Source organism: Camponotus floridanus, unplaced genomic scaffold (assembly GCF_003227725.1).
Source record: "Camponotus floridanus strain SB8 unplaced genomic scaffold, Cflo_v7.5 scaffold4, whole genome shotgun sequence".
NCBI classification, from domain to species: domain Eukaryota; kingdom Metazoa; phylum Arthropoda; class Insecta; order Hymenoptera; family Formicidae; genus Camponotus; species Camponotus floridanus.
Window position 1 is genome coordinate 2,896,959 of NW_020229547.1, and position 113,503 is coordinate 3,010,461.

The 113,503-nt window shown below is 33.6% G+C and overlaps 5 protein-coding genes across 13 annotated transcripts; 3 read left to right on the forward strand and 2 right to left on the reverse strand.

The window, feature by feature from the left end:
- The first annotated feature begins 11,267 nt into the window (after positions 1 to 11,267).
- LOC105251777 lies at positions 11,268 to 15,098 on the forward strand. Its single transcript, XM_011258792.3, has 3 exons — positions 11,268 to 11,801; positions 13,989 to 14,161; positions 14,902 to 15,098. The coding sequence occupies exons 1-3, from the start codon at positions 11,685 to 11,687 to the stop codon at positions 15,026 to 15,028; spliced, it is 417 nt and encodes a 138-aa protein (XP_011257094.1). The 5' UTR covers positions 11,268 to 11,684; the 3' UTR covers positions 15,029 to 15,098.
- A 5,777-nt stretch (positions 15,099 to 20,875) lies between these two features.
- On the reverse strand, positions 20,876 to 38,621 carry LOC105251775 (paired amphipathic helix protein Sin3a). Of its 5 annotated transcripts, none has more exons than XM_011258786.2 (18): positions 37,847 to 38,621; positions 35,618 to 35,901; positions 35,353 to 35,529; positions 35,082 to 35,234; positions 34,494 to 34,822; positions 34,146 to 34,380; positions 33,820 to 34,071; positions 33,016 to 33,438; positions 32,455 to 32,909; positions 31,895 to 32,369; positions 31,564 to 31,810; positions 31,093 to 31,458; positions 30,839 to 31,008; positions 30,555 to 30,749; positions 29,962 to 30,240; positions 23,270 to 23,424; positions 23,054 to 23,189; positions 20,876 to 21,842 (listed from the first exon to the last, which is right to left on the reverse strand). In XM_011258786.2, the coding sequence occupies exons 2-18, from the start codon at positions 35,879 to 35,881 to the stop codon at positions 21,588 to 21,590; spliced, it is 4,566 nt and encodes a 1,521-aa protein (XP_011257088.2). In that variant the 5' UTR covers positions 35,882 to 35,901; positions 37,847 to 38,621; the 3' UTR covers positions 20,876 to 21,587. The 5 variants fall into 5 exon arrangements, with proteins under 5 accessions (XP_011257088.2, XP_011257091.2, XP_011257086.2 ...); XM_011258789.2 differs by having other exon boundaries at positions 20,877 to 21,842; positions 30,031 to 30,240; positions 35,353 to 35,532; XM_011258784.2 differs by having other exon boundaries at positions 20,877 to 21,842; positions 35,353 to 35,532.
- A 1,019-nt stretch (positions 38,622 to 39,640) lies between these two features.
- LOC105251776 (mitochondrial tRNA-specific 2-thiouridylase 1) lies at positions 39,641 to 42,857 on the forward strand. Its single transcript, XM_011258791.3, has 8 exons — positions 39,641 to 40,615; positions 40,715 to 40,886; positions 40,966 to 41,131; positions 41,202 to 41,386; positions 41,459 to 41,685; positions 41,774 to 41,941; positions 42,035 to 42,259; positions 42,653 to 42,857. Exons 2-8 carry the CDS (start codon positions 40,805 to 40,807, stop codon positions 42,800 to 42,802), a joined length of 1,203 nt encoding a protein of 400 aa, XP_011257093.1. The 5' UTR covers positions 39,641 to 40,615; positions 40,715 to 40,804; the 3' UTR covers positions 42,803 to 42,857.
- An 810-nt stretch (positions 42,858 to 43,667) lies between these two features.
- LOC105251774 (endoplasmic reticulum resident protein 44) lies at positions 43,668 to 47,540 on the forward strand. Of its 2 annotated transcripts, XM_011258781.3 has the most exons (7): positions 43,668 to 44,049; positions 44,694 to 44,775; positions 44,890 to 45,045; positions 45,215 to 45,515; positions 45,713 to 45,760; positions 46,135 to 46,430; positions 46,510 to 47,540. In XM_011258781.3, the coding sequence occupies exons 1-7, from the start codon at positions 43,993 to 43,995 to the stop codon at positions 46,857 to 46,859; spliced, it is 1,290 nt and encodes a 429-aa protein (XP_011257083.1). In that variant the 5' UTR covers positions 43,668 to 43,992; the 3' UTR covers positions 46,860 to 47,540. The 2 variants fall into 2 exon arrangements, with proteins under 2 accessions (XP_011257083.1, XP_011257084.1); XM_011258782.3 differs by lacking the exon at positions 45,713 to 45,760 and having other exon boundaries at positions 43,670 to 44,049.
- An 11,624-nt stretch (positions 47,541 to 59,164) lies between these two features.
- LOC105251772 (neo-calmodulin) lies at positions 59,165 to 103,203 on the reverse strand. 4 transcript variants are annotated; one of them, XM_011258777.3, is made up of 9 exons: positions 87,279 to 87,318; positions 79,678 to 80,796; positions 75,963 to 76,004; positions 66,384 to 66,626; positions 62,744 to 62,777; positions 61,486 to 61,587; positions 61,266 to 61,401; positions 60,991 to 61,139; positions 59,165 to 60,648 (listed from the first exon to the last, which is right to left on the reverse strand). In XM_011258777.3, the coding sequence occupies exons 2-9, from the start codon at positions 79,762 to 79,764 to the stop codon at positions 60,617 to 60,619; spliced, it is 825 nt and encodes a 274-aa protein (XP_011257079.1). In that variant the 5' UTR covers positions 79,765 to 80,796; positions 87,279 to 87,318; the 3' UTR covers positions 59,165 to 60,616. The 4 variants fall into 4 exon arrangements, with proteins under 4 accessions (XP_011257079.1, XP_011257080.1, XP_011257081.1 ...); XM_011258778.3 differs by lacking the exon at positions 75,963 to 76,004; XM_011258779.3 differs by lacking the exons at positions 75,963 to 76,004; positions 79,678 to 80,796; positions 87,279 to 87,318 and adding an exon at positions 102,755 to 103,203.
- Between the last annotated feature and the right edge of the window lie 10,300 nt (positions 103,204 to 113,503).

The following is a 113,503-nucleotide window of genomic DNA, read 5'->3' on the forward strand; positions in this document are numbered from 1 at the left end:
CCCGCGGGAAAAAGAACAGGCTAAAGTCGCTTCTAAAGGAGCCGATGAGAAATGCGACGACGATAACGCGCCGACAACTTTAAGATTGTCGTCTGCGCGCCCAAAGGAGATGTTACTACTCTCGTCGTCGGTTCCTTGAGAAACGGTCGTCTTCGCCGTCGCCGGCGGCGATATCGTCGTCTTCTTCGTCTCCGGATCTCGTCTTTAGGCGCCGCGGCGTTTTCGACTGTCTGAGTAAATACGCGTAAATTCTCTCACGATAGTTAGTGGATCCAGCGCGCCTTATTAAACGATTCTTCGTCGTTCATACGCACCGGAGATAGAGGGAGAGACGTTTTTATATATATATATATATATATATATATATATATATATATATATATATATATATATACACGTGCCGCATCTCACGTTTGTTTTTCGCATCGAATAAACCTGGCGCCTCTTCTTTTGCCCGACTATTTGATACACTTGGGTTGCGTTCGAAAATTCCCAGTAACTCTCGGGTGGGTGATGGGAAAAACTAAGGAACAGATAGTAGAGTGACTCTCTGTATGCTACATTTCCGAACGATTAATGAGAGTAACGTAATTGAAATAAAATTATGATATAAATTATTTAAAAAAAACGCTTTCTAATTACATTATTTATTAAATTAAATTAAAATATTATTTTTATCGAAATGAAGAAATGGGGAAGATGTTATTTAATGTTTACTTATATTCTTTTTATATATAAACAACACGACAAGAAACTAGCGAATAAGAGCCACCGCGGATGGTAATGCGTAAATTTTAATTGTTCGCGATAATTTAAACGAGCACGAGACATATGCATATGTTTCTTGGTGCATTTACCAAGATATAGATTTTCATTTTTGAGAATTCTATAAACCCTCTTTACCCCCTGAAGAGATGTAGACGAGAAAAATATCGGGGCGAAGTCGCTGAATCGGGAATCGAACCCGAGTCTTTCGCTTGCCGGGCGACTACTCTTATCACTGAGCTATTCAGCCCCACACCGATATCCCCCTCGTCCATTTGTTTATATCTATGGAAATAATGAAACGCGATTTTTTCAGCTCCGCGTGAATGTCTTTATATATATTTTATTATATTTTATATATATATATATATTATATTAATTATTAATTTTTATATTTCTAGTTTTTTATTTACTTTCGCATCAAATTTTGTACAAATGTTTTATATGTTATAGTTTATGTGTTTATTATATGTGTTATCACTAATTTATTTTTATTCATTCTTTCTACATATAAAGGACTTTTGTTTATTTATTTTTTGAGTCCCAAGTAGCTAAATTGTTTTCATCTTTTATTATTTTGTTTTCCGTGATAGTTTATAAAATGTATTGAACTTTTATCAGCTCTGTCATGTTTACTTTTAGTGCCATATGATCATCATCACCCAGTCCACCCTACTTTAAAAGTAAGATAGAAATTTCACCCGATTGGATGTTTCTCTAAAGTTTTCGAACGCTTCACTCGAGTGATGGAAAGAGCTCCCTAAACGTTGTCGAACGCAAAACGAAAGAGAGAGTGCACCTGAGTGACATTTTCGAACGCAGTCTTGAACTTCAGTAATAATAAAAACAAAGAAAATTATTCATTATTCATCTGTCGTAAAATATAGATAAGCAAGTGGCTTTCGACGTTCAGAAAGCGCGAGGCGTAAACAAAGTTTAAGATATTTAATCATGCCACCACAAAAAATATAAAAATTTATCAATTCTTAATATTATAATTTATATTTTGCATGTTTTTCGACGATTATCTTATGCCATTTATAAATATTACAGTGTATCTTGCGCAGATAAAGAAAGAGATTAAGGGGTAAAATGTCGCATATATGCTTTAATCACATATAGGAAAAAAAATCCATCGGAGAGATATTTGTGTACAAGGACACACACGTGTGAGAAATGAAAATGTTTGTTCGCGGGAATAAATAATAAAAATAATAGCATGTTTAATAAAAGTAACAATTAAATGTGCTTGATTCGCGGAGAGTGTTGGAAATGTCGAGGAAAAATTTCAACTCGCCATCAAAATTTGTCGATATCGCTTCGATGGCTATAAAGATTTCCTGCGACCCTCCCCCCCCCTCTCGATCCCCTGAGATGACTAGGTCGCCAAGATCTGAATAGGTCGCGACCGAATTGCGTAATCTACAGGGACATTCACGCAGCGACCTGGTATCCGCGAGAAAAGAGACACACACGCAGAATCATTGGCGACGCTCTCGAATAAACGAGGACGAGGGGGGTCGGTCGATTATCGTTACAATATACGTGTCGGAGATGGACTTGCAAGTCGACCGGCGGGGATCGCGAGCACCTGCATTATTCTATGTGCGTGACACACTCCGAGAGGGATGGGGTGAGCGGGAGGGGGAGGAGGAGGAGGTCGTGCTGGACGCGACGCGCGACGGACAGCGAAAATAAACGGCGTCATGCCGTCTACTGTCTCGCGACTTCGCGTCCATTCCTCTCGCCAACAACGAGATGAGAGAGAAACCTCGAGAGAAAACTCTCTCTTTCTCTCTTTTAACTCTCTCCATTCATTTTCATCACGAGGCGTAAATCGAATCGATCGATTCGATTGATTGCCCGCCCCCCGAACGCGGTTCCCTTCCGATTTAACGCGCCCTGATCCATTCAAGCTCATCGTTCCCGTGATATTTTGAAAAGGGTTGAAATATCGTGGTGTCGATTATGGTCCTCGAGAGAGATTTTTTGCACATCTAAAAAATAATTGAAGAAGTTTATCTTTCTTTTTCTTCCGAGGATTTCCAAACGTTTGAAAATCGTTTGGAAAGAAAAAAAATCAAAAGAGAAAAAATGAGAAAAAATTGTGAGGACGGTTGACAGATACAAGACACTTGGACAATGATCAATGATACAGATACAGATATTTAAAATTTGTCGGACTCTAACTACATTTAACTGGCTCAAACTGACCAAGCAGCTGGCCAACAGCTATTCCTCTGGGTGATTGTGATTGATCAGCCTTGTATAGAGAACTGGATGTTATTAAATCAGACTAAGCGTGACGTGTAAATGATCAGAATCCCTTTTAGATATTTGTAGGATCACATAAAATATTTGTATGAAGAAAAAGCTCTGAGAAGGAAATGCAACTTCGTAACTTTAGGCTAAAGCTACGTGATGGATTTCGAGATAAAAGATTACGCATACACAGAACACGCGCACATAGAAAGTATAGATTGTTCCTATCTAATCTAAACCATAAACATACATGTAAGAAACTAACAATATAAGAAGCTAGCATTTCCTGGCGAATGTAAAATGATAGAAACGTTCGTTCTTTCTACCATTTCTTGATGAAAGGACGTGGCCATCGTGAATTATCCTTTTTTGCGCTACTACATCTCATTCGCATAATAACGAATGATCTATGGTTCTTATTAGCATTTTCGATTGAAGTTTGATCACTCTGAAAACGATAAACAATGTGATGAACTTCATTTTGGATTACTAGGGTACTTGTATCATTAAATTAATCAAGAACTTCGAGGCGTTTGATTGATTAATCGGGGCAAAAAATCTTGTGCTTTAAAACTAAAATAGCGGGATGTACTTTATATTATTTACATTATTAATGTATTATTTATATAACTCATATTCAAAAGTCATTTTCGATCGAATATATGTTTATAGTAAATTAAGTTTAATCTGCTTCATTCGGGCGCTACGGGCGCTATGTCTATGACGATATGTAAAATAGCACGTACTTGTGTTAACAGCGAAATAGAGTACGTGAGGCACTTCACGTAGCAGATTTAAAAACTCAAGTTTTATCTCGAAGGATAAGACTTCCTGGAAAAACTGTATCAAGAAGAAAAGATAGTAACACTTGATACATAGATGCAAAAGCATTGAGAGAGAAAAAATTCCGCTTATCTTTATTGTGATATGTGGCAATCTCTTTTGAGAAATCTACGTGATTCCTTCACCGAAGTAAAGTTATAAGAAGTATCCAGATAGTTCATGATATTTTAAAAAATAATAAAAGTGACATATATATATATATATATATATATATATAAAAAAAAAAAAAAAAAAAAAAAAAAAAAAAAAAAAAAAAAAAAAAAAAAAAAAAAAAAAAAAAAAAAAAAAAAAAAAAAAAATATATATAATATATTACAATAATTAATTTTACTCCATATTTTCGAAGAAAAATATGATGTATTTTTTTTATAATATTTATTTTTTGATGGGTACTAAAATGTATAAATCAAATTCTATTTTGGAATATTTTATTATTATTAAATATTTTTTTTTTTTTTTTTTATATATAAAATTACATTTTTTAAATTATTAATTACAATTCACATATATAGAATAATAAAACTTCTCCAATTTTCTATTTGCCATTAGTAGAATATTCATACAAAAAAAAATAAATAATCCGATACATATTTCTTTATATCATTAAATTAATCAATATCAAACTCATTCATTTAACCCTCCTGCGCAAGAGTTTTCCCTGACTTGAACGTTACCAATATGCACGAGTTTTTTAGAAAAAGTTGCAAAGTAAACGCGATCATTTTCTAAGGTCGTTTCTGGAGTCGTAGATTACGAATCTGAAGTCAGAAAAGATCGTAATTACGGTTTTTTTAATCGTGTACTTGACCGCCATATTGGATCCGCCATTTTGAATTTTGAGATTCTGACATCAGAATCGTAATCAGCGATCCTAAAAACCTCTAAGCAAAAGTATCCAGACCGATTTAAATACTTTTAGGGCACTTTTGTAAAAATGAAAAATTGGAAAATTATTACATGAATTTTTTCTTTTTTTTCAATTTTCAATCAAAATTTTTATAATATATGCAAAATTCGATACCGCAACTCGATCCCTCTTAAAATACCAGTCTCAAGTTTTAATTTGCGAGGTCGCAGGTCTCTTTAAGTGATTTCGTTCACGAATTAACAAAGAAAATATTTGGACGAATATACTCGTCATCGCGCATAATGGGAACAACTCACAATCAGTTTAGACGAATATACTCGGGATAATGGGGGCATGAGGGTTAAATAAAATTATTGTATATAATATAAATACTTGTTATATTGAGATTTTCGCGAATAATTATTTATGGAGTAAAAGAACGAGAAGATTGATATAAAAAATGGGATAACAATGAAGTTTAATTCTTCTGTCCGTCTTTTTTATAAGCGGATTTTTGTCTTTCATTTTATTTTATTTTTTCACTTTCAATAATCTCTTCTTTCGAATGTGAGTGTAAAATTAAATCGATACGTGCAAAGAAATTGTAGTATGGATTTGTTCTCTCGTACAATTGTATCTATTGCGCAACGCAAGGCACCTCGACTCTGGCAAGGTACTGGCGACTGCCAAGAAAACCGAAAACGTCAACTAGTTCTTCCCGTCTTCTTGGAAAATCGTCTGGCTACGTGGTAGATATTTGCGGACGAGACGCATACGGTAACGGACAGTAAACTATATCGCGTCCAAAACACGCACGATTTTCCCGAAAGAATATCCTTTCCGGAAAGGATAAGAAAGATAAGAGCCGAGGTCTAGAAAAACCAACATGTCAGGCGCCCCTTAATAAATGCATCTTTCAAGATCGTCGTACGACAATCTCGAAATTATTTGGTTGAACTATTTTGTTGACCGAATATGTAATTTAATTTTATTTAACAAAACTTATGTTATTGAAAAGAGAAATTAAATGTTATATTAAACTATTTTATTTGAATGCACAGAAAGAAAGGACATTCTTGTTTTGAAAATATATTTAGTTTTAACATGGAAATCTTGAAATGGGATTATATTATTGCGTTAATTAAAGAAAAATATAATTGCTTGAATAATTGCTTACTTGAATGAAGCCATTTTATACAGTTCTATCAAGAAAAATATATTCTTATGATTTAAGATTTAATTTTCTTGAATGGAAAAGAAACAATGTTAGATAGAAAATAACATTTTTAAATCAAAGATTATAATTTTCTTAAAATAGAATTAAATAATTATATATTCTTGAGATGACAATTACAATATTGAAATAAGACTATAATATTGTTTGAATGAAATTTAAAATTATTCTAAATTCTTCTAAATTCTTCTAAAAAGGATTATAAATTGTTCCGTATATACGAAACAATGCACGTGTTAGTTTAAGTATATAAATTTTGATTTGACACTTATTTTTTTTCTGTGTGAAATTGCTGTATATTAAAGGATTTATTTGTCACATCCAAACTTAGAGAGATATATGGTTAATTCGACCAAATTTTATCTCGTTTAAAATCCGAGGGGTTCTCGGCGCATTTGACGCAACTACAATTTATGAAGGCAAAGGAAAGGCCAAGGGAAATATACAACAATTATTTCGACATTGAAAAGAGCCTTCTGCGAAAAGAGAGCTAATGACTCTTACGACGATAAATTGCTTGCATTCTTTTAATGGTACTTGACGAAAAGGTCGACTCTCTCGACTCAATCGCTCTCGTTTAGATTCGATTTCGCGTGTAACAGCATCCGCGATTGACGTAGACCACATCGATAATTGTGAGAGTGACGTTGTAACGTCTTAACCCGATTCCTTGACCCGAAGACGCAACTAGCTCCGACCGGCTCGCCGAATACAAGGAAGCTGTTTAATCACGTGCTCGAGCGATCTCGATGAATTTCTTCTTGGTATTCGTTGAATGACATTGACGTCATCAGGGCTTCGTTGATAGTCAACCGTATCGTGTCGAGGGGCAAGTCGAAATTTTCCTAGGGTTCCTATTCACATGATCGGCCGTAAGAACCCCGGGCTCCGTCCCGGTCGCTTGTGTAGCGTGATGCCGCGTCATCACGATTCTTTTCTACGCCTCGTGTCACGTCGCATCCGTCACGCATATCTAACGCATACCTAACGCACGTGCGTGGGCGCCCTTACGTAAACGATCGGCTCGTTTGCGCTCCGCGCGACTGCGGGAAAAACACGATACACTAAAAAACACACGGACGACGAGGACGACGAGGCACGTCCATCACTCGTCGTCGAAAATACGTTGACATTTTGAATCTCAATGTCCGGCATTGTCCGAGTCTTATTTCGTCTCTCTGTTAAATTCGCACACGTACTCCGCCATTCCGGAGTCTCTCGTCTCTCGACGTCGCAAATGACGGATGGAAAATGTATATATATAATTGCACGTGGAGCGAGATTTTTCGAAACGGCTGATGCGCGAGACACTGACGCGTTACACTTACACATTGACGGGTAATTGATAAGGCGCGGTTTCATATTATATGGCGATCAATCATCGAGGAATATGGAATGTAATTACGTGGACGTCTCTTCTTGGAACGACGCGACTTTCGAAAAACGCGAAGCGACGATGGTGTATCCCGTTAAGATGATCAGCTTAATTCAAACGATGAAAATTCCGCGAGGACTCGCATGTCACGTATGCCGTTTTTCTTAACAAATGGCCTGATTTATTTCTTGAAACATCACGTTAACCACGTTTACATATCAAAATATTCACGGGACTTACCACAAGTTGATCACAAGTTATATCGCGATATTCATATTTAAGTTGAATCGCCGATAAGGGAAAAAAGGATAATCGAATTTTGCGAAAAAGAGTCCAAATAAGAAGCATGCATGCAAAAATCAACACGAGTCCTTATAGCTTAAGATAGAAAAAAAAGAGAATTTATTTCTGCAGGTTAAAGCGATGTAGCATGAGTGCTAATTTTTTAAGTAATTCTTGAAACTTTTAAAGTTGTGCATACATGTGAAATACATCCGAAAAACATGAAAAATAATTAGAATAATTTATTTATATCATATTTATTATATTTATTATATTGTATTATATTTATATTATATTATATTTATTTATAATTATAATGCAAAATTATTTTTACTTTACTCATTTTCACAATTTTTTACTTTACTCATTTTCACAATTTCTTTGGACATGTTGAGTTTTGCGCACATGCTCTTCAAATATACATATGTCCACTCAAAACACATGTGTTTCGACTAAAAAGAATTTCATCATCTCGAAATGCTCGACAATATGCGCAGCTATCCCTCGAAGAAGAAATGATGAAAATCTTTTTCGTCGAAACACATATGTAAATGTGTCAAGGATTTGTTTTTTTAAATGTGAGAGAAAAGAATGAATGTTTAAAGTGAGAGAAAAAAATTGCAATTTCTACTAAATTTCATCAAAGAATAATGTCAAATGGAGCCAAAAAGCTTATTTATAATAATCTCGTATAAGTTTTTTCTTCAATTCGAACATTTTATGGAAAATTGATAATTATTAAATAATTATTTTATGAAAAATTATGAAAAATTTGGAAAAAAGAAAAGAGAAAAAACATTATCTGCATCTCATTTTACACGAAACGGAAGTTTCGTAATATTTCTCCTCTTCTTCTTCTTCTTCTTTACAGATTTCCCTCTTTTAGAACGCGGTATCACATGTTTCTCCTTATCGCATGATCGTGAAAGCAAATTCATGTCTAAAAAAAAGGGTGGTGGAAGAGAAAAGGGAAGAGTGGACAGAGGGTGGGTGGAGGGAAAGGAGGGCTTCTCGTCCGACAAACTACTGCGTAGTTTCTCCATATCATTTAGTATATTCCTCTTCGAAATAAAGTGACGCAATTCGGACTTCGAGGGAGATCATAAGCCATGGCTTCTTCCCACACCCTCTCCGCTAGTTCTGTCCTCCCGACCTTTTCCTTCCCGTGAGAAATGCCATGCGCCCGACGAATGTTTCTAGTTACCTCCTCTCCCTCTTCCCATCCTCTCCCCCTCTTTCTAGTCATCATTTTCATCTCCCATATAGCGTCCTGAAAATATATTGCGTCATCCCTCATCTATAATCGCTTCACGGAAGCTTGACCGGTCCGGGAGGAGTCTCGTATATTTTACTCAAAGAAAGAAACTCAAGAAAAAAACAAACGTCATTGTCAATCTAGGTATGACAACGACGAGCCGAGGCAGAGATGGTATAGCACATTATGATTGCGTATATGAAGGAATCCCGGCGTAAGTGGCAGGAGGCCCCGCGATTGGTCGAGAGGTTGACGGGCCCCCGTCGAGCCTACAAGACTTCTATATAATACACTAGACTACGAATTACTTATATATTAGTCTTATATTTGTATCCCGAAAATAAATAAGCTTATGAAGAATGTTATTGTAATAACATGTTATATGTTATGTCATATTATGTTATGTTATGTTATGTTTGTACATGTTATGCTTGTTATGTTTATTGTAATTTTACATCAAATTTAATTTATATTAATTCAATTCATCCGCAAATATTTTATAATTTAACTTTTATACTAGCAGACAGCCACATTCCATGTCAGCTTATTTGACGCATACGCCAGTTTTAGACATAAAAGTTGGGTACATCTCATAGACAAGAGCTCGCAGTCTAGTTGTATTGTATAGAAGTCTGTGCTCTCGAGGGAAAGACACATGTATGAGAAGCTATATCGACACGAGCCGATTCTCGACGAAGGCGATCGAGGATCGCGCCGAGGATGGCTAGATGTTCTAGATCCATTGCTGCTCGTACGGCACGTCCGAGAGCGTGACCTATGACGAATACGCACGGACTACGTCCGTCGATTGGATGAATTAAAAGAATGGGGAAAATTGTCAACGATGAGGAAATTTGTTTGTGCTTTACAGAACTGGGGGTTAAGTTCATTACTACTGAAAAATATCTTAATAACGACGATTGCTTTAATGTCGAGGAGGTAATGGTCTTTTCCCGAATGGAGATCGACGAGAATTTTATTTCGACAAATTATAAGCTCTCGAGTGCGCGCAGAATTTTATTCTTCCCGTTAATTTTAAGCGAAATTTAATCGGGAAAAATTTCGATTCGACTTTTATTTATTTCGTTATAATATTTGAGATCAAAAAAAAATTAATAAAATGATATTTGTATGACGGACTTTTCGTCAAACTGTCAATTTTGCCAGAAAATGCGCTGCTAGATTTGTTCACAATTTTATCATTGAAATATTTTTTTTAGGAGAGATGGGGGATGAACTCTGCTTCGTCTATTTTATATCGTTAATACATTGTTGAAATTTATCACTGGCAAGCAAAAACTATCCATACAAAAAAAGAAAACATTCCGCTATTTAAATTTTACCATAATATTATTTAAACATAATATTAATTAACGAAATATTCCGCTATTTAAATTTTACCATATTTCAATATCTTTAGAAAAATTCTTCGTGTATTTTCTATTTCAGATACCGACCTGCGTTCACAAATTTAATCATGTGCTAGCTGATTGCTTTCCAAGTAATATTACGTCAGACAGCACGCATTTTGGGAATGATCTCCATGCTTCTATCGTCGCAAATCAACCTTTCTCTTCATCTTCTTCTCCTTCTTTCTCTACCTACTATTTATTTGAGTGGCACGTATTAAATTACATAAAGTGGATATTAAATAATCCCAAGGGCTTCAAAATTTTCTTTTAATCCTTATAGATCTCATACTTTTTTTGCTTTATTCCTGGTCACATATGATCGCAAGGTCTTGTCGCAGTTTCAGCCCACCTCAAGGTACTTGCAAAAAATCTGCAAAATTATATATATTCCTTGATATCTAGAGAATGATCGTAAAACAAAAGTTGGAAAATAAATTTTAAACATTTTCTCTATTGATTAAGATCCCTTCCGGATTTCTACCGTTGAAACATCGATAGGGTCGAAGTGATCTATATGCGACCAGGATAAGGGTTAATAATCGCAGAGGAATGAGACAAATTTTTTTCGATCTTATATCGAAAAAATCGACGGGGAAGCTTTGACGAGACCGCGCTGATGGCGCCGAGAGAAAACACCTTGTTTTCCCTACCACCGAGACACGTGCTCCACACGCGTGCACCCACGAGATCTATCGATCTCGTTGGCGAACGCGAAGAATCAACGGACGGAAGAGATCGCGCAGTTAAAGCCGTCTTATATTACACATACATTTCTTGTTATTGTTGTTGTTATTATTATTATTATTAATATTATATCGCTAAGCCCCCCCTCTTCTTCTCTCTTGGTCTCGCGTTCTCCGTTTCTCTTCCTCTCTCCCTGTTTCCGTGCCTAAATCTTTCTTCCTCTCCCCCTCCCCCCCACACCCGCCCCTTCCTTTCCGTCAGCAAGCGATACTCTGGCAGCTAGCTCAGCCTATATAAACGCCCCGGCGACTCGAAAGCACCTCATTCTATACGAGAAGACAGTCTATGTCTCGTGGCGCGTGCAGAATAACACGCGTGATACTAACTCGATCGTTGAGGGAGAGGACGACGGTACATCTTGAATAAAAGGGGAGGAAAGCGACATATATATCTTTTCTCATCGTTCTATATTCTCGAGATCGCTGATTCAAATTGCGAATTCGGCGCGAATCTGGTCAGTGCTCCTTGGAAGACGAGACCACGACGCGAGGCACTCTACTGTTCTCCGCTCTCGAAGCATCACCGGTACCGGATCCTGCCTGTGCGCGAGGATCTCCGCCGCATCGCGAGGGGTGGGCAAGCGCGGGTCGAGTCGCGAAAGAGGAAAGGAACGATTTCCCGGAGGAGGACGAAGGGAGCCTGAAAACCGTCATCGGCAACCACGAATGAAAATGTTGAACCCGAGTCGAAGCTACTACAGCGCGAGCCTAATTATCGTTGTCATGCTCATGATCACCGTGTACTACCCAGTTTTAATTGACACGGCGGTGGTCCGTTCCGAGGTAAGATTCGATCAAATGTATAAATAAAAGAAAGAAAAAACCACAAGTAAATCCAATTAAAAATGCATGAGAGAGAGAGAGAGAGAGAGAGAGAGAGAGAGAGAGAGGGAGAGAGAGAGAGAGAGAGGACTGTTGGCAAAAAAGTGATCCGTTTGAGCGGAAGTCGTTTTGTAGTCACATTTTGCGTGTCCCTACGAATAATGTATTTTATGAAAAAATGCAGAAAGAAAACGCGGACCGTTTTTTATGTAGTAGATTCCGATGACGTATGTATAATATAGATCGCGACACACGTATCTCGCACATGAAGTGACTAATATGAATACATTGTAGTTTTTTTTTAACTCTTTTCCTCGAGATTTCTCGCTTCATCTTTCATCGAGAAAATTGAATTTAAACTCGATTCAAACTATGATTTTAGCGATTGATGCTTATTAAACATATATGACGTACATTCGAGAGTACGAGGTCTCCCGGTCATTTATCGAACGTTACTAGCGTGCACGAGTAGCTTCATTCATGAATCGGCCCTCACTCGAGACTTACAAGTCCTTTCAAGAATACCAGATAATCGCCGCATTTTTTCCATTTATCATGTAAAAACTATTCATTGTTCGCTATTCGATACAAATTAAATTCTGATTGTGTATGTGTGTGTGTGTGTGTGTGTGTGTGTGTGTGTGTATGAATCATTATATATATTCACACTAAAATTAAATATCTTTTATTGGCTTCGATGGCTTACTATCCTTTTAATCGCGACTTATATAAATATTAATAATTATAATTATTTATTATATATTATAATTATAATTATTTATGTATATATAAATTATAATTATTTATTTATTTATTATATTATTTATTATATTATTATATTATTTATGTATATATAAATTATTAATAATTATATAAATCGTGACTAAAAGAATAGTAAGCCATCAAATTATAAATAATATGTGTATGTGTGTGTTGCGATTGGCTATTGAATCGCAACAAGAGTTTCGCAAATCGCGGCGATTCTTCATTTATGAGTAGCGTTTGCATCAATTACTCTCATTAAAACTCCGATTAAAATGTAATTATCGACGTATTATCTCTCTGCAGTGCTTCTCCTTCTCTTTTCTCTTTCCAATCGAAACTGACTCGTATATTGCCAGAAATACAGAAAATTTGACGAAAATATTCGACGTTTTTAATTCAAAATTTATTGATAATAACGAAATTAAAGTTTCTAATAATAATAATAATTGTGTATATAAAATTAATTGTGGCTTATCGTGTACGCGGATTTATTTAGTAATCATTTTACAGAATTGTTAACCTTACAAAATATATATATATATATATATATATATATATATATATATATATATAACAATTTGATAATTGGTGTATATATATATATTAATTTTAGATATTTTTAGATTCAGAACGATGTAGTAAAATATTATATATGAGAAAAAATATTTTATCACCACTTTTTTTATTCCAAAAGAAATAAAAAGATGGTGATAAAATATTTTCATATCTAATAAAATTACTTATCAATACATATATATATATATATATATATATATATATATATATATATCGGGTAAGTAATTTTATTAAATACAAAAGAAGAATATTTTATATCACCACCTTTTTATCTCTTTTGAGATTTGGTGTAAAGATTCTTACACAACTTATGTAAACATTTATTTGAATTTTTTATTGGAAAAAGATCAATAGATCTCTTTGGTAACGCTGTCTCATCTGCTGCTTCTTTCTCTCCCGGAGACTCTTCCTATCTTCTGTAGACATTGCAAAGTTTGCAATTTATAAAAATAAATGCAGACGATGTAAAAATTTTTAACAAAAAGAAAAGATACTTTCTTAATCGATACATAATAGTCGCTGATTTATCCAATCGTTTAATTAATCCCATTAAAATTCCAGCAGTATATTTTTATTATATAATCACATGAAATATTTTTGATTATTATATAATGGAAAAAAATAAATGATACGTTTCATTCAACTTCGTTTTCACGCGTTAAATGTTTAGTCGAGAATTGGTGCTTCGTGTTCTTCGTGTAACAACAGTTATTAAACTGGAATTGAAATAAAAAAGCGAATTATGTATATATGTGTTAAATGGAGAAATTAATAGATAGAAGAAAATTTCGAGGTACTTGTTTACAGAAATTGGATCATCAGCTTATAAAGCAGTTTGGTCCTAAGAACGTAAGAATCTCACGAGCCATAGAGAACAACGATAAGGAAGATGCGCCGAAACGATATTGTTATAATACGGCTTGTGGATGGGCGGTTTATGAGAGAGATTTACGCTCCATCGAATATTACATGAGAAACACGTAAGTAAACTGTCTGTTAATCGTAATTACGATAATATTAAAGATATTCATTTATATGAAACTATCTTTATGAGAAGGAATCAAAAGTTCTATTATTTAGAGGTCCAAGGAGTTACGTGCCAAATTTTATTTTATTCCACAAATTAAAGTTATGAAATTTTATTTTATTTTAAAATAAAATATTAAGAAAGAGCTATGAAATTTAATTAGCATTTTTAAACAATAATTAATATCATAATATGGTATGTGCATTTATCAATATTTTATGTTCAAAAATTTTGGAAATATAAAACAAACATGATTAATTGTACAATATTATTTATCTGAATGAAAAATATGAAAATAAGTAAATGTTTTAAGAAAGACAAGAATAATTTGTATGTAACTAGATTTAATCATATTTGTCTTATCCACTTTTTATAACGCGATAACCATAAATATTTAATGAAATTACTGGGAAAAAAAATAAAACAATCGTGTCGGAAGACTGATGATTTAATAAATCAATCATCCGTATTTTCTTCAAACTACAAATTTTGAAAATTTTCACGAAAATGTCGAATTAAATCCAATTAATTAAGATTAATTTCGGACATTAATTTCAGACGTTACTTTCATTTATATCAGTTACACGTAAGAATCACGTAGAGAAATTTTAGGAGAATTTTCGATGCATTGGAAATTTTCGGGCATTGGAAATGTCTAATCGTTTTTGATGGATTCCCTCGCTTGATTTCCAGCTGCGACTGTCCGGACACCTACAAGTGCGTGCGCGTCGGCGATGATCTGTCCGCGAGTGCGTATGTGTATCGCTGCCGCGAGAACATAACGGTGGATGACATCCTGTTTTCGGAGGATGCCAATTGAGAGACGAAGCCGGTGGCACCGTCGCGGAGCATCCTCGTGTGGTCACGCCAACTTAACATTACCGCGCGACGGCTTTACGAACCATCACCGTCCGGCTCCTCCACGTAATTAATCTGCGTAATCCTTTTATGCTAATGTAAGATTAAAGAGATCCTGATCAAATAAGAGTCTGGACGCGCAGGTGATTTGTCAAAAGAAACGGGAAATGGCGAAATCAGTAAAAAGTTGTTGCATTTGATGCCATTTAATAAGTATTTAACAAGTAACATTAACAAATAAACATTTTTTTGTAATTTAAGAAATTTTTATATATTTCTTCAAATCTCTTCTTAAGATTACAATTTTTTAATAGAAGTATTAATAGAAAAAAGCTGAACAAAATATTTAATAGTATAAATATTCAGAGATATTTAAATTTAAAATTTGCTATAAAACTATATTCTCACATCTATATTCGTTTATTCTTTTTTTATAAATAAATAAATCATTAAATAAAACAAACAAATGTCTGGGAATATATTAATAAAATGATAAAAGATTTTTATCAATTATATAAAATAATTTTGCAATTATATAAATTTATAAAAATTGCAAAGAAACAATGTATAATATTAAATTAACCTTGAAAGTTTATATGAATTAACAAATAAATTTAGTAAAGATCTTTAATTTTCATTCACACTCTATGAAGTCTGATGAATAAAATTATTAAAAATAAATTCAGCCACCATTTTCATTTCGAGTGTCCAGACACTTATTAGAGGCTTTCTCTAAAATCGATCGTTTCTACGCCATCTGATTAGCTCCCGGCTCCTCGCCAGTTCGAGGATCAATCGAATGACCACCAGGTTCCTCCGCTATTATCAAAGTTCGAATTACTTACGAGTGCAAACGGAGCGCCGTCGTTAGGCGCGACAGGTACATATATAGTTAATTCCTATTTGGACTAACAATCTTACAGGCGAAAAGAAGGGAGTACGCGATATACAGAGTATATGTATGCATTTTAGCCTCCGATACAAATTTCCAGTTTTTAAGCTCGCTCGATTTATCGTCACCGCCCATACAGCGCAGAATACATTGCAGCAATATTGCTACAATGTTCTGCACTGTATGGACGACGTCGTGAATCCCGATGAATCCGAGCGATAGCTAAAGAGTCTCGTTTAGTTACACACGCACACACGAATCGTTTTCATAAATCTTCAATCCTTATCTTTACTTGCACTGTCGCGATATACTTCAAATTTCATGTTCATTCATTGACTCGTCTCTCTCTTACTGAATATTTCATATAAATAACTAGCGATAAATAATGTTTAATTAGTTGGTAATAAAATACACATCGGACAGGAAAATAATTAAACATTAATTAAACGAAAGAAAAGAAATTTGGTATACGTTTTCCCAGACACATTGATCAATAATCATCCGAGCAACAATCGTACCTAATCTAAGCAACAATCGACCTAAATGTTAAGAAATCCGATGTCTCCTTCTCTATCATTTATATAGGATATAAGATCTGTATACAGATCGAATAATTCTAGAAATCTAGGCTAACGATTTAGCATAATTATGTTACGATATTATTGATTAAACTCAAAAAAAAAAAAAAAGAAATGACAATCGAAAAATGCCGATCGCTATAATTTGTTAGCAAATCAGTTAAAGGACATTCAATTCAGAAGCGTGTAAGCGCATTAAAAAAATTGCAATTATCTGAATTTTACTCCAATATTATTAATTTATATTCAATATGTAAAATTATACGTATGCGTATGTATAAATGTAGAAATAGGGCTTTTGCAAAGCGAACAATGTCCTTACACATTTGTACTTAATTGAAGGAGTTGTTACGAAATAATCAAAGAAAGAAAATGATTCTTCCTTCTCGTATAATAATGGATCATTTACGAGAAATTTTAATTTTGCGATCGCCCGTATCCATTACTTAACTATCATGCGAGTATCGATATAAATATGAGCGTAAGTCGTTTTTATCCGTGACCTTTTGGTTTAATCGCACGGGTAAAGTTGTCGAACTGTCGACCACAAAATTGCGAATAAAGCAGATCGTGCATGAAACTTATATACTATATGTGTAAGCATCGCGTAATCTTTCATAAAATCGGTAAGAAGGGGAAGAAAATGTGGACCGAGTCAATTGAAAAGCAGTGTGTCAATAATTCACGGGAGGCATATAATATATTTTAAATCGTGAAAATAATTTCTTTTAAATATATCTATAGCTATATCAAAAATCACTGTAATATTTTGATTGATAAATTACGTTAGAAACATGCAAACTCGATTGTCATGAAACTATAGTAGCGATACCGGTTTCATTCCGGATTAATCATGACATTTTCGATACACACGCTCTGAAAAGAATGAGACACTACACGTTTTTTTCCCAATCTGACCGAAACACAGAATATAAAAATATCTCAATATGAAATATGAAAATGTCTCAAGAAGCCTATAGACTAAGAATAAGAAATAAGTACTTTCATTTCGTTATATTCTTATATGCAATATTTCATTTGTTATGTAATATACAGGAAACGTAAATTAAGATTACGCGATTAAATATCGAGCGATATATTGTATAATAAAATATTGTCTCTAATATTTTATCACTTTTAATATAATAAAATAAAGTTGCAAGACTATTCTTCATCGTTATTTCTTTCATGTATTTCGTTTCTCCTCGATATTATTTCTGTAAAAAACCGATTGATTTGAGAAAAATGTTATTGCACAAACACAAAAAGGGGATAACGAAGAGGGCGCATAAGCTAAGATATGTATACACACACACATATATATATATACATACATACATATGAAACGGGTAACAGTTTTCGACAACAAGAACATCTTAATATTATAAGTTTTATTATAATATTATAATAATAATTATTTGTGTGCAAAATATATATCAACATTAAATTATCTCGAGTAGTAAAATTGCCTGTACATTTATTTTTGATATACACGTAAACTTTTAAAATTAGCAATTTTCTCATAAAATACAGTAATATAGTCAGAAGTATAATCAGACATCGGGAAGACCACGTTTCTCATCCCTCTCTTTCTTTCCTTCGCAATTGGTGTTAAAAAATTAATTGACCGGACAAAGTGATGTAGAAAGAATAAATGACGAAATATTCGATACAGATTAACAAGCTGAATAAATCGGGATAAGCAACAGTTGCACCGACATTTACAGCGTTTATGTATTTTAAGAACAATTGGAGTGAAAAAAAAATATATATATATATATATATTTTTTTTTTTAATGAAGGCCACCATATACATATTATAAAAAAAAATTGAATCTCTGAATGTAAATGCCAACTTGTTAATTTGAATTATATATTTCGACACTTATTCCATTTTCCTCTTTCCTGTTTCATTTAGTTTTCCTTCCCTCTTGAAATTGTGACTTCCTCTTTCTCTTCCTCTCTATTTATTTCACTGGACGAGGAAATGCTTTAATAAATATACAACCACAGTATCGTGCATTAGAATTACGAAATGTATAATTCATATGGTACGACTACATTATATATTATGTTATATAATTAAATATCTAATTTTATCTTATTCTTAATCAAAGCTTTTCTTATCGAATAGGTCACATACACACATTTGTAGAAGCATATTCATTTAAATATATGTAATATAGACGCGTGTGTGCTTAGAAAATGATTTGTGCTCGTCGCGCGCAAATATCTTTACCATATAATCATTTACCACCATTTTGACCGAGCTCCAAGAATCAATAAAACAAAAGCGTGATTGAGACAGAAGTCGCATCCATTATTGATTGTTGATCGTTTATCTATACGTTTAGCTATACGTGACAGACGTGTGATTGTTTCATTCACAAAATAGAAATTACGCGACTAATAACGATTAATTTCCTATAGCAACGCTGGTGCGTTCCATCGGTAGGTGTAATCACATAAGTCTCACCCAGATATTCGCGGGATCACAAACGCAGATTTTTACAATGCTCTTTATAATGTGCTATCGAAAAGTCGCGTTTTTATTGCATTTGTGATATTATATACTGGAAAACTGACATAACACAATTAGATGTGTATGATCGCGTTTAATAGGTCAATAACACCTTCCAGCCTTTTGTGCTATGTTGATTTCTATTATACTTGACTTTATCGCACTGCTCAGGAACATTACCGTTTTTACATCTTTATTAAAGATAAACTCTAAAGTTTTTATACATATCTATACATGTTTTATACATACATGTGTGTTTGTATGTGTGTATATACATATGTGCATATATATAGTTCCTTATCCGATATGTATATATTATATATATATATATATATATATATATATATATATATACACACACACACACACACATACACATCATACTCATACACATACACATACAAACGTATATATATATATATATATATATATATTTATATATATATACATCTTATCCTTTGAATGTATATGTAAACAAATGTGATTTTATTTTGTACAGACAACATCATTCGATATTCGAAAAAAGTTTATACTGACCAACAATTAAAGAAATATTGATTTGAAGAGTGTAATTGGTCAATGGACCGTTCATTATATTAAACATGTTGCAGTTGATACTTGCAATTTTATATCTCCAACTAAATATGCACCCATCTGCATCTGTACATACTTGCTAAAATATCAAGAATAACATATTAAACGTAAATCAAATTGAAATCATACATGTATATATATATATATATATATATATATATATATATATGCAAAATGCATTAATGTTCTAAATTGCATAACACATCTCCCTATTGATGTTATAAAACAAATATGGTAATTTGATTAAATGTTAATCTTGCAAACAGAACGCAATAAAAATGATTACAATTACAAAAATTAATGCATTGGATTCAGTACAATGATATCAGATCATCCAGCGTATGTTATTCTATCATTATATATATATATATATGTATGTGTGTGTGTGTGTGTGTATTTTGTACAGTGAAAAAACTGCTTCTTTCTCTATTGCTTTCTTTGTGTAAAAAACTTTATGTATAAAAACTTTAGAGTTTATGTTGGATTCGCTCTTCAATAAAGATGTAAAAGGTAATATTCCTGAGCAGTGCGATAAAGTCAAGTATAATAGAAATCAACATAGCATAAAAGGCTATGCTGGAAAGGTGTCATTGACCTATTAAACGCGATCGTACACATCTAATTGTGTTATGTCAGTTTTCCAGTATATAATATCACAAATGCAATAAAAGCGCGATTTCTCGATAGCACATAATTTACACATAATTTACACATTATAAAAAGCATTGTAAAAATCTGCGTTTGTGATCCCGCGAATATCTGGGTGAGATTTCTGTTACACCTATCGATGGAACGCACCAGCGTTGCTACAGGAAAATAATCATTATTAAACTTAGTCGCGTAATTTTTACTTTGAGAATGAAACAATCACACGTCTATCACGTATAGCTAAACGTATAGATAAACGATCAACAATCAATTATGGATGCGACTTCTGTCTCGATCACGCTTTTGTTTTATTGGTTCTTGGAGCTCGGTTAAAATGGTGGTAAATGATTATATGAAGATATTTGCGCGCGACGAGCACAAATCATTTTCTGGGCACACACATTGCTATAGGAAAATAATCGTTATTAAAGTTACTCGCGTAATTTCACGTAATTTTTACTACGTGTGCTTTCTCGATAGCACATAATTTGCAGCATATATAGAGCATTGTAAAAATATATATATATATATATATATATATATATTTTTTTTTTTTTTAACATAAAGAAAGTAATGAAGAATTTTATTCTTCACTGTACAGAAATACGATGTATATAAAACGACATAATAGCATACACTGCATGATCTGATACTATTGCACTGAATTCACTGCATTAAACATTTTTTGTAATTGTAATTATTTTTATTGCATTCTATTCGCAAGATTAATCAACGTTTAATCAATTCAGCTTGTTTTATAATATCAATACAGAGATGTGTTATAGAATTTTGAACATTAATACATTTTGCATCTATATGTATATACATAACATATACATATATGATGATATGTATATACATGACATATACAGATATGATTTCAATTTGATTTGTGTCTCGATGATGTTCTCGATATTTGCGAGTATGTACAGATGCAAATATTTAATTGGAGATATAAAATCGCAAGTATCAACTGCAACATGTTTAATATAATGGACGGTTCATTGGCCAATTACACTCTTCAAATCAATATTTCTTTAATCGTCGGCCAGTCTAAACTTTGTTCGAATATCGAATGCTGTTTGTCTATACAAAATAAAATCACATTTGCTTTTTGCATAAAAACAAAATCGTATTTCAAAAATTTCTGTTCCGAATAAAAATTTCCAAATGTTACGCATTAACAGCTGCAAATAAAGTACTTTCGCTGATAAGTCGAGATTATTTATATCGACCGTAACGACGTTGAAAATTTTACATGTGGCAAGAAATTCTCCGTTGAATAAAATTAGACGCATTGCTCAGAAGTCAATAGATCAGATTGCAGACGTTCTACTTTGAAACGATTGTATTGCCGATACGGGGAACGTGTCTGATCGTTATCCGTTACAACTCGCGTCCTATGGGGAATCAAGTTCTCGTATCTTCCCATCAGCCAATCCTGACACAATCGATGCTGAGTGTCCGTGCAATTCTTCGATATCCACGATGCATGCCAATGATGGAATTTCGAATCTATACGCTTCGTTACGGCTGGATGAGACTGTCGAGACAAAAAAAATGTTAAAAATAGATTTTCTTTACTAAATTTAATCTAAATTCGATCTCTATGTATATCCAAAATACGTGGACATATTAAAAATAAATCATCGTTATATACAAACATTGTGTATATGTACGTGTATACATACACATACACACATATATACTATGTGTTAAAAAAGTCTGGACACGATCGAATATCTCGATAAGGAAGAGTTACTAGAAAGTGTTTCAGACAAAAGTTGTATGGCTTCGAGAGGGACATAACATGGTACCATTGGTTTGACCTTGAAGAGTTATTTGAAGGTCACTTGAAGGTTACCTTCAATTTTTTAAATAAAATCACCTATTTTTTATTGAATATTCTGGTAACTCACGTCAAGAGCTTTCCAAAACACACTACAATTAAGTTTTCATTAAGTACTTTCCGAGTTATGAGGCTTCAAATCATTTCTTAATTTTACATAAACCATAAAATATCTTGTAAAATATTCATTTTTCGATTATCTCACCTTAATACTTTTATGTACAAAATAATGAGAGGAATCAATTGGTGTAACGAAAACGCATAATTGTTTTTTAAAAAAAATATGTAATTGTTAATTGCAAATTATATTATTTTTTCTTAAAAACAACTGTTTTTTCTTTACATCAATAGATTCCTCTTATTATTTTGTACATAAAAGTATTAAGGTAAAATAATCGAAAAATGAATATTTTACTAGATATTTTATGGTTTATGTAAAATTAAGAAATTACTTGAACCCTCATAACTCAAAAAGTACTCAATGAAGAAATATTTTATTATGTTTTGGAAAGCTCTCGAGATAAGCTACATGAATATGCAATAAAAAATAGGTGGTTCCATTTAAAAAATTGAGGGTGATCTTCACGTGACCTTCAAACGACTTTCCAAGATCAAACCAATGACACCATCTTATGGCCCCCTTCAAGCCATACAACTTTTGTTTGAAACACTTTCTCGTAAAATTCTTCCTTATCGAGATATTCGACTGTGTTCAGACTTTTTTAACATCCAGTATATATATATATATATATATATATATATATATATATGTGTGTGTGTGTGTGTGTGTGTGTGTGTGTGTGTGTGTGTGTGTGTGTTTATAATTAACTATTAATTGTATAAATATAAACGTTATATATAATTAACGCTTTTAAAAGAAAGTATTTCAATAATTGCAAACGTACCATTCTCGCACGGTTAATAGACTTTTGCTTGTAAAGGAATCTGTCCTTGTGAGCAATGAAAAACATGGTATAACTGTTGGGATTAAATCTACACTGTGTCTCGTCGGAATTAATAATATCGGGAGCGTCGACTGATCTGTAATAAATTTACAACAAATAGAGAATAAAATCTAGTTAACATTTAGATTAATCTATGCGTTAGGTGTATATACTTACTCTGTGACTCTCTCTGGATGATTGGCGTTAAGCAAAGATTTCTCCTTCACTAATTTCGCAACGTGTTTTCGATAAGAATTAATGTTTCGATAAAGATAGATGGGTTTTAGTCCCGCCGAAGATCTGCCTAAGGAATTCCAAGTAATTCCGTCCATCTATAATAAATAAGATACAACGTTATTTTTAAATAATAATACTTTAAGCTAAAATTAAATATAAAGTAAATCTTTTTAAGGTATTACACATCGCGATTTAAGAAACGCTTATTGTTAGAATTATATATATATATATATATATATATATATATATATATATATATATATAAACGCAAAATAAAATTTACAATTTCTTAATAAGATGTTTGTATTCTTAAAACACTAATTGTTTGGAATACTCTGACAAAAAAAGAGATGTTTATTTTTAACGATGAACAGCATGCGCGACAATATAAGCATAATATGAAAAAAGTAAGAAATGAACAGAAGTTAAAGCTAAATAAAACTTTATACAGGATGTTTCAGAAATAGATGATCAAACTTAAGAGAATATTTTACTTATCGTAAGGATAGAAAAAATTCATATTAACTTGATGAAACATTTTTACCAAAGTCTGTTGTAAAAAATATTTGTAGTTTGGAAAAAAGTATTTCTGGATCCACGTTCATATGACTTTTTTCATCCTTATGATAACTTATGCTCTTAAAATTTGGTCATCTATTTCTGAAACAGTCTGTATGTAAATAATTCAACTACAATGTTTAACGATTTTAACTTCATTTACAACAAAATAAGAATAATAAAAAATTATTATTTAAACAAGAATATCGTTGAATTTTGTATTATATGTATTTTGAATTTTTATATATAATTTAGAGAGATACAAAGATTATTATAGAAATTATTCCAAAAAGAAAAAATTATTTTGAAGATGCAAAGTATATAATAATAAATGTAGTGATCTAGTCACAAAATAATGTTAGATGATAATAATTAAAATTGCGCGTGCATACTTTGATCATCTCTGTTCAAAAAAACTCGCCTTCTTTTCTAAATCTCCGTAACATTATTATTACAACTCGAGATGTAACGAATTTTTTATTTAAAAAAAAATTCTAATTCACGATTCATATTTATTCCCTATTTACATCATATTATAAATTGTGCAAATTATAATATGTAACATGTAAAAATATAATATGCAAGGAACGTAAAAGAGAAATAGAGTGGCATTTTCTTATTTCTTATTTGCATGTTTCCTGTCATAGGCCGGCATTCGTGTGGTCAGAGTATTGATAGCGGATATCGATCGAGCGCGGGTCCGGGGACCTGGGGGAAGCGCGCGTCGAACTCGTTTACGCGGATGCGAGAGAGCCGAGATTGCTGCGCATACGTCACTGGAACGAGTGGGGGAGGAACGACGACGACGACGACGGCGCAGCGCCGCCTTTCTCCTCCAAGTTCCCCGTTATGTGTTTCCCGATCTCGTCGAGGCTTGGACGAGCGCCATTTTGTACGACGGATTTACTTATCGCGAGTGACGTATAAAAGGAAGAGAGAGAGAGAGGGAGGGAGAGAGAAGCTAAGAGATTCCGCTTCTCGCAATCGACGAGATAAGCATCGCATTGTGATCGGTGCGCCCGTATCTCGTATAATTTAATGAGTGATAAGGAACGGGTTGACGGTCGATATGAACGCCCTGTGCGAGAATGAAAAAAAAAGTAAAGCAAGAGGGAGAGCGGAAGGCGAGAGAGATGGATGTACGAAGAGAGAAAGGTGCTGTTTCACGCGAAGCCGCACGTGTGAAGATTTTTGACATCCTCGCGCGTCTCCGCTTTTTTTTCTTGCTGCGTAAGTATATATGTTGTCTCGAGAGCGTTCGTTTATATCGCTTGAAAGGCGAATTTTTCTTAGTCGTTGCGCGACTATCTTCAACTTGGAAAACATCGGATGATTAATGTAAGTGACAATTAATGTGCGCGTTTTTGAAAAGTGCTACGAAAAAATAGAATGCGAAGAAATGTATAAAATATTAGTACAAGCTTGATTGAAATAGAGTATTAATCGTTAAGAGACGAATTCCATTATCGAATATCGCGCAAACATTTCTTGATAATAGCGTTCGATATAAATTTAAATGTCCATAGTTATTTAAAGAAAAAATTAATAAGGCATATAATTCTATCATCTCGCCTTCGTATCAAATGCTTTTATATATTGCAAAAATAAAAATGTTGAGTTTGGATTATTTCAGAATTTTAGGCTGAAATTTTTATATCTGATTTCTTGTATGAAAATTTGCGCCAAGTAAATAATTGGTTAACTTAAAATCCAGGACGATAAATCCTATTTAATCAACAATATTTGTGAACAGAGGTTCACATTCAAAGAGATGCAAATGAGAAAGAAAGGGAGAGAAAGCTTTTAATACATTTTTGTTTAAATAAGAAAATAAAATAAAGATGTAATTTGTAATACATAATCCTATGGAAATCTATCCACATGAAATAATGAATGCATAATGATCTTAATTAGAAAATATATTACAAGTGCCAAAATGCTAAAGTAAATTATTATATATTTTTGATTCGTATATTTATGTACATTAAATATTCAATCTTTATCTGTGTATGTTGTGTTATCTTGTCTTGTTGAATTTTATAAAAAGAATATATATAGAATATAAAAAGAATATATTATATAAATAAACTGAATACTATTGAAACTTTAGTGTATGTAGTCTGATTTGAAAAAATATATGCCTATAATTTATGCAAAAAAATCATTATTAGGAAGAAACAAATCGAAAATATTATATGCTGTCACTAATCATATTGTACGAATTCTTCTGAAGAAAAATATACGAAATAAAAGCGGTTGTGTGATATTAGAAGACAAGAAAGATAAATCTGAAAAGTGACTTTGTTAGTCTCATAGAAATTGGTATTAAGAAACACGAACGACAAATTATATCCTGCGAATCCAGCGCAAGAGTTAAAATAAAAAAGAAGAACCTAAGAATGTGAAACCTTTGGTAAAATGACAAAATACTGCGGGATATTAATATTTTATACTGTCGCGTTTATCAAACATTCTTACAGAATTGATGCAAAATTACAACTGACTTTCTATATACATCATATAATGGTACAATGCGTATAGTATCTCTGCTTTATACTATCTATATATCATTTATGTACATAGCAAAGTATATTATGTATATATACATGTGTGTCTGATGAAGGACGCAACAGTTAAGCTAAAAAAACACACTCAGCTCCACGCCACAGTACAGTCTTGTCGTACCTCTCGTAGACTCGTTAGGTAAAACCAATGCGAGCGCTTGTTTCATACAAGGGCATAGTGCATCGTACTACAGCTGATCCTGTAACATACTTTGGAACCTTGTTATGTGTAGCATGACGCGCTGTGCCTTCGTATGGAGCAAACACATAGATCCTTTCAATGTGTCATATGAGATTTTTTTTCTATAGAAAACACTTTCAATCTATCTGAAGAAAGAGCCTAAAAAGGTGTACAGTAATGTTCGATGTTTCTCCGTCAATTACCCTAATTTTTGTACAAGAGACTTTTATGCGCATCGCTTTCGTTTTTACGCCGTAAGTGTCTAACTGCCCATCTTCCAGAATTTGATAAAAGAAGAAAAAAAGAAAGAAAGAGATCAATTAAAACCTTGACATTTGTTCTCTTAGATAATCCAAGTAAAAAGAAAAGAAAAACGATACAAAGTGTAATTATTAATATTATTATAATGTCTAATAATGGCGTGGAAGTAATGTGTTCAGGTAAGTCAATGATATACTTATATGTATATATTCATGTTTCCTTTCCAAAGGCTTCACTATGTGTTGCATTTCTGAATTACGTAATAATAAGAGTTAATTTATGAAGTTTCGCGATTCACTATCAATCGTAATTTTAAATTGTGTGTGTATCAAAATGTATGTACAAATTTGTTAAGTATTTACATTTTTTAAAATCCATTAATTTCTATAGAGAATCTAATATTATGTATATATCTATAGTTCCTTATCTAATATAATATCAGATATCTAATATATCAGATAAAGAGAGAAAATGAAAGAAATCCCTTTTCAAGAATTGACTAATCCAAGTGTTACAATGGAAATTAGTATTCGTACGAAGAATTATTTTTTAACCATTTACTAAATATAAAGATGCCTTTTCTTTTAGATGCACGCACATATTAATTTAAATTAATCTTGTTTACATGTTTCAAGGAAGATGAGCTTTCTTGTACATATAGTATCATTTGTAAATGTAGATATGCATAATAATAGAAATAACTGTTATTTAAAAAATAAAGATAAATAGGAAATATTTCTTAATAGACACGTTTTGTGTGTATCAGATATTTTAAGCAAAATTTCTTTACTATTAATAATGTTACTAATGTTTATCAATTATACACATATCTTAACAGAGTTGAGTGATAAAAAATTACATTCCAAATGAATTATAAGAAAAATTATACGAATTGTTTGCCGACGAAATACATTTGTCTGTTAAATTGGCTAGAAAATTAATACAATTATAAAATTTGAATAAAGTTCTCAGATTAGTTTCTAAATCATTATGTATTTCTGCTTTGGTTCACTTAACGAATTTCGTTAACTGAAATAAAGCAGTCGATATAAAATTGGTTAAAAGCATTATACCGTTTTTTTATTCTCGGTAAAAATATATAATAATAATAATAATAATAATAATAATAATAATAATATGTATATATATATAAAATATATATATAAAATATAAAAGCTATCTCTTCATCAAAGATACACATAATGTGCGTCCTTTTACTATTTTATTTAAAATACTTTTATAAGAATTACTCATTGTGATGATTTGGAAGAATATGCATTTCAAGTAAACCTTGTAATTTCGTTAAAAGTCACAAAGGATTAAATATAAATCTAAAAAAAGAATTGGCTTTTGACAAATAAATAGAGATTAATCTTTTCATTCAAATTTTCATTTTTACTTTAAGTAAAAACGTATAACACATTTTATTACAAGATGTTTCTGTTCTACTATATGCCTATCTATTGTACATATAGTTAATTTTAATTTTTCGCAAACTGTAAAAAATATTCTTTATATGTATGTATGTATATATATATATATATATATATATATATATATATATATATATATATAATTGAGAGAGAGAGAGAGAGAGAGAGAAAGAGAAAGATAAAGTGTTATATCATTACATATTACAAATATACTAAATATGTACAATAAAATTTGCCTCTCGTGAAATATGTAATTGATTAAATGACGATGTACGTTCAATCTAAAGAAGGGCATCTAAATTGTTCATTTAATTGTTATTTTACATTCATTATGGCACTGCTAAGATGACTTTATGAAACATATGCCAGTTCTCCCTTTCTGTTTTATACAATTTTTTATATCAATATTTTTTACAATTGGTCATCACTCTATTATCTCACAACGACACTGATTGTTGATAACATCCGTTAAATGAATGGATAATGGGGAATGAAACAAATGCAGTATGTATAATACAGTATTATATACATGAAATTTTCATAATTTTGAATCAATTAACATCACTACTGCGCAAGTAGATTTGAAAAAAGTCAATGTTTTTATTGTAGTGATAAAAACATATGAAGTAATTTACATGGAAGGAAAAATAATATCCTCCCTTCTTTTTTTTCGAAAATTTACATTATATTCAAATATTATTAAATAGCACAAAAATGAAGTAATAGATATAATGCAATTTCAATTACAAATTGAAGTTGCTTTGCTTTTTTTATCACGAAATATCAAGAAGTCAATAAAAATGTAATACGAAAAATAAAGAAGAATAAAATCACGTCTATGACGTAATACAACATTTTAATTCAATAATTTGTGTCTTATTGTTTCTTTCATTTTCTCAATGATTTTTTTTATATTTCTAACATCCTTATTCATATGTTATATAAAAAAAAACATAAATAAATTAAAGAAACAAAAAGAAACAAAAGACGATATATTAATATATTTGTGATTTCATATTTAGAATGTTGCATAAATAATATAGAGTAATCTCTTGAATGACAAAAATTTATATTTAAAAAAGATTGAAAGAGTGCTATGACAAGTCAGAAAATTTCATGTAATTTTATCATAGACGATTACGGCCGAAGAATTTTATAAGTCGCTTATAAATTTCCAATCATTATAAAATATAATAAGCGTATGAATTGTTCTTCTTCGCGTATGAAAAGAGTATTTAATTAGTTAAAACATTGGATGAATATACAGAAATTTTATAATTGATATGGCGATTATACGAAATTAATACGATTGTCCTAATCATTCGCGTAAATATAATTCAGCAATGTAATATGTATCCGTATATTTTTCACAATTCCCGTATTCCTATTCCGACGAAAATTTACACGAAGGTCGCTCTGCACGAAAAAAAGTCTAATATATTTTATTTAACTTTTTCACAAATAAATTTTACTTTCGATAGAGAAAATTTCTCCACCATACTTTTATTCTTTGGGGATACTCTTGTTGTACGTTAAATAAAAACGACGAAACGTACAACAGTTCTAATCACAGATGTCAATTATTACGCGAATGAACGTTGATAATGATTATGAAAAGGTATTTGGATCCTATACCTTCTTGCTAATGTCAGTGTTCTTGCGTTTTCTGCCCCTCCCCCCCCTTGCTGCCTGGTCGCTACTCACAGGATGATTGGTCGGCGGCTCATTCTCTGTTAAGGCAGGAGTGTCTTTTGGGCTAGCTTGACCAGCTGGTGCAGAAAATCTCTCAACGTACGTCGACCATTTTTCAGAGACCGTGACGCCTTCCCTTTCTCTCTCTCTACAGCCACTATCCATCGTTTCGTCGCTCTCTGTATCTAACAACTCGACTGTCATTTTACAGTCTTTCTTGTACTGTAATAACACAAAGTGTAAGATGAGATTGGAGTCCAATTACATATGTAGGGCATTCAATGTAGCATATTATTAATGATAAATCTAATTTTTATTGAGACATCTGACTAAATGTGTGTTTTACTTATTTCATTAGAATAATTCATAAAATAGATTGATAAAATCTAATTAAATATCTTATAAACATCCTATACGTGCTTTATATGCGTAAAAATCAATTTATTAGAGTTACATACAATTATACATATAATCAATAACAATGCTACATTAAAGCCACTAGTATACATTAAATCAAATATTTCAAAAACACTTACTATATATATCTTGAAACAATTTTCATCCACCATTGTCTTTTCCGCTTTTCGTTGATATGATAATTCAGCACTTAGTCTCATGTATGCCGTGGCGCACAATCCGCCAGCTCCGCTGCTTTCTTTAGGTTGACGTTGCTCTCTTTGGAATAATTCCATGCATTGCTGGCATATAGTGTCTGTGACTAAGTGCTGCAACTATCAGAAAAATATATATATGTAGTTTTAAACATTTTTTCTTTCTGTAATAGAATCATAGAAAAGAAAATTTAACAGAATTCACTTACTTGCCTCACAGCATAAGTTACGATCTTATCAAGAGTAAAGGCAATGTAGGCATGTATACCAAACATTTCTCGTAACGTGTCCTCGTACGCTGTACTTTCCATATTTCCATCGAGAACATTTTTCACCATATCCAGAAAGGCAGGATAATAATCCTCAATTTCAATTTCATCTACAATGATGAAAAGAAGCAATTAATATGACAATTGATTGTACAAGCAAGGACATTGATTAGCTATGTATATAATAAACTTACTTTTTGGTTTTAATCTTAAAGCGATCGCTGTACTTTCTTTGCGCTGCTGCTTATACTTTGACTCCTCCTCGGCTAGAGCGACTGCTCTGTCGTACATTTTCGTTAATCTCTCGCAGAGTATGTGATGTAACCTCAAAAAGAGGTACCAATTATTACTAGCCATGAAAAGTGTATATGCTTCCTCGGGATCATTCGAGAGAGCGTGTATAGGTACTTTGATATCGGCTTCAGTTCTGACGGAGATGGAAGACGTATTTGGCGATACGGATGCCTTACTTCTATTAGCTTGCAGGCCACTTAACGATGACGTACTTGTCGCGGATTGGGAATTGTTACATGTTGCCACGTTTATATCTTCCTTTTCATCTATACCAAACAGAAAACGAAGCACATATGTATTCGACATCGATTTCGGTGGTCTCAATTAGAAAAGTTTTATTTATGAGAAAGAGATATTGTAAAGAAACTCACCATCTTCATCTCTTTCGTCATCACTAAGCTCTTGTCGTGTATGGAAAAAGAGATCAGGTATGAAATGCTTTAATAAAAGTTTTATCCGTTGCTTGTCTTCTTTATGGATACCAGTTTGCCGTTTGACATGATGAATTAAAAGATTAGCGGCATCGTCTAATACAGATTTGTCTTTGTATGGTAGAATGAGATGTGGGCCGTGGTTTCCCTGACCATCACCATTGCCATCATCACCCTGTTCGTGTCTCTGTGTAATATATTAATACATTAATAATCACAAAATTAAACAGAAATATAGAAATAAATAAAATTAAAACAAATGTATACCAACCTCGTCATATATCGTTTCAATTTCATTGAATAAACTTTTAGATCTCAACGCTTTTACATCATTTTGTTTAAAGTTAATTCCTTGGTGATCCAAGGATTTTAAGTAGTACTTTTCGTTCTGTTCTCTCCAGATTTTATTGAAACCCTTTTGTGCCTCTCGCCATTCTTCCTCTTTAGCCTTCAACCGACGTAGAACAATAGGCACGGCTATTTGAGGATTCTTTTTGAGACCTTCTATGATATCGTGAGATTTGTCGCCGTATATCCTCTTTATCGCACGTTGATGAATCGTCGGGGAAGAACCACCGAGACAATCGTCGAGCTTATATTTCTGCGCTTCTTCTTGACTCATTCTATTCATTTTTTTATGAACACCTTCGAGGACTCTAATTGTTGCTGCGTTGGTTTCTATAACGACGTCCAATTCAAAACGTTCATCCTCACAACGATATATGGATTCCTCGTATTGAGTTTTTCTAGACGAATAAATATACATTTCGTAAATTATATTTAATTATTATTGGAGAAGTACTCAATTTTTAGATAAAACTCATAATTTACCTTGATGTTACAAATGTGCTATCCTCTGACCAAGTTGGAAATGAAACCCATGTATCGTTGAGAACTTCCTTACATAATTGCGTTCTACCACCGCATTTTGGTTGAATGTACGACTTTGGCAATGCGCAATACGATGCCCCTAATCGTTTGCACGCTGCATAATCGATTTCTATCGCTAAATCATTTTGCGGCCGTTCCTGATGACTCCGTACGACACTGTTTGGGAAAGTCTCGACTCCTACTGCGTTACCAGAGTTTGTCGTTGTTGTGGCGGACGAATCAGCGGGTAGATAACCGAGGAAATCTTTGAACCAACGTAGGAGTTCCGGATAACGGCCAAGGAACGGAGTCACCAACAAAACAAGTTCCGATTTCGATACTATTTCTTGATTAAAAAGCACAAGGCAGCGAAGGAAATTTTCATAAACATCTTGCGATCTGAGTGACTTTCGAACCTGAAAAAGAAATATTATAATTTATTATAAATTTATTTAAAAAAGCTTGTTCTCTCTTAAAGAAAATTAAAATTTACAAGACATAAATATTTAAAATGTTGCTCACCTTGTCAAAGAATGCATAGTCATTTAAGGTACCATATTTGCCAGCTTCTGCTATAGTAACATCGCGCATCGAAGCAACTTTAGGTTTCTTTAAAGGTGGTGGCCCGCCACTGCCGTATTGTACGTGATGAGAATTTCCGGCTGTTGCCGAAGTTGAGAATGATGGACTTCTCTTCAACTGTCCGGTATTATGCCCAAATTTCTGACCGCTATTGATGTCTCGTACGTTTGATCTATCTCGTTCTCGTTCCCGTTCTCTATGATCTCGGTTATCGCGTTCCAATCCGGCCGTACTACCAGATTCTCGAAGATCTCTCGAAATAGTTCCAGAATTGTTGTAAGGTGTTTTGAGTCCAATTGGTTTTTTAACAATTGCCGTATGATCGTTAATCGATGTTGTTTTGTTAGTCTGAAACATAGCAGACTAATACCAATCAGAACTTGTTTTATATAATGAAAAAAAAACTTTTTAATAATTAAAAAAGGATCAAAATCCAGATAGTATTGTTTTATTCTCTTTTTTTTTATACATAATTTTTAAAAATTCAAATGAAGAGAAGATATAGGTTTGAAACAAATAGAAATGAAGTAAAAATTTAAAATAGTAAAGATTATATTTTATAAATATTATCTTTTTTCATCTGTGCTAAGATTTTAAGATATTAAATAATATTACTGTCTTACAATTACTCACTTAAAAGTTTATTTGTAACAGATATAATTTTAGATTCTTTAAACAGATTGCAATATTTTTCATCCAAAATTTAAAATTATTCATTTGTCCTATTGTGTAAATAGGACTCACCAACGAACTTTGCTGATTAGTAGCATCTGGCAAAAATTGTCCAAATTCAGCAAGTAAGTCTTCTTGATTTTCGAATAATTTAGCCACTTGACTGTATACTTCCGCTTCTGTTAAATGTTTTCCTCCACTTGTGGCGCCAGAACTTGTACCTCCCATGTGTCCAGATTCCTTTAAATTTCTCTGTTCTTTTTGATAAGTATGCAATATCTCTAAGAAACGTTTATATTTGTCTGGTTGACCTTGGAAACGATTCTAGAAATAATTCAAAATTACGAGTATATTGCTTCCTATCATTTTATTTTGTAATCTCTATTATAATCTCTTACCTTAATTTTATTGACATAATTTATTGCATGGTTGAATTCTACTGGCTGACTTTGCTGCGTTTGTCCACCAGTTGATACACCATCTGCTTGACTTAAAGCTTGACTTACAGCTTGCGCTTGTGCAGTACTAACATGTGAATTATTATACACTGGTACCGGCGGTGGTGAAGGCGCGTGAACAGTTAAACTATTGGTTGTAATACTGTTTGCTAAAGTATGATGTATATTGCCCGACCTAAAAAAATCATTGTAATCACAAACATGTAGCTTTTTTTCATAAATTTCAATTTCCAAAAATATTCTCTGGTTACATTTATATTACTAACATATATTTGGCAAAATACTTACCCATGCATTATTTGTAAAACTGGGGGTGCTTTTGCAGGTTGCGTAGGTGGACTAGCCACAGGAGGTGAACCTACATTGACTGTACAATGTTGAGATAATGTAGCCGTGTGCGTTGCTGTTGGACTTGGTATACTGACAGATACTTGGAAGGCATATCCTTGTTCGTTTGCTTGTACCTCTATTTTATAGCCTGGTGGGAGAAATGTGTTGAAACCAACAATAAGTTCGGGATGTCCTTTAAATAGATGACTCACTCGGGTTATAACGCCCGGAGTATCTATACTTTGAGATTTAAATTCCTTCATAATATCCAAAAAATCATTGTACACCTATAAATAAAAATATTTATATTAAAATAATGCACATTAAATATATTTATTTTTGAACATGATTCACAAAATACTTTTTGCAACTATCACATTTGTTTAAAAGTATACTAAAAAGCTAGCAGCTAGAAAAATCAAATCAACTGAAAAATGATATGTAAAAGCATAATAATTTAATGATGAGAAAAGCATACTAGTTTACTAGCATTTTCTTTTTTATTAACTAATGCATTAAATATGCAACAAATTTTTAGTTATTCACCTGTGGTTGATCACTGAATTTATATTTAACTTGATCTAGGTAAGATAATGCATCTTCCACTTTTAATCTCTGGAATTGAGATCCTCCTCCTCCTCCTCCTTGATTGGACCCAGGTGGAGTGGAAGCCAGTGGTGTTACATTACCAGTATGCGTCTATATAATTACAATTACAATTATTTTTTCTTTATAATTTTCTTATAATAACCTCCTAATATTTAATAAAGATTTCTATTTTTTCTATTCATTTTAAGAAAAACTTGGAAATGCAAACCTTATGCCTTATTGTCGATTGTTGTTGCGTATGTACTTGATTTTGCGATCCTGATGTAGGTTGTTGGGAAGTCATGGTATGACTATTGCCAGTACTTAGTCCGCTATTCAAACCACCACTAGTATTTATGTTGCTACTGCTACATGTAGAACTAAGTCCTCCCGCAGAACCACTCGTCTGCTAAATATAACATTTATGTATAGTATTTATTACAATACTTTATCTACTCTTTATTGTTATATACACAGTTGTTATAGTCACTTACTTTGATGGGGGATGGTGCTGCCGTTGGCACAACAATTGCACCGGTATATTGCTGTTGAGCTTGGGCAGTACCAAATTGTATACTTCCTGGCATTTCTTTCGAAGCAACAGATCTAACTGCTTGACCAGGTACAACAACACCTATCCCACTGCTTGTATGATATTCTAAGCTACCTCCTCCACCACCTAAGCCGCTTCCCGCACTCACCGTTGAGTGCCTTGCTGGTGGTGATGCTACGTCGTCTAATCCACGAATACGTTTCATTGCAAATCACATTGGAAGTGCTAAAAATAAAGACAATACTAATAAATCAATCTTCTTTATTTTCACTGTATCTGATGTGCAAATTATTATGAAATATTGAGACATGCATTTTTAATGAAAAATGTATTTATTAAACACAATTTATTTTAAAGTTTGATTTATATGTGCAATAGTAAATTTTCTGTTTAAAAGTTATCTATAAATACATAAATAAAAAATTGCAAAATAATATGTGAATTAATGGCAACAATATTTATGTACTAAAAACACACATATTGTGTTTTTTTGTCTCACTAGTAGAATTAAACATAATTTTTCTTATGAAAATAGTATTATATGAACGTTATATATTTATTATTATTTTTGATACATGATACATGCTAATGTTTTTATGTTTGATTTATATTTATCAATTTTAACAAGATTTTCATATGCTTGAAACTAATAATTTTGTGATATGCTATGTCTTAAATATATATTATTGAAAACTTAAAGTTACATTTATTTCCTATAAAATAAATTTATAAAAGATATCTAAACTATATAGATACTTAAAATATAAATCTACATTTTGTATATCCTACAAAATATATTTATATCTATATAATAAAATAATTCTGAATAAATATCATTAACATAAAATAGCAAGATACCTATATTTTTGAATACTATCAATAGTAATTTCGAACAGATTATTGTTCACAGATCAAAAGGTTTATTTTTATCACTTATTGCTTATAATTTCTAAAACACACACTTGAAAAATAAACATGTCATATGTGTCTTATATATCTTATATCTAATATATTTCATAATTATGGCATTTGAAATATTTGAAATCATATGGAGTCACCCGAGAAACAATCCTTTTTTTTTTAGTTTATTTATATATTTCTAAGTAAATTAATTTATGTGCAATTAAAGAATATTCTGTGATACAAATGAAAGAAAGTAATATGTGAAAATTGTATAAAATGCAAGGTCTCAAAAATCCAACATACCTTAGTAGAGTGAAAAGCTCTTTCTTTTTGATTAGTGATTTTATTCTTTAATTATCTAATAAATAATTTATCTGATCTTTATTATTTAATTATTTTGATCTAGAAGGAATGCTGAGAATGCAGAGACTTTCTACATAACCTAAATTAATCTGAGTTAATGCAATTTTAAGACCTTTCTTTCTGTTTCACTTCCTTCATTTCTATCGTAACACTTGTACAAAATATTTCTCAATTATACATACAGGTTTGTTCACTTAAAAATATATGCAAATATAAACAAAGGGAATTTGAATGGCACCATATGATTGAATCATTTTTTCCAGTGTCTCAGTCATGATTATGAAACATTGAATATAAGATATATATATATATATATATATATATATATATATATATTACACACATACATACATACATATATACGTGACATTTTAGAAATTATAAACGCTTAATATATACAATAACTTTTTTAGTGTGCAATAATCTGACAAAATTGACGTTTAGCACTCAAAAATATCCAAGTATCTCGAATAACTACTTTATGCCTCTCAGGGCTCATTCATAATTGAAAACAAATACGATTCATGGGAAACTTCGGGAGCTATATCGTCCAAGAAGAGATCGTTAGACGGCGATACAACTCGCGTGTTCGAAAACGAAAGCGAAAATTGATCGCGTTAAAGCGGAGAACAAATGAGACGCGCGAGCGGCCACTCGAGAAAGAGAGAGAAAGAGAGAGGTGCACGTTACAAAAATAAATTATAAACTCGCGTTAGAGCTCTACGAGAAAGAGATGCACGATCGACCCCCCAGCTGCAAGAGTTGTCGACACGACCTTGCGCATACGTGGAAAAAAAATTGGCGTCGAACAAGCGTTTCGAACGTCGTGGCCGCGTGCGGACTATCCCCCGTCTCTCTTTCACTCTCTCTCTCTCTCTCCCTCACCGTCTCACTCCATTCGTACCAATTTCCATCTGAGAGAACGTCCTGTGTCCCTATCTCCTACGTAGTTTCGTCGCGGAAGCGCGACGAGACGGGCACGACCGGGATGCGGATGGCGTCTCTCCCGAGACACTCGTCCCCCGGCGGGTCCCGCGAGAGCCTGGTGCACTGGCGTCTCTCGTCAAGCTCTCTCTCCTCTATCCGGCTCCCCCGAAAACCTTCGATCGCGTCGGCGGCGGCCGGGTTGCTTGGAGATTCCTGCTGCGTATGCACGCGCGAAACTCGCGCCGGTACAGTCACAGCCCGCACTCACCGTTCACGTACCGTTCCGTCCCGTCCCGGGGGGGGAGGGGACGGGGGGACGCGCTCGTCCGTCCCTCTCTCACTCTCTCTCTCTCTCTCCTTCTGTCCGTCTCTGTCTCTCTCTCCTCGAAGCCGCGGAAAGATCGGCGGCGAGGATCGAACGAGAGAGCGAGGAGTCTTGTGTCGCGCGCGCCCGCGTTTTTTTTTCCTTCAAACACACTTAGCCGGCCCCCTGTACGTTACGCAATGTTCTACGTAAATACATAACGCGTTCCCCGCGCGACAAGTAACGCAGCGAACGTTCGCGCCGCGTGCGGTCACATTCAGTCCGCCACCGCTAGAAGCTTCGCCTCCGTCACCTCCTCGCGCACCCTCGCGGTCAACGAGTATCACCAGTAACAGTTCCTTCCCTCGCGGTCGAGCCTCTGTCGACGGCGTATAATCGACCCTTACACCACAAAAGCTCTCTTTCTCTCTCTCTCTCTCTCTCTCTCTCTCTCTCTCTCTCTCTCTCTCTCTCTCTCTCTCTCTCTCTCTCCGTCTTTTACGTACACATACGCTCACCGTCGCCACCTCTCTCTCTCTCTCTCTCTCTCTGTTTCTCTTCCGTTCGCGTTCGCGCTCCCTCTGTTTCGTACACTGTCTCACTGTCTCTCTCTCCTTCTCCTGCTTTCTCTCTTTCTCTCTCTTACTTTCTCGTTCTCTTTCTCCACATACACTCGGGCTCTCCTGCCCCCTCGCGCAATTTTTCTACGTGTCTGCGTCTTTCTTCTCCTTCTCGATGCTCGTCGTCTTTTATCGGCGACCAAAAAATGAAGCGAGCCTTAACGGGCCGGTCGCTGGTAGGTGGAAATTCACTGTGCGCTCCCGCTACCGCGGGTATGCTCGCGCGGGAGATCACTTCTCGGCAGACTCGGCGGAATCTCGTCGCGCGGATAAACAACAAACGCGAGGTACAATGTGCATGTTTCGCGCGGGCACGGAGCACGCATCGCACCGGGTCCACCCTACGGGTGTCCTCGCCGCGCTTTTTTCACCGCTCTCGCAGCACAGGTCGACGCAGAGGTATGTACGCGAGAATCGCGCGCGCATCCGCACTACCTCGTCACAGGTACAGGGCAAACTATTGGATTTCGCGTGATGGCAAACAAGGAACCGACTGGTCGCGTAAGCGGGACGAGACACGGGACGACGACGACAGCGACGGTGGCGGCGGCGGGGGCGACAGGGTGGGGGTAGATGCTGCGCAGGAGCGTATTGGCGCGAGCGGCGCGGCGTCGCTGTTGCCAACCACTCGGGCGCTGCTGCCGGCTCTCGGCTCTTGGCGCCTCCCATGACGCTGTCGTCGCGCGCTGCGGGCGCTGCGGCCCGTGGCGCGACGAGCGGCATGTCGCGTCGCACGCGACGAACCCCCGGGAGAGGAGGCTAGGCTGCCGTCGTCTCCGGGAGCGGCATCGGGCGTCGATCCGCGTCGTAAATGCGGATGGATCGAGAGAGCGCGCGCGCTTATGTAATACTGCCGTAAGGGCTCTACCGTCTGTCCGGATCGGACTCTAATCTCGGAGTCGCGAGCGAGTGGAGTTTGAGTCACGACTTCCTGGGTTCTTTCCGTCGTATCGTACGTGCGCGTACTTGGCTCGATACCGTTTCCCTGCAAAAGTACGCATCGATACTTTTGACGGGACGAGTGAAACGTTGCGCCCCGAGTGACTCGTGTCGGCTATTCTCGAGCGCGTTTTAGTTTCTTTTTTAACGATGAAAAGTACGAGGGCGGATACCGATCGCGCGGCCCTGAGCCGCCATTGTTGCGTCAGGCCGCCGAGAGACGCGCGCAGCCCGCGTATATATTACTACGCACGCTCTCCCCCTCATCCCGTTCGGCGGCTCGCGACGTCTCGGAGCCAACAGCTGTTCCGAGAGACGAGCGAACCCCCCATTGTAATCTGGGTCACGGGTACTGCGCAAAATGGCCCATCGTCACGACGGCATCGACGCTGCTCGCCGGGCGAAGCGTCGCCGACCCGGCGATCCTGGACACGGCTGTCCGTCGCAGACGCGACGTATCGGGTGCACTACGTGCTTCCGCGCTCGTCCGTCAACGAGCTTGACTGACCGCCAACCGAGAGAGCCGCGCGTGGATTGGCCGGCGGGCCTCGCGCGCGTGAGTCTTGAATTCATAGCAATATGGCGAGAAAGAGATAGAGAGAGAGAGGGGAGCGACATCATCGTCCGAATGAGCCTTTTGAAATATTTTGTAATTTGTTCTCGAGAGGAGAATTGGAAAAATTGAGAATATAGAACAATGCAGAATAAGATTTAATGTCCCTATTGTTTTCTTTTCTTTATTTATGCGCCTAATCTTAACACATGACGTATGCGAGTCGATCTGCGAGCCGCCCGCATGGCTCGTTCGCAAGTAACCAAGATATTCGTTTCTGGACAAAATCTAACGAGTCAACTCGGTCCTGCCGGAAATTCTAATAAATAGGTATTTCATTTCGAATTGCATCATTCCTGCAGACTGATAAAAGACTTGGGAAAATTTTACGTGAATATTTATGAAATAAGAATAATCAATCTTGACCAGGAAAGAGGCATCAATGTCATAAAAAAATTGGAGATCAATACTAGCAAAGTTGCATAATAATATGCAACGCAAATCGTGACAAATTATTCCATGAAAATGATTAGAAACGTTGCGGTGGGTATATCAGGTGGTGTTGATAGCGCCGTGACGGCCCTTCTACTTAAAAATAAAGGTAAATATAATTAATTTATAATTTTATTCTCTCTCTCTCTCTTACATATATTAGATATCAAAAAGTACATCTTTTCAAGGATTTAATGTCACTGGAGTATTTATGAAGAACTGGGACATTAGAGATGAAACAGGAAATTGTACAGTTGAGAAGGATTACGAGGATGCTCGGTGGATTTGCGATAAATTAAAGATTCCTTTGATACAGCTTGATTTTGTAAAGGAATATTGGAACGAAGTCTTTAGGTATTTACATTTTTTTTTCTTACGACAATTAATGCAGATAACATAAACTTTATTTGTTCCATTTTTCTAGTGATCTTTTAGAAAAGTATCAGACTGGATATACTCCCAATCCAGATATTTTGTGCAACAAGAACATCAAGTTTAATAAATTTTTTGATGTTGCACGTAATAGATTTCAAGCAGATGCAATTGCGACAGGCCATTATGCTAATACAAGCTTTGGACCTTATTTGGAAAACTTTAAAGAAAACACTAGCAAGTATTTTATATTAAAAAAACTTTTTTTCTAATCAAATATTTCTTAATGCAATTGTAATAATTTCACAGATGTACACTTATTACAAGCATATGACAGTAATAAAGATCAAACATTTTTTTTAAATCAAATACCGCAACAAACTTTGAGACGTTGCATGTTTCCTCTTGGAAATTATTTGAAAAATCATGTAAAAACGATAGCTAAAGAAGCAAGTTTGCATAAGATAGCACAGAAAAAGGAGAGCATGGGTATTTGCTTTGTTGGTAAACGTGAGTTTCAAGATTTTATTTCAGAGGTAAAAGAGGATATGTTTGTTATCATGCAGCGTATATATTGCACATCAACTCTAATCAGATTTAATAATAATTTAGTAATGGCTACAGTATATAGATGATAAACCTGGTGAATACGTAGACCTAGACAGTGGACTGTCGATAGGCAAACACAATGGCATTCATAAATTGACAATAGGACAAAGATGTAGAATCGGTGGTTGCGAGAATGCTTATTATGTGTTTAGCAAGGATCAGAAAACAAATACCATTATAGCGGTAATATACAATATAATAAATAAAAACTCAGGATTTTGATTAGAGATAAATTAAAACTTTTTAATCATATATATTTTAATTTTTACAATACAGGTGGACAGTGGAATCCATCCAGCATTATATACTGATTTTCTGATAACACAGGATGTTCATTGGATCAGTGAGGAGCCACATGAATTAAGACATAGTGGTGTGTTGAGTTGTGACTTTCGCTTCCAACATAGGAATCCATTAATCACTTGTAATGTGTACAAAATATCCGACAATCGTCTATTTATCCGCCTTAGCGTACCTTTACGAGCAATTACAAAAGGACAGGTAATTTATATAACGATAAAATATGTACAGTCGATCTCCTCTATTTTATAAATTTAAACAAATAGTTTCTTTATTTTAAAAAATTTTTGATCTCTACTCTTTTATTTTAATAGTACATGCATAAAATGAAAAATTGCACTAACATAATCATGTAATTATGTGCAAAAAAAGCGATTTTAAAAAGAGAGTTTAAAGAGAAATATCCGTTTTCTTAGGATAGAGAAATTTAATTGTATCTCTCTATCCTCTCTTTCTATCTTTTTTTCTCCAAATTATCAAGATAATTATATTTATTACTATGCTTGATTTTAAGAAACTAAAATGTGATATATACTGTTATATGCCTTCCATTATTGCTAAATTAATATGTAGATCAATTTATATGAATTTCAGTATGCTGTTTTATATTCTGGAGAGGAATGTTTGGGTGGCTCAATAATATCATATCCAGGACCATCTTTTTTTGCGCTTAATCAACAAAACTCTATAATCGAAACTCGTTGTTGTGATTTGATAGCATTAACTTCAGGGGTACAAATGTAAATATTTTTATAAACTTTAAAAGAAATAAAATCTATTTATCAAAGATCATTTAAACAGATTTACTTATATTGACAACAAATACAAATTTTTATTGCACATTTGAATTTCACCTATTTCTTATTTTAGTAATGCAATATATTCTATATTGAAAGATATAAATACCGTCAATATTCGTTTTCTAAGACTTTCTTTCTTTCAAATTTTTCATTAGTTTGTATCGTATATTTTTTGTCTTTTTTAATCAACTATATGGAGCAAGTTATTTTAAAAAATGAAATCTCTTAAACTTTAAGCAAAACTTGATTAAATATACATAATACCTTATATATGTTTAATATTTTGTAATAAAATATATGAAAAAGGCTATTATGTATTTATTTGTTGTTTAATTGGATTTATCACAAAGAGGTATATAAAATAAAATCTCTAATAATCTACTGAAATATTTAAATCGAACTATAACATAATAGCAAATGTTTATATATTATTTTAATTTTTCATGCATATATTATTTTTTATTATTTTATTATTAAATGATTTATATTTTATTTTAATTATATTTTACTACACACATGTGATTTTTTTTGCATGTTTTTATGAATATCATATAAATACTTATAAATGTTAGGAGAAAACGCAATTAAATTTTATTGCGTAATACATATTACGTCGCGTGATTCTTAGAAATATATCGAAAAGAAATATATTTAAATAATATATTACATTATCGAATAATGTATTGCATATCGTATACATATGAAAGAATTGATTAAAACATCTCTATATATATGCGAAACGAGCTCGTCAAGTCGTAATTAATTGTGGATACAAGTGTAAAGATGAGGAATGTAGACAATGACTCATTTTGATACAGTCTGACGTCTAAGTGACGAGACAATTACTTAAATCGAAGTATCAGACTATCAACGAGATAGCATAAACGCACACGCACGCACGCACGCATAAAAAATTCCGGCTATTTCCGTAAAATCGGGCTTGGCATTTGGAAAACGTTAGCGGCGCTGACAATCGATTGTCTCGAGGGTAGACTCCGATTCCGACGTCTCTCCGACACTCGATTCTCCGATATGCCGCTAAGCTCGTAGCCCACAGTTGACACATAAGCAGCCGTTTACTGATGGTGATTCAAAAGCTCGTCGTTTAACCGTCGTTTTCGCGAGAATCGCAGGATGCTGACCCGCTGTGATATTTTTCATTTCAAAGTACTTATACTCGCGTGTCTCCTGGTGAGTAAGTTGAAGCGCTCACGCGCTTGCCACGTCATTTCGAGTTTCCTTTTATGAATCGCGAGCGGTGTGCAAAGATTTTTCCCCGTGACATGTATTTGCGACTGATAATTTCCTACTCGTCCCTTGATTGCCGTTACTCTTTGTTTAAAATGCCTTTGATCCTGTTATCGCCGTTTCTCTCTCAACATTTTCACGTTCCATAACCTATATCTATAGTCGTTATTATTATTGTAACCTGTTCTTCGATTGTCAAAATGTAAAAAAATTTACACTGACAAAAATAAAATATCATGTCTGTCGTATAATTCATTGGAAAGTGTTAAATCAAATCCTGTGTATTATTTTCGTGAGTTAATAAAATGTCTATTACAATATTATATCTCATCATCATGTTCGCCATTTTCATTTGGATGATTATTTGTTGTTACACTATGTTCATCATTTATTATTTGATCATTTGTATCCAATAGTAGGAAGATTTAGTGATTTGGAATAAATGTCTCATATCATATCTATTATATGTATTAACTGATAAGCAATGGATTTTTTTCCAATAATGGATAGTCCATTATTGGACTTAAAGTTAAATTTCATAATAAAAGCAAACATACAATATATATTTAATATTTTTATATTTCTAGATACATTTGCCAAACAATATAGCGGAAGAAATAGGAGAAGGAGCAGTTTCGCTTACCTATAATAATATTGATGCAACATTAGGTAAGAAAATACATGTACATATATAATGTACAATTAGTGTCAAATGATGTTACTAAACATAGCCCAATATATTGCATTTATTTTTGTTTTAACTATACGAATTTTTTTCCACAGCTGAGAATGAACTTGTATTTATAAATTTCTATGCACAATGGTGTCGCTTTAGCAACTTACTAGCTCCAATTTTTGATAAAGCTGCAGACAAGATTAGAGCAGAATTTCGAGAACCAGGAAGAGTAGTAATGGCTAAAGTGGATTGTGACCAAGAAAGTATGTTTAAAGTATTTTGAGAAAAGATATAACAATTTATATAATTATGGATAAGAAAAGGCTTAATATTAATTTGTATATTAAATACAGATATAATACATCTGTATATTAAAATTTATCTTTAGCTATTTTTTTAAGTTGAAATATTACAAGTTATATTATGTTTCAGCATCTGTAGCATCTAGGTTTCATATAAGCAAATACCCAACATTAAAAGTAATAAGAAATGGTCAACCAACCAAAAGAGAGTACAGGGGTCAACGATCAATCGAAGCATTCCAAGAATTTGTCAGGAAGCAACTGGAAGATCCCATTAGAGAATTTTTTGATTTAAGAGAACTTAATGAACTTGATGATAAAAAGCGTATGATTATTGGATATTTTGACAGAAAAGATATACCAGAATATGAATTATTCAGAAAGGTTGCCACTAATTTGAAGGATGATTGCCAATTCCATGTTGGTTTTGGGTAAGATATATATTTATTAATATATAGAGAAAAAAATAATATAGAAGAGAGCTGTATCACATTATATAAATTGTTATTTATGATGTAAATATTTTTACTTAAAGTTAATATGGATGTAAAAATTCTCTATTGATAGTCTAAAATATCGTGTATAAATGTATCATATTAATTATTATAATATACTCTCATTTGACAAGCACATGCTCCAATCAAAACTGTGAAATTGGACAGCACTTTCATTTGCTGTAAGTAAAGTAGTACATGTGAGGTTATGGACATTTGTTGTGAAAATATTGATGAGATTTTGTGATATATATTTTATCTTTTGTATTTTGTATAATGTTGTTTATATATCTTTTTATATTTTACTAAGATGTTAATATATCCTACAGTATTTCTACAGTATTTCTACAGTATTCTACAGTATTCTACATAATTTCTCATATTAAATAATAAATGTGGCTTTTTTTTATTGTTCTATTTTAAGAATTACTTTATTCAATTTACTTAATTTATGTAAATTGAATAATTAAATCCTAATTTTTTTCAAAGATCAATTGTGCAAGTAAAATAATATTGTTGCTAAATAAATGTCTATTAATTTTACAATAATATTTAGGAATGCGAGTAATGCACTGCATCCTCCAGGAGAGCCTATTATTGTCTTCCGATCCGATAAAGCCCTATCCAATGATGAAGATGAAACTTATAGAGGAAGTTTGACTAATTATGATGAATTAAATGTATGGGCACAAGAAAAGTGTGTTCCGCTTGTAAGAGAAATAACGTTCGAAAATGCGGAAGAACTAACAGAAGAAGGGCTGCCATTCCTTATACTATTCCATGCTCCCGATGACATAGAAAGTGTCAAGCTGTACAAAGATATTGTAACTAGAACATTAATAAGCGAGAAACGTATGTCTTCTTATTTACTGTTATTATTAATTACAAAGCTTTTTTAATCGCAGTCTTCATTTTCCTTTTTTCTTTTCAGAAAATGTTAATTTCTTAACCGCTGATGGCCTGAAATTTGCACACCCACTGCATCATTTAGGAAAAAGCACAGCAGATCTACCATTGATTGCAATAGATAGCTTTAGACATATGTACCTGTTCAAAGATTTCAATGACATATATGTGGAAGGAAAACTTAAAGCATTTCTTCAAGACTTATATTCTGGCAAACTTCATCGTGAATTTCATTACGGTCCTGAGATCACTAGTAATGATATACCACAAGTTACTGGAAAACAAGTGAAAACGCCCACAACACCACCAGAGTCTGCATTCAAGAAACTGGCGCCAAGCAAAAATAGGTATACAATAGTTAAGGATGAACTGTAATGAGATTGGAGTGTAGTGTGATGCAGTGAGATTTTCGTAATTAATTTATATACAGTTACTAATAAATTGGATAAAGTGAGTCACATAGCGACTTTCCAATTCAATATACATGTTTCATAATATATTTCATAATATATTTGTAACATGAGTCTTCTAAAATCTCGATGAATCCGTTTTTTCTTCTCTAACTTGTATCCCTTCCATATTTTTAGCGGGATCGTGATTTTTGATTTATTCACTTGTTATTTAATAAGACGACATTATTTAAAATTGTTTGTTAGCTGCTTATATAATTTTCATATCCAAGAAATATGACATAATACATATAAGAAAATCCTCATACATTGGTGCAATTTATTGTCGGCATAAAAAGAAATGGCAAAAAAAAGTAAAATATTCTTTTGCTTTTGATATTTTAATTCTTTTGTAAATGTGAGTTGCCGAAAATAGTTTTTTGTAATGACAGTAAAATGTCAAATTTTATATCTACCAGTGTCAATAATTATGTATCAGATTTTTGTATGTATATTATTATTATGAAGCAACCATGTAATTTAATGTCGTTATTGTTGATTTATACAATTTCGATATAAATCTGAAATATGTTTTTGTATGTAAAAAAGTTTAATTTACTCCGTATCCCTTATATTCAGTAGCTCTTACACAATCAATATTATTCATACAAAAAATTATATATATGTCAGATATTGAATATTAATAATAAATATCATTATTATATTAATATATAATATTGTATAATAATATAGATGGTGTAAGAATTACATTATTTTAGAATTTAGCATAATATTAATATTATAATATGCAATTATATTTGATAATAAATTGAGGTGTAAATGTATTTGAGAATGTATACATGAAAATAGATAATTATGTATGTGTGGTACATATTATTGTTGGGACAATTGTTTTTGGCTGAAGTATACAAGAGAAAGAAAAGAAAGAGTACTTTGTCACATGATCAAAATAGATATTTGAATTGAAATTTCAATGTGCCCTCGTAAGATACTTCTAGAATGCATTATTTGTATGAATGATAATATTGTTTTGTCTGTTAATAAAGAATTTGTAAGTCATAAATCTTACGTCTATTTATTATCAGCATTATATCTAAGAACAATAGACTCAATGTAACGCATTACTAATTAATAATAAAGTATCAAAGGTTGCTGATTCTAGAAATTTATGTATCTTGAAAAGGAGAAAAAAGGAAAAAAAACAAATACTCATAATATAATACAATGTCATTTTGCGTACATACGTTTTGTCACAAAACAATTATAAATAAAACAATTCTGTCGTTTTCTTATCGTAGACTTTCTTTTAAAAAAGACAGGTGAAAAGGTTAGTTTTTGCTGTCTTTAATAAATCGAATTGTTTTAATTTATTGATATCGATATAAATTACTGTATACTTATTTAAATTCAATTCATATCTCGATAAAAGTAAAGAGAGGGGAAAAAAAGACAAAAAAGAGATTTTAATTTTGTTCTTTTTCTACATTTCTGTCAAACTTCAAACCTCGGATCAGCTGATTGTCGATTTAACTTTAACCTTAAATATCTATGGCTGCGTTCGCTTTGTACGCTTACGCGCTGTGAACATCATTCTGTCTTTATTGCACATCGAACATCAAACGAAGATAGTGATCTTTCAGCGCTAAAACTGTCAAAACGAACGCAGCCTATATCTATGGTGCAAGCGTTCTTTTATTGTTGCGAGTGAATTTATTATGGCTGTGGCCGGGAATACGCTCTGGATGCTTTGAAACATCATTCTATCTTTGTTCTACATTCCATGAGAATAAAGATAGAATGATGTTTCGGAGCATTCATATTGCAGTCTTGACCGCAGTCTATATTGCATTACTTGTATAGAAAATTATTTTCTTCAATGAATATATATCTGAGACAAATAATAAGAAATAATAATAATACGAAAATATAACTATAAACATTTTTCCCTATATGCTCCCCAAAGATCTACAAAAAAAGGATGAGTAAAAAAGTCTGTAATTTAAGCAAAATTACTTTGCGATCTAATAATGAATTATACATATGAACATTTTTATCTTTTAAAATCCGTAGTAAATACAAAATTTGTCTGTACATATATAATGACACATCTGCAAAATACAAATTAAAAAATAATACAAACTCAAAGTAATTATTATAAAAATTAATACACATAATTTTCAATTTCTTAAAATAAAAAACTAAAAAAGTATTGATCTTTCTCTCAAAAACTATGTAAAATTACAACATATATTTGTTTCCATTGTGTTTAAAAATCTATTTATATTTTAATATTTTTTATATTTTTCCTACAGACGGAGGGAAATGCAAAAGCTTTTGCGAGATAAAGCACAAACTGAAAATGTTGAGAACAAAACTAATATTCATTTTTCCATTCTATCTGTATCCGATATAAATTTAAGAATTGAAACTGGAATCCTGCATTGTCTTAATTAAGATATAGAAAAAATTGATAATGAGAAACCAGTAGAGACATACAAAGAAAAGAGTATATATAATGAAAATATTAAATATATTTCATTATATTTCATTATATTTCATTGCAAAATACATTAAAATTCAAAAATAATATACATTGCACTAACACTATATTATATAACGAAAGAAATTTCATAAAGAAATTTCATAAAGAAAAATTTTGAAAATTATAGATATACTATATGTTGTGCCATTTTGAATAAAATATTTCATATGCATGTACAATTCAAATATATTCTTTTTGTCAATTTAATAGGTAGATTTTTTCTTACCTAATTTTTTTCTAGAATAAAATATATTGGTATTAAAAATCTTGCTTTCAACATATTTGTTTCTCAATACTTTAAAAGAAGACTTACATTCTATATAAAAATGATCAGTTGATTTCCTATCCTATGTGAAAACCTGGTAATGGATAATGAGAACAACGAAAGTAAAGAACTTCAGTTTAGAATTGATTTAGAATAGAAGAGTGTATAGAGTGCATAAAATTGTATTATTCCAAAGAACGTAAGTTAATTCTAAATTTAAAAAATATTTTTGTTTGATTGTTTAAATATTATTCATATAGACGAAAAAACTATAAAAAATTAATTAGGGAAAGGTAGAGTCAAGAAAAACAAGAAATATTCCTATCACAAAAATATAATAATAAATACTAGGAAAGCCACAAGAATTAATAACATCAAGGATTGCAAAAGATGTAATTACAAGAACGAGTGTCTATTATAAAATGGCTGTATTTATAGGGGTAACTCGATACATATATTGCATTTCACCAGTACACAGTGTCCACCACTTTTTTATATATATATGTCATATTTTAATATAATATATAACGTTACACGTAACATGGTCGCGTACGTTTAACATCACATAACACACACATACACGCACAAACAGACACACGGTACTCTTTTCTGAATCCCTGTCCTAACTTTTTTTCTGACTCTTTAAGATGAAATGCGAGTACGGAGTATCCATGTGAAAAATCATGACCTCGCAGTTAAGAAACGGATTAAAAAAATAATTGAACTCTTGTTCATGTTCGTTGAATGAAAATGATAAAACGAATTTGTTCGCACTATTATTCTATCTATTTAGAATAATTTTGTTCGTCAGAATCTCAATTTTGTGATGGTATTAAAATATCGCTATCGCATTCTTTTTTCTTGTGTGTATACATTTCATTTTTTATAACATTATTCCTTTGATTATACTCGTATAATTCGTATTTTTTGAATGAGCTCCGACAGTCAGTCTTCATCGCTTAACTATTTTAGCTTACTACAATATTCAGTTTTTTTTTATTAAATTTTGATTATTGAAACAAATTTAAAATTTTAAAAATCATCGAGTGTATTCACGTAAGATATATATATATTTTTTATTTGAATATTATTCGCCATTAATTTATCATTATAAAATATTTCTATCGAATATAAATTTCCTAATCATTAAATTATTGCAAGGAAAAGTTATAAATTAAGACAATTATATATATTATTTAAAATTTATCATCATATGTATTGGATGCATTTATATATCTTTCAAAACTATTATGTAATATCTATTATTGTGCACAGTAATAGATATTTAATATTTTCTCACTCTACCTTCTTAATACACACCGAATCCATAATTTCTACAGATAGTTCATTTTTTTTCATTAAGAATTAATAAATTAACTCCTTAATAATACAAATGCAAAATGGCGATTAAACGTTAGCGAGTTAATATGCGCGGCAATATGCTTGTAATATTGTGCAGAAATACACATATCAACATTTAAACAGTCGCAACAAGTTATATTTATCTTATTTATTAATCATATTGTAGCAATAGCATACACGTAGTACAATCAAATCGAAAAAAATTTCGATTTGATTGTACTACGTGTACGATTGTAAAATAAATTTCTAATATTCTAAATAAAATAAATTCATTGTCTGTAATTGTAGTAAAAACAAGACTGTAATTATATTTAATATACATAAAATGCGCAACTGCTTAAATGTTAAGTGCAAACGCTTCGAATATTCGCAACATGAAGTTCCAATACAAATTGTTCGTAAAAGTCATTCGCGATTTGTGGAAAACATGTCGTATAATTCGCGCGATATAACTTTAATAATAACGTGACACACAGTACGTATTTCGTGTGCACGAAATGAACAACAATATGCGTATGCTTCCATTGCGAAAAATTTACTCGTACACGCATTAGTTATCTATCGTCGTAAAAAGTCGCGTTTAGGCCTGCTTGTCGCTTGAGAATATGTTTTGCCATATAATGCATACAACGCAAAAAACTATTTAGATATTTAGATATTTACTCTAGAAAAATAACGTTATGGACATTCCTCGTTGCAATAATTAGTTATTACAAATGCGTTATCTCGTTAGCCTTTCTCTTTGATTCTTCTGAAAATATACCTATTTCATTCACAGCACGATATAGCTCCCTCGTGTAAACATAGTCGCTTTTATTGTTCCTCTTTTCTCCTTTCACCCTTTTTTTATCTCTTAATACACGTACCGATTATAATCTCTAAACATATAACACATCTTGACAAGTATTCTTTTTCTGGAAAAAAATACAACTGCTGAATTATTCATAGAAATCATTCTTTAGCTAGAAAGCAAATCAATATCCGATTTTATCAAAAAAAGCTTATCTAGTGAGAAATGATAGGTCGAAAATATGGCTATTAGACGTCTATAGATATTTAATAGATATTTTCGACTTGTATTTCTCACTGAGAGAATAATACCATGACAAACGCGATCTTAATTTTTTATCAGGAATTGAGATAATTTAATCAATAATATAAATTAAAAATAAAATATAAATTAAATATTTGAGATAATATTTAATCAATTATTTAACTTATGAAATTACTTAAACAATCGCAAGAATATTTATATATATGTGATATCTGAAAAGACAAGTAGCAGTTGAGATTTTCTTCCATTGAAGCTGCGAGAAATCGACCCTTATCGATTTCTCCCCGTTATCTAGATTGAATATGGAAATACATATACATACTCTTGTCCAGTAACACGGCTTGTATTCGCCATAACGTTTAACAGAGTTAATGAAAGACATTTTCTTATTACAACTAGAGAGTTTGAACATCATCGCATTTCCTGGCCGCAGGACGTTTTTCTGATACAACACGATTATTGCCTGCTCGCGATCTTAATTTAATTTCGCATGGCGTTTTTTTTATTTTAGGCGCGAATCAAAAGAGGTTTCGCTACGCGATTAAAGGGAAAAAGAAATCGCGATACAAATACAATTGCAAAGAACGCGCAAAGCTTGTTTTCTCTCTCTTTCTCTCTCTCTCTCTCTCTCTCTCTCTCTCTCTCTCTCTCTCTCTCTCTCATGTTACATGATTTGAAATTGAACGCAACGAAAATTGCGTTTCCCCATGTGGAAAAAAATCTGCTCGAAAATAATCGACGTAAGCGAAGGAAAATATGACGCAACTTCTCAAACGACATCTACAAGGATGTAGCGTTTAAAAATGTTGCATGCCAAGCACACGATTTTCCACCAAAATTTGCCTACAATCACACCCTCTATAAATCGTAAGAAAGCGCTGTCGGACCGAGTATAGTACGACGAAAATCGCATAATCCTTAATGAACGGAAGATCGTGTCGCTTATTGTTAGAAGCGACAGCCCTCGCAATTGTTACAACTTAGTTACACTTACTTAACAATTATCGTTTAATTATATTCGTACATCTAAGATATATAATCAGGTTCTCTCTTTCATGTATCTATCAATGTATGTATATATATAATTTGATTATTATGTGTTTTTTGCGATACTTTAACGTGTATTTGATATTAAGCTAGCTGATAATACACCCTTGTTCCTGTTTGCTACGTTTAGGCGAACTTGGAACATCCTCAAAACGATTCTAAGCGCTCCGAAGTCGCTCGTTCTTTTTTTATAGAATGCGCTTGAAATATTGATTCGAAGCCGGAACCAATTCCGAAGGCTCGCAAAGCACTATAAGAGTAAATCAAATATATATGGTCTTGTTTTAGCAAATTAGAAAATAATAGTGCTATTCCATGAACATTATATATTCGTAAAGAGAAAAATAAATTTTGAAAATAAATTTGCAAAAGTAAATAATTATATTACAAATTTATCAGGAAAAATTTATCAGTTTCACGTAGGATCAAGCTTAAGGGAATATATATAAAGTTTTTACATTCTTTAGCATTTTTATTCGTCCTTTTTTCTATACTTTTATATATTATATAAATATTCTCTAGCTCAATAACAACGAATAAATAGTATATTAATCTATAATTTTTAATCATTTATATTTTTAAACAGAGTTTTTTAAATATTTTTATTAATTTTATATGCATGTTTTAACACGAATTATAAAATATTTATATTCCCAAGGAAGAAAATCGATGTAATTTCTTTTGAGAAAAGTTGTCCCTTAAGCTAGCCCTATATTGTCAATAAAAATAACAAGTAGAGCCAATGAATTGATTATCTATCTGCTAGTCGATGCCGCTACGATATCATCGAGATGAAAAATTTCGTTCAAACGTCGGACGAGGCGAAACTTAATAACTTATGATCAAGTAACATTATAAAGAAGCCTCGAGATTTCTACGATTTTTACAAATTTCATCTATAACTGCATCGAATAGCTTGTCGGTTCTCTATTCAATGTTTGGCTCGCAAACAGCGATCGACGATAAAAGCGAGTAGAATATAACGGAGAAGAGTCTCGATTAAATATACGTTGGAGAGAAGGAAGACTCACGTATCTTTACTTTTGGAGGGCAACACTAAAACGTACAGGGTGTCCAAAGGGATATAATGAAAATATGCATACTCCTCAATCTCGATTCCGCATCATTGTTTGCAAGAATGCATTTAAAATTTCATTTCCAAGACATCCTGTACGTAGGCGATACTTAACGGCAGGCCTGCGAACAATCAATAACATTTGTCGCACCCGCGAGCTTCCAGCTCGCAAAACAATTTGATAGAATATATGCAACTTGTATTACGCGTATATATAGTTGGTACAATACAATGTAACATATATAGGATGTGTCCCAAGCATCTTACACTTTTTCAAATTTCGCAATAAATTTCAAGTTATTTATCATCGAAACTTGCTTCGCAACTATAATTGATATCAAATATTTTATAATAAAAAATATACTCAGCTTTCAATTAAAATTCTACTAAAGTACAAAAATTAAAACTGATGAAAGAAAAATAAATTTTTTTTTCCTATATATCTTGTCTATTAATTTTTTTCGAAAACTTGTGACAATTTTTTCACTTCGATCTGCAGTAAGAAAAAAAGTGCGCGACTTTCGATACATCCTATACAAAATGTAATACAATGCAATACAATGCAATGCATTCCAACACAATGCCATATGATTCGTATTACGCTGCACAGCAGGATTTGGCGTAAGGAATAATCTATAAAAATATCTCTGCTTTGTGGAGCATAAGTGTGACAATATAATAATAAATATCTCTCAAAGTTCGTCAAGAAGTCGATTCTCGCGTTGAACAGAATTAATGTAATCGGGGGAGTGGGACGGGAGAGAGAAAGAATTCTTCCCTCTTTGTTTCCGAGCGAAGAGCTTAAACCGCTAACTCTTAGAGGAATGTGATAGAAACAGTTTATGTATTAATATTGTGTAATAATAACAATTGGCATTGTGCAACAGATGATACAATATAGGAATCGTCATCAGCAGTTTTTATATCGATCAAAAGTGATTAAAGTGATTAAAGTGATCGTAACAACGTTTTTCCTCTTGCCAATATGTTTAAATATTCATTTTTTTTGTCCTTGAAAGAGTTAGAGTCCTCATCGTTTTAATCAACATAAAGTGAATTTAATATTAATTAAGATTTAAAAAGCCATACATTACATTTTGCGTATAAACACGATTCTCACGTTCTATCGTATTATCGACTCATTCTTCTTATCATTATGCATATGATATAGAAACTCACTGCATGTTCACGTCAACTGTGCTTTTGTACTTATACCTGCGCGCGTCACACAATTTCGATATTACAAAGAAAAAGAAAAGAAAGAAAAATGATACAAACGCAAAAGTGTCTCGTAAAATTCAACGTAAGCAAATTTAAATTTTAACAGATGCTTAGAATTATTCTTAAAATATCACGAACTTTTTTCGTCAAATTTAATCTATTAGCTTGTTAATTATTTTTTGCTTTTTAATCCGTACGCATCATACTCATTCGCGATTAGTATAATATTAATATTATAAAAAGAAGCGGGGAGAGAGAGCTTCTTTCCCTTTCATAAAAGAACAGTCAGATTATTAAATTCTAAACTGACGCTTAAGAACCATAATATAACGTCATTTTTCATTTTACTTCGCATTAACTTAATCGCTTCTTCTGACAATCTCTTGCATCAATCACAAATATAATTATTCAAGAAGAACTATCAACAGTAATCTTTTTTAAAAGGGAGAGATGCGAACAAACAGTACTAAATCTAAGTGCGTGACGCTGCAACAACAGATTAGCGACACGTGCCGTCGACGTGCAGCAGCTTATCATTGTCATCGGAGACATAGATATATCATCCTTTTGTGATATACTTGATGCGTGTATTTTTTTTTTTTTTGTAACTGGCGGATCAGCGTATATATCTGCTCTCCTTCGGTGAATTCTCTCAGTTAAACCATTAAAAATATTGTCGTTAGGACGTTATACATTACTATTTGTGACGTATTTATCAAGCCGCTTAGTTTTCCTCCTTATCTACCGCCATTTGCCGTGCTCTGATTCGTTTACGCGCTTAACTTAATCCAGGTCGCGGTGTTTCGAGTCGTTCGCATATGTTAATCGAGAGCACGATCGAGAAGAGCGTTACGAACGCCGACGAGTAGCGTAATCGATCATCTCGAGCATCGGTAAGTTAAAAAAGCATAATCAACATAGTGCTATTCGGTGCTTATTCGAAAGAAAGACATCACGTGATGGGACATCTCCCTCTGAGAATATAAGCGTTAAAAAAATATATTATTGTCAAAAACCACGACTATCTCTTCGACTTTACTTGTATGCGTTGTAGCGTCTCCAAGTGCAAGTTTAGTGCACTTTATTTTTGTATACGTGTCGTGAACGAATTCAACGTTACTGTTACATGGGTATTGTTTTTTTTTTGTTTTTCTGTATCCTTTAGCGTACTTGATTATAATGCAATTATAATGCACCATTGGGAGAAGACTGCCATAGAAGTCAAGTAGTTTCCAAGTTTTCGAGATCGGTGTCATAATTCATCGAATTGATTAAAAATATATAGATCTGTTAGGCATTATCAAAAATAATATATCATTTTTTTATTGATTAATGTTATCAATTTATCCTCTATATAATTTATTAAAACTTTCTTTTGCAAATCAATTTAATTTCAAGCGCCGAAAAAAATGAGTCTTTATCAATGGGCATCGTGGCAGTATTCTATTTCTCGGAGGTGCGATACGTGCTGAAAATAATGTAAGTCAAATTCTGAAGAGATTTTAAGACAGGTACATTATATCGATTCGTTATTCATCGAACCTATGTATATCTCTTATCTAAATGGATCGTACTCCAAAATTTGACTTGGACTATTTTCGCAGCAAAGACTGTCCATTCTGGTTTCATTCGAAAAATCAATCGTTCTATCAAAGATCACAGCTTTCGCCTGCGAAAGTAATGTGCGATGCGTTGATCGTGCGTTACGCGTCTTATGTACAAGTAATTACTTATAACAGATCAGGAGCATTCTCGCGATGATTCTGAACTCTCATCGTTATTGTGCCATCCCATTCAAGATGAAGTCCGGATTCAGTAATCTGATAACCTCGTCGTCAAATGTCGTCAATTGTCGATTAATCAGATTAAAGAGCAACAGAATTATTGTCTATCTCTGTGCACCTGCAAATTACTACGTTTCGTCCGACGAGCGTTTCAAGTCTCAACTGTCTCTCACATCTTGCTCGTACTTGGAAAGAAAAGTGATCGAGTTGCTCGGATCTCGAAACACGCGCGATTTCACCCAATATCTTATATAAAAGACCTTTCTATCTCTCTCTCTCCTTCGTTTTACCCTTCGTAGCGCATATACGTACAGTCAATCGGGATAAATGGCCTTCCAACTTTTACGACACGGCATTCAAATTCAAACGGTTCGAAAAAATGACAAATGTAAATAAAAAATAAAATTACGAAAGCCAAATGCAGATTAATGTGCGAAAAAGTCACGCTCGAACCAGAAGAGGAACATTTCGTGGATTTGGAGCAAGCTTGAAAATGAAAAAATTTGCACGAATTTATATTCTCGTTGGAAATAAAAATATTACTGCTTCACATACGTTTCATTACGTTAATCGATGTTATTTTACAATAATATGTGAATATGTAAGTAGAAATTTCTAAAACAATTATTCTAATTATTTTTCTTCCTTAAATTTGTATCATATTTTGCTGATATTTTTCATACACTTTTATACAAAAGCAATCTAAATGAATTGTAATTATGTAACATTGCAGTTAGATTGTAAAAATAACTAATGTAAACGTCCTCTACCATTTATCGTATTTTATCAATTTAAATGCTCTTTTCAGCTATATATATAATGGGATATAAACGATCATTTTGTGAACACTTATAGAAAATTGATTAAATATCTCGAAGAGAAACTAATAAATTACTTTCATATATATTCAAATAATTTCTTCAAACAAACATTGATTTATATTACTAAACATTATTTAATACACTTATGACGAATACACATCCACATCGTTTTATCTAAAATCTAATTTTATATAAATGTTCACAAACAATGATCAATATTTACAACTCGATAAACACATTGCACAAAAAAATCAAGTACAAACGTGTACGAACAAGCGATAACAAAATTATACATAATATCTATAATAAAATATTACGCGTGCAAGAAATGGGACAGAATTACTCCGATTGATAGTACGCAGGAGATGCGCTTTCGCGTGCTTTTACTCTCGTTACTTCGATCTCTCCGTCCATCCTCGCGTCTCACGCGCTACCCCAATACATATCTTTAGTTTCCGCTTCGTATCGAACCGGGGACTTGCGCGCGCGTGCATGCGTGCGTACGTGCGTGTGTATGTGTATGGAGCGCGGGTGACGGAGAGAGGACATATGTACAATGCATTAAGTATACGTGTATATATAATTACCTCCCTACGTATTCTCTTCACGTGTTATTTTTCTTTCTTGTGATAGCAACACATCATCACGTATATGTATACAATAATCCACAGCTCGGCCATTTTATTCTTGTGCGGTCGCTTCTTTTTTTTTTCCTGTTATTATAGTCGCTAAGTCTAAGTACTACGTACTACCATCTATGTCGCGTGTGTGTGTGCTAACGCGCAGGATTCGTGATGTTTTTTTTTCTTACAACATGTCTCTATGCAAAGGTACGTACGTGTAACATAATGCGTGTATACACGGTTCTGTGATTCGGGACCGCTGACATTGCGGCGAGTGAGACTGATTGTGTGACAACTGTTTGCCACATCCTTTTCGTTCTTTTGCATCGTTGGCAAAAGTTATCTTTCTTTTTTGCCATTACGTCACGAATGAAGAACGAAGGAACAAACGTTCGCGTTAATTACCCTGGTTGAATTGTTCCCGTAGACTTTCTTTTTCTCTTTATATCAAAAACCTTACCGCCACATACTCTTTGACTATAGATACCTGCCAATAATCATGTTGCCACTAATGGCAAGTATAGTCATCGAGGATGTAATTAGCGATTGTCAGAATTGCCGCAACATTAATTCCATCTAATTTATGACCGATGGATTTTTGGATAAATCCGAATGACTTGTTAAATTACTCTCCTTCAAGTAACCCATCAATAATCAAGGACACTTTCGGACACTTTCTCCAACCTCGTAGACAGATAGTAAACTATTCCTTCACGAGATTTTACCGTAATAATTTTTATTTAAATACATCTAGCTTAGCTTCCGAAGCACTTTTTCAACCAGGGCACTCATCATCGATTACAGAACGCGGTATCACGATAATCGACGGGAACATATTCACGCTACGTGTCAAAGCAGAAGAGTTAATTATTCGTTAGCATGCTCGGCGTGCCCGTTCTAAAATTACTAAGGATCTAAACGAAGAAACGATGATCAAATGACATATTTGTGTGTATGTGTGTATCTCTACGTTGGATTACGCACGTCTGCGTGTAATACAAGCGGTAAAAACACTCGAAGTACGAAGTACCTTTCATGAGCGTTGCGTTTCAAGGAAACGCGCAACGCAAAACAGATATCGTATAATAATAATATGTATTTATATATATGTATTATGTAAACATATCGTGTATATATATACTAGTATACTAGTATACTCCGGGACTTTCTCGCAAGACCGTTCAAGGGGGCGTGGAAAGCTAGTTAATTCCTAAATCGCTTCGTAAAGGGAGAGATAAAGATTAGGGGTACGTAATAATCTAAACGAAGCTCGGTTGATTGTTCCGGGTGACGGCAGGTCGCCCCTTCCCCCCTCCCTCCCCTCTTCCCCCTCGTTTTCTCATTTTGACATATAACTCCTTTAGTTATTGTATAACAATACGTTATCGTTATATGTGCCTAGAGTTCACATACTCGTCTAAGATTAGTCCGAAGGAGCGCGAGGTGTGTCCGTGTGTGTGTCTCATATAATGCGTATGTGCAATTTCACGGAAGTAAGTCTCTCTCCTCCTTAATTTTTCGGCCAAAGTCAAAGGCGCAATTCGCGATAATTATTCACGCGTAATCTTCCGAAGATGATTCAAGGACTTTCAAGTTTTCTACTGACGCTACTTACGCTCGGAACCTTCGACACTTATTCGTTAAAGCTGTATATCGTAACATCGGTGCGCCTTCTCTCGCAATTCTTTCGCGTTTTCCGCGATTTCACATCGCGATCGCACATCATGGCTGGTTGATCGACTGGATCGAAGTTTTGAATGTTCTCCTCTCGTCGGCATCTTGAATTTCTGCAGCTTTACGGAGCGTGAAACGACCTTTCGTCCCGATCCCGGAAAGTCGAGGAACTTGGGCGGCGGATCCGTTTATCCTTCCTCCGTTGGAGATCCTCTGGTATCTCTGTGCGAGTTAACTTTCCCTCGATCCCCGAACTAATTTTTCGACGTTAAGATCGTCACGAATTCTAAAACATACCCACAATTATAGTTGACAGGATACTTTTGCGAGCGGGATCGATTCCAGGATCGTAAACAGAGCAATCGATTTGCATTAACGTTTCACCACCTCTGTGCAGAATTTATATCACCGCATGACGAAGAAAAGGAATAATTAGAGAGAGTGTATTCCGATCAAGGTATCGGAGGGAAACGTACTTGTACTCTCTGAGAAAGTTACATATTTCTTTCATGTACTGCGAAAAGTTCAAATTCTCGAGTCTGCCAAAAGCGAGAAGATTCGTCTTCTGGATGTCGCTCAGAGAACTATCTCCAAATATTATATTAACGCAATTACGAAACTGCATTACCTTCGTAATTGACCATTCCATCGCCGTCTAGATCCGCCTCCTTAATCATGTCGTCGACTTCCTCCTCGGACAGCTTCTCACCGAGATTCGTCATTACATGTCGGAGTTCCTTGGAGGAGATTAATCCATCGTTATTCTTGTCAAACACTCTGAAACGAGAGAAAACTTACAAAGTTGTACCGCGTTGGCACTTATCTATATTTTAAGAGCACAATTTTCCACTCCGAAACGTTCTTTCAATGCGACGCAATGACAATCGAGGAAGAGCTCGTTACCGGAACGCTTCGCGAAGTTCGTCTTCCCCATCGGCACCCTTCATCTTCTTCGACATCATTTGCAGGAATTCGTTAAACTCAATGGTACCGTTCCCGTCTTGATCCACCTCATTCACCATGTCGCGTAATTCCGTCTCTGAAAAGGAAGCGCGCGTTTCAGCGTCATTCCGGGGATTTGCAAAACGCACCCGAGATGTATTCGAACTTTTGAGCGACTCACCCGACGGTCTTTGACCGAGAGATCGCATGACAACCCCTAATTCCGCCATCGTAATCGTACCGTCCTCGTCTTTGTCGAAAAGCATGAATGCCTCTTTGAATTCTGAAATAATACAACTTTGCTGTTATCTCGCTGATATCTCGTTACTGTACTCGAAACATAGTTATTGTTAATTGCATTATTGATTGAAGGAAATTTGCATCTTATTACGTGCCGAGTAATTGCTAATTACTAATCTTGATGTTTTGCAAATGTGCTGTATTGCTATTACTATGATATAATCTATTATTTCTATTAATTACAACGCATTTGAATGATTAATTTTGAATTAATCTCGAAATTAATTTTGAATTAATTTCGCTATAAATCGTTTTACATGCAGTTTGGTAGATGATAATAATTGTACATAATAATTAAAAAAATTGTTTACGCGCGACAGATTCTTCCTTTAATTATTATCTTAATTATTTTATAATTAAATAAAAAAGTACATTATCAATGAATTATCAATGAAAATATATAATTATCAAAATATATAATTATAAAATAATAATTAAATATATGAAAGTATAATTATCAATGAAAATGGATTAATCTGTCAAGTTTAGCATTTTTTTATATCTCTTTTATTTAACATATTACCATATGGCTAAGATTATAACTAGAAAGAAATACGAGCATTTGCAAAAAATTAAATTGCAAGTTAAACATAATCGATAACATAGTGTGTCATGATAATATCATTATTATGATATGCATGAATTATACATCAAATATTCATATTTCATGAGACTTTATTCGTTTCGATTATTTTTCAATAAAACAAATATCGTTATGTCTCTCTCGAGATCGTCGAGTTTATTATTATCCTATCTTCGAAATTATCTTTGACACTTTTAATTTCACTGATTCCGCATTCATATAATAGAAAAATAGGAGAAACGGCTGCCAATTGGCAGATACTTGTACCACAGTCCATAATGATTATCTCTATGATATTCACGCAATAATTTTTATTACTTTTTCATTAATAAAATAAATAAATAGATAATAAAATTAATGTATAGATACAATAATTTAGAAAAAAAGATATTAATTTTCAAACTTAATTATTATTAAGAGTATCTTGTTAAAGAATAAAAATTTTAGAAAATTGTAGTAATCTTAAAATCGGATATGATTATTACTTATTGCAATTAACTTTTATAATCTAGCTAATTATGATTAATAAATTATCTATATAATCGTGTTAACTCACCTGCCACCTGATCTTCTGTGAGTCCATACTCGGACTGAAACAGAGAAAAAAACAAACTCATTTCGTACACACATAGTGCAATTCCACCCGTTCTTCAAGTTACGTTTACATAATATACATAGTTTACATAGTAAAGACGCCAAGCGGTGTCTAAAGAACTCGTCTCCTGTTGGCGAACGACCTTGCTCTATAACTACTATCTGCTCTTTCTCGTACAAAATATACAGGGAAGATACCGAAGCAAATTTTTGGCAAAATGCCCGAGACGTTCGAAACTCCGACGCGCTCGCGACGGGAGGTCATGTGTAATGAATTATTAATAATAAAGTGTCGCACACATACAAATGTCGTAGTAAATCTTGTGACGAAACGACGCATTCCATCTCATTGAGATGGCTTCGTAATTTCGAAATCTTTCCTTCTCATGTTTAAATCTGAATCCTATCCAAAGAAATTATATTTTCTCCATTCAATTGTCTAATTTGACAATTTATCATGCTAGTCGAAATAGTTTCACGATTTTTGCAAATTGAAATCTTTCTTCACTACATCACATACATTTAAATCTGATTTACTATCCAAGGAAATTTATACGTATTTTTTTTTTATTTACACTCAATAATTTGATAATCAATCTGTCGTATTAATCGAGATGACCTCGCGATTTCTGTAAATCGAAATCTTTTTACAAATTCTTATTCTCTTCAAAGAAATATTTTTTTTCCACTTACACTCATCTGCCTAATTTGACAATCTATCGTGCTAGTCAATCTACGCAGTTGTCCGTAGGCGTGCGAGTATCTCTTTTCTGTTTCCGCCATGATCTATTGTTGTCACGTCGGGCGACGTATGCCGGAAGGAGAGGGGTGTACAATGAGATTTACGGCGAGATATATTAACTTGAGATTTCGAGTTGACGTGTTTGCGTCTCGTTATCGTCGTATCGACATCTCGTTTCCATTATGAACGCACGACGTTTCCGTCGATCCGTAAAAAAGAAAGAAAACAGAAAACCGCACTTTTATGCGCTCTCTTTCTCTCTCTCTCTCTCTCTCTCTCTAGGGAAGGAAATCGACATACATTCGCGGCGCGATAAATCCGTTGGAAGCTGCTCGGGAAGTCCAACTAATATTTATCGACTACGAGCTCTCCCAAGGTCATTGCTGGTGCCGAATAAGAAAGAGAAGGATTCCTTCAGCTTCTCGTCGTCGTCATCGATCTCACGATTACTTTTACCCGAATGAATAAGATCGAAGAGGATATTTTGGAAAGACCAAGTGATTTTAAGCTCGTCGTTTCCTCGGCTAAATGAAACGTCGAAGATGCTGGATCAAGCGAAATTCCATGGTAATCACACGGACGACACTATTCGAAAATGTAATATTGCACGCGAATGTGACTAAAAATAGCCGACGTGCGACGTATAGTAAATAGAATAGCTTCAAAGTATGTGGATCTTCACGCTTTCCGTAAAGTATACATGTACTCTTGGATCCCCCGGTGAACGTGCCGTCGACTTCGCTTTCTTCCTCGTCGCACACGTTACTTTACGCGCGAAGTTCGGGAAAAAGACGAAGACTAGCTGCCACAACTCTCGAACACTCGGACGCAAACGACGTTCGCTCGATGACAAAGTCTCGTATATGTTCGAGACTTTGGCAACCTTAGTCTGTTTTTAACTACCAGGTCCCCTCTATCGGACTATCGGACGCCAGGTGACCATTTTCCCCTCCACCGACGTCGCACATAAACAGATACTTTGCTCGCTTATGTCACGTTCGCTGGTTGGTGACGATGAAAACAAAAACTTTCGAAAATCATCCTATGTTATCTTTTAATCAAAATATATACTTTTAATTATATGAAATATATCCTTCTCACAATTCGAGAGAGAGAGAGAGAAATTTCTTTAATATTTCAAAATTCATATTTATATTTTTCGCGTTTGTTGAACACATCATATATAAAATATACATAAATATGTATATTCGAATATTTTACAAATCGACTTGACGAAAGTAATAAAAATAAAATGTAAAATTCATAGTAAAAAATATAAAAAATTTAATCAAGAATCAATAAAAAATTAGATGTACGATTATCTGAATATTTTCAAAATTTAACTCTGTCAGCAAAAATAAAATTATTATATACTACTAGAAAGATATAATACTATATATACTGCTATAAAAATATATCTTATGAATGGACATTAAATAGACATATACGAGGCTGCCAAGAATCTCGTTCAGAGATGTAATCCTAAAATAAATGTGATCGAGGAACCGTCTCTAATTACGTCGAATTAGACGAAATGTTTATTTTTCTTCGGTGTATCTTGATTATACGACTTGACTATACGACGTATATATTAACCGAATAAGAGTAACTTATCGATCGCTCATCGCGTATTCAACTGGGTCAGATCATATTTATTACTAATGTGCACGCATTACGCGAAGAGCACGCTAACTTGACAAAGACGATTCGTATCATGATTCGATCGATAATTGCGTTCGCTTCCAAGAACAGAAATATAATTAGGCGTTCTCACGCAAATCGTCTAGGAAAATAATGTGAATGGCCTTAAAATGCGGACAAATGACTAAAATTAGCTAATCTCTCTCTTTCTTTTTCTCGTACTTGATATTTCTATTTAGGTTGATTTTAATATCGAGATATCCGAGAAAATCTCCTTCATTTTATTTTTAATAATGAAACTTTTGTCGAGAGATTTCTTGAAGATAATTTTTAGAGAAAATCCCAAGTGTCACTTGTGAAATATGAAATGATCGGCAATATGATAATTAAACAGATTATATATGTCCTCTCTATATATGTATAAAATTTCATTAAAATTAGACTTTTCCAGTTCACGATTTCCTATGTTTAGTTCTTATCGATATCATATAAAAACGCGTAAAATTAATTGGTTATTTTTTCGATTGATTTGATTTCTTAAATAAAATATTGACTTTTTAAAAATTAAAACCAATTGTAAAGAGAGTTGTTTTCATAAATTGAAAATTTCTGCGATTATATAAATAATTAAACTTTTTCGTTTAAATCCAGTAGACTTTATCAGGGAACTTTTTAATCTGTTTAATTACCATATTGCCGATCATTTCATATTTCACAAGTGACACTTGGGATTTTCCTTAAAAATTATCTCCAAAAAATCTCTCGTCGGAAGTTTTATTATTAAAAATAAAATGAAAGGGATTTTCTCGGATATTTCGATATTAAAATCAACCTAAATAGAAATATCAAGTACGAGAGAAAGAAAGAGAGATTAGCTAATTTTAGTCATTTATAATATATATAATAATAATATATAATTCTATCGATTTTTTCAAAATTATTCAAGATATCAAAAAATGTTTTACATAAAAATCAAATGGTAAGAATATTTTTATTTAATTAATAAAATAATTTTTTTCAAGAATTTTTGAATCGTTTTTGGATCACAATTTCTAAAGTCATCTATCTAAGTCTATTTATCTCTCCCTCGCATGTATAAAATTTCATCAAAATTAGAATTTTTCAATTCGCGAGATTTCTTTGTAAGGGTTATAATAATCAGAAGGAACTAGAGCATGAATTAGAAAAGAATTTCAAAAATAAAATAAAATTCTCTCACCAGATTGATGGTAACGATGAGATCGTACTGTTGCCGCTGCCCCTTCTTCTTGTTCTTGCCGGTCTTTACGGAGGCCGCTTTGGGTGTCACTTTCACTTGGCCTTTCTGAGCTGACGGCTTCTGGGCTGGCTTCGCCGCGCCCTTAGTGCCTGGTGCGACCTTTTGACCAGCCGCCGGCGCCTTCTGACCGGAAGCACCTTTTTGATTTACATGACCCACGCCATCCGCCGGTTTGTTGCGTGCCTACAGTCCAAGAGACAAGATCTCTATTAGTCGTTAATATACGGTGGATTTTCTCGAAAAAAATAAGTTTCAAAAAATGAAGACAGAATATTATCATATTTATGATGCATAATATTCCAAAGTTTATTTTTTTATCTCTTTCTATTTGCTACATTTAAAAATTTTGCAAACCAACAATTTATTGATAACTGTAACATTTCTGTCAAATAGCAATTTTATTTGAAATTTATAATTAAAATTATTATCGTAATTTTCATATATTTTTAATATTTCCAAAAACATATGTATAATAATTGACAGTAAAATTCGATACACCTAAATCTTTTATACATCACGTTTCATGCTATTTTTATATATTTATACTATTATTATAATTAATACTTTTATTTTAGATATTATTATAATTAATATTTATTTTAGATTATTCAAAATCATCGCGTCGACTTGGCACACGTTAAATTTGATTAAACGTTAATCTACGTCTATGTCTCGTGGGTGGAGATCTATAGACTGCTCGAAAAATGGAAAAAATAGATTCTGTGAATAGAATCGCGTGTTTTAACGAGATGCGGAGAGTTTGTTGACCATTCTGCTAATAAGAAGAGAATTCGTTTAAATCAAGACTCGAGTCGTACGACTATCAATGTTTGGTATTAGACGGTCTAAAAATAACCTTTCAATTAATAATTGACTGAAGAACTGCATGTACTTTGCGTGGGCGAATGCCGACGAGATAATTATAGATCTATCCGGTGTGATCTTGACGGAGTCTATGACCCGTGCACATGAATTACGCATCGCGCGAGAGTATAATTTAATTCGAGATGTGTTTCAAGCTTACAATAATTCTACGGAGATTCTATCGTCACGTTCTACTGCAAATCGTTCTCGATATACTTACGTTTTCGAGACATCGTTTGTAGATCACCTGTACAGACAGCTTCCCCCCATTCTCAGATATATTTTAAACATATTTTATTATTTTAACATAAATTCATACTACGGAATAATTTTGTTCGCCAAAGTAGAAATTTTTGGAATTAAAAATATTGCAAGATATATTTTTAAAATTATATCACTTATTTTTCAATTTATTTATTACAATCAATTCATAGCAACGTGTTTATACTATACTAGCGCAGATAATTTGCATAATTGTCAAAATGCATTCTCTAGTATATAAAGTAAGTATAGCAAGCCATCGAAATAGAGTAAGCGAAAAGTGAAAAATAATTTATTATAAATAGACACTTTCTCATTCATAGACTAATTCTAGATTTGTATGATCTATTCTATGATAATATGATAATATAAATATGTAAAATATGTAACCATACATGATCAAAATAAATCGAATTATAATATACGACTAATAGCACATTCCTTATAAATAAAGCAGTAATGCACCAACAACGACCGTGAAGCCAAATATACCTTTGAGACATAAAGCTAGATTTAAATCCTTAATAATAAAATAATGTAAATTGTATATGTAAAATATATATGTAAAATGTCATATCTCAATATAGATTTCTGTGCCAGACACTTTAGAGTTATATTGATTGTCTTAATTGAATCTATAGTAGTATATTTTATACTCTTACAAAATTTACAGTCCTAAAATAAAATTTAGATATAATCCTAATTTATACAGCATCTCAAATGAGATATTTTTAAATATATTTATAAAAGAAAAACTATATAAATCACTCATATTTAATAGAGAAATAAAATATGTTGTATTAAAGAATTAATTTCAATAAAATTAACTTATTCTCTATCTGAAGCAAGATATGAATGAAACTAAACCGTCTCAAAATCACGCCTAAAAATTACGCGAGCCTCGTACGAGCAATTTTTAAACCACACGTTCAACTATATTTTTTTCATATAAAATCGTCGCTACGAGCAATTTACATTAGGAGCATTAACGTCATTTCGATACCGTGACTATTTTATTTGTCAATAATTAAGTTTTTGTACCAACAAGTGTTAACACATAAAGCTCAGGGAGGATAGCTACGGACGCTCCCTTCCCGTTACATTCTCCCGTTTTGGGATGTAACAGTCTGTATAATTCCGGGGCCACCGTTGTCGCGCGAGAGAATCGTACGGAAACGTGGAAAATGGTCGGTACATCGATCGGACCGGGCGTACGTTAAGCGCGATCGTTCGTTGCGCATGCGACGCTACGAACGGATCGATCGCGCGGCCGTGTATCAAAAGTATATCAAAACAAATGCGGAAGCCCCCGTATCATTTGACGGGACACTTGCGCGTTTATTGCACGCAATCAGGCGATGCTTTATCGAGGGGAAAAATCTCTAATGATGCAAATTACCGGTACACATACACCCACACACGTAAAATCCCGCATGTAATTCCGTGTGTGCATGTGTGTATCGTACACTTTTTTTCTCATCCTTTCGACCATTTCCGCATCTCAGGCGCAAGCGTGCGTTTCCGGGAGATTCAGTCACAACTCGGTCAGTTGTTATAAAAATATGCATCTCAGAAATGAATAAAATAAATAATATATTTATAAAATAGGAAATATAGAAATATTTACATAAAAATTCTTTCTTTCGTATATTATACAAATGGTCAATAATAATAATAATGCAGTTGTATGTCAATTAAAATTTCATTTGAAATGTTTAATTTCATGATGAGAAAATAGATATTTCAAATATACATATTTCTCGTTAGAAATTTTAGATATTCAAAGTCATTATTTTTCCTGTTATATACAAACAATAAAATATTTGAAAATATCATTTTCATGAGTTTATATTTTCATTCTAAACATTTCATACATTTTTTCTCTTAGATTCGTTCTTATGTTTTGTTGAATCACATAATTGTTTTCGTAAATTAATTTTAAATAAATAATTCTATTTTGGAAATAAAGACGTGCTTATTTTACAATTTCTTTTGATTATTTTCCTTGCTGTATAATTTGAAACAACATTTAAAATTTGAAATTATCTCTCCATGCAATTTGTAGAATTTAAATATTTCAAACAAAAACTTTTTATTATTTTTAATTATTTAAATTAATATTTTAATTAATATCAAAATTATATTGCTCTTTCAATTATATTTCTTATCATTCTGGAAAATAAAACTTTCAAATAATATTTTAAAACGAAACTATTTAAATAAAATGATCGATAATCTTTATATAAAATTTAATTATCTCCGGAGTCAACGCACATCTCCGTGTTATTTTAATTAAATAAACATTTTTAATAAAATAATCCTGTAAACGTTTTTAACGAATATTAATATAACGAATATTAATATAAGTTTTAATGAAATAAAATAATCAAATAAATCTTCATTTTAATGAAATAATTTGTTTGTTGATTATTTTCAAAGTTTGCCGAATATTAATGTGTATAATTTCAAAAAGGTAAATAACAGTTAGTAAAGTGATATATTTCTATTTGGTTCAATTTGACTTCTGTGAGATTTATACAAACATAATAGACATTTTTCTAGTCAATGTAACTTTGCGCTATATCTATATTACTTATCATGTGTGTATAATTGTACACACGCGAAATGTGTATTAGAGGCACGGTATATAAATTGTATCGCCAAAATGGTCAGTTTTAAAAACAAATTGCTGTTTAAGACGAGCACTCTCAAACTTTCCTTGGAGCTGGACTTTCGCACGGACTTACATGACGTTTTACAATCTTCGTGTATAGCCGCGTGTACGTCATTCCGAGATGTACCCATCTTCTTAATCAAAAACTAAAAAGAATATATCGCGACAATTTGCGACAAGTGGCACTCGATTTGTTAAAGCTCGAAACCACTTGACCACCTCTCTCGTTGCTGCGTAAAAGCGGTGCTTGTAAAAGCTCATTTTTTTCCACTCTCTCTCTCTCTCTCTATCTCTCTCAAGGGTGTGCTCACAGTAGGTATGTACGTCGCGGGAGAAAATTAATAACGATCGCTAATGGGCGCTTACGAAAGTTCCGCGGACGGGGTGCGGGGGAGGATGACTTACTTTCGTCCGGTCGATTAGATCGGATAGCGCGCGTGCATCGTGCCCATTTATCGTCTATACTATGGCATAGTGTGCCGGTTACGTATGTGTGTTAAATTGCGACCGCGGAAATGCGGATTTAGGTCGCTAACTGCGGGCGCTTTACATTACGGAATATCGCGACCAAGGGCCTCTGATTAAAGCCGACCGATGTCCTAAACAGACTTCCGGTACGACGTGATTGCTTATCGTTAATCTAGATGTACATAAAGTTCTGCAACGTGTGCGGAGATTGAAATTATGTTACGTGCCAGAAACGCTTAGAATAAATTGCGAAAGTAATTTAATAAAAACTGCAAATTTAATAAAAAATATTAAGCGTTGTGGAAATAAAAGACGAGTAATTACTAGTTTATTTGCACAGAAATATGAAAGTACGGAGTGTAAAAATTATTATTGCATGTCCAATTTTTATATATGTATATATCGTCAATTTTATAATTAATTTGTGCTTAATTTTTCAATCAATTTTATAATTAATTTGTGCTTAATTTTTCACGAGTACATTTTGAAACAAGATGTATATCAACGTTGTTGATAGAACAATAGATAATAATTGGTCTTTGATCTTTATTAGATTGTAATCGTCAATTGGTCATGTTAATAAATTTCCAATATTATCGAATATTTATGCAAATAAGTATTTTCAATAAACATCGATCCGAATATAATTGTCTTTAAAATACTGCAAAATTCATGGAAACGAATTGCTACGGCGAAAAGTTTTTAACGAGTACTTATAAAGCTATTCATCACGAACTTGTTTCCGTCATCTTGATATCCTGCACCCAATTAGATGAGATCTCGAGAACACTTGTATACACATCAGCGAATGTGAGTTTTAGTAGCATTATTGTAGACTTGAAAAATGACTTTGTCAAACTTTTTTTAGGCCACAGGATATAGCTAGTCTATTTTTTTCAAAGAAAAAAGAATTGCATAAAGCGAATTCGCGTGCTGCGTATACGTTGTGTGGAACTTTATCTAGATCGTTGCCTTTTTAGGTAACGTTACGTGTTCTGTATATGCATTTATTCTTTCGCAGCAATGCGGCTGACTTTATCTCACTGTATTATTATTTTCTCGAAAAGAGTGACAACAATACCGCAGGGACGAATACGTAAAATGTACTCAAATAAATATCATGAGAGATACACAGTTTATCTTATTCATATCTCTCATAGCCGAGAGAATATACCTTTTAAGTTACTAGTGTCATGATGTTTATGTCACGAAGATATACATCTTTAAAAGAGAATAGGTCTTTCCGTGCATAAAAAATGCAGTATTTTCATTCAAAATAATATATTTGCTATTGTAGAATATCGCCATCAAGCTACAACTGACAATTGAATGTAATTGTATTGGCACAAGTAGATAAGAGGACGCACTAAATAATTTTTATATAGTTATAACTGGATCTCTCGATTTGTTGGCAACCTAGTTACTAGTTTTATTTGTGACAATCTTAACGTGATTTTTTTTTATTCTCATGTATTAGTAAAGTATAGTTGTGTCGATAAAAAAAGTTACAATATTTGTTTCTTCCCTTCTTTTATCCTAAAAACATAAAATCGTACATAAATAGTCAGTAATAATATTCAATTGAATTTTGTCAATTCAATTTAAAGACAATGTTTGACACTCTTTACATCTCAATCACAAAACAATCAAAAAACGTTTTAAAAAATTTTCTAAATATATATTATATTTAAATTAAATTTTTTCCCAATTAGTTGACGAGGAAATCCTCACGAATATTTACATAAATGATTCTATTTGATACAGAATTTTTCGGTTTAATTTTGTCACTTCTTTGGCCGCATAATTTCATGTAAAAGTATTATACTGCGTTATTTCCCGTCTCGGCCATTTCACCCACTCAAGTTTTGCCCGAAGTGTTTGCGAGCGAGACCCGGAAACCTCTTTCGAAAGATCAATAATTGGAAATGATTGCGGTTGCCCTTGAAAGACTATGCTTTGCGAGACACTGGAGCATCATAAACCAAGCAGATAACAATGGTGTTATTGTTGCGAAAATGCAACCAATCCATTAATTTTTTTTATATTCTCAATTAAAGCTCTTCAATATTCAATGTACAATGTTTTTGCAAACTATCTGTTTTTATAAATTTTGAACCATAATTTTTCATCGCAACAATAATAAACATTTATTTTTAATAATAAAAATCAGTTCAAATAAATTATTACACAAATAATAATTACGATGAAATAAAATCAAATTGTAATCTTGTAATCTTTATGCCCGTTTAAAAATAATCGGAAAAAATTTGCACTAAAATGTGAATCTATAAAATTTCACTGGATATATGTGGCCTAGATTTTCTAGATCGAATAAAGTTTCTCTACATGACAAGATTTATGAGAACGAATTGTAATTTCAGATCAGGATGACTAATCGAATTATAAGTATCGCAAAATGTATACGATACTTATTCTTCGCCCAATTTGTCATATGCAGAAATAATCGCACACGTAGAGGACCAATGCGTCCTTGGAGCGTGTCACTGACTTCCCGTGCAAGGTCTAGAACCGGGTGATTAATAATTAAATAATGTAGCCGCGCTTCAGAGTGGTTGGCGAGGGCAGTGCGGTCAAAGGCATCGATTTTTATCTTCGATTCTAGACCATATCCAACAAATTCGTCTCTGATATCCCGAGAATCGTTTCGTGACAATCTCTCGTTTAACGGACGTATTAATCTCCGCTGGCAAAGGGTGTTAAGGGTGCGCCAAATTTACGCGTTAGTCACGAGAGACCGTATGCTTTTTAAATCTCTGCTAGATGTCTATCTTTGTAATGAGAAGGACCTGATTTCAAAGGATAGATCTGATCGGTAAGGCTGAGCATGATTACTCTCCGGATAATCTCGATTTACTTTCGTTGCAATAGCTACGTTCAAATTAAAAATAAAAGTAATTTAGAAGGTTATTCGCGACATAAAAGTTATTTAATGAGCACGATATTTTAAATAGTTTCTATAGCAGAGATTTTCGCATTAAATTTTATAGTATTAATCCCCAAGATTTCTCCTTTATTCCGTGCTCTTCTCATTCTGCTTTCATAAATGCACTTTAGAAGTACAGGAGTAATTTATGTTCGAACTCGCAAAAAGTGAGTAACGATTTTCCCCACGTATTCATCCCTTCGAAAAATAGTCCTTGACCTACGGTATTTACGAATTGCAAGCGGAAGCATCCGTGCAAAACTTTACGCTATTGAATTTTAAGCTAATGTACCACTCGTGACAACAATAGATATAATTAAGTGAATGATCGCCATTATTTCGCACTCGGTAATTTGGCGATGTAACCTGCATCGCTCGCATTTAAACTTACGCTCATTATATTCTGTTTGTTTCCGCACACATTTTTCAATTAAAAAAATTTATCCCCTTTTCCATCCTAAAAAGAAATATTAAATTTCTTTATAATGGTATGAAATATATGTAAAATTTCAGACTCGTAATACAAGATATTTAAAATAAACGCGAGTAATGTGGAATAAAATCTTTCGACGATATCCTTCATCAATTAAAGATTTGATGAAAAGACGATTGCAAGTTGCATATTTTTGAAATAATTTTTAACGATTGATAGAAATAAGTTGATAATGTCGATTTATAATTTTTCCTTCTGAAATAAGCGACTCCTTATTTATTCGATGAGCACCGAGTCATTCGCAACCTTTGTTTAAGGGCCTATCCAGACAAACTTGCATAGGTGCATATGCATAACATAAGACCATATGGACCAATGAGCATCGAGTATTATGTTATGTAAGTCAATATAGCGATTTAATACTCGATGCTCATTGGTCCATATGGTCTTATGTTATGCATATGCACCTATGCAAGTTTGTCTGGATAGGCCCTAAGGGACCAAATTATGCAACTGCGCATAAGAGATTGCTGCAATATTAAAGTCATAGCGTGTCAAGCGCGCGTGATAAAACATTAGCGCGATGTAAAGCGCGTTGATCGAGATAAAAGAGGTGAATAATTAGAACGGTGGAGCACGAAGATATGCTTGAAAAAAAAATGTCGCGGTTTTAACAAGGCCGAGTCGCATAAACGCGCTCATTAGCAGATGGCATCCGACATTCGTGTCATCGGGCGCCGAGACGAAGACAACGCAAATTTTTCCCCAACGAGCCCCTCTGCCTCCCGTCCTCTTTTTCCTTCCCGCGAGGGACATTTCTGGGGACATAATTACGGTCATCTATTTCAACCTGACTCTCTTTCGCGCGTGATATACTTACTAGAGTTCCGTTCTCTCTCTCTCTCTTCCTGCGGAAATTTTGCGGAAGGAGAAAACAAGACGACAAGAAAGAACGCTACGTAAAAATACGAGGCATGCATTTCTACGCGTTCGCATCTGTTATCAGCAAAAATTATCAGCAGATGGACATGTGCGTGCCATGCGGTTACTCTCTACTTTTATTCTCAACCAATTCAAATTTCAATTAATGACCAGTGTTGTGTCGCCGTTAAGCGATGTAATTGGCATGCATGCTAATCAAGATTACGCTCGAGCCCTTTACATTATTATCGTAAACATCATCGGAAACACGCCGCGAGAGACGACACGTCACAAGCGTTTCGTTCGTGGAAAGGATTGCGGGACCTAAATTCGAGATTCCCAACGGATTGTACGCAAACTATAAATAGAGGATCGACCGCTTTGAATATTATTCTTATTGTTTTGTTATTATTATGTTATTATGTTATTATTATTTTGTTGTGCGGTAAAAGTTGCAGCTTCGCAAAAGAGATTCTTATTTAAGATTCGCGAGGAATGTACTCTCCTCACGCATCACAGCCACGGTCGGATTAAGACATGTCGGAAAATGAGAGAAATTACACAAAGCATACAAAGCCTTTTGTTCGCGCTACACTGCGAATAAATAAGACACGGGAAAAGAATTGGACGATTTTTCATTCCTGACGTCGCAATCCAATTACGGCTACCAAGAGTAACGGACCAGGTATTATTCTAAATGAAATAATTTGCAAATTTTTACGCTCAACGTTTTAGCGAAATGCGCGTGCTCTACGCCTCTACGCATATGTGTATGTGTGGAGCGATGGTATCTATGTTTCTAAAAAAAATATGAGTGAGTAAGTCAGTAAATGATTCACTAGATATCTAGCTAAATAGCTAGTAACTAATTTCTCAACTATATATGTATATATATATATATATATATATATATATATGTATATAGATCTGGATGTATATTATCTTGGTATGTACCTGGCTCAGGCTTCTAAAGCTACTTGTACTGGCGCTGCGAGCCTGCAAACACAAGTACAGTATAGGTCACCAATTACCACGCCACTAGGTGGAAGAATAGATAAAGGTATCGTATACAAGAACGTTGACAACGCTATAGACGCGATGTGTTGGATTGACAGTGCGCAAGGGCGATTTATACGAAGGAACGTAAGTGACAATGCATTTCGCAAATGTCAGAATATACAAGTTACACGCTTGAGATGCGAACAACGCGTGGGCAGAGAAATTCTTATATAGTATGCAACGTAAGTTGGTATGGCAAAAAATCTATTTCCAGCTGGAAGAGAATGGTAAAGTTCAAATTAAGATCTATCACTGATACCGACCGACTTCCTTGACACAATGACATTAAAACAGTCAAACACAATGAATATAAAATATTAAGAAAAAAAAAGTTTTAAGGAATTACGTCATTGTATAAGCGATTTATAAACTATTTTTAGAACTCGTTACATCAAAATAAAATTAATGGAAAGAATTGGTGTTGGCGCGCTTAAAGATGCAAAAATATTATATATAACGGAAAAAATGTATCGGTTTTTACCCACGATTAATTTACGTGTCATCAAATATGTAGCATTAGAAGTGTCGCACACTGAGAACATAGTGTGAGTTACTGGCGTGTGTTACTTGTTTTGCATACATAATGATGTTTATCAAGAGACCTCAGTTTAATGTTATGTTGAGTCGACATCGAATTGTCAAATTACACAAATCACGTAATAGTAATTTCATCAGACTATCTGCTTTCTAACACGGATTGCTATTTAGCTCGCATGATTTCTGAGATATATTAAATCTCTGTTTCCAAATCACTCGAGAAATTCGAATTTAATGTATAATAAAAAAATGTCGCTACATGAATAAAAAAAAACTTTATAATAAAACTTTATAATCTTTATAAAAACTTTATCTAAAAATTAAATTGTATTCGTTAATAAATTTTTTTTCAAAGCAACGTATGGGACAATAATTATCTGCAATCTTATATTCCATTTCGAAATGAAATAGCATTCAATATTACTTGTACTTGATTTATAAAGTTAATACATATATATTGACTGCATCTGCGTAATATCGCACAAAGATTTATCATGTTAACTATCATCGGACACAGAGTTGCTTTTAAAGTAACGTTTGACTTACTTGACGATAGACGGTCTCTCTCTCTCTTTCTCTCGCGTGCAGTCTATCTATCACGAGGGAAAAAGAGCGACCGTGAAATCGGGAAGCTGTCACGTCGGCGAGTCGTGACGGGTTTACCGAGCAAAGTGTGATGCATCGATCGGACCTCTCTTTTGTTGTTTCGGCAGAAACTGTTTCCTTTCTGACACACCCGGCTTGGCTTACGTCGCATGTTAAATCGAGATCGACTACTACTTGTTAACGCGGGACCTACTTTACGTTCGCTCCACAACGGTGTCGTTTCACGGTCTTGAACGAGAGAAAGCTCGATTCGCTCACCGCATTCATTTAATGACTCAATTCTCGTATTTCTCATGATATCAACCATGAAAATATGTCAATCAATTTCATCCTATCTGCCGGATTGAATCCATAAATTGTAGAATTAAGAGAAAGCATTTTGTTTAAATTAAAATACACTACTGCTAAGTTTAATATTTGCGTTAATCGAAATCAGAATTGACAATCAGAAAATTGTTTTTTCTATTCATGAGTTAATTCTGATTTTTTCATAAAATAAAAATCATAAGAATACATTATATTATTAACTGAGATTAATGCATATTTACTCTTACTATTGAATAAGATGGATTTAAATTGCTTTTTTGTAACAAGATATTATATTTTCAAATATTCATTTATATGTGTAAATTGAAAATAAAAAGAGAGCGAAGTACTATATATATAAAGTGTTTATAAAAATGTAATTAATATATCGTTATACGAAATAATTTTTTTTTTATTTCAGCGTGACACTCGAAATGAAATATTAAATCCCAAAAATATTTTTGGCAATAATGTGCGGATACATGAAATAATGGAAACGTGAGCGAGCGCGTATCGGAAAAACGTCTCAAATGTTGACAGAACAAGTTATGCAATTTTGATGAACTTTTGAAATAGTGTGCGTGCGTGTATATATGTCTGTGTGAAACTTGGGTCGATATCGTTGTATTATCGGTCGTTTGAAAAACTTTCTTCCTCTCCTTTATTGCGCACGAGTTATTAATTATGCGTACACGTGCGAAATATAAGTTACGCGCGTATTTATACTTAATTTTCTATTCAACTAATTAGTTTGTAATAAGTTCATCAGGCCAGCAAAACGTTATCGATGTATACGTCTTGGGCGAAAAATGAAGAATTGAAGCACATTTTATTTCTATTTTTTTATCTTCTGTTCCCTCTGTCGGGATTCTTCGATGATATTGATCGTTATAAAAAAAAACATCAACCTATTAAGATTATAATCTACAAATATCTGTGTTATTTGCATCTGCGTTTGTTTCATATATACATATATAGAATCGTTGTACAAATATTTTAACTAGGTTTTTTTCTTTTTGCACTTTCAATAATTTTTTTGATTATAATTAAAATAATATTTTCAAAATTCTTACATAGAACGTGCTTGTTGTAACTGTATATGGTCAGTCATTTCCTTAAAATATTTTGTGTAATTTCTTCAACACAAGTTTAATTTAGCATTAATTGAGTTGTAAATACATATGTGTAAAAAATAGTTTTTTTTTATTCTAAATAATACTAATTTTCTAATAATAATTTATTTCATAAAACGATATTAAACGTATAGTATCGTAGTGTATCTTTTCCGATCATAATTTGTAACAGTTAAAAATACTTTACACGAAAGAATTCGCGAAATAACTCCCTTTTATGCGCGGTGGCTTAATACGTTATTAAAACTGCGTATAATTTTTCCAAGCAATTAAAGAGATAACATTTATTATATTCATTATATCTTGTATAGTACTGTAGTTTTTAACCAGAAAATATGTGCGCGACAATTCATAATTAATTCCACGCGCGTAATTTCTTCATATAAGAAACCTCGTTAAACGCTTAATAAAGTACGCCTGCGATAAGTTTCACTGTCTATATCTCATGCCTATCGTTTCGCGAAATTAATTGCCCTATAAAAACACGCCGACTCTCGTTTACTTTACGTCTCGCGTGATCCGCGTACGATATCAACCACCCATTGTTGGCAATATTATGCATTCATCGACGTCGTTTCCCCTCACGTATGTGTTTCAAGGGGAGCTGTCGTCGTAATTCAAGCATATAATTCCAGCCTAACAATTTATGATAATGATGTTAATATTATTTCAATTTGGGCGTTCCATGTTATTATTCGCTTCTTTTTTTTTCTTCTCATAAATAATTCATACTAATTCATTTTTTCGTTTTATTCTATTTGTATTTTTTTTTAAATAAAAAGAATAACTCTTTTGAAAGACGACGAGCCTCTAGATTGACAATCCGATCGCAACGTCAATCAAATCGACTTTCTGTCGATATCTGCGCGATAAAAATCATTAAAATTCGATTAAAACTTCCCTCGGCGCGTGAATCGCAAAATCGTGAGAGACAAATTTCTGGCCGCCCTTTGATCGAAGGGAACTCGACACGCGTGAATGATGACGAAAAATTCACTTTGACGTGCATAATCGTGCGCAATTTTTACCTTGCTCCGGTTTCGCGGTGCGAAGTCTTCCTTGCTGGCTTTCCTGCGCTTGTCTTTGAGGATCATCCTCGCCGCGGCGAACGCCATCTTGTCGTCGATGTACCTTTTTCGGCGATCCTCGTGAAATAGGCAAACAACTCGTCCAACGATTTAACAATTAACGAGCCTCTCGAACACAACAGTGTAAACAGGATCACCGATGCGACAGGGTATAACGATATTCCCTTTATTGCTGCTATTGCTTGTCGATCGACACGCCCGTGCGCGCTTATTTCTAGTTGTGTATGCGTATCTCGCAATATTTACAAGTGTTTGCTTCGTATGTATATATTTGTGCGCTCGTATATATACTTGTGTGTATACGGGGGATAATTTATATACGCGGAGGCTACCAATGTGCTATACGCGCACTATTCCTTTTATCGCGACCTTTATCGTTATCGTTTAACTACCGCCTATCGTATCGTCATCGCCATCCTATTGTTACCCTCGTTCTCGTTTTCGTAGCCTTGTCTCTCGACCCCGATCTATTCCCTTTAACGCTATTCTCTCTCTATCTCTTTCTCTCTCTAGACTCTCCGTCGACTTCAGCTTCCGGTATCTCTCGTCGAAACGAAGAGATCCTTTCGAGGTCGATCGATACGAGGAGGAATGAAGCGAGACGCGCGTCGTTCAACACTATCGTTTTCGCTTCTTCTTCTTTTCCTCTCAAGCGTTTGGATGCGAGCGCGGCCAATAATCGCGACGCATCGTCACGGAAGTTGGCAGGTCTGGCGGGTATCGCTCACTTCATCGCGACGGCGACCGGCCGACCGGAAGCGGGGGGCCAACGAGGGTGCCGGCGTCACGTTCCTGCCGGCGCTTCTTTTCGGGTTTGCTGCTCGGTGGCGGGATCTCGCGAAAGCTCGTCGGGAACATTTGCCCCGTCGTGACGTGGTGTGATTACGCGCCCCTTGATCGATGACACGCTGCCGGTTCCTTATCGTGCGCACCTCGCTCGCGTGTTTGCACAGGGTGGTTCGGCGATGCCTTCTTTATGAATCCTCGCCGATTCTGGCGATTAGCGGCGAGCGATGCTTCTCTGCGTCGGATTCGGCTATCCTAATTACGACCATCGATCTAGAAAGAAAGAGAGAAGGGAGAAGGTGGTCTCGTGGCCTCGTTTTCGCCGAGATCTACGCTCTACACACGCGAGACTCGCATGATGGGTCGCGTTAGAGGCAGCTCGTTTCCCGTAGAGGAGTCGATAAGTCGATGAGAGCGGAAGAAGCGTTTAAAGGGTACCGTATTTTTAGCACGACACTGGGATAGAGCGGATCAAAAGGGGTGACCTTCGATGATTGATCTTTCCGCTTGATTTTTCGTCCCGTTCTTAACGTAAATGTATGAGAATTCAAAAATTCAAACGTATACAGACGTGAAGATTGAAGTTTCGAAATGGGCGTAGCATAAAAAATTTGCAAAAATTGAGCGGAGATTAAAAGAAGCGAAAGATGAAGTATGAGATTTGATCGAATCCTGACACATCACAATAGACAAGATTATACCTTTTTGCGCGCGAAGGAACGTATAAAATATTCTATTAACGCCGTGCGTTGCCAGCATTTTAATGCATATACCGTGATTTCGCATTCATACAACGCGATTTGCAAAATGGTTACTCCATCAGGAGATTTACTATCATCGTTGTTGTTTTGTGCGCCGTATATATCGGCAGACAGAGAAAGAGTGACACGTTCCTCTTTCAAAAAAGAGAGAAAATATTGAGAGCCCACATGCGCTTCTTTAATATGATGTAATATAAATTTGTAATACAAGCTAAAACCCACGATAAATAAATAAACAATATATAAATAAATTTGGGAAATATAAAAAATTTTTTTATTTTAAAATAAAAAATTTTTTTATTATAAATTTATATTATATCATATTATTGAGAGTTGTGATTTATTTTTTTTTTTTTTAATATTTTAGCGTGTCATGATGGTCTTTATCGATCAGATCAATTATATAGACTAGTTTAGTCACAAGTTTTGGACAATTTTTGTAATAAAAAGAGGGAAAAACTGGGATAAACTTTGATAATTTTTTTTTATGAAGGGGGAGAATACACGATATATCTCGTGTCTTGAAAATAACTTGGAAAAATAGCAAAAAAAGATGACAAAATCAACATTAATCTTTTAAATACTCTTGTTTCTCGGCAATTAAGAACCTACTTTCTTGACTCCACTTGGTTAATTTACTTATTAAGAATTTAATTTATACATTTTTCCCTCATTTACATGCATTGGTTTTTATCTCTCTTCTCTCGTAGGAGTTCTTTGAAATTTAAAAACTCTCTTTTTCCCTGGAATTTTTTTCTAAATTGTATAATATAATTAGCAACAACAGAGTGCGCAAAATAACAAAGTATTTTTCTAGATAATATTTTGTTATTTTATATTTCAAACTTAGTAATAAAATTTATGTTAATTAACATTAATTAAGGCAAATCTTGGAACAAGATATAGATCGAGCGAAATTTTTCTAATAAAATAAAATTAAATTAAAAATTAAATTTGAAAGATAAAGCTTATAAGATTTCACTGTTTAAAGCTAACGGGACAGCGGATGATGGATGAACGTCGAGATAAAATTCAGAGAAAGAGAGAGCAGAGTAACAAGCTGAACGGAGCGTATCCGTGGGTTTCTGATGCGCGCGGATTCGTGGAAACTGGAACTTCAAACATAATTGAATTCCATCAATTATCGTGTGATGTGCGCAAATATGTATATAAATTTTCCTAAATGGAATTAGGTAGCTCTTGTAGTAAAAAAAGAGATGGGACACAGAGAAATCCTACCAAGTATTTTCAAATCTGAAAGTATCGCTACCGTAACACGATACGAGAATGTCGAACATAAATGGACGAGGAATCGTTTTATATGTCTCCCCATTGTGAAGGAGCTTCATTGTCATTCTTGCAAATCGAAAACGTTCAATTTCTCGTGCTCTTCCACTCATCTTTGGTACTCTCGCGGGAACTTGGCGTATACGAGTAGTATTGATCATTCCCAGGCTGCAGCCCCCTTCTTCCCACTTCACCCCCTCCTCCCAATTTTCCTAGCGTTCTCCGACCATCATTCCGCGTCCTCCGACCTCCGATCTCTGACCTCCGACCTCTGTATCTAAACCTAACCTCCTATAGGCTACATCTGTCCTTGCCCACAGGCATCAGGCATCGCGATACGATTTGATACATATTTTTCGAACATCTGTATCTTTCCATGTCGAGATACAATTTTATGTATATATATATATATATATATATATATATATATATATATGTGTGTGTGTGTGTATATAATTTATTTAAATATTGAAAATCTCTGAAAATACTGATTTAGAAATCAAAACATTTTATACAATAATAATATGTACAATAAAATAAAATATGTACAAATAATGTAATTCTTTTGTCATTGTTCAATTGTGCAATTATTCATTTAATAAAAATTGATGACACAGTTATTATAAACATAATTATTCTATAAATAAACCGATAATATTTTAAGAAGATTAATAAATGGACAATTTTCAACGAGGATCTATATCAATAACACAGCCTCGGACAAGTAAATTTTTTCCCAATGGACAGACAGATAGGACACATATCGGAAGTTTACTACATGTTAAATTTGCACCTGTTGCCGCTAATAAATTATCTTGACATTTATTATTAGACGATATATTCGACGATACATGACGTTGCTAATCAGCTGATTACAATTCAACTTTGAGATTAGAGACGCGACATGCCGCTTTTTATTGATGATTGAATGTACGAAAATGAAGATTCGCGTTCGAATGTACGAAAATACGTGTACGTATATAACGCACACGAATGCGCGCGCACAATTATCCAGGTTCACGTCCTACTTACGATATCGAACTGCACAAGAGTTGGCCGCAAAACGTTTCTGCCATTGACCGTTCACTGGCGCTTACACTTATAATATAATTACACTCTAATATTATGATAATATTCTTTTATTATTTCTTTTATTCCAAATTAGATTGAAAATCACGAGAACTATTTAAATTTATTAAATTTTAGTATGTCATGTGATGTATGTAAATAAGTGAAATAACAATATATAAGTTGAAATAACAATATATTGTATGATGTAATAATTCACATAATATTTTAAAAAATTGCAAATATTTTAAAAAATTAATATTACTCAGAAATCAAGCAAAATTTTTTAGACACGTGCATATGTATAACATTCGTTTATGTATATATATATTAAATATTGCATTAATATTAATTATCAGCGGAAAAATAAAATAAGTTGAGAACGTTAGTATCAACCGCCATTTAAACGAAAATCATATTCATTAATAAATAGGTATTGATTTTTATTAAATTCGAAATATACATATCTATCGTTTATTAAAAAAATTCCAAATATTTTTGAATCAATTCGCGATATCCACTTAATACATGTATATTCCACACAACACGTGTAAAACACTGATAAGCTTTCCACGAATACATGCGAATATTTGCGAGATCGATCGAAAATTGAGTGAAACTGCGGGCTTCAAATCCGCGATGGCAGAAAGCAGAATTTTGCCATTTATCAGTTTCCATTTGCCAGTTAGTTTCTAGAAAGCGTAGAAATTCTATGCTTTTATTTGCCCTTTGTGAAACGATAATCTGTCAACGCGCGGCTTTTTTCCCCGATCATTATTTCGCCATTTATTCGCACGACGGATGGAGAACGGTGAATGTAAAAATTTATCATTCACTTCACGCCGACATCAAGTGTTATATGTTGATTAATTGAACTGTAACAATATTCATATTATCGCCTTCACGTCGAATTACTCCCGCGCAAGTAGGGCTCAGAATGATATTATCGAGACACAAGCAAAAAATTACACAATACATCAATTAAAAAACTAAAGAGAACAATGGAATTTCGATGGCATCAATGAATTGCAAAAAATAATACAAAAAATGATATATCATTTATCGAGACATACAAGCAAAAGATGATATATTCTGTTAAAAAACAAAAGAGGACAATAAAATCTCGACGGGATCAATATATTGCGAAAAATGTAAAAGAATGTCCAATCATTTATAAACTGCTCGTCGATCTCGAATAATAAAGAATTCTTGCTCAACGATCTCGAATAATATAGAATTCTTGCTCAATTATAAAGTACAATGTTTTTTGAATAAACAAAAGTTTTTTTAAAAAAACAGATTTGAAATTGTAAAGACAAAAAAATGTTCCATGGATACGATGCAATTATAATTAAATTATCATTAAAATATTGGATTGTAATATATAATTGAATTATTATATGCAGAATTATTATATAATCATTTATATACTTTTTATTTTTTTATTAATATTTTTATTAATAGTAATTTTTATTAATAAATTTATTTAATAATGAAATTCCAAATATTTTGATTTCACCAAAAATACAGTGATTTGAAAAATTTAATTCATCTCGTATAAAAAAATCTGGTTTTTACTTGTCAAATAATTTAGTAATTATAATAATAGATGATAATTGGAATCTCTCGTTATTTGCCATTCATCTCTAAAATTTTCCCGCGAAATACAGGGTTGCGTATAATTTATGCAATTATCGTTGCCGCATGCGACATACATGCAATGTAAATTCGTTGAACGCTCTTTATCGACATGAAAGTTTAAAAGTCGATTTCAAAGTCCCATATTTCGCATAGTTCTCGAGATTTTTGTAATTTTTATACATTTATATTTTACGCGATGTTGCTTTTGAGTACCCACTTGCAATAAAATATAACAAGTTCCAATTACGATAATGTAACCACTTTTCATTTTCGTGATATTAATATCTGTAAAATTTATGCTGGAAAACGTTCCAATGTATTGATATCGTTCTAGCTTTTAAATAAACAAAAAAGCACGAATCAGAGCTTTTGCTTGTTAAATCTTTCAGATTCTTTCCTTTGAAAGAAATCTCATTATACTGACAATATTTTTAAGACGAAATCAGAGTGTAAAACGTAGGAATTTTAATAATATTAAAATATACGTTTCTTTTTCAAGAGAAATTATATGATCTTACGTAAGATATAATATGAAGTAGATATATATCGTATGCCATATCTTCTTATCGATTATCTTACATTCAGAATAATGATTGACCTTATAATTATTTAGAGAATTGTAGTTACATAATATATAATAAAATTGATTTATTAAAAATCTGAATGACGCACACTGTTTTAACACGTCAGTGCGATTGATAGAAATAATATAACACAAAAAAAATGTTGATTGCATTTTTTGTTCATTTGTCTGCTCATATATATATTTTTTTCATTTTTAATATATTTTCATAAAATTTTGTAAAAAGAATGATTTATTACATATTTATTTTAAAAAAATATACTTTGATAAATTCTTTCTCGAAAATTTGAGATTTAGCTATATGTGAGCAACGTAAGAGGATCATAAATAGAATTTTTCTCATAAAAGTCTTATATGAAAACATCAAACTAAACTTGTCTATATTTGACCGGCCACTATTCCACGCTGCATCATACAAATGCAAATTCTGCGGGTGTGTCTTGTTCATGCATGGCAAATCGCGACGGCATTTTTATATTCTGAGTATTTAACATCAGCAATCATCGGTTATAACGTGTGTCGTGAACGCTTTCTCAAATATCTCTATCACAAAATTCGTGTTATCAAGGAACACCTGCTAAAATAGATGAATGCAAAATTATGCACTTGCATCATGTGAATAGCATTTCATTAGATTCCATAAAAAATATTACACAAAATGTGTGTGTGTGTGTAATTTCGAAATACATTTAATTGATAACAAAATGTATTCTCAAAGAAAGATGCATTTTAGCTGCCTGATCTTCAACAATCAAGATTAATTCTCTACGCTAAAAAGATAGCTGAGAAAAAGAAAATTGCGAGCAGCGCATAGTATTTAGAAACCATTGATGGAAAGAATGATGCAAAGTCTGGGCAAATTATGTATGAGAAAGTTGTTGGTCGAAAATGATATATATACGTTATCTCTTAGATGTCCATTCCCAGGAACAATCAGAGCGAAAAGATGCACGATAGCGCAAGCACATTAAAGGAGAAAGAGCGAATGTCAAAAGGGAAGATAGGAAAGGGGCTCCTCACGAGACAACTCACTGACCACTCGACGAAAATGTCAATGCAACGATCGGCTCGTCCGGCGAAAACGAGCTATCGGTGACATCTAAGAGCACTCGCAAGGGCTTTAGCGAATCGTCCTCCCACGAATCGTCCTCTCGCGGGACCAAAGGGATCGACGCGCGATGTAACTTGTGCACGATACCCGCCATTTTTGAGGAGATCACAGATGCCGCCGGCGAAATTTTCAGCTTGTGTATACGTGGAGAGAATGTGCATGTGCGTGTGTGCATATGTGTATATATGTGTGTGTCGCGAAAGCGAAGATGATCGGGATCGTAAAAATTAATCGGCGCGATCGCGGCGAGTCATTATTCCGCGGGCCGATGACGGAGGCCAGTCGAATTACCGTGCGAACTTACGTGCTCGTTGCTGAGCAGATGGCCTGTGACTGACACCCTCGATCCGCCACGCGCCCTCGCGCAGCCAATGCTGCGAATTCCAGGCGGTCGCTCGCGCGCAGGTCCACGCACCCGCACCCGCACCCGCGCCCCCCCTCCCCCCGCCCGCCCGCCCGCCACACGATGGTCCTTTCCTTCCTTCGTCTTCCGCCGTTTCCCTCGGCATATTCTTTCATTTTTCGATGCTCGACGACGGGAGGAGTCCCGCATCTTTATCCCCTGCTCGGACCTTCCTTCGCGCTTTAAGATCCATTTTCTAATCTCTCGACGTGCGGGAGTAAAATAGTGATATAAATACTTAGCTGGAAATATTGGTAGCATTTTATTCATAAGACAAAGATACCCTTTAAATCATGTACGTGTCATATATTAGAATGTGCATTTTTTTTAGTTTTTTTCTTTCACATAAAAGATATAAGATAAAATCATTATATGACTGGATACATTTATGAAACTCTTCCTTTAATTTTTTTTCTGAAAGTAAAAGAAATTTATGTCACTATTCTCTCTTATACATGTAATATTTATATACAAATCTCTTTTTTCACTTTGATTTTATCTCGAGATCTACTTCTTTGATGTATTGATAATAAAAAGATATTCTTCGTGATATTTGAACATTTATTTATTACTAATATTTCTAATTTTCTTTCTTTCTTTCTACAATTTTTTATGTATTTAAAATTATTTTTCTAATTATTGTATGCGTGATACACTCATAATGAAACTCTTTTTATATCATAATGGATCTTTCGTTCATTTTTCGATCTTCCATTTCAGCTCCCCCGAACTGTGCTCTTTTTATCGCAAAATAATCTTTTATTTTTAAGTTGTACAGGAATTTGAATAGATTTATATAAAATTCTATTCAGCAAAAATTTCATCTTGCAACGTAACAATGCATCGCGCAAATAATAAACAGACACGAACAACAGCTGATGAAGGCGAACGGGAAAGCGAATGAGAAGGAGACGATTGTTCAACAAAAATTTAAAAACGCCGAACAAAACACAATGTGCTTTATGTGCGAGGCAAAGCGAGGTAAAGTTCCGAGGAGTTGCTACGGGCTTTTGTGAATTTTCCATTGTTAAGTATCGGCAGGTGTCAAACGAGCTATCGTGGCACGCATTACGTAAATTACTTGCCAGAGTCCCTCCTCGCTTCTATTTATCGTTCCGAACGATAGATTTGCCCCGTCTCTCGTCTATCGAGCGTTCTTGCAAAACCATTTTACGATAAATGTCGTCATCGTAAAGCCTCGAAACTCGGCGGTTGAGAAAATTCTGCGAACGCGCGAGAAGAGACGTATCGCGCTCTTGACATTTCGCTTCTCACAGCTTGCTTTGTCTCTCATTGCAACGTAAACTGCTCGTTATCAAGCTTTTTCCCTGTTCGTTCCTCGCTTTGTAAAATCAGTGTTGACAGACAAAGAGACATTTTATACTGATGCCGGCGTCTGTATAAAGTGTCTCCTTTAGTCGCGATTACCACACATACCCACATTATCAGTAACATACAAATAATAATAATAATAATAATAATAATAATAATAATAATAGTATAGAGTAAATAATAATAATAATAATAATAATAATAATAATAATAATATAATAATAATAATAATAATATAGTATAATGTATAAATCTGATATTATTCGAATTATCGAGAATGCTAAAAGATTGAAAACTGCGACTTGCGTTTCTAGTTTCGCTTTTGATATGTTTAAAATTTTCTTTCACTCTTTAATTTTTGTTTGCAACAAAAATTCGTAACATTTATCATATTTATTGCGGCATTTAAATATTATTGATTTTATTGATACAACTATTTTTTCATAAATAATATTTTATAAATTAATATAAAAATTTAAGAATATATTTAAGGAATTTATAACTCAATTTAATATATATAATTCAATTAATCATTTAATATATATAATTCAATTTACTCATTTACTCGTTTAATATATATAATTCGATTTACATATAATATATATTAATAACGTTTAAATTAATCATGCATCTATTCTAAAAAAAAAGTAAAACTTAAGAGGATTTAAATTTTTTTATGATAATATATAAAAGTGATATTTTATGTATATAAAAATGTTTGTAAAAATTAGCAGATTGCATGTAATAACTCTTATTTTTATCGCAAATTGAAATTGTAATCTATATAAAAATCTGAGTACGGCAAAAGATGGTTTGATCGTTCTTATATAGAAAAGTAGTATAGCATTATATTAGACAGACGCAAGTCTGATTTTATACGTGTCTCACTACTTACTCGGCTTTAAATATACGCTCAATATTTATCAACAGATCATGTCTATTTTAAATATTGTGTCAATAATAATGATTGGAGCAACGACGATAATAACAACGATAACGGCGATAAAAATAATGATAACGATTTAAATAGATTAATAATAATGACGTAATATCTAATTAAACGCGACGTTATATCTACAAAAAAGTCCCTAACATCATTATCAAATAATTACTTGACGCAATACTTGATACAATTAGCAGGTAAAAATAATGTAATTTCGTCAAATATCATCTCGTCGAATATCAAGGTTGTTTAAAGGTCGAGGTCGCGATATGTAATTTTAACGAAATGTCATTACCAATCCATAGTCCAACTCATCGATACGTCAACAGTCCAGCAATATGCATAATACATAATCGCATCGCGGGATCGGTGTGTAAGCTTTTAAAGAGAATGAAGGTGTCACATACCCACCTGATGTGGTGCTTAAACGAGAAATAGCAAAGAGGCAAGTTGCGCGAGACATGAACGAACATTTCTAAGGACACCGAAGAGAGCGATTTCAGATAGTACACAGATAGACAAGCATAGACGAGACAGGCGAGTGTGGTCCTGAGTAGTACGACATTAACATAATACCGACATATATACCAGGTGACGCGAGCGCGTCGGTAACCCGTTCACGACTCGCGAGCGAATATTACCGACTGACGCGAGGAGCTTTTTTGACAAAACGGCGACAGGAGGAAAGGGAAGCTTCCAAAGAGGAAAAAGCCATGACTTACCGACGGTATGCGAAAGCTTTACGATATGCAACGCACTTACCTGCAAAAGAAAGAAAGGACCACGCGTTAGAAACCGGAGATTTTTTTCACTATCGGTGCACGCCGTCAATTATGTATATAATTTAACGAAATGATTAAAATCGTCAGTGTTTTTCAAAGAGTATTCAGTTTAAAATAATGCGTTATATTAATTAATAATAATTAATTATAATTCGCTTTCGAGTTATCACGGATTTATATCTTGATTATTTTTGAGCAGTCTTTTTGTCCGCATGTCAATTTATAATTTATAATTTAAAGAGATATTAATTCTTTTCGCTTCTCACGCGTCATCTTCAAAATTTATGTGAATCATTAATTTTGTTATAAAATATTGGATTATTATTATAGTAATTTAATTTTTATAGATTATTACTAGTTAAAAAATAAAAATTTCAGAAAGAAAATGTAAGAAGCAAAGATATATATATATATATATATATATATATATATATATATATATATTGCCATATCATATGATTAAAGTTAAGATTGCATTAAGATTGTATTAATTGGTTAACTAACAATATGGTTAATTGTAACTAGTATAAATAATGTAATCAATAATTACAATTAATGAATAACAGAAATAATTAAAACTAAAATAATCATCCAACATGACTTGTTATAATATTATTATCGTATTTAGAAATTATAATTAATATTTGTATCTAATAATTGATTTTATCGATTTATCACCTTTGAATGTCTTCCACTTGCATCTGGTTATCACTTCGTTCCTTTCTGCTCCTGGCCCTTTTTGCTTCAGATAATTTTGCGACTTTTTGTCTGTATATATCCACTTGCACATTGTACGTTTGTGTGTAATGTACTTCACTAATTTAACAGTTTCCCAACAATAAGTCACTCGCTTTTCGCAAAACTGAAACTTTCGCAATATGACAAGTCGGTAAATTAATTCAACGTCATTTACGCAGATTGAGAAACGCGTTACAATTCTAATTTTATAAATCGGAGGTATCCAGATTCACCCGTTGTTTAATTCGGTACTCCCGATACTTATTCACACGTAAAATTCACTTTCGACGGATAAAATAATATGAGAAACACGAGGCATGCGATTCCGCATATATAACGCGACTGTAATTATTACGAAGGATTTAGAAAAGGCTTAGGGTAAGTACGGTGAGGAAAAACGCGTCACGATGCAACTCTTCCAGGAAAAGACGGCGCAAAAATTTCTCGTAACAAATATAAGACTCGAGCGATGCTTTCGTAATTTTCAACAGTTTTCACGATAAACGAAAGTCAGTTAAATAAAAATTATTTTTAGACATACAGCGAGTGTAACGAATTAAACGAATTAAAATACGGAATATGAAACGCGGCGTACTTCACCGATTACCTTCATGTTTCCATGGTAACTTGGCGCGGGATTATTATTATATACAGCGGCAAAAATAATTCTGGTATTGCTATAAATATATCAAAAGACACATTAATCTTTTTTGCGGATCAATCGATGCGCAAAAATATAAGTCAGTTGCATCGACATTTTAGACACTCGTTCAAAATCATTTTCGATTAATAAAATTATGCGAGAAATAACGGGAATTATTCGGATCCGCGTTAATGCGATCCGACTGCAACAGTTATGGAAAATTTAGAAAGAATTAAATGAGTGAGAAAAAATAGCGAACCGCGTCTAAAATAAGAGTGTGTTTCTTCCGGGAAAAATCCAGTGCAAAAAGCTCCACGCGATATAAACTCACTCGCGTTCCGCGAAAGATAAAACTTTCGAATCCCGCCATGTGCAATGCTCGGTAAATCACGTCAATGTCACTTACGAAGATCATTATGATTACGCGAACTGATAAACGCAATGTGACGGTCACTCGTTATTAAATTCGGCACTCACAATTCCGACATTCACAATCGACGAGTAAAAAAATACGAGAAGCGCGGAAAAGGCGCGACCCCACCGTGCGCCTTGATACGACTGATGCGAAGGAATTTGACAGGCGCGGAGTGGGGGGAAACACGGTGGCGTGACGCGTGCTACGTCACGCACACAAAAAATCCCTTGCGACGTAAAAAAATACGTAAACAAAGCTCGTACCACGCTTTTAAAGTGTCTCGTTCGAAACAATAGTTAATAAGAATTATTTTATGATAAGCGCAAGAATACGTGATAGGAATTAAAACACGAAACGTGAAATGTTTAAAGCACTAATTGTGACATTTTACATGCTATCGTAAAGTGTGATTTACACGATGCTTTTTTTTAACTATTAAGATGCTAATTTACTTATAAAAAAGCATTATTTGTACTTTAAAATGCTAGTAAACTAGTTTCTTTTGCTCTAATTGTGGCATGTTGATCAAATTAAAATATCTCAACTTTACTAGTCCGTAGCGCACTAACATGTTAGCCAATAAAAATTTGCTCATAAAAAACTAGCTAGTAAAAAATATCATAAGTTAATAAACCACGTTTAACGGCGCGAAATTTGTATATAGTATAAATATTGATAATTTGTGTAAAAAGAAATTAATAATTAATATTACGAATATAAAATTAAGTTATAGTAAAGAAATTAAGCTTTTAAATTTATTGAATTTCAAATGTGAAATTTTGTTTTATCAATTAAACTGCGTATATAACTTTTGGAAATTGACTAAGTTTACATTTTTTCGTATAACATTATCTGTATCCTCTTATATTTATAAAATTTAGAGAATGAATTCTTAACGAGAATATTTGAAAAACATGCTTTCTTTCTTTTTCATTTAAATTTTTTCTTAATTATTTCAATTTTCTCACAATTCCAATGTCGAATTAAATTTCTTGTATATTTTCTTGTGTTTTTTAAATTATATATTTAATTCAACAAATATAATGCTTATGTTAATGTTTACAAATATAATATTTTTTAATTAAACTACTTTAAATAACATTATTATATCATTAAAAAATTTATAAATTTTATAGTCTTATTGTTAGTACTTAGAATTAATGTACCGATTAGTTTTTAATTGCTACATGTGTCTCTTAATATTAAAACAGTGTCGAAATATTATATCACACTTGCCGTCATGTATAGTAATAATTTCATGCCATCACGACCACGGAACATCATTAATAAAATATCTTGACATTTGTGTTCATATATGTTGCATCTTTTTTTACTAAAATACTTTTTATCATATATTTTATATTCTTTGTTATTTTACTGACATAAAGCGTGTGGAAAACGTCATTCGAGCCTCGCTTTCTTATCTTCCTGTAGATTCCGAGAACTTTTATACCCATTATTTCCTGGAAAAGGTGCGTTCGCACTCGTGTACAGAAGCGTAGATTGTAAGGGAGTCAAACGAAAGAAAAGAAATAGGGATATTTAGCACATCTCTCTTTTTTTAAGTAAGTTCAAATAGCCAATCATAAATATGGAAATGTCTTTTTCTTCGTCTTTCTCTTATTATTATACTTGCGCTCCCTCTTTCTTTAGCAAAGGCTACCGTAATAATTTTATCTTTTTCTTTCGGAAAGGCGAATATTTTTTCCCCTTTTATCTAAATCCTATCTAAATTTTAGGTAATCGTTAATAATCGTTTCGAGTCCGTGACATCTTTTTATCCGTTGACAATTCTACGTGCGACCGAGTACCGGGTGTGTCGAATTGTCTCGAGATATTTATTAGTTCGCAATCATACAACGTGCGTTTCTTTTGATATTCGATAAATGACAGCGATCTAATTTACCTACAAGACATTGCATATGGTGAAATTTGAAAGCTTCAATTTTCGCGAGTAAAATAATGAATTAAAACGCGAGTGAATTATCGCCGTTTATATTTCACAGAATTTTTTGTGTTCTGTTTTTCCTGGAAAAAATGCGCTCTTATCTTATGTTAGATATACAAGTTTCCCCATTTCTCTTTAACTTAACCATCCAATTTTTCCTAAATATTTCATAACCATTGTAATCAAATCATATCAATATATTTTATGTTTTGCCGCGTATTCTAGCAGCTGGTAAAATTGAAATATTTTAATTTCATATTAATTAGAGAGAGAGAGAGAAAGAAAAAAAACCTAGATTACTAGCACTTTAAGGCACGATGCTTTTTTACTAGTTGCTAAGTTGCTAGTTGTAAATTAGCATTAATAAAAAAGCTAGTAAAAAAACATCATGTAAATCACGCTTTATGGCAGCGCGTAAAGAGCACAATTAGTGCTCTGAAGTACATATATTTCATGTTTCGTGTTTCAATTCTCGCCGCGTATTTTTGCTGCGTCATAAAATAATTTTTATTTAATCATTATTTTAAACGAGATTTTAAAAGCGTGATACGAACTTTGTTTACGTCGCAAAGGATGTGTTGCGACCCCGAACGCGCGACTCTGTCATGTTTCCCCCACTCCACACTGCCAAATTCCTTCGTACTGTTACACGCCATGACAGTCGTAATAAGACGCTTGGTCGAGCTGCGTCTTTTCCGCGCTTCTCCGCGCTTTCCCTTTTTTCGATAGTGATCGGAAGTGCCGAATTTAATAACGGGTAACCATCATAGTGCGTTTATCAGCCGCGATAATCTTTCTGATAATCTTTCGTATTCGTAAGCGACGTTGATGTGATTTATTTGCCGAAAAATTGCATATGGCGGGATTTGAAAGTTTCATCTTTCGCGGAACGCGAGTGAATCAGTGAATTGTCCCGGTTTATATCGCGCAAAGCTTTTTGTGTTGGATTTTTCCTGGAAGAAACACGCTCTTATTTTTAATGTTTGGCGACGCGATTATTTTTTTCTCATCCATCCAACCTTCCTAAATTTTTCGTGACGGTTGCAGTCGCGTCGCGTAATGGATCCGAATAGCGCCCGTTATCTCTCGCATCATTTTATCCATCGAAAATGATTTCTGCGGGTGAACGAGTGTCTAAAAAGTCGATTCGAGTGACAGTTTATAGTTTTTGCATATCGATCGATCGGTAAGAGATTAATATGTCTTTCTATATTTATAGCCGCCGAAATAACTGTTTTGCCGCTATATATAGTAATTTCGCGCCACGGTAATTTTGTTACCATGGCAACACGCGGGAAACACAATCAGTGAAGTACGCCGCGTTTCATGTTCCGTATTTTATTTTATTCTCGCTACCCAAAAATTTTTATATAACTCGTTTATCGTGATGGAAATCACGAAAACATCGCTCGAGTCTCCCTTTTTTGTATTGGTTATGAAGAATTTTTGCGCCGCTTTTTTCTCCCCTTTCCTACCTTAACCCGTTTCTAAATATTTCGTAATAATTATGTACAGTCGTAGCACGAGTCCGCGACGAAGTCGCGTTTGCTTCGTGTTTCTCGCGTCTTTTTAACCGTCGAAAGTGAATTGTGCTTGTGACGAGTATCGGGAGTGTCGAATCCAACAATGTGTATTTTATTAGTTCGCGCGATGTGTCTTTAACCGAGGATGTCGTTTAATTATCTGAAAATGGAGCAAAGACGAAAGGAAACAGTGACCAGAGAGAGCAACGACTGAAATACGCAGTGACGATGTATCATCGACAGGTGAGTCAATGATTTTATTTTCCTTCCATGATTGTTGATTTATTGACTACGATTTCGAATTATTCGATAAATGCCATTGCGACTTAAGATCTCTTTGTTTTTTATTGTCAGTACTTTTAATATTGCGAGATTTTTATTATTTTTTCACATTTTATTTTTTTACTTTTTTATTCTTAAAGTATACATTTTTGAAATGCATACGCGATTATACAGATAATAAATTTTGAACATTTTCATTAGATAGTTAATTAAAAACAAAAGATCTTTTGTGATGTAAAAATATATACTCGAAGAAAATATGAATTTGAAAATGAATTATTATTTATTTCTAATAATAATAATTCATTTTCAAATTCATATTTTTTTCGAGTATATATTTTTGCCAATCCTCATCGAATTGTTTGATAAATAATAATCATAGTACTGTTGGTGTTTAATAAGAAATAAAGATTGCGTGAGGGAGGTACAAAATTTCTATAATCATCGAAATAATCAAATTACATAGATAAATAGATATAGATGAGTAGGCGCAAGTAGTCGCGGTCCTGAATGTGCGTCCGCGAGTAGTGCGACAGTAGCGTAGTACCGACGTAAATACCGGGTGACGCGCGCGTCGGTAACTCGTTCACGACTCGAGCGGATTCTCGTTTGGTTCACGTTTGTACCGACAGACGCGGTTTGTACCGAGGAACTTTCTTCGTCGAACAACGTCACAGCATCCGGGAAGCTTTCAAGGAGGAAAGAGCTATGACTTACCGACCGTTTGCAAAAGCTTTGCACTAAGCAATGCACTTACCTACAAAAGAAAGAAAAAGACACGATTAGAGACAATTATTTTTTAATATACTATCGATATATACTGTTGATTACGATATATAATTTAGCGAGGCGATTAAAATTGTCAGTGCTTTTCAAACGTATTTGGTTCAAAATAAAAAGTGTAATTTGCTTTTATATTTTTTGCATATATACATATATCATGCTTTTCTTATGCTTTCCTATATCTTTTAATCATAATTTACTCTATTTGTTTATTTTTATTTTATTTATTTCGTTCAACGGATTAGATAAAATAAAAATAAACGAATAAAATAAATAAATTTAAATATAAAACAAAAATGTATAATAAAATTTTTGGAGAATAATATTTAATTGCTTTAAATATTTTAATTACTTCAATTACGCATTAATATCTAGACAACAAAGTTTGGAAAAATGTACAGTTTGAAAACCACTGTTCGAAAGAGAAATAGTTTAAAGAAATATTTTAAATAGAATAGATCCGAAAGCGATGCCGTAAATAGAACCGTGCGTATTATTTGAAAATATATGTGTGTATTCCAAAAATAATTGTTAAAAACAATTATTATTAAAGATCGGGTAAAAAGTATTTTTAAATTATAATAATTATTAAATTACAATAATTTATTGAGTTGATATTATTGATTAATTTTAAATAGAACTCATCTAATTATAGAAATAAAATAGGATATTTATAAAATAAATAAAATGAAAGTAACATATTTTTGAAAAAGAAAAGAAAAAAACAAGCTTTAATTTAAGATATAAGTAAAGTGTTAAATATTGTGTACGCATTAAAATACAAAAAATATATTACAAATCATACAGCACGGTTCTGTATGTAATATCTGTATAACGACGAAACATGCTGAAATTTTTGATTATATAAATACCATTTTTACGGATATTTTTTCTTAGTTTCATGCGTCTTCGAAAATATCGTTCATGCTATACGCGATTACTATAAACTACAGGCTAGATATAAAATATCACATATAAATTTAACCAAAAGTCACAGAATAAAGGAGCGTTTCTAGCTTTAAATTTTTTTCTAAATCAATAATCAAGTTCTCAAGCTCATAGTTCAGTGCTTCTCAAATTTATTATAATTAAAACGAGAGTCGATATATTTTAAATTTTTTTACGTCTTTTTTACGACGTATAGAAAAACGTAAGTGAAAAAAGATACGCTTTTATACTGCAGAAGTTGAGTAACACTGATCCATAACTTCAAAGGTCGACCCTGGCACTACCTACTTTTTTCTATATAATTCACTTAGCGCGAATGAGGCGATTACACTACATATAGGCTATTCCGCGTGCACCGAGGTCTTTTAATTATATCGCCGCATTTAACGTAAACGGATATGCATTAGGCTAATAAGATGCATTACGATCCGTGTCGAGTTCTCGTCTGGGGCGTTTTATGCAATTTTTCCAAGACTCTCGTGTCGCGACAAATCAAATAAATGCGAAATGTCCTAGAATTACCGAAAGCCTTTTGCAAATGTGACATAACGAACGTATATAATTAATCGAATCGCGTCAGATTCGATGAACGATTACGTTAATTGCAAGATAATTTTCAAAATATTTTGGTTGTAACGAGAATTTAACGACGTTTTCTTACGAAGATTTTGCAATGTTTTACGACCATGATTTATACGCTAATAAGAACGGCGATAATTACGGCTTTCTAAGGCTTAAGATCTAATCTAGCGGCGCCTAAGCAAAGAACCCAAGCTTTTTCTTAACTTTGAAGATACCTGCACGACCATCGGTCCGCGATGCGCCTGTACAATAGAAAAGCATACGTTATATACGGATAAATGTAAGAGAAAAAACGATACGGTATCTCGTTGAATCATCCATAAGTCAATTTCGAAGATCGTGCAAACATAATCACATATAAACGCGATTTATTTATCGGGAGATTATTATATTATTCGATTACACATTTATTGGCATTATTATTCATTATAATATTTGTTATTGATGTAATTGTTTTAACAGTTATTATAATATTTGTTATTAATATGATTTAATGTAATTTTTTTAAATGCGCCTATTCATATTTTCGGAAAGTCAATTTTATATTTCTGTAATAAATACGTCGATGATATCCGTGGTTAACAAAATTAACCGAAAATTAAAATATTGATTAAAATATGATAATCATACTTTTAAGACCAGATGCACGCGATCATGAAATATTAGCATCCGATAGCAAGTCGCAAAATGCGAGCGATTCGCCATATCGCGTTTGTTGTAGGCCTAGCAACAGGTGGGTTGTTATCCTGTCCTTTAGGCCAGTCCAATACTTTCTCTCTATATGTAATCCGTGAATAGGAAGACATTTGAAACTACTGCGATTGTTAATAATGAACGATGAGAGAGTAATTCTCCAGACGGAACTTCCTCGTCGCGACAGAATGCGCTCGTAAAATAGTCACTGGGACAAATCGTAGCCAATAATTCAACAAACTGAACATAATTCAATGTCAACTATTTTAATTGTGCAGAGAAAATTGAATTTGTACAATCAATTGGTTTTGAAAATATTGGATTTGTATGATTGAATGAATTTATTAGATAATTGAGAAGCTATAATTATTTATATATAATTGAGTAGCTATAATTATAGCTCCTCAATTACCTAATGAAATATATATATATATAACTTGAAATATGATATATTTCAAGTAATAAAATTTTTATTATAGAAATTAAATAAAGAAATTATAATAAAATTATTAATAATTGCACGAAAAAAATAGTATCATCCACATTTATCTAAAAATTTATTCGAAATTGTGTTCAGAAATTGATACAACATATACTTTGCATATGATAATGAATGTATGTATAAGGATAAAACGAGCATAATAATGTCGAGTATTGAACATTATCCTTGGATTCATATCCGAGTAATGGTGTCCTCCATCATATTTAACGATGTAGCAAGAGAAGTAACCATCCTTATTTGCCATTGCGATCGAAGAGAAGCAGAGTTCGCGGTTTTAACTTGGCCCGATGTAGTGTCACCGTGGTAGATATCTCTTGGATCGTAACACGAACAATTACTGTCCATTATTGATATTAACACTATGCGGCGACAATATCGTGTTATAGCGATATACTCTGCAGAGCGGAAGCCCCTAGCGTATGCCATAAATTAACATCGAAACTTGGCTGAACACGAGAGCCAACCTTGCCGCTTAACAAATGTGTCAGTCGCCCTTTTCTAACCTTTTCCATTTAAAGGTTGCCAAGATTTTATATTGTATCGTGCTATAAATAATACATTTGCTATATAATGTATACATTAATAATGCAATCATTTATTATTATTAATTATTCCGAAATACTTGACTGATTAAAAATGATGGATGAGAAGGGAAATCAAGAGAAATATAATTCTAACATAAAGGTGCACGTATATTTTATATTTCAAAATATTATATTTTTTTATATTTTATAAGTATTATTTATTATATATATTTTACATTTGAAGGAAGGAGATTATTTTGTCAGATTAATGTCTTGATAGTATAACATATGACATTACTTTATAAGATAATTTTTTATGCTATATAAAACAAAAAAAAAACAAATTATTCTATGCTATATAAAACAAAAAGTCTGAAAAAAATACCTTATCGAATATGTCTTTCAAATAGCGAAGTAACACGCGATAAATAACATTAAAATTATAAGAATGAGTCAAATGACATTATAGGTATAATTTATACCTTTTTTACGATGGAAAGAAAGATTTTATATTTACATTTTTCCGCACATAATTAAACGTCAGTCTCAAACGAGGCGGAAGATGTGGACTACATCTGTTGTCGCGAAGCTGTCGAGATCGTTAGAGACGACATGAAGGTCATGTCCCGGTTTGCCACCCAAGAATCCCATCGGCCCTACGGGTGCCTGGGAAACGGGAGGAAATATATATATATCGGAATAGAGAGAATTTTCTCTCTCTCTCTCTCTCTTTCTCTCTCTCTCTCTTTCTCTCTTTCTTTCTTTCTTGTCGTCCTTCGCGCACATCTACTTGCTTTTCCACGATGTGACACGACGACTGGTAAACGCCCACCGTTGGACGTCGGAGAAAAAGTCGACTATCGACTATACGTCCTTTGACATGAAAATCACACGAGTGAGGAGTTGCCATTTTTAAATTTTGCTCGAAAGTGAAATTCGCGCGAGCCGTTTTCTAATTTTATTTTTATTTAAAAAATCGCGCAATCTATTGTATGCAACACTTACGTAATATTGCGTGAATCGTTGCGATGCGAATATTCCTATGTTATAAAAACTCTATGATAGTAAAGGAAGTTGGATATTTTTGCAAGATTGCAAATTTATCGATATATCATATAATAACGAGATATCATATAAATATTCGTTCCTATTATTAGAATATAATATAATTGAGTTTATTCGAAAAAATATATAGACTATAAAGTATATAAATATATAATAAGAGTATATGCAATATTCATTATTTTATGTCTTACGTATCTTTATTCTTGAATCAGAATTTTTTATTTTACATTTTTTCAAGAGGTGATATTCGCACAATGTGTAGCAGTACTGATCATGAGATATAATTTTTTGACGAATTTTTCTTTTTTGATAAAAAATACTGTAATAAATAGCTTTCGAATAATAACTAATCAAATAATAATTGTATCATAAGAAAAAAATCGATCATGTAAATCAATTATATCTATGAAAATTAGAATCATAAATTGTTGAATACTTGCATTTGCTTCATAATATCTTACTAGGGGATTTAAAATTTCGCACTTTTAATCTTTTTTGTCTTTTTTTTTTTAAATAACTATTATGTCATTCTTAGTACGAGACTTAAAATTTTTGAAAGACCAAATGGAGGACGGCAATTTAACAACAACAAATGATTGCTGATTCTTCCCGATTTTATTGTTCTTTACCGAATTCGAAAAGGATGTGACGAATCGACATTGCGATAGAAAGTCTTGCTCGTGTTGGCTTAATAGTCACGTTCTTCTCGTCTCTTAAGAACGGACATATCCCACTTCTTGCGAGATAAAAGACAATGTTGTTGCAAGTGTTGAATAAATGTTGCTTTTATTAAAAGCATTCGACAATCGAAATCTGAGAACTCTTGATCGAATTACAAGATCGTCGATTCCGACAGCGATCGAGTTATCCAAATGTATCTTTCGCGACAAAAGGCAACATCTCGATTTCATTCGGTACTATCGATTGTTCACTTCTCATGCGTAATCGCAACAACTTATTTAAAAAAAAATGCTTCTCTTTCTGTGGATCCAATTTTTCGTAAAATTCCGTAAACTTTGATCTTTATTTGAGCGCATCCACAATAGAGCTTGAATTTTGCGATAGACGCCACTACTAGGCGAAAGGAAATTCATAAATATTAATGTACTGTACGTCGCATCGATCTTCTGTGCTCGTTCAATTAAAAGCCGTTGATTAAAATGAAATTTCGTAGAATAACTATCCTCTATAAAGCGTACGTATTAAATCTAAAAAATGCGTTTAAAAGCAGCACTCGCTTTTAAGACGCTATTTAAAACATTATATTAAAAAATAATCAAAAGATAATAGAGTCATTGATATACGACTATGTAATATTTTTTACTTTAAGTCGTCAAGTTTAGTTATTTATTTTTATCACGTTTCTGTCATCAAATTACCATGAATAAATATAGAGGAAAATTTGGCGCTACTATTCTATCAAAACCCAGGATGTAATATCAGTTGGAATAACTTGTAATCCTTGACTTATAATAGCCAACGGTTTAAGGGACTAATTTTAACCGCGAGATTAATTTTCGAAATAACGAGACAATTTCCGAGCTCGCTCCGCAGACGCCTTTCGAAATTGGTCTTTCGGCGAGGTGGCGGCGACAGCGGCGAGATGAGACGGTCAGCCATTGGCGGCTGTTGCGAGAGAAAATACGGATGTATGATAGAATCTTTTGTACTCACCCGGCGCATCACGCGAAGGGAGAACGAGGATGTCTTCATTTTCGTGGTAATTCTGACAGCTTCCTACGAGAAATTCCGGGATCAGGAAGGTATCCTGGGATGGCTTCCTTCCTCCGCCAGCGTCTCCGTCGTCGTCGCCGCAGCCCTTGAACGGAGGGAGAGCCTCCGATGCTGTAGCCGTGCTCTCCCGCTTTACGTTTCCGCCCGTTTATTTATCGTCGTCGATGATCGACGAGGCGGTCTCGTCCGCTTGGCGCGACCCGGATGCCAACTAGAGGAGCAGCTGGCGGATCTCGACGGAACGCGCGACGCGGAGAAGGGTCGTTCTCTCAGGGGTGGCTGGAAGGCTACAACTACAGGTGGTCGCGCGTTGTTGACTAAATCTTCGCGCCCGATCGTATCTGTCCGCCGCTCTATCTCTCTCTCTCTCTCTTCCGCGCGCGCCCTTCCTCCTTGTCTCCTTTTCGCTCCACCACCCGCCCCAGTCGATTCGCCCCAGCAACGCGCATACCCACGCACTCTCTCACACGTGTGATACGAGCGCACGCGCGCTCCCACGCGATCTCCTCTCTTTCTACCATTTTTTTTCCATCCTACAACTTCCTTTCTTCCGTTCCATCTTCCTTCGTTCGTCCGAGAGAGCATCTCGAGTTGGAAAAGGGGAAAAAATATGGTCGAGAGATCACCGATGTTTTTTTGTCTATAAAATTGTAGCGCGCGTATCTAGGCGAATAATGCGAATATATGGCGTAAATTGATCGATGGCCGATCGATAGTCGGACTTGTCGATGACTGAATCTTGATATCTCGGCATATGTTAAGCGAGGGTTGGGTAGGAAAGGGCGGACGAGATGTACTCGGCTATAGCGATGCGAGGGGAACCACCCGATGCTTGCGCCCGCGCATACTCCCTGCGATGCCATTTTACCACGCCGAGAATTGCGCCCCTCGTTCAAGGTCGTGGGACTCGATAGTAAAACCGTGCGTCGATATTTCATCCGTCGCTCGATGGGTGGAGACGCGCGGATATAGTTGCAAGCACTTTATATCACCCTATATAACCTAGCTTTATTCAACACTTGGCTCGACGATGATCAGTTGAGAGCGTCATAACTCGCGTTATCTATTTTAGACGTATTTTTGCGCGATCTACTATTTTACACTTACGTACGCTAAATTAATTTTTAATGATTTATACGATTACGTCTTTATTGTTATAATTCATCATTTGACGAGCAACGGGTAATGAAGAACGAGAGATCAATATTTCTCAAAAGTATTTTTTCACAATCCTAATATTCCTCGAATAGAGATTTGTAAATCTGTAAATATTCGTGATATTATCGAAACAAATATTGAAAGAATATTAATTTTTATTTATGAATACTTTATGTTTGTTTATGATGTCCAAATTTGCATTGAAATAAAGATTATTAAAATTTATTGCACGATATATCCATAGACGAAACAAAAATTTGATAAATCAAATAAGCATAATCGAATTATTAGTAATTTTAAACTCTATAATTGAAATTGTATGTGTACTTCCACATGATAAATTTTAATAATTTGTTTAGTTTTTTTTTGTTATTTATTATTATTATTATTATTATTAGTGTATTATGTAAAAGGTATTAAAACTAATATAAATCTCATAAATCGATACATCGCTATCTCTAATAATTAAATATTGCATTTACAAGAGATGATAATTCGCTCAATTTATTTGTCAAAAATATAATTTATACAATTATTACTTTATAATCTTTTTCGTTGAATTGTATCAAGAATTTTTGAAGTTTGAAAGCTTTTTTTTCTGCGACATTGTCTTTGATGAATTACATAATTTAATTTGCAGAATTTGTAATAGAGAGATATTTTTTATCATATTATATTATTCTATAACTCGTTTGTATAAGTTTTCAAATTTATTTCGTTTCTGTAATTATTTTTTACCGCAATTTTTATCATATTTTTTTCTATATTTTTATTACTTTTTAATAGATGTATCGACTTTGGAGATTTTCTCATACTTGAATTCTCGTCTACTTTAAAAAAGTTATTTATTCAAAAGTTTGAAATAACATTATTAAAGTGTTAGAATCTTCTAAAGAATATTCAATATTCTCTCATGGATGTACATTTTAATTTCAAACATTCAATTAAGGGCTAGGATCTAAAAATAAAGTAATACGTCGAGAGTTTTCTCCTTACGTTATAAAACAGAATAGCTTTATACATAACTTTACCTCTTTGTAAATCGGTTCTTTTTCTCCCGTCTTCTTTAGTCTTCTTCAAGGTGTATCTATCAAAATTAGGTACATATGCAAATCTATTTTGATTACGAAAATGTTTATTTCCAGTAAGAGATGTAGAGATCTTATAGAGCATGATCGTTTACGGGGAACAGTCACAGGTTTGATCGGTTAATAAACTGCAAGTTTATTCGCAATGTTATGTTACACGGATGGTATAACGGCGATAACGGAACAATATGTGTACGTGTGTGCGCGTGCGTAATCTTGCGCGCTCGCAATTGCGTGTACGTCTCTGTCTGTGTGTATATGTCTCTATCTATACATATTTTTATATCTAATATCCGCATTCTGTAAAATATAGTAATAATAATAATAATATAATAATAAGAATAAGAATAATAATAATAATAATACGCGAAGTTTCGCGCGCTCGTCGCTCACATGCACATCGTTCTATCTCACTCGTTCCCTTAAAAAGTGCACTCTGGGAATCCGTCGCATACGAACGATGCACGTGTTGCTCGTAGCCGCATTTAACATCCAGAGACTGGTGACGAAATAGAGGAGAGAAATAAGTACAACAACAACTATTGTAGCTTAGATGAGAAATATATCTTATTGCCGAGCCTCAGACGCGCGGAAGATATTATGTATATATCGTTATTTAGATTAACTCAGGATGATCTCATCAGGGAGAAGGGGTGGTGGAGTTTGACGTTAGTCTTAACGAGCTGTACGTAGATTTTGGCAGTGTCGTTTCGCTTTGGGCCCAGAGCGGGACCGGAAGCTTCGCATTTGTGCGTGGAACCTTTCCGGAACTATAATTTCGCGGAGGCATAATTAGGCTCTTTCTCGGATAGGCTTCGTCGGGGCGAATGTTGCCGATTGTCCTCCTCGATCCTACTCGATTATATATCGCAAATACGGGCAGGGGCGTACAAATCTTACGCGTTCATTAATTATGGAAGTGGTATGGAAAGTCGGTGGCGGAGGTCGATTACGACAGGTCTCTTCAACTCGGGGACGCGGATGATGGAAGAACAATCAGCGAGGGAAGAAGAAGAGATGCGTGTACGTTAATTGTTGCGGGGTAAATATATACAAGTGTATCCGTCGTCCCCCGATTAAATTGAAGGGAGAAAATGTAGGAGATACAAAAAAGGAAGCGTCTAAATTGAGATCCTTCTATATCCTCGTCTCAAGTCCGTCCTATTTCAATATTCTGGATCGTAGTAAAGATAGATCTGGTATCTCTTACATTTTCCAATCCGATCGAATGGATCGCCTGCCTCAAGTTTGATACCGCGTATACCTTCGAAAGTACTCGATACAGGCGATCGTTAATTTTGCGATCGAAATGCAAGATCGAAACAAGAATTTAGACCGATGTATGTAATTTTGTCAGATTGAACCCTTTCGCTTTAGACAAATGTCAAAAGCCAGATATACTTAATGCTCGATGATTCTGTATACACATTATTATCTATATACAAGATGCGTAAGTTTACACAAGTGCAAGGTATTGCGCCTTTCTTCCTCTCCTTGTCTAAATTTATACAAGTGCGACAGACAGACATACGGACAAGATATCTTAGCGAAAGGTGATTGTGTAAAACTCGAAAAAGGTCTGAGGCCACGGCAACTGAGGTATCTATGAACAAACGCATTTTCACCGTCGTTGATTTAGCCTTCGTGCATGCATAGTAATATGATCGACGGATCCGGGCCGTTGTCATATATCAACGGAGCCTCTTTTTTATTTTTTTATTTATTTTTTTTTGTTCTTTTCCATCACTTAACGGCTTAACAATTTGTCGTCGTTTTTATCTTCGTTTTGATATCTCTTAACTACCGGTAATCGTTCCCGTTCATTAAATCGAAGACGCGTACTTTTTTTTTCTTTCTTTATGTATTTGTATTCGTTTTGTACTTGTACTGTTCAGCAAGGCAGCGTGTTGCACTTTGTTTACATTATAATTATAGTCGGGCCGTGATTGTCCACCGAAGATTCCACAACGTCGCGAAATTGTGCGAGAATTCTTGTCGAGAAGCGTAATCCCCTCCCTCCCCCCTCGTTGCAAACTTAATACGGACTCGTACTGATACATCGTTTTCTATTACGGTTAAATTGATCGATTTGAGCGAGTCAATCGACATTGGTACGACGATGGGATGTAGAAAGCATAGGTGCACTCGAACCTCGATATAATGCATCCCGAGATAACTTTGGAAAATAAAATATCACTTACAGAATAAATTAAGATAAATTAAAAAAAAAATTGAATAATAAAATTAAACGTAATAGAATTGAAATATATTATAATTTATAATTAAATATTAATTCACGCTATATAAATATGTATGTATCAAGTTACTGGCAAGTCGTGAAAAATTATAATTTGTGTTGTAATCTATTAGAAAGTTAAAAATCATATCAGAAATTTAAGAAAGTGAAAATCTTTTGAAGGTACATCTCCCTTTAGTCATTCGTAGTAAAAAAGAACGTTCAAGTTTTTCGTCTGCGACTTTTTTTTTTCATATTTTCTCACTTCTTTAATCTTGTGGTATCATCAAACTCGGTTCGTTTGATCGATCTCGGATTCGCGCATCATGTCGAGGATCGAGCGTAGAAAAGAAATATGAACCCGAAAGTGAATGTAAGGAGCAGAGTCCACGCGAGAACTACTTTCTTCGCGATAATCTCGATATTTTCGTTGACGCTCTTCCTGCGGATACAGATGTAAGGATTTCTCGAGAGAAGAAAAAAGAAATATAGACCGAAAAAAGCATGCTATGATCTGCTCTTGCAACACGTGGATCCTTTTGCGTTCTACGACCCGTTCTAAACTTCGACAGCTTATGATGTTTGTGACGATGATGCAACTAAAATTAAACTTACGATGTAGCGATAAAAAGGGATGGATACCTAGTGTCGCACACGCGTCGGCGAACACCTTGCGACGCGAGCGAACGATTTTTCGCGATTCGCAGTCTATACACGTCGTGACTATGTATCTCTCCCCTCTCTCATCTCAGGTTTGCGGACAAAAATACATACGTCACAACGAATTTTCGAATAAATATTACTCTTTATAATAGCAATATCGATTATGTAGCGATAGTGGTATTAGTTTGTAAAAGATGATTGCAGTGGTGAATAGCGATAATAATAGCAATATAGAATAATCATAATAACAGCAATATAGTCATAATAACTGTAATTACTATAATAGCGGCAATAATAATAATATAATAATATAATAATAATAATAATAATAATAATAATAATAATAATAATAATAATAATAATAATAATAATAATAATAATAATAATAATAACTGCGTGTGTAATAATAATAAAAATAATAATAAGCATTCAATATAATAAGATCCCCTAACACATTTAAACAATCGGTTTTATAAAACGTCGTAATAGAATACGAAATAAAAATAAGGATCTGAAAAGATAAGATACTCTAACAAAGGTGTCTATACAATATTTATGCGTGCGTAGTGCAACATAACCAGTACCATCGACCAGTCGTCAATATTGTACACATTTTATGAACAAAGTTTGATTAAACTATAATCTTATAATAAACGTATTGTGATATAACAAAAATTATTGACAATATTGAAAATAATAGTAATATAGCAGTACTAATAACAATATAACAGCAGTAATATAATCATACTAGTAGTAGTAGCTATAAAATAAAAACTATACTAAACTGTGCTGCTCTACTACTACTAATAATAATATTTATATAATCAATAATTAATAATAATAATAATAATAATAATAATAATAATAATAATAATAATAATAGTAAAAATAATTATAATGATGAGGGGGATGATGTGTGATGATGCTATTATCAATGAGAGTGACGCTGGTGAAGATTATGGCGGCGGCAACGATGACGATGACGGTGACAATGAGATAATCATAATATGATACATAAAAAGCATAATATATAAAACTCTCCGGCGATGTTAGAATACACAAGTATCTCCTCCATATGTGGATAGACTCTCTCGCGGAAGATATGTTTAATATACGTACAATGAATATCCATAATAGTATCAGAAATAACGGACGTACAATATGCGTGAAGCGAGAGGAGGAGCGCAACTACTGCGGATTCTCGCTCTCGATCTCTCTCCACTCGACACTCGTCTTCTCTCGGGGAAGAGACTCGCGAGGAGATCTCCCTCCGAGGAATCCTCGTTCCCTCGGAACGCTTTCAACAAAAGTAAGACGAATCCGCAGCCGTTACGAATCTTTCCCGCGTGTCTATTACGTTGTATGATACATTAAGAAAATAGCGCATACCTCATTCGTTTACGCTCGTGCGATATTCGATTATTCGCGACACGCACGCTCGACGTGCCTTCACTTAATCTAATATATACACAGATATAATTATCGTATACATATACGTATACGTACACGTACATACATATACATACACATATACACACTTCAATTACACTTTAATTATTTGGAGGTGTTATATATTCACATGGGCTCATCTCTCTCTCTCTCTCTCTCTCTCTCTCTCTCTCTCTCTCTCTCTCTTTCTTTCTCTTTCTCTCTCTCTCTCTCTCTTTCGCACACATACATATACACGCACATTCTCTCCGGGAAGTACACATATGTACATTCAAGGGTACATTAAATTCTCCAGTGTCGTTTCACTCGTGCGAACAATAGATGACGTGCGACGTTTGAAGTCTCGCAAAGTTCTCATTGGCCCGAATAATTGGATTGGATGTTAAATTGACTATAGACGATAAGTTGCATTAGCCAGATATTCGTCGAAGCTTGATGCTGCATCGCGCGAATTACGCGTTACGCCGACGATAATGCACGTCGGCGCGCGACATAATGCAATAATCTTGTCACATGCGACAAAATGTGCGATGTGTTATAATCGTACGTGTAATCAACTTTATCACCGTAAACATAATCTATTTAGATTTCTCCTCCGAATATCTCCGTCTAGCGAAACCAATCGTCTTCGTAGTCAGACATTTAAATTCAAATGAATTCAATTAACACCTTAATCATAATCTCGCAGTGCATACTCGATAAGAACGATATGAGGTAATGCCCTATGTACATAAAAAAAAAAAAGAAAAAAAAAACAAAGTCGACAGTTAGCAATAAAATTTTTGGTACGAGTAGAAAAGATCCGTACTATACGTAAGTTCTTAGTTATATTGAGCGTAAATAATCAACCGTTTTTAACCCTATAGTTTTTCTCTTGTCGATATAATAATCGTCATTAAACTGACACGACGTTTTTTTGTTCTCTAAGTATTATCGTACTATGCATTAATTTATCCATAGACAGTAATGATATTTTCTTTTTCTTATCGTTTCATCATTATTTTTCGTCTCTTTTTTTTTTGTAATTTTCTCTTCTTCCGATAAATTTAAAAATCTTCGTAACAATAAATTTATACTTAAGATTCTTTTAATATTAATTATGGCACAATTTAAATATTTTATTTAAAGTCTTTTTAAAGACATAATAAAAATAAATCTAAGTAGTCTTTCTCCTATGCACGACGTTCTTTTCTTTTTTTTTTCTTCAATTTCATATAATTACATTGTTATTTTATTTTGTTTTATTGATTAGTATGTATTTTTCCTTACTTCTCTTTGTTTTCCATTTATAGTTGCATTTTGATCCCCCTTTTGGAAATGAAATTTCTTTTCTCTTTTCGTTAAAATTGAAGAGTGTTCCCCTACCGAAAACAATCAATTTATAACTTTCCCAGACTCTCGATATTCCTCGTGTTAGAGTTACGAATCGCCATTATTTAGAATCAATTTTGTCAGTTAATATTTATTTTTAGTTAAAATATTGGATTTTGTTAAAAATGGAAATAGGTAAAAAAAATTAAATAAAAATAATATATCGCTCGACTTTCGATAGAAAATTCGACGCGTTATAAAATGCGATATTTTCGCAATACTTTTTCAAGACGAATATCATTCGCGTCCGGGAAAGTATTACAAAGTTTTCTCGATGCTCTTTGGTAATATAATATCACACACGATGAAAGAAAACTTTAAACCAATTAAAAAAAAAAAGAAAAATCTAATCAGTCGGTTCCTCTAAAAAATAGGAATATATATATGTATGTATGTATGTATATATATATATATATATATATTAAGAAAAACGAGGAAACACTAGTAGAAATAAATTTGAGTCTTTAAATAAATCGACGATTAAACGTTACAAAAAAAATCAGCCTTCTCAAAAGTATAAATTCGCGTATTCGTCACAGCGCCAGGAAGTAAACTTGACCTCTTCGAGTTACACCGATTCGAATTTATACCGAAGAACCCGTTCGTCGAAGAATGGGTGACTAACTTAGAAGTTTCTCTTTTGACAGGTCAAAATGAAGCTGTTGACAGCGCGGAGTGCGAGGAAACGCTTCCAAAGACGGGCGTTCCTGCCTTGAACGGTTACGATATACACATATACATATGTTTAGTCTGTTGACGATGAGATTGCACCTTTTTGTTGCCGGTCGACAGGCGAAAACCGAGTGATTTTAAGTAAACAGTAACTTTTCACTGGCGTGAAAACCGCAGAGAGAGACGCTACGATCCTCGAAGCGACACACGCATCGCACCCTATACCGCCGCGATATAATAAATCCTGCTGAGTCTTACACGTCGGTGTAATTTATAATTTTCTCGTACAATCGGGAGAATTACGCGGTATTTCTTATACATCTCGTAAATATATACATGCACGTTATACACAGGATGCGAGCGAAAGATAACGTTTAGATAGAATCGAAAATATTTATTTTCGCCGCGTATTTATCTTCTTCTCGGCTTCCTCCTCTAAAAACCATACGGGACGAAGAGAAATTCATTAATACAATAGAGATCCGACAAAATTTTTTCTGCGCAATATTTTTTTCTTTTTCTTTAAATCGTACCTTCTTTATACTCTAAAACGATTAGCTTTATCAATATTGATAATATTTCTCCGCTCGACGGGAGAGACGGGGGGCGCGTCCTACCTATCTAAAATTTCGTCCGTGTAAACGGTTCGGGACCTTGGCACATTCCGATAAATCTATAATTATTTTGTTTTTCTTCTTTTTTTCCGCGGTTTTTTCCGCCTCGGCATGTGATGGGTCATTACCCTGCAGCAGTTACGTGCTTACGTGTGCATGCGGGAACGTGTAATGCAAGTAAGGAAGCGAACACGCCCTCGTACGCACTCGTGCGCACACGATCTATCCACCCACAACACGCGTATGCGGACTTTTACTAGACGTTTACACTAGACTAAGTCTATCTGCGATGAATGGCAACGGTTGATCGTTCTGGGTGCATTTTATCCCGCGTACGGGAGAGAAAAATATATATTTTCCTCGATTCGCGTCTACATATCTGTGAATTTTCAACGTATCGTGGAGTAGGAATAGCCTCGAACTATCGATTACCTTATAATCGTTCTCTTTATTTCTTCGATTAATTATGAACACCGCGGCAAGATTGAACAAAATATTTTTTGTTTCTTTTGTTGTCAAAAGGAATTACACGTTTTTTTTTTCTCCTTTAAATCGAGAGCAGATCGATCAGCGATTGCCCAACATCCCATCCCTACCCCCACCCCATCTCGAGAATTTCGAAGTAGTACGATGAAAATTTTTTTTCCCGACACAAACAGTCTCGCGCCCCTTACAATATATCATACAACACCGAACATCGACATAAAATTCCGTATACTTTTTTTTCCGTTCACATAGCTTTAGCAATCGCGCTAGTATACCAACCGAAAAACATCACAGAAATTTCCCGACATTTTATAATCAATAATTAATTTTCTTTCTTTTTTTTTTTCGACGCTAAAAAGAGTTTCTTTTAAGATTACGCCCGGCGATCATAATGTGGAATAGACATATACTTTTTTTTGGTCTCTCTCTCTCTCTCTCTTTTTTTCGCCTCCTTTCGCCGAATCGTTTGATGCCACGATCCTTCCCCCTCGATATCACAGAATCACAAAAATTTCCGGAATGACTAGGATAAATTTTTTTTCCTCACTAATCAATCGCGCATTTCTTAGTAACTCGAAAATGACTTTTTTAAAAAACAAAAAAGTTAATACAATAAGAAAGACAAAAAACGCAAAATATTTCGCGGCCGCACCTCATCGATCCATATCGTGCTCTCCACATTATGCCCTGACCAAACGTCATCGAGAATCGGTCTACCGATTTAAGAATGTATACGTAATAATTATTATAAAATCTCTCGATATAGAGATAGCTAAATATCTAAAATCGTATATTTTTTTTTCACAGTATACTTCACACTTCGAAGATATGTTTGGAAAATCGTGCTTACCCTCTCCCTTCTTTTTTACCCTCCCGCGCATCTTTTTTTTTTCTCTTTCTCTCTTTTAATCCTTCTACCTGGCCGCGAATGGAATTCGAGGCAAGCGGTGTC

What these genes read in the sequence shown, in the direction of transcription:
- LOC105251777 (XM_011258792.3), top strand. Translation starts at nt 11,685, where the DNA reads ATGAAAATGTTGAACCCGAGTCGAAGCTACTACAGCGCGAGCCTAATT. An exon ending in CGGCGGTGGTCCGTTCCGAG is followed by an intron (nt 11,802 to 13,988) that starts GTAAGATTCGAT and finishes ACTTGTTTACAG; the next exon opens with AAATTGGATCATCAGCTTAT. An exon ending in GAATATTACATGAGAAACAC is followed by an intron (nt 14,162 to 14,901) that starts GTAAGTAAACTG and finishes CTTGATTTCCAG; the next exon opens with CTGCGACTGTCCGGACACCT.
- LOC105251775 (XM_011258784.2), bottom strand. Translation starts at nt 35,881, where the DNA reads ATGAAACGTATTCGTGGATTAGACGACGTAGCATCACCACCAGCAAGG. An exon ending in ATTATGTCAATAAAATTAAG is followed by an intron (nt 34,072 to 34,145) that starts GTAAGAGATTAT and finishes AATTATTTCTAG; the next exon opens with AATCGTTTCCAAGGTCAACC. An exon ending in TGACGAAAGAGATGAAGATG is followed by an intron (nt 31,459 to 31,563) that starts GTGAGTTTCTTT and finishes TGTTTGGTATAG; the next exon opens with ATGAAAAGGAAGATATAAAC.
- LOC105251776 (XM_011258791.3), top strand. Translation starts at nt 40,805, where the DNA reads ATGAAAATGATTAGAAACGTTGCGGTGGGTATATCAGGTGGTGTTGAT. An exon ending in TATTGGAACGAAGTCTTTAG is followed by an intron (nt 41,132 to 41,201) that starts GTATTTACATTT and finishes CCATTTTTCTAG; the next exon opens with TGATCTTTTAGAAAAGTATC. An exon ending in AAACTTTAAAGAAAACACTA is followed by an intron (nt 41,387 to 41,458) that starts GCAAGTATTTTA and finishes ATAATTTCACAG; the next exon opens with ATGTACACTTATTACAAGCA.
- LOC105251774 (XM_011258781.3), top strand. Translation starts at nt 43,993, where the DNA reads ATGCTGACCCGCTGTGATATTTTTCATTTCAAAGTACTTATACTCGCG. An exon ending in TAATATTGATGCAACATTAG is followed by an intron (nt 44,776 to 44,889) that starts GTAAGAAAATAC and finishes TTTTTTCCACAG; the next exon opens with CTGAGAATGAACTTGTATTT. An exon ending in AACATTAATAAGCGAGAAAC is followed by an intron (nt 46,431 to 46,509) that starts GTATGTCTTCTT and finishes TTTTCTTTTCAG; the next exon opens with AAAATGTTAATTTCTTAACC.
- LOC105251772 (XM_011258777.3), bottom strand. Translation starts at nt 79,764, where the DNA reads ATGGCGTTCGCCGCGGCGAGGATGATCCTCAAAGACAAGCGCAGGAAA. An exon ending in GCTTTAGAAGCCTGAGCCAG is followed by an intron (nt 66,627 to 75,962) that starts GTACATACCAAG and finishes CTTGGACTGTAG; the next exon opens with GCACGCAACAAACCGGCGGA. An exon ending in GAACTTCGCGAAGCGTTCCG is followed by an intron (nt 61,140 to 61,265) that starts GTAACGAGCTCT and finishes CTCTCGTTTCAG; the next exon opens with AGTGTTTGACAAGAATAACG.